The 143,089-nt window shown below is 51.6% G+C and overlaps 1 protein-coding gene across 1 annotated transcript; it reads left to right on the plus strand.

Annotated features, from left to right (window-relative positions):
* The first annotated feature begins 48,089 nt into the window (after positions 1 to 48,089).
* On the plus strand, positions 48,090 to 120,552 carry LOC139828677 (olfactory receptor 14A16-like). Its single transcript, XM_071812822.1, has 2 exons — positions 48,090 to 48,167; positions 119,614 to 120,552. Exons 1-2 carry the CDS (start codon positions 48,090 to 48,092, stop codon positions 120,550 to 120,552), a joined length of 1,017 nt encoding a protein of 338 aa, XP_071668923.1.
* The last annotated feature ends 22,537 nt before the right edge of the window (positions 120,553 to 143,089 follow it).

The raw sequence follows: 143,089 nt of genomic DNA on the forward strand, positions 1-143,089 counted from the left end.
TTGGTGTAATGCAAATCGGGTGCTGGATTATTGTATCATCAGCCAAAAGCGTGGACGGTTCTTGCATTTTGGATGTTCCTGGTTAGTTGTGATTTATGGTGTCATTCTGGGCTGCATCAGCATCTCTGCTCTCTACCCCTCCAGTCCTAGGGACTGACACTTCAAGATGCTGGGAAGAAGTTCTTAGGTTGTGCCGCCGTCTCCTCTGTGGGTGTGTGCGCGCCAGTGCCGCCGTCTCCTCTGTGGGTGTGTGCGCGCCAGTGCCGCCGTCTCCTCTGTGGGTGTGTGCGCGCCAGTGCCGCCGTCTCCTCTGTGGGTGTGTGCGCGCCAGTGCCGCCGTCTCCTCTGTGGGTGTGTGCGCGCCAGTGCCGCCGTCTCCTCTGTGGGTGTGTGCGCGCCAGTGCCGCCGTCTCATAAGGGGCCGTGACGTTGGGCTCCTTTTTCCTGGGGTTGCAGAAGAGGCTCCTTGCCTCATCACTGCCTCCCTGCAGGGCGTTTTGATTGATGCCATCTCTGGTTTTGGCGTCGCTGTCGTTGCGGAGCGTTTTCGGTGCAGATCACTTCTGAAGCAGCTGGAACTCCTTCATATGCTGCTAGTATTTCCTTTTCAGTTGGAGTATAGTTGGCCTCAGATCCTTTGCATCCTCGACTCCAAAAACCTAAGGGTCGACCTCGGGTTTCTCCTGGTGCTTTCTGCCAGAGGCTCCAGGTAAGTCCATTATCTCCGGCTGCGATGTAGAGCACATTTTTAACATCTAGTCCAGTTCGGACTGGTCCAAGGGCCACCGCATGAGTTATCTCACGCTTAATTTGTTCAAAGGCTTGTCGTTGTTCAGGGCCCCACTCAAATTGGTTCTTTTTACGAGTCACTCGATAGAGAGGCTCACAATGTGGCTGTAGTCAGGAATATGCATTCTCCAAAAACCTACAATGCCCAAGAAAGTCTGTGTCTCCTTTTTATTAGCAGGTGGAGACATTGCTGCAATTTTGTTGATCACATCCATTGGGATCTGACGACGGCCATCTTGCCATTTTATTCCTAAAAACTGGATCTCTCGTGCAGGTCCCTTGACCTTGCTTCGTTTTATGGCAAAACCAGCATCCAAAAGAATATGAATTATTCTCTCACCTTTCTCGAAGACTTCTTTCGCTGGGTCGCCCCATACGGTGATGTCATCAATATATTGCAAGTGTTCTGGAGCTTCACCTTGCTCCAGCGTGGTCTGGATCAGTCCATGGCAGATGGTAGGGCTGTGTTACCACCCCTGGGGCAAGCGATTCCATGTATACTGGATGCCCCTCCAGGTGAAAGCAAACTGCGGCCTGCACTCTGCTGCTACAGGAATAGAGAAAAATGCATTAGCAATGTCAATTGTAGCATTGCACTTCACTGCCTTTGACTGCAGTTCAAATTGCAGTTCTAGCATGTCAGGCACAGCAGCACTCAGTGGTGGTGTAACTTCATTCAGGCCACGATAGTCTACAGTTAGTCTCCACTCGTCATTAGACTTACGCACTGGCCAGATTGGGCTGTTAAAAGGTGAGCGAGTCTTACTGATCACACCCTGGCTTTCCAATTGACGAATCAGCTTCTGGATAGGAATCCAAGAGTCTCGATTGGTGTGATATTGCTGGCGATGCACCGTTGTGGTAGCAATTGGCACCTGCTGATCGTCAACCATCAGCAGTCCTACAACAGAAGGGTCATCTGAAAGACCAGGCAAATCAGACAGCTGTTCAATTTTCTCAGTGTCCACAGCTGCTATACCAAATGCCCACCTATACCCTTTTGGGTCCTTAAAATACCCTCTCCTGAGGTAGTCTATACTAAGGATGCACGGAGCATCTGGACCAGTCACAATGGGATGCTTTTGCCAGTTTTTTCCAGTTAGGCTCATTTCAGCCTCTGCAACAGTCAGTTCCTGGGATCCCCCAGTCACTCCAACAATATTGATGGATTGCGTTCCTTTATAGTTAGAAGGAATTATTGTGCACTGAGCACCAGTGTCCACTAAAGCTTTGTACTCCTGGGGTTGTGTTTTACCAGGCCATAGTATTTGTACAGTCCAATAAACTCTGTTATCCCTTTCCTCCACCTGGTTTGAGGCAGGGCACCTCTAATTCCTGTTTTGCACAGTCTCTGGGTGTAAATTAGAGGTTCCTTCAAGAGCATCAGAATCTCTTCTGCTCCTTTTGTAAACTGGAGCAGCCACCTTCCTAGGAGTTTTTCCTTTTATCTCACGTACTTGTTCTTGAAGTTCTGAAGTAGGCCTTCCATGCCACTTATTCATGTTTTCTCCCTGCTCATGTAGAAGAACCACAGTGAACCTCTTTTTGTGGGCTGCCGCTGCCCTCTCTCTCGAGATTGGAAACGCCTTCTCCTGACAGCTGAAACATAGGTTCTGTGCAGGTTGTGAACGGTACGAGTCTTCTCTGAGCTCTTTGATTTCTTGCAACAGGTTTTCAAACCGGTCATCAGATTTTTCACACAGTTTCTCCACAGCGGAGACACAAGCCCGCAGAGAACCAGCAAGGCTGTCCTCAAAGTACCGGAGCTGCTCAATCACTTCATTAATTTCTTGTACACCTCTAGCTGACCAGACCATTCCTGCCAATGACTTAGCATATGCAGGTGGTGCACTTTGTACAAATCTGCGCCACATAGATTTTGTACAATTGATTCTGTCTGGGTCTGTCCCCTCTTGGCTGTTTGGTCCTAGATAGATGATCTCTCGCACAGCTAATTCTCTCAGGAATTGGATACCTCTCTCCATAGTATTCCATTTCCCTAACTTGGATATACAATCTTCCTTGTAGGGAAATCTGACTTTCATAGCTGCCAGGAGTCGGGTCCAGAGAGTAGAGGCATTAGACTCTCTTGAAATTGCCCTATCAATGGTGGAATCTTTTGACAGAGATCCCAGCTGCCTGGATTCACCACCTTCCAATTCAATTGTTTCTGCCCCATTGTCCCAGCATCGCAGCAGCCAGGTTAAAATATTCTCGCCTTCACGACGACTGAAGTCTTTTCGCAGATCTCTCAGCTCACCTGGAGAAAAGGACCGAGTGGTGATCACTTCATCTCCACCCTGTCCTGATGATGATGCCTCTTGGGTTGATGTTGGCCCTGTGCCATCACCTGCTGCACAGGTAGTCTTTCTAGTGACTTTGTTACAACCAGCAACTGATGCTGATATGGGTTCACCATCATTTGATTCATTTTCAGAGTCTGAATGACTGTCACAGTGATTGCTGTGGTTACAGCAGCAACAGTGCCCAGTGTGTGAAGACGTGAGGGCTGCCTTGTTAGCCTTTGAGGCTGGAGAAGTAACGTTATCTGCAGCGACCTTGGCAGAGGAGCTCTGCGGAGGAGCTGGAGCTTCAGCCTGTGAAGCCGCGGTTGGGGGGGCAGTGGCTGCAGCAACAGCTTTGGCTGTTTTGCCTTTTCTCGAGCGGCTAGGAGTGCTTTTTGCTAAAGCTTCCGAAGACGCACTGCAAATCTCAGGACTAAAAAGAGACACAAACCTCCTATTGAACCTCATTTCTCTTAACAGTAACACAAACTGACACACATTCAGCAAACCAGGTAACACCATCACAGTTCTACAAAGCTCCAAGGATATTCTAAGTTCTCTAAAACATTTGCGAACTGTCCTAGCGAAAACACAAAAGTATTGTTAGTCAGCCTTTGCAAAGATGCGCTTGACCAATTAGCAAATATAGAGCCATTCTGCTCTTTAATCTCTCCTGGAGGTTTTTCAAGGTAAAGCAGAAGCGAGTAGAAATTCGTTAGCGGCTGCAGTATAATAAAATAAACCAGTGCCATACCACACAGTATCATCATGAACGCTGTCCAGTTTCTTGTTGTTATATAATGAATACTTCGATTCAGAAAGAAACACCAACACAGATATGGGATCAGCGAGCACAATGTAGAAAATAACTGATACAACTTTTGTCATAACATCTTTAAATCGATGTAATTCACTTTGCCTTAATACCACTAAATAATATCCAAAGCAAACAGACGCGCGAGTATCACAACTCTATGAGTTGGCACTGTGCCAAGAAAATTGAAAGGTACGTCAGAGCAGTAGAAGAGCCAAAAATCTCCAAATTTACCCCTTTCTCTTGCCCCACGTTGGGTGCCAATTATCTGTCGAGGGTTAATATTGCGGGGTGACAATCAAACCCTGGTAGATGTATTGTTAACTTCCTCTCCCCCCTACTTCCCCCTTTTGCCCCTCCCTCTCCCCCCTTCCCACTCAGGACAGGCGATCGGGAGGGAAAGAAGGACAGAGAGAAGAGAGTTGGAAAAGTTAAAGATGTTTTACTAATGCTACTAATAAGAATAGAGAAAATAATACAAAATATACAAAACCAATCTTGTAAGTCTCAGCAACTGCAGAGCCAGCACCCAAAGTCCTGGATTAGACTCTGTAACCAACTGGAGCTGGATTCAGTCTCTCACTAGGCCTCAGTTCGCAGGGACGACCAGCAAGGTCCTCTCCTAATGTCAGCCATGAGGAAAAAGGGAAAAAGGGCAAAAAGGGAAAAAAGGGGCCGAGATCCTCGTGATCTCCCACTTTTATATGAAGTATTCATGTGAATGGAATGTTATACACCGTTGGTCAGTCTCTCGATCACCAGTTTCTCGTTGCCCCTCTCGCGAGATGTCCATCCGTGCTTATCAATAAGTTTGCATTCCATTGCTGGGTTTAACCAAAACATGTGTTGGGTTCTCCAGGAAAATGCAGCTAATATGAAGGCTTTAGCTGACAGGCAAAAAATCACTAAAAGAGAAACTTTTTTTTTAACAAAACCAGGACAAGGAGGAACTTGGTGATGCAGGACGATCTCTATCAGCACATGTGGTGTTTCCCTCTGTTGAAGATGGATTCAGTCTCTTGGCCCTCTGAAAGATAAGTGGAGGCTGGGGGGCTGGGAAGGGGTTGGGAACTGCAGGGAGGGGGTGAAGTTCTCTTTGGGGCAAGGGTGATCCAGGAACAGTCCCTTTTGGGCAGGCGAAGGGTCCAGGGAACTTCACAGTGCGATGCCAGCGTGTCCCGGGCAGGGCAGCTCCAGCCTAGTGTCAGCGTTGTATTGCAGGTCGGGAGGCTTGCATTGTGCCTGTCAGACGGTCCCGGGGTCTCGTCGCGCTTGAGGGACCCGACAGGCATCCCGGGCGCCATCCCGGGATCCGGAACGCCGGTGCCAGTTGGCGTAGCGCCAATCGGGTCCTGGTTTTCTTGTATCAGCAGCTGAAAGCGTGGATGGTTTTTGCATTTTGGATGTTTCTGCGCGGTTGTGTTTTATGGTGTAGTTCTGGGCTGCATCGGCAGCTGTGCTCTGTACCCCTCCAGTCTAAGGGACTGGCACTTCTTCCCAGCATCTTGAAGTTTTTAAGTTGTGCTGCCGTCTCCTCTGTGTGTGTGTGCGCCAGTGCTGCCGTCTCCTCTGTGTGTGTGTGCGCCAGTGCTGCCGTCTCCTCTGTGTGTGTGTGCGCCAGTGCCGCCGTCTCCTCTGTCTGTGTGTGCGCCAGTGCCGCCGTCTCCTCTGTGTGTGTGTGCGCCAGTGCCGCCGTCTTATAAGGGGCCGTGACGTAGACAGTACTGAATGCTGCTCCGTGCTACTTCTCCTCCGGTGGCAAATGCTTCACAGTCGCCCGAGGAAAGACGCTTAGCAATCGATCTCCAAGAGAAACGAAACACATGATGCCATAAGGCGAAAGAATGGCAGGGCATCTCTTCACAAGCTTGTCGCTGATCTATAGCTGAGGGCAAACACTTGTGTGCTTGTGGGAGAGCCTGTGTCTTTCCTGGAAGCGTTTGGGAGTTTTGCTCAGACGCGTGTTTCCTCAAGTTCAAGAATCAAGATCTAGGATACCTGCAGACAGGTGCCTGTTTGTGTGGAGACAGTCTGCCTGAAACTCTGTGTTCCTTAGCGCCCGCTCTTTCTATCCGTCGCTCCACACGCCTGGGAGTCCCTTTCTTTCTCTCCACAAGCACGTGTGTTGACTTCGTCGCACACGTGCATCTGCACAAGCGTTGAGCTCAGCGGATGGAGTGTGTCTCTTGACACTTGCTGTGCGTTGGCTGTGTCTGCCTGCTCCAGTGAAGAGAGAAACGGGAAATCATCTTGGTAGAGGCAACAAAGCAAAAGCGAGGCAGGATTGACATCTGCTCAACAGAGACGGATTCCCCACGCTGACACAGTTCACAGTTACACGAGAAGAAATCTGAGCGGTACATGGACCGGAGACGTGTTTCCGAAGAGGTCGTTTAGCAAGTGAACAGCAGTGTGCGCGACTTTCAGGAGTGTGCCAGAATCACCAGAGCCTCTGTTCAAAAGCTGCTGCCTCTGTGACCGCATTGAGGCACGTTCCCGTGTCTGCGAGTGTATAGACGGCTCTTTCGTGTTCACTCCAAGGGAAACGGTCCGCTATTGCTTCTGTGCGTACAGATGCGATTCCCTTGTCTTTTGCGAACACAGGGAACTAGGTCCATCCAAATCTACAGGGTAAGGACGCGTCTGCATATGTTTTGGTGAACAATCGAGTGTGCGTGTTCTGACAGCTGCCTCTATGCAGACATCTCCACAGAGACACTTCTGAATGCCCCGCAGCCCAGCACTGAATGGATACTCAAACAAGTGGACCGGTGTGAGCAACCACATATGAAGAAGGACGTCTTTCATCTCACAGAAGCACGAACGTATTGGCGTTCAAGCACAAGGCAGAAACAAGGTGTGAACAGATGAGCTGCTGCTATATTCTCCGTTCGGCATGCTTAGTTGTAGCTCCCTTGCCGGTCGGAAGAGCAACAGCTGACATAGAACCTTTGTCACAATGCCCGCTACCGTGGTGAGGATGCGGGCACTCTGCAGGTGACAGGGACCCAGCAGGACTTGGTGTCAGCTCAGCAATTGCTCAGTTCCCCAAAGAAGCTGAATTCTGCAAATTGCTGCTTTTGCTCTTGAAATGACATCATCAGGTGGGTGTTTTGGTGTAATACACTGAAAACCAGAGCAGAAATGCTGAAATATTCCCATGGTATGCATGGTCTTAGGAGCAAAGCACCGTGACTCAGCCTAAGTAGATCTGCCGCTTATTCTTTTGTCCTGCCAGCAGATTGTGGAAGTAGAGTATAAAAACCATCCTTAGGGAGAGATCTTTGCGTTTTAGGCTTAGTCTAAGTGTCTCAAGTAGCCGGGGTTTTTGCTTGGGCCTAATCCATCAGGTCTGATGGCTTTCCTCCTCGTCTCCAGATGAATGTGGTAGAAAATATAAAGCAAGGAAATGTCCTTTGGCCTAGCCTTGCCTTGCCTTATTTCCTTCTCATCCTGTTCTCTGTCCCAGCCTCTCTCACTAAGCCCTCGTCTGGCTGCATGTCTCTTCTTTCCTCTCTCCTTTTCTCAAGCTCTCCTGCTTCCTGGCTTTTGTCTTTCCATTCCTCCATTTCAGTCCTGCAGCCCGGCACTAGATTTTCCTCTTCCCTCCCTTTGGCTTGCTCCCTTCGCTTTCTCCCTTTGTTTTATATCCTTCTTTCCGACTTCTGTCTTGGACACTTTTGGCCACGCTGGACCCAAGTCTGGGGAAGTTTTGGAAACTTTTCAGAGGCCTCCCTGCTGACAGGGGGGACAGCAGGCAGTGACAGGCCCGGGGCTGACAGGCTCCCCCTCGCCTAGGGGGCGCTCGGCTACCACACCCAGCTGACATAGAACCTTTGTCACAATGCCCGCTACCGTGGTGAGGATGCGGGCACTCTGCGGGTGACAGGGACACAGCAGGACTTGGTGTCAGCTCAGCAATTTCTCAGTTCCCCAATGAAGCTGAATTCTGCAAATTGCTGCTGTTGCTCTTGAAATGATGTCATCAGGTGGGTGTTTTGGTGTAATACACTGCAAACCAGAGCAAAAATGCTGAAATATTCCCATGGTATGCATGGTCTTAGGAGCAAAGCACCGTGACTCAGCCTAAAGAGATCTGCCGCTTATTCTTTTGTCCTGCCAGCAGATTTTGGAAGTAGAGTATAAAAACCATCCTTATGGAGAGATCTTTGCATTTTAGGCTTAGTCTAAGTGTCTCAAGTAGCCGGGGTTTTTGCTTGGTCCTAATCCATAAGGTCTGATGGCTTTCCTGCTCATCTCCATATGAATGTGGTAGAAAATGTAAAGCAAGGAAACGTCCTTTGGCCTAGCCTTGCCTTGCCTTATTTCCTTCTCATCCTGTTCTCTGTCCCAGCCTCTCTCACTAAGCCCTCGTCTGGCTGCATGTCTCTTCTTTCCTCTCTCCTTTTCTCAAACTCTCCTGTTTCCTGGCTTTTGTCTTTCCATTCCTCCATTTCAGTCCTGCAGGCCGGCACTAGATTTTCCTCTTCCCTCTCTTTGGCTTGCTCCCTTTGCTTTCTCCCTTTGTTCCATTGTTGCTTTATCCATGCGAGCCACGGAACCTGACACACCAATATGATATTCACAGAGCTCGCTTTATTGTCGGACCGGGCTAGCTTTATAGCAAAACTGCCCTGTCCACACGCCTTACAACAACGTGATTGGTTGTAACTTGTGTTATACAATAACACGATAGGCTGCATGTGCTGTCCACGCGCTCTGCACGCATGTGTCCGGCGATTGCTCACTCATTATTACCTTCTCTTGGTGCTCCTTTAGTTTCTTTTGTCTCTGGCTTCACCTCTCAGCCAGGCTGGCGACAACCCCATCCCCCTGGGGCGGGAAGGGGGCTCTGCCGCTACATCTCCCCCTCTTTTATTTAATATTATCAATACGCCATATCTTGCTTTAAATACAGTGTGAAATACAGGGTAAGAACATTAAGGCTAATACAATTACAATTAACAAGAACAAACCTGTTTTCAATATTCCTTTTAACCAAACAAGGCATTCACCCCAAAAAACCCAATATCTTCTGTTATTTTCTTGTTCTGCAAATCTTCTATCTTTTTAAGTTCAAACAACACATGCAATCGAAGTCTTCATAACTGTGAACATGTCCAATAAGAAAAAATTAATTGCTGCTCTGTTTTACAAAGTGGTATTCTCAACATTGGCTACATTCGTTGCTTAAAGCGATAACATGTCTGAGGTTAAGGGTTGTCATCACTGCAATCGTTTTCTTCTCTGTTAGCTAGCCAAGGTCTCACCCACTTTGCTGGGATCCATGAATTTTTGTGGTTACCTGTAGAAACACAAGCATATCCCCTTCCCCAGGTTATTAGTGACATAGGACCTTCCCATTGTTGTGTTGTCGGATTAAACACACTAACCTTAGGCACATTTTCGGAAAAATCTTTGACATTTTTGATATGGTGCATAACAACCGGTTCCATTTCAGTTTCACTTTTAGGATTAAGCCAGTTCAGCACATACAATGCCTTCATCAATACCTCTTCTGGACTCACACCAATTCCTCCTTGTTTTTTCAAAACAGACAAAAGATTTTTTAATGCACGGTGTGCACGCTCAATAATTGCTTGGCCAGTAGAATTATAAGGGATTCCAAACAGGTGCTGTACCTTCCACTGGGTGAGGAAGGCTGCAAGTCTGTCAGAGTGGTATGCAGGACCATTATCTGTTTTGATTTGTGTAGGGACACCCATGACAGCAAAAGCTTGTAGTAAATGATGTTTTACTGCCTTTGTATTTGCTGAGGTCAAGGCTGTAGCCCACAGCAGTCCTGAACAGGTATCTATGGAGACATGAATGTACTTTTGTCTGCCAAATGGTGCAAATTCAGTAATATCAGTTTGCCATAACTGACCTGGCTGCAAGCCCCGAGGATTTACTCCCTTTTGTTGGAGAGGGACTATGCGGGCACAATCAGGACAAGCTGCAATAATGGCTCGAGCTTGTTCCTTTGTAATTGTAAACTGCTTCCGGAGTGCTGCTGAGGATTGATGAAAGAATTTGTGAGCTTGTCTGACTTGTTCAAAAGGGGATATATCTGCTACTGCCACAAGTTTGTCTATGATGCTGTTTCCCTCTACTAGACCACCTGGTACGTTAGTATGGCTTTTTATATGCATGATAAATACTGGTGCTGTCCTATAATCTAATATGTTCCACAAATCTAACAATGCTTCAAACAACAAGGAATTGGAAACTCGCTGCAAAAGCGCTCTATGTATTCTTTGTACAATTCCCACAACATAAATAGAATCTGTTACCAGATTAACTGGAGAGTTATGCCATTTTTGCAATGCTGCTAAGCATATTGAGGGCAGTTTCTTTTAATATGTCCTGTGTTTGCAAGTAAAACATGCTAGGCCACAAGAAGGGCTTCCACCTTTCATTGCAGGCTTACGTGCTGCAGCCAAGGCCGCAGCGTGGGCTTGAGCATGTATTTTTGCTTTTTCTACCTCCTGCTGCATAATTGGTACCTGTGTGCAAGCTTCCACCATCTCTGCTAAAGAAGCAGTTTTTCCCAAACCGGCTAATATCTGTTGGCATTGGGTGTTTGCATTCATCATAGCCAAATCTTTCCCCACAGCAGCTTTTGCCTCTGGAGTCACGTTAGGAGAGGCATCTATCACTTCTTTTAAATGATCCACAAATGTCATATATGGTTCCCCAGGATCCCACTCTATTGTAGAATAGGGTGGCACAGGGTTACCTCTATTTGGCAATTCTTTCACTGCCGCCAAGGCAAGCCCTTGCGTTTGCTGCAAAATCCTTGGATGGAGTGCTGCCTGAGTAGCACCATCTGCATATTGCCCACGACCCAGTAACTGGTCCATGCTAGCTAACCGCAACGGATCATCAGCTGGTAAACGAACATTTTCTAATACTGCCAATTCCACTTTCCCCTGCCACTTGTCCAAGAACAGCAAATACCCCGTTGGAGGAAGCAATAACTCCATCAATGCCCTAATATCTCTTTAAGTTAGTACTTGCCCCTTGAAAAATGAATTGATTAGCTGCATCACATGCTTATTATCCATACCATATTGCATAACTGCACTTTGCAATTGCTTAACCGTTTTCCAATCAAAAGGCGACCACTGCCTTTGTCCTCTATTACCTATGTGCACTGGCATTGCTGTAATACTACCAGGTAACATGATCCCTTCAATAGTTGCATCTCTGATTACCCCTTGCCAACGTTGCCCTGCATTATAAGAATGATCTCGAGGAATATCTCTACCCTGATGCACAGGGGCAGCACCCAAATTATCATTATTATCACTGCTATACAATTCCCTTGTGTTTCCCTGTGGATCAGTAAGTCGACGCATATTTGCAAACCGATCTGCTAACCCAGTCTCCAGCCCTTTTCCATATCGTGCTCTCAAATATTCATCTGCTTCTCTTACAGACCACATCCCATCTTCAACACATTGTCTAGCCCATTTTTGTATTCGCTCCCTTTTGATACGGAGCTCCTCCGGAGTGAGGTCTAATTTCGCCCCCTCCCTTTCCTGTTTTCCCCGTTTTTCACATTCCCTGCCAATTGCCTCCAGCCCGTCCTTAATTGCATCTGACGCCTTTTTATATGCTATTAACCGCGAAGTTTTACTGTTACCGCCATCTAGTCGTTTCATAGCTTCTAGAACTTCTTGCATCTGGCTCTCCTGCCGTCTCAGTAAGTCCTTCAGGCTCTGCACGTGGCTCTCCTCCTGGAAGTCAGGGCGATTCTGCGATGCTCCGTCCTGGTGTTCCATCGGGTCCTCCGGCAAAGGCACGTCGGCTGGATTAACTTGTCCTGGCTTGTTGAAACTTGCCGGTTGCTGCCATTCGTCGTCGGAGCCAGGCAATGGCTCAACGGGCGCAGAGGGTATAATTTGCTCTCCGCCCCAGAACTCCAGATCTGATACGGGACATACCAGTGGTGTTGATTCCTCGGAGTTCTCGGAGGATGGGCAGCTCGCAGCGGGCGACTCCGAGGGGACGGCACACAGCTCCGGCTCCTCTGGGACTTCCTGCATTAGCTGCCTGACCTCCCGCCAGGGTCCGGCGAGATCGCAAGCCTCGCAGTTCCCCCTTGTAGCCGCTTCCCATAGTTCGGTCCCTATGTCCTCCCATGTACCGGGAGAAAAAAATTCGTCCGTCGAACGAACACAGCCCTTACGCTGGGCGAATAGTAAAAGGCGCTCCACCGCGTCTTTTTCCAAAATTCTTCCTGTTCTTGCAGCCAGCTGCAGAATACTTCTCACTATTATTTTTTCTTCCATTGATGCCGTGTTTCCCATGCCACCTGCTTCTTCGTAGGCCTACTTTCCGCTATGATTGAGCGCTGGGCTGGTGTCGCCCCCAGGTGGCGTCCTCGCGTCTTCACTTCCGGCGATCTTGCTTCGATACGAAGTATCACGTCGGGGTCACCAAAGTGTTGCTTTATCCATGCGAGCCACGGAACCTGACACACCAATATGATGTTCACAGAGTTCGCTTTATTGTCGGTCCGGGCTAGCTTTATAGCAAAGCTGCCCTGTCCACGCGCCTTAAAACAACGTGATTGGTTGTAACTCGTGCTATACAATAACATGATAGGCTGCATGTGCTGTCCACGCGCTCTGCACACGTGTCCGGCGATTGCTCACTCGTTAAACCTTCTAATGGTGCTCCTTTAGTTTCTTTTGACTCTGGCTTCACCTCTCAGCCAGGCTGGTGACAACCCCATCCCCCTGGGGCGGGGCTCTGCCACTACACCCAAAGAAGCTGAATTCTGCAAATTGCTGCTGTTGCTCTTGAAATGATGTCATCAGGTGGGTGTTTTGGTGTAATACACTGAAAACCAGAGCAGAAATGCTGAAATGTTCCCATGGTATGCATGGTCTTAGGAGCAAAGCACCATGACTCAGCCTAAGGAGATCTGCCACTTATTCTTTTGTACTGCCAGCAGATTTTGGAAGTAGAGTATAAAAACCATCCTGATGGAGAGATCTTTGCATTTTAGGCTTAGTCTAAGTGTCTCAAGTAGCCGGGGTTTTTGATTGGGCCTAATCCATCAGGTCTGATGGCGTTCCTGCTCGTCTCCAGATGAATGTGGTAGAAAATATAAATCAAAGAAACGTCCTTTGGCCTAGCCTTGCCTTGCCTTATTTCCTTCTCATCCTGTTCTCTGTGCCAGCCTCTCTCACTAAGCCCTCATCTGGCTGCATGTCTCTTCTTTCCTCTCTCCTTTTCTCAAACTCTCCTGCTTCTTGGCTTTTGTCTTTCCATTCCTCCATTTCAGTCCTGCAGGCCGGCACTAGATTTTCCTCTTCCCTCCCTTTGGCTTGCTCCCTTCGCTTTCTCCCTTTGTTTTATATCCTTCTTTCCGACTTCTGTCTTGGACACTTTTGGCCACGCTGGACCCAAGTCTGGGGATGTTTTGGAAACTTTTCAGAGGCCTCGCTGCTGACAGGGGGGACAGCAGGCAGTGACAGGCCCGGGGCTGACAGGCTCCCCCTCGCCTAGGGGGCGCTCGGCTGCCACACCCAGCTGACATAGAACCTTTGTCACAATGCCCGCTAGTGTGGTGAGGATGTGGGCACTCTGCGGGTGACAGGGACACAGCAGGACTTGGTGTCAGCTCAGCCAAGTCTGTCTGCGAAGCAGCAGTGGGATGCTTTTCCACACAAGCAGAGCTGTGGAGCCCTGTGTGTCCTTGTCTGCAGTGGCTGTACAGCTCTGGCTGAAAAGGAGTTTATTTCTTTCCTGCAGTTAGAAACCTTTCTTTATCACAGCTAGCACGCTCATTATTTGGAAGGCACCAAGGAAGGGGGGCATGGAAGGGGCAGAACTTGACTGACAGCTGGATTGATTAACAAGACTATACCATCCCATTAGTGTTATGCTTCGTATTTCAGGAGAGTTGGGAGACCGACAAGACCTGATAATGTATCACAGCAGCAGCGTCTCCATTCTGCTCCAGCTTAGCAAAGCGTTGGCAGGATTGTTCTTAAGGCCCCCCTAGTGAATTACATCCTCTCAGTAAAGCAGTGGGAAGTATCTCAAAGAGTTAATTGCATCACTTCGTATTGCAAACACTCCTCACGAGCATTTAGAGTACGACTGAGAGCTGAGAGAGGTCAGGTAGGATAAAGTGGTGAATTTGGGCATAGCAGAAAGTTGGATCTGTGAGAAATGCAGTTGTGATTCCTGCTGAGGAGATGTTCAGTGTTTACAGATATAACCAAATGAGGCACAGGCTCTGAACCTGGAAAAAGGAAAAGCTGGTTAAGTTCTATGTAACAAGGTATGAAACTTGTTTATGAAGTTATATTGATAGAGGGAACTAACATTTTAAGGGTTACCCAACCCCATTACAAGGGCCTACTAACAAACTAACACTTTAAGCCACATAATGAATTTTACAGTTTAGAGCTGTATGTAACCAATTGTGTTAAAAAAAAAAAAAAACAGAACCTCATCGAATGCCTAGATAAGAAGTTTTACAGCCCCAGCTGTAACCTTCAGGAGACAAGACAGCCGAGATTTACAGCAAAAGGGGGCGCCAGTCTGATTTCGGTCGACTTGGCAGCTTGGGTTCCAGCCAATTCATCATAATGAGCCACGGGTAAGAAGTTCACTGTGACGAAGCTGAAGGAGCCTTCATCCAAAGACCCCTCCTCAAAATCACCAAGTGACACTGTAGAGAATATGCTTGAAGAAACAGGGCACTTGGTACTTTTCCAGTCCCACTTGCACAACCCAGCGTACGTGTCGGACAGCAAGGATTTGTCCTTGGGTAATCAATAGAAAGAAACTTATTAAGAAGTAAAACACGAAAAGAGGATGTAGAACAAAGGTATGCTGTCTTGTAGAACAAAGACGTGCTATTTTGTAGAACAAAGACGTGCTATTGCTGTAACGGGTGAACATTACGTTGTAACTAATTACCTTGTGTCATATACCACGTGAACCTTGGATTAACCCTATAGAATAGAATCAGAATTGTAATAAAACGAGCATTAATCATCCCTCCATGAGGACTCATCTTTGACCCGCGGCTCTCCAATCTTCATGGCACTGCGCAGGTGTAACTGGGGAGGGTCAACGAGGAGACTATGGAAATGGTTATCTGAGACTCATTTTAATAAGAAGTGGGGAAAGGTTATGAATATGTAGAGGGGTTTCTGGGGTCATTATGAATATGTAACACCTTACTATATTTAAGCACACTTCCCATTGTTAAAAGATGTATGTGTTGGGCAGAGCGAATCCCCGCGCACCCAGCGCTGTTTTGCTTATGCTCTAATGAACACGTATTTAAGGAATACAACTAAGGAATTGGATTAAACGTTGTTTATCCATAGAAAAAGTGTAAGCTATTTATTTCAATTGGTGACCCCGACGTGACAACCTTGGATGGCTCTGTGTTACCTCAGGTTCAAGGGAGGCGCCCCACATTAACAGTGGCCCTTGCACTCGGGTGTGCGGAGAGCTACCAACGTTATTCAAAATTAAAGCAAAAGCAAAAGAAAGAAGCTCACTCCCCCTGAATACTGCAGTTTACCCATAATCCAGAGTGCACGACGGTCCCGACAGGAAAAGTGGACTGTAAGTACCGCCGGGTCGGGCAGTTTGACTGTGTGACTGGCGTTGGCTGAGACGCAACCTGGTTGCGAAGGGAGCGTGGAGTCCTTCTAAGTGCGCTTCCAACACCCCGCGAGGGCCTTGGCCACTGAAGGGACAAAGTGAGTGAAGAACTCTGTGTCGTGGGTTTGAGCCACACGTTGTGAGCCAGGTTTTGTGGGTTTGATCCTCACAAGAGGTCGAAGGGGAGTGACCTGCCAGAGGTACCCCCTGACAGTCCCTTGGTGAGGGGGTCACGTGAGAATTTTGGACCCCCCAACAGTCTCTTGGGGAGGATCATGCTACAATTCTGGGATGAAGAGAAGTTCACCCAAGGAAAAAGCAAAGGATAAACAGGCTCCTGGAGTGGACCCCCCAGTTTGTAACAAAGTCCTGGGGAGATATAAGAAAGAAACTAGAAAAACTCAAAGAGCTAAGGAGAAACCAAGAGTTAACTCATCCCTCATCCCACCTGTTGGGATGGGACAGTTTATTGTGTGTCAGAAGTGGGATATTCTGTGAGAAGCGGTTCGGGCGGGATAGGAGCCAGAGGCTCTAAAGGAGGACTGATCGGTCTGTGCCGCGTTCTCCGGCAGTGGGTCATGGCATCCCGGGTCAAGCCAGGCCTGGACTGCTCCCTGATGTTGAGTTTACTCAAAGATTATAAGGCTTGCCGGACTCCTGAGGGTCTTAGGAGGGCTTCTGGACATTGGTCGGCTCCAGATATTGTAACTGAGCAAATAAGGGACTTGGCAAAAGAAAGCAGATTTGAGATCTCTGCTGTTTTGGAAGCAGCATTGATAGCTGCCACAAACAACAAGCAAACTGAGCAAGAGGTCATTAAATCACCTTACACAGATTTACAAGCACAATGGAGTAAACTTCAGCAAGCAGAGAGAGAATTAGTTGATAACAAATGAATCGTAGAAAACTTGCAGAATGATTATAAATGATTTTAAAAGATAACACCAAACTGGACCTGGCCATCGCACTGGGAAGAAGAAACCCAAAAGGAAAGTGCTAGGAACTGCAGTGAGCGGGGTCACCACGCCAAAGAGCGCGAGCTCCCGCTGCAGCCCAACAGATGCCATTGCTGCCGGGGCACCAGCCACCCGGTCATCAGCTGCCCCAGAAGAGCAACACGAATGTTTTGTTCAACATGAGAATTTGTTTGTTCTTTGAGGGAGAAAGGTAAGTCTTTTCCTGTCGAAGCAGCCTTCTTACTTGTGGTCCGAGAAAAGGTTAAATAGGAAATCATCATGTTAGTACAAGAATTTACTAACCTTCCCGAAAAAGGGGGAACTGATAGAGGGAACTAACAAACTAACGAACCCATTATGTTAAGAAAAAACAGAACCTCGTCCAATGCCAAGGTAAGAGGTTTTACAGCACCTAGATGTAAACTTGACAAGATGAGATAACTAAGATTTACAGCAAAAGGGGGGAACCAGTCTGATTTCAATCGACTTGGCAGCTTGGGTTCCAGTCCATTCAACATAATGAGCCAAAGGTAAAGAGGTCACTGTGACGAGGCTGAAGGAGCCTTCATCCAAAGACCCCTCCTCAAGACCACCAGATAGCACTGTGCAGGTGCAACAGGGAGGGGTCAAGGAGGAGACTATGGAAATGATCACCTGGGACTCATTTTAATAAGAAGCAGGAAAAGTTATGAATATGTAGAGGTGTTCCTGGGGTCATTATGAATACGTAACACCTTACTGTATTTAAACACACCTCATATTGTTAGAAGTTGCGCATGAACGGTGGAACGATCCCCCTTGCGCCCGATGTCGAAATGAACATACCTGCTTTATAACCTTGTGAGTTGGGAAGTTTTATGACTTGACAGGTTGTAAAGTTGTTTCCGCTCACCATCACGGCCAGAGAGTCCTGCAGCCCCGGCGCAGCTCTGAACAGATGTAGAAGGCAACCCCAGCTCCTCCAGCATCCTTTTCTTACTCCTGCAGTGATTACCGCCCCTTAAGGGATGGGGAGGAGGAGGAGATCCCTTCGGTACCTGCAGTCTGCTGGTTCACTGCTGGGGCGCAGTGCTAGGGGCGGGAAATATGAAAATAAACCGGAGCAGCAGTGCTCCTGGGGCGGGGGGTGTTCCCTGCAGAGCATCCCCCTGGGAGCCGGGCCTCGGCTCAGCCCGACCCAAACCCGCCCCACGCCCTCTCGGCGGAACCTCAGGAACCAGGGACAAGTGACCCCAAGATGGGGGTGGCCGGGCAGAGAACGGGTTCCCTCTGGCTGGGAAAGGGGGATTGAGCTGAGGGGGAACGGGAGGTTTGGAAAAGGGGAAGGGGGTTCCCTGGCAGGCAGCAAGGCTGGAGGGGGGGTCCCGTCCCCTCACCCAGCCACGCGAGCTCCGCCAGGGGCTGGAGCGCCGCTCCATGCGGCCACCGTCCTGTCTGTGTGAGAGACCGTGAGGGCACAGCGGCCGCGCTCTCCCCGCCCCGCGACAGACACCTCATCAGCCACCGCCCGAACGGCGCCGGTACCCGAGGAGGAGGACTTGAAGAACGTTAACTCCCCCTCCTCGGCGGGGTGCGCCGCCCACTTCCCAAGAGCGGCTCCCAGAGCGACCAGCTCCCCTCCTCCCCGGCGGTACGAGGCACGGCCTCAGTGCGGTGGCTTCATTGCCTGCGCCGAAGATGGCGGTGCGACGGGAGCGGGAAAGCGTGAGGCGCTGCAGGCGTCAGGCCCGGCCCGGGAGCCCCCAGCCACTCCTGCTCCCACGCACCCCCCCCCGTTTGCTTTTCATTTGTGTATCGTATATAAATGCAGAGACAAGGAGCAGCGGCACGGAGCAGGCTGCTGGGTACGAGGTGTTCCCTCAGCACACACACCCACACCCCCCCGTCCCGGGCCGGGCCGCTCCGCACGAAAGGGAAGGTGAGGGAAAAACAAAAACTAAAGGCACAGAGGCGTCCTGGCTGAAGCCGAGCTGTGCTCATCTACCCTTTGAATGACAATTCCAAAGGCACATCCCCACTCACGAAAGCTGGCGGCTCCGCAGGGTCCCCAGCAGACACAACCACCGGCCGGCGGGGCGGGGGGGGCTCTGCCCGGGGAGCTCCCGCAGGGTCCGCAGTCTGAGGACAACGCTCCGCCCACAGCCCCGCACCGAAACCGCCGGAAGGTCCCACAGCCTCCTTGTCAAGCCCAAGGGAATCTGAGCTGGGCCCGTATACGGTCAGTGCTCCAGAAGCTTCTCTGCTCCCAGGCGTTTCATTAAACGAGGGCCCCGTCTGTCAGCCGAGGGCTGTGGGCGTGACCAGAGCGCCCATCAACCGGAAGTGCCGGGCGCTTTCCTGCGGCTGCAAAGTGCTGCGACATGGGGCTGTGGGCACCCCGGGGCGGGGCGCGGAGCTGCTGCGTGCCCCCAGTTCTGGGTCCCCCGACCCAGAGCAAAGCACTCCCCTCCTCTGGCTGCCGACCGTCAGCCCGGCTTCTTGCACAGCCCCCTGGTTACCCCCTCACCCCGTGCCCCCAGTTAGTCCCAGCGGGTGTTTCTGAAGCCCGTGGACACCTCAGCCCCACCCGGGGTGCAGGATGGGCCTTTGCTGGCTCTGCCCTGGTGCCCACCGGTTTGCTGCCAGTGCTCCCTCTGGGGGCGCCCTGGGTACCACCGGATCCACCTGGGCACCCCCAAAGTGCCTTTTTAGTGCTTATTTTTCTCCTGAAAAGCAAACACAGCGGGGCTTTCTGCCATCCTGCCCCAGGGACCCCCACTCAGATCACACCAGCGCTTGGTTGCCCATCGCCATTTATTGGAGCCGCTGCCTGCTCAGCGCCCGGGGCGTTGGGACCGGGGCCGGGACCCCTGTCCTGCCCGGCTGTCAGGGAGTGATTCACTGCGGGGGGGCTGGATGGGCGGCAGCAGACTCGGTGCCAGGGTGAAGCGCCTGGGAGACGGGACTGGTTGGTGCAGCAGCACGGCCGAGAGCAGCGAGGAGGGGGTGCCTGGGGGCGAGGGGCAGGGTCAGCCACAGACACCCACAAACAGGGTCCTTCCCCCACCCTGAAGCACACAGGCTGTTGTCCCACACTGCCAGCACCACCCCCCATGTCCCCCCAGCTCCCTCCAGCTCCACCACGAGGAGCGGCTGCCCCAGCAGCCCGTGCTGCCCCCACATCCCAGCCCAGACCCCAGATCCCCGTCCCGCCCTGCCCAGCTGCAGGCACAGACCCGTCCCCACAGACAGCAGGGTGTCCTCTGCCCCCCGGTGCCCTGACAGGGCCATACCTGGCCGGCTCCTCGAGGTCGTGGTGTCTGGGGTGGCCCTTGGCGTTGTGGGCAGCTGAGAGCCCCCCATCACGGAGAGCTGCTCGTCCTGCCGGTTCCCATCAGTGCTGTCCTGGCCCGAAAGCTGCATCGCGTCCTTCTGGGAAGGGGAGAGCGTGTGACCCAAACACGGGGCCCCACTCCGCATCCCCCAGCAACCCTCCCCCAGCCAGCTCTCCCTGGAGAAACTGAGGCACGGATGGATCCCCCCGCAGGCTCAGCATCCCCCTCCCCACCTCCGTCATCCCTACCTTGTTGGGGCTGCGGGCGCCGGATGGGGACAGCCGTGGGGTGCTGGGCAGTTGGGGCTGGAAGCGCGGGGGCTTGAGGGTGTGTGGGCCCCCGCAGCTCCGCGGAACAGTGGGGTACCTGCACGCGCCCGTCCGCTCCCTGTGGGACAGGACACGGGGTGCTCAGTGCCTGGCAGGTGGCACCCCATGTGTCACTCGACGCCAGAGATGGGTCAGGGGGCAGTTACTCACGGTCCAGGTGTTAGAGATAGAATCAATTTTATAGGGGATTATACTAGTACAATCAATACAGTCAATAGGAGACTAACAGGATCAATTTTACAAGATATTATTTTCTGGGATGGGTACCAGGCTGATTCAACCTTTGCATACCGTGTTTTACCTAACAAGGGAATTGAGCATACCTTTATCTTATCAACCTAGTGTTTATCTTAGCCCAAATATGCTTAGAATGAGGAGAAATGTATACAGTACCTCTGGAAATTAAGCTAGTCAGCAGTTGTGCAATTATAGAGTAGTGCGCATGTGCCGCATCAAAAGGTGAAAAAGACAGAGGCGATGAAGACTACTTACTTCATCCTGAAGACCCCCTGAAAGACCACCAGAGGACACTGCGCATGATCAAAGTAGTTCCAAGGTGTTGCAATCGATGTTGCAATAAATGTTGAGCAACTGTTACATATTCTAATGATCCTAATGAATATATGAATATGTATGTGAATGGACTGCATAAATACTGTGTAACCTAAACTGACGATGGAAGCCAGTTTTGGGTGCGAACCCCTGGTTTCCCAGCGCTGAAATAAAGCACCGCATATAACTACGCCCGTGGTTATGTGTCCTGATTGCTAACATTTTGGCAACCCAGATGGGACCTCGCGGGCATTGCTGAGACGGCTCGCGTCTCGATCCTGCTCTGGCTAGCACCGAGGTATTCTTGGGGAGTGTGTCGGACCCGACCGGCTCTCTGCTGCTCACGACGGACCTCTGATTGGTAAGAAGGTGCTTTATCTGTTGTTTTACCTGGATTATTGGGTACCCATCTGGTCTGGTTCTGTTATGGTCCTGTAGCCTGCTGGTCAGGCATCTGGTAGCCTGCCGGTCAGATGCGGCGAAAGGCACGCTCGGTTGGGCAGGGAGCTCCCGAGGTATTGCCTAGGCAGCCGTCCGTTAGACAGAGGGAAACCTCTGCAGGTTCGGCATCTGGTATCTGGTTATCTGGTTCTGGTTTTGCCTGTCTGGTTATCTGCGTGCACCTAGGGTCTGGTTATTTGTGCACACCTGGTCTGTTATTTGTGTTATTCAGGCTCACCACTTGGTCCGGTTATTTATCTGGTTGTCTGGGGTCGCCGGTTTCAACAGTGAATACAGATCATCGTTCTGGTAATTTGACCTGTGTTCGCTGTTGAGACTGGTGATTTCAAAGTTATCCGTGTGTTATCTTTCTGTATTGACCCGTCTCTGCGTTACTCTTTTGTGTTGGTATGTGTGGTACAAAGATGTCACCATTAGACTGTTTGTTGAAACATTGGAAGGAGGCTGGATTTGCACAATCTATGAGTAAAAAGAAATTAATTGAATATTGTACTCACTGGTGGCCTGAATATGACTTGCCTAATGAAGTACGTTGGCCACCGGAGGGTACTTTAGAACATGGAACTATTGTTGAATTAATGAGGTTTTGTCAAAGGGAAGGTAAATGGGATGAAGTACAGTATGTGGATCTCTTTTTCTATCTTGAACAAAAACAGGACTGGACGAAGATGTGGGTTAATGTTAGTCCAGAGGAACGGTATTAATGATAAATGTACGGGCTGTACGGTGGAAAAGAAATGCATAACGTGTTTGGCAGTAGAGAGCAGCCGCGGCAACGCTTCAGATCTGCCGTGTTCAGACGTTGCGCCTTCAGAAATTGATCCCTCTGCACCTAAACCCCTTAAACCCTCGGCACCTGTGCGTCTTACTGAAAGTGATATCGATTCAGTGGGGACGAGGGGGCAGCAACCGGAGTAAAAGGAGTAACAACTACACCAATATCCCACAGAACTAGGAACAGAGAAAAGGAAGCCCAAAAGGGGGGTGAACCGTCAAATGTAATAGCACCCTTGAGACAGGCGGGTGAACCGTCAAATGTAATAGCACCCTTGAGACAGGCGGTAGGAGTCGGGGGAGAGCCAGTTTATGTAAAAGTCCCATTTTCACCAGGAGATCTAATGATTTGGAAACAATCAGCTGGTCCTTACCGGGAAAACCCAGACAAGGTTGCAAGCATAATTAAGATGATAATTAAAACGCAGAATCCCGATTGGGATGATTTGCAGGTGATTCTTGACACATGAACGGATTCTACAGAAAAAGATATGGTTATACGGGTAGCAAGAGATAAAGTAAGAGAGGATATTCGGAATGGGGCTGTGGGCGGTAATGTTGATGAGAATTTCCCAAAAGAGGAACCCCGGTGGGATTATAATACTGCGGCTGGTCAGCTTCGCCTCCGGAGGTATCAGGACTGGTTATTAATTGGTGTTCAGACTGCTATGCCAAAACAAATGAATTGGTCAAAATTGTATAATGTTTGGCAGGAAAAGAATGAATCCCCTTCAGCCTTTTTAGAAAGATTGAAGGAAACTGCAAAAAGATATATGGATTTAGATATTGAAACGGAACAAGCAAGGGTCCAGTTGGCTTTAATCTTTTTGGGGGAGTCTCAGGATGATATTCGGAAGAAATTACAGAAACTGGAGGGGGCACAATTGCGAGATCTGGATGTTATGTTAGAAACAGCCTGGAAAGTTTATAATACTAGAGAAAAGGAGCAGTTGAGGCGTTCTCAGCAAGACTTGTTGGCTCTGGTCCAAGGGCAAGGCAGGGGAATAGGAATGGAAGCCCGCGGCAGGGGAGCTAGAGGCGGCCGAGGGCGCGGTTTTCGGAATGTTCAGGGAACTCCTCTGAGGCCTGTTGTAAAGCTTGGTATAAATCAATGTGCTTATTGTAAGGAGGGAGGACACTGGAAAAATGAATGCCCGAATCGGCCGGGCCCTACGGGTCGGGTACCAAGCGCAGCAGGGAATGCAATACAAACTATGGTGTTGGGGGAGTATAATAACAACAGCTGACTATATGGCAGCACAGAAAGAGATACCCAGAGTAAGGAACCCCTGGTGACGATACAAGTGGGGGATGAGGATGTGAGATTTTTTGGTGGACACAGGGGCTACTTATTCTGTGCTCAATTCTTTACAGCGAACAGTAAGTAATAAAAAGACGACGATTGTTGGTGCCACAGGGAAGGAAGAAGTACAGCCATTCCTACAACCCTTAGATCTGTGTTTTGGAGAAAAGGAGTTAACCCATGAATTCTTATATGTTCCAGATTGTCCAGTTTCCCTTTTAGGACGGGACTTACTGACCAAATTGGATGCTGTAATAACATTCGAGAATGGAAACCTGGTAATGAAAATTCCAGAATCTAAGGTAGGACAAGTTTTGCTGTTAAAAGAAAACCCAGTAGCAGAGGTACCACAAGCTGTGGAGGAGGCAGTGATCCCCACGGTATGGGCGACTGACATACCTGGGAAATCGAAAACGGCCCAGCCCGTTAAAGTGGAACTGAAGGAAGATGCCAAGCCAGTACAGTTGAGGCAGTACCCACTGAAACTAGAAGCTAGGTTAGGAATAGTGCCTCTAATTGAAAAATTTTTGAGGTATGGAATTCTAGAGGAATGTGAATCAGAATATAATACTCCAATTTTTCCAGTAAAGAAGCCTGATGGTAGTTACCGATTAGTCCAAGATTTGCGGGCTGTAAACCAGATCACTAAGGACATTTATCCGGTATTTGTAAACCCATATACCTTGTTAACATCTGTGAAGGAGAAATAGAAATGGTTTACTGTACTTGATTTAAAAGATGCCTTCTTCTGCATACCCCTCGACCAGGAAAGCAAAAAATTGTTTGCCTTTGAATGGGAAAATCCACACAATGGAAGGAAAACTCAGTTAACCTGGACACGTCTTCCGCAAGGATTCAAGAATAGCCCAACTATTTTTGGAAATCAGTTGGCTAAGGAACTCAAGGAATGGACTACGAAAGGCCACATCATAATCCCTTGACAACGGTACCTGTTGCTACAATACGTAGACGACATTTTGATCGCGACTGAGACGCGAGAACTCTGCATCCAGGTAACGATTGAAATACTGAACCAATTGGGAATGAATGGGTACAAAGTATCGAAAAATAAAGCTCAAATTGTATCCGAGACTGTGATTTATTTAGGATGCGAGCTTTCTCAAGGACAGCAGAAAACACAAACCGTGTGCATGCTATCTGTGCTATTTCAGAACCACGAAACTTACATGAATTAAGATCCTTTTTAGGAGTGACAGGATGGTGCAGGCTCTGGATCATGGACTATGGACTTACTGCCAAACCTTTATATGAGGCACAGAAGAATAAGACCTTAGTGTGGGGAAAGCCACAACGAGAGGCTTTCCAGAAATTGAAACCAGCTTTGATGCAGGCACCTGCCTTGGGTCTGCCAGACTTGAGCAAAGATTTTCAGTTGTTTGTACATGAGCGACAAAGACTTGCCTTGGGGGTATTCACCCAACGACTGGGATCTTGGAAAAGACCTGTCGGCTATTTTTCTAAACAGCTAGATCCGGTAAGTGCTGGGTGGCCGGCGTGCTTACGGGCGGTAGCTGCTACAGTAATACTGATCCAGGAGGTCCGAAAACTAACTATGGGAAAAAGGATAGAAGTGTTTGTATCCCATATGGTGACAACAGTACTGGAACAAAAGGGGGGCCATTGGCTTTCCGCAAGCAGAATGATGAAATACCAGGTAATTCTGACAGAACAAGATGATGTTATTCTAAAAACTACTAACCTAATGAACCCTGCTGAGTTTTTGGGTGCAGGTACTGAAGAAGGAGACCTGGAACATGATTGCGTGGAAGTCATCGAATATACCCACGCAAGTCGCCCTGATTTGAAAGACACTCCGCTGGCAGAAACTGACTGGGAACTCTTTCCTGATGGCAGTAGCTTTGTGGAGAACGGAATGCGGTATGCAGGATATGCCATCACTACTGCCAAGACAGTAATTGAGGCTAAGCCCTTACCATCAAACACCTCAGCACAAAAAGCGGAGTTAATCGCCTTAACCAGAGCATTGGAACTCGGCGAAAACAAGAAAGTTAATATATGGACTGATTCAAAATATGCTTTCGGAGTTGTTCATGTGCATGGAGCCCTTTGGAAAGAGCGGGGACTGCTCTCTTCACAAGGAACAAACATGAAGTACCAGGAGGAGATACTGAACCTGCTTAAGACCATTCAAAAGCCATCACAAGTTGCTGTAATGCACTGTAAAGCTCATCAAGGTGGAACATCAAAAATCATCGAGGGAAATCGGCTTGCTGATCAAACAGCTCGGTCAGTAGCACGGCAAGTAAGAACAATGGTGGGCCTTGTCTCCCAGAAGGTAAGAGCAATTGATTTATTACCTTCAGAACCACCTAAATATTCTACAGAAGATGAAAAATTGGCAAGTCTAGTAAGAGCCAGCAAAAGTAATTCTGGGTGGTATGTAACCACCAACGGACAAGTTGTGGTACCAACCACTATTATGAGAGGAATACTTCAGACGGAACAACAGAAGTGTCACTGGGGTGCAGAAGCATTGGTAGCTTACCTAAAAAAACAAATTATCTCGGTCCAGATGTTAACAATGGCAAAGTCTATTACAGCTAAGTGTGAAATTTGCTTGAAAAATAATCCTTTAGTAAGAAGAAAAATAGAAATGGGGAAAATTAAGACAGGTGTACAACCTGGGGATTATTGGCAAATAGATTATGTAGAGCTCCCCAGAACCCGAGGATTCAGGTATATACTAGTTGGGGTAGATACCTTTTCAGGATGGCCAGAAGCTTTCCCTTGTCGCACCAACCAAGCAAAAGAAACTGTAAAATGGTTACTAAAGGAAATAATCCCTAGATTTGGGGTACCACTGGGGATATCTTCCGATAGGGGACCACACTTTGTGGCACAATTAGTAAAAGAAACCAGCAGATGTTTGGGAATTAAATGGGAGTTACATACCCCATGGAGACCCCAGTCTAGTGGGCAAGTGGAGAAAATGAATCAAACTCTAAAAAGGCAACTTAGCAAGATCTGTCAGGAAGCAAAAATTCAATGGCCTCAGGCCTTGCCAATAGCATTGCTGCGCATTAGGATTAAACCTAGGAGTGGGATGTCAGTAAGTTCATACGAGATTTTGTATGGCAAACCATGTGAAGCACCAGACCCAAACCCAGAGGTACATGTGAAAGGTAATCAGGACTTGCACAATTATGTGTTGTCTCTTGGCAGGACATTGAATCGACTCAGATCCGCACTAGTGTGGAATCGCCCACTAGCGCTCGAGAATCCGGTACATGATATAGAGCCTGGAGACACGGTGTATATAAGAACCTGGAATGAAGAACCCTTAAAAGAGCGCTGGGACGGACCCTATCAAGTACTCCTGACTACATTCACCGCAGTCAAAGTTGCTGGAGTAGACTCCTGGATACATTATACCCGAGTGAAAAGAGTTCCAAGACTGTGGAAATCGCAGATAGTGGGTCCTACCACGCTCAAGATTACATCGCAATAATGTCTGGTTTTCATTACCGAATTGTGATTTTGGTTAGAGCGTTTGTACTTTTGAAAATTAGAGGGGGAAGTGCCACTCTATTCCACAAGGCCTCTGATAAACGGTGGGAAAATGGGACAATTCAAATGGGATTGCAAATTAGGCCACGAAGAGCAGTAAACAATAATGAAAGTACCCAGGTGCCACAGGTAGTACAAAGCGTACAGAATCAGGCAGAGAATCTGATGATAGGGCTAATTCGAGATTTTGCATTGACCCAGAATACCAGTAGCATCACTGCTTGCCTTCCAATTCCAAAATCGGCTGAAGATCCAATACAGTGGGGAATAATATCTACCACCTTACCAGAAGTAAATAAAACTAGTAAAATAGCATGTGAATCTCACACTAGAATAGAAGAAGTCCCAACTGAGCGATGGGTAAAAAGCGGACCCCAGACAGAAGTAATGACAATAGAAGATTGTATGAGACTCAGAGGAAAACTTGGTCCAGGTGCTGGGTGGAAAACCAAGTGCACCTTTGAAAGCTGGACCAAAGAGACGGTAAATGAAAAGGTTGAACGGACTTACTGGGAATGCAAAGATCAAAATAGCAAAAATAGAACTGAATCATGGAATAACATGTGGACACTGAGTATTGTACAACAATACCAATATAGTGAAGCATTTCCATGGTGTGTACGGTGGTCCAATGTAACAGGAGGAACAACAGTACCATGGTGGAATTGTTCACAAGTAATAACCTGCCAGACAGATGTAAAAGAAATACCTCTGTCCATCATTAAAGTTGCAACAATTGCAGGTTGCATTTGTCAGAAACAATTGGATCCAAAGGAAGCAACCAAAATAGGCATTGATGGAGACAGAATTGATTGTGGAGGCGTTATAGGTAGTGTGGGACATCTGGTTTGGGCCTTAAGTGATGGCACCTGGACAACTCACCTACCAATAGGAGGACCAGTAAGGGAAATTACTCTGGGACTGCCGACCCTATGTCCTATTTGGAAAAAGTCACCCTTGAAAAATAGGCAAGAACTTCTACAGGTTAGGCACAAACGAGAGGTAGATGAAGATGTGTGGCACGAACCATCAAGCAGTGTTAAATTTGGCTGGGCACTAGAATCTTTCTTTGCACCAATTGCGGCCTACAGAAATAGAGAAATGATTTATAAATTGATTGGGCAAATGGATCGATTGGCTAGAATAACTAAAAAGGCTTTTCGGGAACTTAATATACAATTACAGGCTACGACTAAAATGACCTTGCAGAATAGAATGGCACTCGACATAATGTTACTGAAAGAAAATGGTGTCTGTGGATATTTGAAAGACAGAATTGATCGTTGCTGCATCCATATTCCAAATGTAACTTTGGAGGTCGAGAAGGACATTTCCCAACTGACCCAAACAGAGATGGAGCTGCAAAAAGAAAAGCAGGATGCAGAACAGAGCTGGATAGGAGCTCTGTTGGATTCATTTGGTTTAAATTTAGGAGGATGGGTACATTCACTACTAGAAAGCTTAATTGTACTTACAATTGTGATTATACTTCTTTGTTTATTATATGTAGGTATTGAACGCGTAATTAGTCAAACAGATGCTAAGAATAACCACATTTTTAGTGTCCTGAGTAGGAATTACGCTAATCCTGTATTTGACAGCCATCCAGCTAGCCCTCCAGCTTATGAACTGTCACATTTGCCAAATCACCAACCAAATCAATAATTGAAGAGGTTGTTTCAAGTGAAAATCCATTGTCTAAAGAAAAGGATTTTCAAAGAGGGGAAGATGATAGTAATCAACCTTACAAGATGTTTTTTTCCATGGAACAGGACAGGATGGGTCTTCCTTGAATATCGCTGGATCTGTTACAATTGAATAAATATTAGGATAGCAACCAGCCCTGTAGCCATAGAACTCTTGTAATCAGTAACCAAACTCTGTTCTTAAAGCTGACATAGATTTATGGTATATTCTTATAACGCAGGTAACTGTAACCGAGCCTTATTTTTAAGGTGGACATAGATTTACGATATATTCTTTTAAAGTTGGTACCGTAGAAAATAACTGATAATCATAGCATCTTTTAGACAGAAAGTTTGTGTTAGAATAGGTGTGGAATATGCTAATGGTTGTCAGGGGTGTAATGAATATGTATGTGACTGACTTGTATAATAAGGTATGGTCTGAATCAGCTGTTCGAAGCCAGCTTTGGTTGTGAACCCCTGTTTTCCCAGTGCTGAAATAAAGCACCGCATATAATTACGTCCATGGTTATGTGTCCTGATTGCTAACAGGTCCATTTGGCCACTCCCAGGTCCCTCCCGAACTCCTGGGTCCCTTGGTGCACTACTGGGTCCCTCCCGAACTCCTGGGTCCATTGGGGCACTCCTGGGTCCCTCCCGAACTCCTGGGTCCAACTCGAACTCCTGGGTCCCTCCAGAAATCCTGGGTCCCTCCTGAACTCCTGGGTCCGACCCAAACTCTTGGTTCCCTTGGGGCACTCCTGGGTCTCTCTTGAACTCCTGGGTCCCTTGGGGCACTCTGGGGTCCCTCCCAAACTCCTGGGTCCCTTGGGGCACTCTGGGGTCCCTCCCGAACTCCTGGGTCCCTCCCCAGCTCTTGGGTCCTCCCCGAACTCCTGGGTCTCTCCCTGAACAGCTGGATCCCTTGGGGCACTCCTGGGTCCCTTTCCGAACTCCTGGGTCCCTTGAGGTATACCTGGGTCGCCAGGGGCACCCCTGGGTCCCTCCCGAACCCCTGTGTCCATTGGGGCACTCCTGGGTCCTTCCTGAACTCCTCGGTCCCTTGGGGCACTCCTGGGTCTCTCCCGAACTCCTGGGTTCGACCCTAACTCCTGGGTTCCTCCAGAAATCCTGGGTCCCTCCTGAACTCCTGGGTCCCTTGGGGCACTCCTCTCTCCTTCCCAGCTCCTGGGTCTCTCCCCGAACAGCTGGATCCCTTGGGGCACTCCTTGGTCCTTTTCCGAACTCCTGGGTCCCTTGAGGTATACCTGGGTTGCTAGGGGCACTCCTGGGTCCGTCCCGAACCCCTGTGTCCATTGGGGTTCTCCTGGGTTCCTCCCGAACTCCTGGGTCCGACCCGAACTCCTGGGTCAATCTTGAACTCCTTGGTCCCTCCTGACCTCCTGGGTTCCTCCCGATTTCCTGGATCTGTCCCGAACTCCTGGGTCCCCCCGAACTATTGGGAGCCTCCCCGAACTCCTGGGTTTCTTCGGGCACTCCTGGGTCCCTTCTGACGGGCCTGGGACAGTGCTGGACGGCCTGTGGTGGAGATGGCCAAGGGCACTGGCAAGGCTGAATGTCCCTGACAGACCCAAGGGCTTTGTCCCCTTGTCTATGGCTGATGTTCCTGCCACCAAGGCCTACGAGGAGACACATCAGTTGTCACGGTCCCGGGGCCTCCCTGCTCCCCCTGGGGAGGCTGAGGAGGCGCCACACTGCTGTCCTCCGCTTGGCATCGCACTCCAAAATGCAACTTTCACCTCAAATCTCCTCACAAACTCCCCCAAAACGCCATGTTTTTCTACCTCAAATCGCATCCAAGTCCCCCAAAACACGATTTTTACTTTCAAATCCCCTCACAAACTCCCTTAAGATGCCACTTTTTACCTCAGATCCCCTCAGAAACTCCCAAAAAATGAGGGGGTTTGCCCTGAAAATGAGTATTTACACCCTACAGATGGAGCTCTAGGCCCAAAATAAGGCTTTAGGCCCTAGAAATGAGTATTTGGACCCTCAGAATGAGGATTTAGACCCTAAAAAGAAAGTTTTCTTCCCACGGCACGGCAGTGAGCGCGTCTGTCACATCCCCCATCCTGCACCCGTTTCTGGGAGCGCTGGACGGAGCAGCGGACTGTTCAAGACTGAGAGCAACGGGGGTGGAACTTGTAGAAACTGGGATTCAAATTTGGCCAAGGCCACCCTGAGAGCACCCAGGTGCCCAGGGCTGAGCTGACCCTGGGCCTCCCAAGGAGACACCCTGGCCTCCCTCCCCAGGCGCAGGGTCACAGTGGGGCCCTTTGTGACCTCACACTGTGACTCCCACTGCCCCGCATGTGCTCAGCGCAGCCGCGGCCCCAGCCCACACTGTCCGGCAGGACGGTGACGGGACAGGGTGCGAGCACGGAGCTGGCGAGAGCCCCGAGCGTAGCCCACGTCTTTCAGAGATTCATAGAATCAGAGAGTCATTTTGGGTGGAAGAAACGCTAAAGATCGTCGAGTCCAACCAGCCACAACCTATCTCTAGCTGCCCTGGCAGACTCACGCAAGGAGTCCCTGAGTGCAGCTCCCATCTTTCACTAGCGAGGAGCTTCCAACCACAGCCCACGTCTTTTACCGCTGCCCCTGGCAGACCCGCACCACCAAGACGTTTAGCTGAAGCTCCCCAGTTCCCGACTCCTACCCCTTCACCCCATCGAGCAGGATGGCGCAGAGACCCCCCAGCCGCCCCAGGCTGGCCCTGCAGGACGTCAGGGCTCGTGGGGTCGTCCGAGCTCCATCGCAGCACGAGGTGGATGTGGCCCAGCCACCAGAGATTGGTGAGTGAGGGGCCTTGATTGTCTGGGCAGGGCGGGGGGCAGCCCTTCCTCTGCTCTGTCCTGCAGACCTGCGGACCCTCTCTGCAGCCCTCCCTGCTCTCCTCCTTCATTAGATGCCAGCTGGTTACCTGTTTATGAATTTGAAGAGCAAAGCGTGAACTTCATCGTGACCTTTGTCGGCAACCCAGACAAGGTAACCACGGCTGTGTCAAAGGCGGCTGTGCCGGCGTCTGCTGGCAGGGGCTCTGCTGCGGGGCTGCTGGAGGGAGCTGGCTGGGCAGAGCTGCTGCTCCCAGGTCTCCAATGGGCACCGCACCCCGTGCTGCGGTGCCGCTGGGCGTGTCCCCATCTCACACTCCCTGTTTGTCTCTCTGCTCTACGTCTGCCAGGAGGAGAGCCAGACGATTCGTTTTCTCCTGAGCATCTGTGAGCTGTGTGACAGCAGCCAGCGCCGCGGTCTGACCCAGGGCCTAGATGTCTTCTGCCAGAGATACGAGCTGGCAGAAAATATCAAGGTGAGGGGATACCTGGCGGCTGTGGGGAAGGGATGGAGGCCCCTGGCACCGGCACCCTGTGAGGACAGCGTTGGGCAGGGGCTGGTGGCACTGGGTGCTGGCGGCTGCCAGGTCCCATCCCGGCTGTGCTCTGCAGGTGCTGCTGGAAGAGGAGCCCAGAGAGCAGCTGCGCATGGCGGTGTGGTGGCAGGCCACGCTTGCCATTGCCACATTGAGGTACCTGTCCGTGGCTCCTGGCGACTCCCAGAGCCCCATGTCCGCCTGCATGAGGCCTCAAGGCGCTGCTCCCAGCACCAGTTTCTAATTGGCTCCTCTGTCTCTTTGCAGCTCGGTGGAGGGAGTGCTGGAGGGCAAAGAGAGAAGTCTAATCCAAGTGGTCTTCTCCAGTCTCTTCTTGCCTCCTCCAGAAGAGGAAATGCCATACGCCACCTATTGCCTCTACTTCTTGGTAAGTGCTGGGTGAGCTACAGGAGCCCCCGGTCCCTCTGGGCTGCTCCCCTACCACCCCATGCTGCGATATGACCATAGATCCAAGGCAGGGCAGGGTCTCAGCTCTGCTGTCCCACCCTCATCCCTTCATCCCCTGCCTGTGGGCCTGGCCAAGTCCAGTTTCGCAGGCTGCTCTGCCCGCAGCAGATTATTTGCCGCTGGGTCTCTCCCAGGCACAGCAAAGCAGCGTGAGAGTCATCCCTTGCTGCTGGGAGCTCAGATCAGTCCCCTGCGGGCGAGAGGGATGGCAGGAAACATGGCCACAACTCCTTGTCTTCTTTGCAGACCATGACATCCATGGACTTCATGCTGCAGGAGTTGCTTCTCAACTCTCCTGCCTGCAGAGTCGGCGAGCTGCTGCAGAACATCTTCCAGGTCTGGGGCGTGCAAAGTCTGGGCTTCACAAGGGCTGTTCCTGGCCCTGGGGGACGGGATGTCCACTTTGGAGGTGACAGTCCCACCCCATGCTGTGCAGAGACAGCGCGCTGCCGGGAGGGTGCCCACCTCCCTGGGAAACCTGGGGCTGCCCTCCAGGCAACTCCGCGGCACAGTGGCTGCAGAGGGTGGCATCTGCCTTCCTGCCTGGCCACAGGGCTGGCCCGGGGCCTTTGTCCCAAGCCTGCCAGGGATCCTAGGGCAGGAACCCCACTACAGGCTTTGCTCGAGACCAGGGGAAGCCTTAATGGAGTGGGCCAGTCCATCCCAGCAGCTGAGCACTGCTGCTTCTGCTGGAGCGGGGGGCCGTTCCCAGGGCTCACCAGCAGCTTCTCTCTTCCCAGATGCTCTTGACTTTCACCAGTTCTGATAGAGCACATGTGCGGCTGAGGGCCATGGGGAGTATTGAATGCCTGAGCGCTCTGCTGTCCACACGTGCCACAATGCGGGTAAGGAGCCAGGCACCCTCCGGCCAGGCCGTCTCATCACCCCTGCACCCCAGAGCAGCCTGCAGCTCTCCCCACGCAGGGCTGCTGCCCAGCCAGCTGCTTTGGGAGCTGTGACCAGCACAATCCTGGAGAGCCCTGACTGCCCTGGACACACACTTGGCTTCAGGGCTTTGGCACCAGCTGCCTCCCTTCAATCATCCTCCTGTTCTTTTTCCCTCACCCAGGACTGGCTCCACTCTCAGAGAGACATACACGGCGATGTCAGCTATAGAGACATCCAGTTCCCAATCCTCGGACAGCTGCTGGGACATCTCCTTCTCCATACTTCTGGGGAAATAGAAAGTGAAGCCGAGGAAGCCGTGTCTAGCCTTCAGAGATTCATGGTTCGGCAAAACAGTAAGAGAAGTTGCTGTGGGCTTCACCCCCCTACGCACGGACATCTCCCCCTATGTCTGCTGCTCTTCCTGACCTCCTTCAGCCCTCACAGCTGCTTCCCACAGCATCCCAGCTGTCATTTTGCTGCAACAGCTAAGTGCTCTCCTGAACTCTGGGATCCATTCTCTGCTGCTCCCATTCCTCCTTCCTTTCAGGATCTAGAACCCCGCTCTTTTGTGGTTCCCAGAGCCAAAGCTACAGCTGATTGCCATGTCCCAAAGCCATGTGTTCCCTCCCAGCGCAGAGTAGATCCATCTCTGCATCCTCCTGGCTGGTCCTGCCAGTACTTCCAGCAGGAAGCTACTCCTGATGCCCTCCAGAAATCTCCTTGACCACTTAAGTCTTGCCACCTTGCAAGCAGATCTCAGGGCAGTTTGGGAAGCTTCCTGGCAAAGCTACTGTGTGTTAGTGACTTTTCTGTGTTTCCCTACTGTTTAGGCAGGAACAATCAAGCACAACAGCCCCCTTTGGAAGGTGATCTCCCCGACTTGGGGCTTTGGGTAAGCAGCTAAGACATACTAATCAGCTCTTGTTGGCGCTCTTGTTCGGCATCAGCCGGGGACTTGTGTGAGCAAAGATCTTCACAATCAGCGGGACTGCCGTGGCCTCCCTGTCCCTGCTGAGAAGGTTCCTGCTGTCCCCGAGCAGGGACGATGCGAGGGCTGCGCTCCAGTGTCCCAGCAGCAGCCCCAGTCCTCCTGGCCACCAGCAAGCTCTGGTTGGCAGCAGGGCCAGCACCCTGTGCCCAGGACCCCAACCTGCCTCCCGCGCCACGAGGCCTCTTTTCTCATCCTCCCCATGCAGACACTGCCACCCCTGCTGCCAGCTTTTGCTGCGGGCACTGCCACCAGCACTGCTAGGCGACTCTGCAGGGCTGCTGGCACTGCCCAGTTATGCAGCACCATCAGGGCACTTGGCGTGATATGGCTTTGCTTCCTTTCTTCCTCCTCTAGTCCTGTGCACCATACCTCAGACTTTCTGAGAGGACAGACATCGTCCTTGTGTTCATTGAGGCGATGAGAGACTCCAGCATCTTTGACAAGGAGCACACGAGGGACTTGCTGGACGTGGTCATGCAAAACCCTGGCTTCTGGCTGGCGGATGTAAGTGGCCTGTGGCTGGAGTGCCCTGCCTTTTGGCCCTGTCAGGTCTTGTTCCTCTCTCCATCCCTCCTTCCCAACCCCTGTTGTCTCAGGCACCTGAAGCCACATGAAGGCAGCAGAAAGGGATGGTAAGGGCAGCCGAAGAATCCACCGCACTCCAGCAACAGCACCATCCTCACCTGTGTCCCCTCCAGGTGCCAAAGATCACGAGCTGCATCCATGAAAACCTGGAGAGCACCAGCACGGCACCAGCCCGGCAGAGCCTGGACTCCCTGCTTCTGGTGATGGCTGACAGGAGACCGGGGGAGGTGGTCCGGACGCTGCTGAGGATCGCTCCAGCAGGAGACAGGTACTGACCCCAAAAGCCATGAGGGTTTGTCCCCTGTGGGGAGAGGGGCCCGGGGACTCTCTGGCTGCCAGAGCCAAGGAATCCTGCAGGACACCCCCGAGGAGCAGGACCCTCCATCCCACCATGCTTTCCAGCCCTGGGGGTCAGCCAGGCCCGCAGCAGCCACAGCTGAGCGAGCCAGCCCAGAGCCCCCCACCGCGCCCCTGCCAGCCCCACGGGAGCACCAGCTCAGCCTCTGCTGCTGCCCAGGGCATCCCATGTGTCCTGCAGCGCTGTGGCCCAGGCTGCCCTGCTGACAGAGCGCTCTGGCTTGCAGGACTGCCCTGGCACTGTGGGAGGTAGTCTTCTCCGCACCCCGGATACCGAAGTTCTTCAAGAAGCTCCTCAGAGAACTCCAAGTCAGCAGAACATTCTACAGCCTGATCAGCTCAGCCACAGACCAGGCCTGCAAACTGCCCTTGGCTGTGAGTTACCAGGAAAGGCCTCGGTCACCTTCAAGAAGCCCAGCAGGCTCTGCCAGTGTCTCACTGCTGCCTTTGCTTGAGCTGATGCCCTCCAGTGAGCTTCAGTCGGAGGATTCTGGTGGCGAGTCCCACGTCCAGAGCTGTCAGAGGCATCCAAGCCTGGTGATAGCCTCCCTGGTCCTCCAAGTCCTCATGAGACTGGCAGAAAGACCTGACATGGTGAGCAGGGTGGCGTCAAGGGGAACACTTGTCAGCTGGGGCTGGGGCAGCAGGTGGGGCAGTGGCTTGGCCTTGGCTGGGGGTCAGGCGGTGGGTGAGAGCTCCAAATGCCCTCCCTGCCGTGCTGGAGCCTGATGGCTGCCGGGGGAGCTTTCCAGGCACAGAGGCTCTCCCAGGCATCTCCCCTTCAGGCCTGTGGGGAAAGGGAAAGGGGATGGCTGAGCAGGGCACAGGGAGTCCTCGCTTTCCTTCCTGCCCTGGCCCTGCTGTCCTGTGTCTCCGCCTGTGTGCCCATGGCCGCCACCTACCAGGAGGCTGCCACAGAGATTCCTGTGCCACCACCTGCCAGGAAGCTGGACAGGAGGCTGGTGCTCAGTGACCAGCTTGCTTGCCAGGGTGGTCTTTGAGTGTTTCACAAGAAGGAAACTGTTCTTCACACAGGCAAGAAAAATGCAGGTTTTCCTGCCGCACGTCATCGGGGTGCTCGACTACGCCAATGTAGACATCAAGACGAAGGCCCTGGAGTTCTTCCGAAATGTGATGGGTCACCTGAAGAGGGAGGAGACCAGCCCCATCACCAAGCAGCTGGTGGAAAAGCTCCTGCCCCTCTTTGATGATGTAAGGCTGATGGAGGAGACCGAGCCCTGCGGGCGGGCAGCTGTCACCCCATGGGCAGCACTGGGAGTAGGGTCCTCTCCACTGGGCTCTTACAGGATGGGTTCTGGGCTTTGCAGCCCAGCACAGCTTCCTCCTGCACAATCTGAGCCTGGAGCATCTCCCCTCACATCAGCCCCCATACTGCTGCTGCTCACCCTGGGCAGAGAGCCGCTGGGTTTGAAGTCCGACTTTCCTCCTTCCTCCCAGGTGTCCAGCCGGCTGCGAGAGCTCGCCATCCGCCTCTTCAGAGAGCGGGTGCAGTCAATGATGGGGCATGACAAGAAGAGCATGAAGAGCTATGTGTGCCGTGCACTGCTCCCCCTCTTCTTTCATCTGAGCGACGAGAGCGACAGCGTGGTCAAGGTACAGCTTCCACACTGAGCACTGAGGCAGAGGAGGGCGTGCCGATACCACACGGGTGGCCTGGGCACCAGGGGACAGGGCTGCTGGCAGCTGGCAGCCTCCACCAGCACAGCCCGTAGGAAGGGTCCCTGCAGACCCAGCGCGAGCCGCAACAGAGAAGCTGCCACGGCCATTTCCATCACCTGCCCTACCTGGTCCCGCAGGGCTCAGCAGCGGCCCGTGGCCACCGAGGCCTGAACAGGCACGTCCCTACGGGCTCCTCAGCTGTCCCTGCAGGTGCTGGGGCTCAAGCTTTGAGCCTCACTCCCTGTCCCCAAGGGCTGTGCCCAAGAGAGCTCCAGATGTTCGGGCCAGGGCATGTCTCTGCTCCCAAAGGGCAGGATTATCCCAGCAACAAAGCCAAGAGGAGGGGGACACCAGGTGCCATCTCCCAGCTTCTGCTGTTCTGCAGGCCGCCAGGGAAGCCCTCCTTGCTGCAGCAGAGCTGCTCCAGTGGAAACAGCTCAAGCACTCGGCACAGACACAGCAGACATGGAGGATTGCAGAGCGCTTGGTGAGGACAACGCCCAAGGCTCAGGGCAGATGGGTGCTGCCCCACATCTGTGGGCTGTGGGCTCTGCAGAGGTGCCTCGTCCGCCCTGCTGCAGCCCGCAGCTGCATCCTTGTTCCCTGTCCTCAAGAACAAAGCCCCCAGGGGCTCTTCCCTCTGCCCCACACCCAGTGGGAGGGAGGGCTGCCAGCACCCCTGGGACCCCTCGGCCTGTGTCTCTCTGTCAGCCTCAGCCCCACAGGGCTCCTGGCTGGGACACAGGAATGGCCTGGGGGGGAAGGGGAACGTGGGCTGTTGGGAGGAGAGACAGCGACTTGCTCACACCCTTGTGCTCTCTCCAGCTGGAGCAGGACAGGAGCAGGGCTGAAGAATACTTGAATCGCAGCCTGCCGTACCTGAAGGATGCTCAGGCCAGCTTGCGAGAGGCGGCCGCGAGGTTCATCGGTGAGTCACAGCCCCCGGGTCCCTCTTTCGGCAGCATGGCCCCAGTCCCCGCCGCTGCCCAGGCGCAAGGAGCAGCCCTGTGGCTGCCAGAGCCCCGGCTGCCCCGTGCAGGGCCTCGGGCTCCCCTCCCAGCCCTGCCCACGTGGGTGGCCTTGGTGGCCGCCTTGCTCAGTCCCACCATGTCAGCTACTGGTCTTCCCTGACGAGGGGAGGGAGCAGGGCTCTGACGGAACTCTGTGCCCAGGGCTGGCTGCGCGGCCCCTGAGGGACCGAAGGGAGGAGGAGAAGCTGGCTGAGATCTGCAGCGGTGAGTAGGGAGCATGGTCCGGAGGGGATGCCTGGGGGTCTCTGCAGACGTGGGAGCTCTGGGTTCTGCTTCTTTCTGTTGCAGCCCTTCAGCCCTTGGAGCAGGACAGCGAACCCTCCATCCGCTCTCTGGCGGCTCAGACCATCCTCATCCTGAGCAACCCAAGGGAGCAGCCAAGATCGCGATGGACCCTGCGAGCCCTGTGCTGCTGGTGCCGCTAAGCCCGGCGGAGGTGCAGCTCTTCTCGGGAGGAGGGCTGGATTTTAATAAAGCTGGAGGAGAATGCCAAAGCCCCAGTGTCCTTCAGATGTGCAGCGCCCTGAGCGTGCTGAGCAGACGGCGTCGTTCCTGGGCTCTCCCGCTGCCGCAGGACGTGGCGGGTTCACAGAATCAGAGGACGGTTTGGGTTGGAAGGGACCTTCACACTCATCCAGTGCCACCCCTGCTGAATGGGAACTGCGGAAGAACTGACGTCCTTACGTTCCTTTAACTGCAGAGTGGCAGTCTGGGGGGATTTTGAATGTGTTAGCTCTGGTGGATACGGGGGCTGAGCTCACAGTTTTACGTAGTGATATTAAGAACAAAGATGCTACATCACAGATTTGTGGTTTGGAGGGACATCTGACCCCTGCTCTCCAAGCTACTGTTACCCTCACAATCGCAAATCCCAAGCCATTTACTGAAACAGTGTTGATTGCCCCAATTAAAGAATATATCCTGGGTATTGATGTCCTAGCAGGGCAGACGGTTGAAACCTTAAGTGGTCGTTTTGCTTTCGGCTCTCTGCACGCAGGATTTGCTATCCGGTCTGTAACTGTCTTGTGTGGATTCCCAAAATGGGATCCTGTTGTGCTGCCTGCACCTGCCAAGGTGGTGACTCTAAAACAATATCGCATCCCGGGGGGGAGGAAGGAATTACTGAGACTATTCGGGCACTCCAGCAAGTGGGGATCACTAAAGAAACCATGACGGCTTTCAATAATCCTATCTGGCCTGTTTGAAAAACAGATGGCACTTGGAGAATGACTGTAGGCGATAGAGAATGGAAGAAAGTCACCCCCCACACCTTGCAGTTATGGTGCCAGCCCTTCTGAGAGCTTCTCTCTCTGCCTTTCTCCCAGAGACGGCGCAGCAGCGGCTGAGCATGGCTCACCAGAGGAGACGGTGTGAACAGCCCCGCCAGGAGCTGCCCGACTACCCTGTGACACCGCTGGCCGCAGCCCAGGACCTCAGTGCCCCGACCGAGGGTCTCCCCAGCACCCTGGGTGAGGCTTCCACACACTGCGGGTGGGAAGGGACTTGCTGGGGGGCAGCTGCGCTTGTACCAGTGTCTCCAGAGGCTTGGGATGCTCCTGGGGGCTGGTTTAGTGCCCCTGTATGTAAACCTCAGGTGTGAATTGGCCTCCGTGTCCTCTGCAGGGGCTCAGCGGAGCTCTCTGAGCCAGCGCAGTGCCCGGAGGGGGCAGGAGGGGAGAGGCAGGTGGGTTAAAGCCCGTTTGCCCTGGCTTTGTGGTGTCCCCATCCTGTGCCGTCAGGTCCCTGCTGGGTCTTTCCCCAGGCGGGGACGCCCTTGGTGGCTTCCCCTGCAGGTCTTGCTCAGACTGCGAGGGTCTGGGCTCCGGATGAGCACGAGGAGGGGTCCCCTTCATGGGGGACATGGCACGAGGGAGGCTTTGGGATGTTTCTCTTGTTGGTGAGCAACACCCTGGACTGCGACCCTGTTTCTGTGGCACTTTCTGGGATCATTCCCACACTTCCTTCCCCTCTTCTCAGGGGGATGATTACTTAGAAAAGGAGAAGATCCTCTTGGAGTCCCTGAAGAAAGCGCCATACACCACTTCACGTCTGTCAGCATCCCGTCCGTCCTTCTGCCCTTCTCTGGACCGCAATTTCTTTGGGGTTTCGCAGTTATTTCTGGAGATCCCGAGGAAAGTGCCCTACTGCGCTTCACCTCTCCCAGCGCCCGGCCATCCTCCCTGCCCCCGACCACCATTTCTGAGAGGGTTTCTTAGAGAAATGGGTTTAAAAGCCCAAGGCTCTTTCGCCTTGTGTTCCCTGCCCCTGAGAGGGCCCCAGCCTGGACTGTTTCTCTGCTGTACCTTTTAAGTTGTATTTTATCTTATAATTAAGGCATCTTTTTAAAGCGCAAACGTCTGAGACTCTGATACAGGGAACCTGGGGTCAAGAACGTTTCCGGGACAGTTTTGTGCGCATGAATCCGCGTGTGGCACTGCTTTGCTGATGGAGCTGGGAAGGAAATACTCGTCCTTCTCTGGAGCCGAAAACCACACACAGTGGTTGGAGAAACTGCCGGTTTGACTCGGAAGGATGGAGCCAGAATTTGAGGGCAGAAATCAGTTGCCCCAGGTCCTTGGGTCTGGAGATTGTTCCGGGATGTTCTTCTGGTTTTTAAAGGCCGTCTTCCAGAAAACAACAATCCAAGTGAAGGGTCCAGGCTGTGTTTTCCTCCCCACGCATTTCCCTGTGTGATCTGCTCTGTGACCCCGCGTGAGCAGGGGTTGGACTGGGGGTCTGCAGGGGTCCCTTCAGCCCGGGATTCTGTGACTCTGCCCTGCGGTTCCCCAGCACCCCCAGGATGTTCCACAGCCCACAGGCAACTGCAGCTTTTCCTTTTTGGGCCGATTTCTAAAAAAAACCTGGCTGTGGTTTTGGGCTTCACCTCCCGTTCGGGTACCCCGGGGTGACAGCGGGGCCTCTCCAGTCCTTCCGCGGGCTCTGCCCAGTCGGAGCAGCAAGGCCGGCGATGGGGAGGGGTTCCCGGGGAGGGCAGAGCGCGCCCCGCAGGGCTGCGGGGACGTTTCTAGGCAGGCTCCGCGCTAAACAGCCCCGTTGCTAGGGCAGGGGGGCATTCCCAGCCCGGCGCTGCGGTAGACAGACCCGTTGCTACGGCTGCGGGGCCTTCCAGGCCGGACTCCGCGCGGCGCGGCCCCCGTCGCTATGGGAACGGGGCCCTTCCAGTGCGGGCGGCGCGCAGCATGGCGGTGCCCCTGCCGAGCGCGGCGCTGAGCGGCGTCCGGAGCGGGCGGGCGTTCGGCACGGCCGGTGAGTCCCGGGCCGGGGAGCCCCGGTTCCCCTGGGCGGGCAGCGGGAGCCGCTTGCGGCGTGGCGGGGAGAGCGCTTGGGCGGCTGAATTCCTGGCGTGGCCGGCTTGGGGAGGCGGGGGTGGCTCCGGCTCTTCCCGGGCTCTCTCGGCCTCATCTCTTGCGCTCTGGAGAAAGCGGGAACTCTCTGGCAGCGAAGAGATGGAGTGAAGAGCAGAGGCAATGCCGCTGTTCAGCGGCATTCTTTATTTCATCAGCGCTGGGCAGCACTGGTAGAGTCTTGCACCTGGGCAGGAACAAGCCCAGGTTCCAGCCTAAGCTGGGGAAGGACCTGTTGGAGAGCAGTGTAGGGGAAAGGGAGCTGGGGGTCCTGGGGACAGCAGGGTGAGCATGAGCCAGCACTGGGCCCTTGTGGCCAGGAAGCCAATGGTACCTGGGGTGGGTTAGAAGGGGGTGGTCAGTAGGTCAGAGAGGTTCTCCTGCCCCTCTGCTCTGCCCTGGGGAGACCACACCTGGAATATTGTGTCCAGTTGTGGCCCCTCAGTTCCAGAAGGACAGGGAACTGCTGGAGAGAGTCCAGCGCAGCCACCAAGATGCTGAAGGGAGTGGAGCATCTCCCGTGTGAGGAAAGGCTGAGGGAGCTGGGGCTCTGGAGCTGGAGAAGAGGAGACTGAGGGGGGACTCATTCCTGGGGATCAATATGGAAAGGGGGGTGTCCCGGAGGCACCCCAGGTTCGTTTAAGGGACAACAGGGTCCAAACCAACTTTTGTTAAACCGGTGAGAAACAGGGTTTTAGCATCCAAAAGTGACTTGAATACAGGTTCAGATACCAGTTGAGGAAAATTATGAAGGGGCAGCAACCAATACGACAGGCGGTGCACAGAGTGCATGCACGTGGCTTCACCAAAACAGTGCCGGAGCCGTCCCTGAGTCCGGGAGGAGTCCGCACTTGCCTGAACACGGTGTGGGGTTATTTTGAAGAGATACACGTGCTGTAGTGAGTACGGAAAGTGCACACTCGCGATTCTGCGAGGGTAAATTTATAATACACTCGCAATCCTGCGAGGGTTAATACACGTGCAGATGTGCACGGAAAGTTACACGTGCTTGTGCGGAAGCAGGGGAGGAAAATACACACGCGATTGTGCGAAGAAATAATTGATACACATGCTTGTATTGAGCACGGAACGTTACACTTGCAAGTGTGCATGGAAAGTACACGTGCTTGTACTAAGCATGGAAAGTACGCGTGCAAATGTGCACGGAAAGTACACGTGCTTGCACTAAGCACGGAAAGTACGCGTGCAAATGTGCACGGAAAGTTACACGTGCTTATGTGGAAGCACGAGAGGAAAATACACCCGTGATTATACGAGGATTAATTTTACACAGGCTCGTATTGAGCATGGAAAGTTACACGTGCATGTGTGCACGGAAAGTATAAATACACTCGCAATCCTGCGATGGGCAGTTTCACTCACACCTGCAGCGGCAAGGCAGCGGAGTCTCCATCCCGGGGGGGCTCTCGGCGGCAGCATCTCGCTCGTGCTCCGAGAGACCCGCGACAAATGGGCGAAGTCTTGACGAGAGTCCCGTTTGTTATTGGCTGATCAGATCTGACTGTGGGCATTCCAGAAGCTTCTCTGTGCCCCCACTCTGGCTGTGGGTGCACCTGAAGCCTCCAAACATCCCCCACACTGGCCGCAGGCGCCCAGCGGCTCCCTGGCACCTCGGCGCTCCCTTCTCCTAACGGCCCTGGCCAGGGGCTCTGGGGCCAAACAAAAGAAGCTGTAGCAGGGAGAGGGGGAGATGTGTCTACTCCTTCCATGATGAAGGAGGGAGGGGGAGAGAGGGGGGTTTGCACCTTGCCACACCCACTGTCCTGTACTGTACCCCACTATACTGCCCCTTCACCCTGCATACCCCCTCCCACCCCCCCTGCACCCCAATGTCCTCCACGTGGTGCTGGTGGATGGATCCAGCTCAGCACAGGGTGGGGTGCCCGACTACTCTTCCTGGGCCCCCCCCAAATCCTGCTGTGAACCAGCAGGTCCCAGTACAGCCCAGCACCGCTGTGCCTGCCCTAGGGGGTTGCAGCCAGTGGGGGGTGCCCAGGAGTGGGTGCTGGCAGTTTGGGGGAGCACCCACCTGGCCCCAGCCCAGGGCAGCGTGTTGGGGTGATCCTGGGTCCCCACACCATGACACCCAGCAGCAGCCACTACGTGTGTGTCACAGGGCTGTGCTTGACACACACACATACCCAAGCACCTCAGAGCCCCCACCACCCTCTCCCATGGGCATCCCCACTCCGATGCCTTCATCACCCTGAGCATCCTCACCTGCACCCCCCTGCTCCTGGACACCAATTTAAGCCCAGCAGCCCCAGTGCTGGGATGTGCTGTGCTCAGCTCTGTTCCCTGTGCCCACTTTGGGGGTTTCCTGCTTTATCTGCCCCCACTTAGGTGTTTTATTTCCCCCTGATGGATGCTGGATGTGCAGTGGGACCTGCTGCTGCTGCCATGGTCCCCCTTTGCTGCCCAGGGTGGGGGTGCTGGGACCACCTGCAGCCCCAGCTCGTTTAGGGGGCAATGACTGGCAAACCAGCCTTCCCCCCACCCCAGGGGCACCCATTCTGCCCCCCTCTCTGTGCACTCTAGGTTCTCCCCATCCCTCTTCCCCTCTGCATCCTCTCTCCAGTTCCTCTGATCCCGAATATCACAGCTCCTGTGCTTCCCCCTCACACCCCCCATGCCCCAGATTCTTTCCTGGTTCTCCCCCATTCCTCTTTACCCCTCCAAATCCCCTCCAGCTACGTTGCCCTCCGCAGGACTTTGCTCCTGTCCCCTGCTCAATCACCTCTATCCCCACCAAACACCTTCAGCTTGGCTCTGGTCCCTGCGTGCTCACTCCCACCCTGTGTGACACCCCCTGCACCATCCCATTCCTTTCCCCCTCCCCATATACACTTGGATCCTCTCTGGACCCGTCTCCAAGACCCTCCCTGGGTTTCTGTGCCCCCTGCTCTGCTCCAAGCTCCTCTGGGGCCACCCAGACCCCTCTGTCCCTTCCTCTGCTCCCCGTGAGCTTGGGCAGGATGTTCCCCCCATGTCCCCCCTGGATGGGACCCTGCCCCACGATCTCACAGCGAATAGAGCCTGGAAAGAGGCTTTGCTGTCATCCGCTCTGGGTCGCCCATGGCGTGGCTGGGCTGGGACAAGCACCAGCCGCCTCCTTCCCCAGGGGAGCTGGAGCTGGTCACATCGTTGTGCAGGTTTTGGCAGTCGTTCTGCTTGCTGGTGTTCTTCAGATGACCTGAATCCCAGAGCACAAAATCTTTCCCATGGATATTTCTCCCAAACAGGCACGGGTGTCAGAGCCGTTGAGCTCCGGAGTGAGCGCTGTGCTGTCCCCGCGCTGTGCTTTGTCCCTGCGTGAGCAGTGAAAGCCTGGCAACTGTGTGGGGGTGTTATTTTTCCCTGCTAAAGTGGCTGAAGCATTTCAAAGGGTTTCCCCAGGTGTTCTTGGCAGAGGGCTAAAGCCAGGCACATTTCCCTGGCCTCTGCATCACCCAAGACACTTCATTTCTGCTTTTCCACCAAGCTGAGTGGTGCCGTCGATGTGCTGGAGGGAAGGGGTGGCATCCAGAGGGACCTGGATAGGCTGGGGGGTCCATGTGAACCTCATGAAATTCAACCAGGCCAAGTGCGAGGTCCTGCACCTGGGTCAGGGCAATACCCAGTACCAGCACAGACTGGGGGAGGATGGATGGATGGATGGATGGATGGATGGATGGATGGATGGATAGCAACCCTGTGGAGAAGGGCTGGTGGGTGACAAAAGGGACATAAGTCCACAATGTGCATTTGCAGCCCAGAGAGCCAAGTGTGTCCTGGGCCACATCACCAGCAGGTGGAGGGAGGGGATGCTCCCCCTCTGCTCTGCTCTCCTGGGGCTCCCCAGAGAACCGAGTCCAACTCTGGGTTGTCCGGCACAAGACAGACATGGACCCCAGGGGCTCTGTCCCTCTGTCACCAGTGCTGCCTCAGTCCCACCCTGCTCCCTCCAGCATTTTAGAACGATGCTAAAACCCAACCTGTGGCTGGTGATGCCAACCCAGGCGATGTGTGGCTCAAAAATCAGCATCACATATATTAACCCTCCTAAAACCAACATGGAAATGGCAGATGTTTGTGCCTCCTTGTGTGGAAGCAGCTCTGGCTGCCTCGTCCCGCATCCCACCCTTGCAGCTCCAGGACAGACCCCACACTGGTGGCCCTGCCTGCATCTCCTGTCCCAGAACAGCCAAAGGAGCCGCTTGTTTTGGCCTCCAACTGGCTGATTTAGCCTGGTTCCCTTTCTCCATGAAGGATAAAACCCGGTGCTGAGGCTCCGGTGTCAGTCCCAGCCTGTGCTTACCCTCCGTTGTGTGTCATTTCATGTGATTTTGATCACATCCTTGAAAACAAAAAGAACCTCCAACCCACTCAATCTCAGCCCTCCCAAGGCAGAGATATTTCCGTGTGGTGAACGCTCCCATGCAAATTCTCCCATGTCCTATTTTAGGTTTCTCGCCGGCACCGGCTGCAGACAACTGCGCTGGAGCTCCTGTCAAGCCTTAGACAAGGTTCTCAGGGATAGGGGTCAGTGCCAGGGGTGGGTTATGGTTGGGTTCCATGATCTTGAGGGTCTTTTCCAACCAAAATGATTAATGAGTTTTTAGGGTTTATCCCGAATGATGGGAACCCCCGGTTCCAGCTCTGCTCTTTACCAAATACCTTTTAGAGGCTGAAGAGGAAGGAGACGCAACACCTCAGCATACGGAGGATCTTCCCCAAAGCTTCCCAGTGTCCCTTCTGTCTCTGCACATCAGGGCAGGGCACAAGGGACAAAGTACCACCAGCACGCTCTGAAAGGTCATCATTTCTACCAACTGCAACCTGATCTGGGTGAAGATGTCCCTGCTCACGGCAGAGGTTGGACTGGATGAACTGTGAAGGTCCCTTCCAACCCAAACTGTTCTGTGAGTCTGATTCTGGGATTCTATGATTTTCTTCTCTATGACCTTCAGGCTGTCGGAATACCTGGAACTGGGACATTCCCAGCTGTTGACCAACAGACTCTGGATCTTGGATTCGGTGATGTCGCTGCTGAGAGGTGGGTTTCTCGGTCAGCTGAGGCTTTGGCAGATGTTTGTGGACACACACGGGCCCACTGGTGCAGCCAGAGCCGTCTGGGGGACAGAGGTCCCAGGAAGTTGCTGGCTCCACAGGATCAAGGAGGGGAAGCCAGGCTGCCCCCGGCTTTCCTCTGGCCAGGAACGCCGTCCCCACCCCAGCCCATCCCCAGCTCTGCGAGGAGAACAGCTGGGTGAGGGCCAGGGCGATGGGGCTGCCTCCAAACCCAGGTGAGTGCTCCTCAGGGTTTGACCCCCATGCGTCCCGGGTGACAGAAGTGACCTAGGACCCCCCATTGCAGCTTGACCACAGCTTTGGGAGGAACAAAAAAGATCTGCTTTATTAAACCCAGTGGAGAAAGGGTACAAGGGGTGGCGGGGGAGTGCAGAGCCAAATGGATGGTCTGGGCCATCCAAAAGACGTGGGGTGGTGGGGGCATCCGAAGCACAAGGGATGGTCTGGGACATCCAAAGCTCTCCTGGAGCGACTGCTGCGTCTTCTTGCTGGCTTTCTTCTTGCTTTCGATCAGCTGCTGCCCCTCCTTCTTGATGTCTTCCCGTGTGGGGACGTGCTCGTCATCTTCGTCATCAGATTCAGAGGATTCTGGAGGACGGAACAGAGAGAAATGGGCTGGGGAGGGTCTGCACGGCCCCCTCCGCTGTGCCGGTGTCACCAGGGAGAGCCGGCACGTTTTGGAGGGCTGGTGGCTTCACAAGGAGCTTTCCTGCCAAGCCCTGGCTCTTCCTGCCCAGCATCCCAGGCTGAGCTGCAATGCCGCTGTGACCCATCCTCAGCTGCCGGGGCTTCCCAGAAAGGTCTGGAGCCACGCGGTGCTGGACGCCGCTCCAGCTTCATTCAAAAGAGGTGGCAAGCTCCAAAAACTCAGTGGCTCCTCCAAGAGCATCCAATAGGAAGAGGCCACAGACAGACCCCAGCACTGGTTATTCTTCACAACCAGGTGATTTTGAAGACAAGGCTCTCCCTCCTTGCCCCATAGCATCTTTTCTTGTTCCTTCTGTGGTTCGATGCTCACCACCCCACTGGCTGCCTTCATGCTCCCACATCCCCACCTAAAAGCACCACCCATGCTCAAAGGCTTGGAGACAGCACAAGGTCTGGAGAGAACTCATGGGCTGGACTCTGCTGGGACAGGAGAGACAGGCGAGGATGGTCACAAATCCCAACAGGCAGGGGCAGGGACAGTCCCCGTGGGACGCGTCCCCGCTAAGCTCTCCTACCGTCATCGCTGCTGTCTCTCTCCTCAAAGGAAACCACCACGTTCCGAGGATCGCTCGACATTTTTTTCTCCAGAAAATCCCTGGCCTTCACAAAAGTCTGTGAAAGACACCCTGGGTTCATTGCTGAAGGGGAGGTGGGTGTTAGAACCCAGGGGACAACACCCTGCAGTGCCCAGTGCCACCTGGAGCTGAGCTGCTCCATGGGGCCACCTCCATCCTCCTCACTTGGGACAGGCCATCAGGAGGAGCCTGGTGCGGGTCCCCGAAGACCCCAGCAGGGATGGAGACCCCACGTACCCCGTTGCTCCCATCGGGGATGTGCCTGTCAGGGACAGGTGGGCCGCCCGCTGTGCCAGGTACTGCAGCTTCTGGCCCAGGTACTGGAGCTTCTCCTCCACCCCCTGGGACAGGAGAGAATCATCCTGGAGACAGAGAGAACCACCTTGGTGGGCAAAATGAGCCACTTGGGGTGACGGTGGCTGCACCAAGTGTCACCGCGCTGTGTCACTGCACCACCCAGCGCTGGGTGGGTACCTGGCCGGGCACGGTGATGCCGTGCAGATGCAAGATGAGGTTGTCGATGTTGTTTTCAAACCCGAGGAGGAGCTCAAGGTCCCTCAGCAACTGGGCTCGCATGCGGTCCCGCCGGGCCTCTTGTGACTGCAGTTTTGCCCTGAGCTCCTCCTCCAGCATCCTGCAGCCAAGCACAGCCACATCCATACAACTGCACAGGGGTGCAGAGACACCACAAATCCGTTGCAAAAGCTGCTCAGGTTGCAACCCACCCCCCTGTGCCGTGAGCGGGGACATCTTCACCAGCTCAGGTTGCTCAGAGCACCGTCCAAGCAGAGTTGAGGGGCAGCATTTTCGGTGCAGGGCTTTAGGGTACAGGACTTGGGGGTGCAGGCTTCGGGTGTTCAGGACCTGGGGCTGCAGTAATTTAGGGTGCATTGTGTGGGAGGACAGAATTTGGGGTGCAGGATCTGGGGTACAGGTTTTTGGGTGGGGAATTTGGGGGTGCAGGGTGTTGAAGGACCTAGGGGTGCAATATTTGGGCTTTAAGGGTTTAGGGGGGCAGGATCTGGAAGTGCAGAGTTTGGGGACAGGATCTGCGGGTGCAGCATTTGGGGTTACAGGTTTTGGGGGTGCAGGGTTGAGGGAATTGTTTGAGGTACAGGGTTATGAGAGTGCAGGATTTCCAGGTGCAGAGTTTGGGGGCGCTGGGTATGGGGCAGCAGGATCTGGGGGTGCAGGTTTTGAGGGGAAGGATCTAGGGGTGCAGGTTTTGGGGGTCCAAGGTTAGATAGGATTTGGGGCTGCAGGGATTTAGGGTGCAGGACTCTGGAGTAAGGGGTGGGAGTGAGGCTTTGGGGGTGCAGGTTTTGTGTTTTCAAGAACTTGGGGTGCAGGGTTTGGGGGTGAAGAGTTTTGGAGGGCAGGGTTTGAAGGGTGCAGGGTTCAGGTGTTCAGGACTTGGATGGAGGATTTGGGGGTGCAGGGTTGGGGAGAAGGATTTTGAGGTGCAGGATTTTAGGTGCACGGTTTGGTAGGGCTGAGTTTGGGGGTTCATGATTTTGGGGTGCAGGGTTAGGATTTGGGCGTGCAGGGTTTAGGGAAGCATGACATTGGGGTAAAGGTATTTGGGGTGAAGGGTTGGGTAGGACAGGATTTTGGGGTGCCGGGTTTGGGAAGGAAGGAAGGAAGGAAGGAAGGAAGGAAGGAAGGAAGGAAGGAAGGAAGGAAGGAAGGAAGGAAGGAAGGAAGGAAGGAAGGAAGGAAGGAAGGAAGGAAGGAAGGAAGGAAGGAGGGAGGGAAGGAGGGAGGGAGGGAAGGAGGGAGGGAAGGAGGGAGGGAGGGAAGGAAGGAAGGAAGGAAGGAAGGAAGGAAGGAAGGAAGGAAGGAAGGAAGGAAGGAAGGAAGGAAGGAAGGAAGGAAGGAAGGAAGGAAGGGGAAGTAATGTCGTGCTGGGGCATCGCTCCCACTTTCCAAGGAAGAACAGCTGCACCCGATGGCAAAGGGCTATCAGGACTTGATCAGCGTTCATCAGGGTGTGAGGGGAGAAGGAGGTGAGGCCCACCTGGTGGAGAGCCAGCTGCAGGCTGAGGTGATACGATGTGCTGGCCCAAATCTTAGCGAACTCTGGAAGAACAAGGGAAAGACCCGTCATGCTCTGAGGCAGCAGCCGGGAAGCCGGCAGTGCTCTGCCCTGCCCACGGGGGCACGGGGCTGTGCTCCACGCGGCTCTCGGAGGCTCAGGGCAGGCCCTGGTGTCTCCCCAGCAGGGGCCAGTTTTGCCGGGTCACATCTCTGAACACACAGAGCACACGTGGCCCACGAGCACCTTCAGCTCTTCCATTCAGACATGAGCTCAGCGTGGGCAATGCCCAGCGCCAGGCAAGGGCAGCCCCTTGGGGTCAGGGGCTTCTGCCTGGGCTGCCCCAGGAAGGCAGGGGCCACGTCAGGGAGGGAACCAGGAGCCCTGGCTGCCACATCAGCCCCTCAGCCCTTTGAGATGGTCAAGCAGGTCCCTCCTTGCAGTCACCACTCCTGAGCAACCACCCCCCACAGTCCTCGGGTTTCCATGCCTGATTTCAGAGATGTCCTTGACCCAGACACACATGTGAAATTGGGCCTGAAGGCCTTACCATAACGCTCCAGCTTCTCAGTGGTTGGAGTCGGGTGAGGCTGCCAGAAGAGGTCTCTTGCCATCTTAGTTCCACTCCTGCTTCAGGTCAACAACTGCAGAGAGTGGCTGGATGATGGCTTTACTGCTTCCTGCAAAAAGCCTCCTCTTTCTCCTCTCTGCTCTTCTCTCTTCCTTTTCTTTCTTCTCCTCCTTCTCCTCCTCCGTCTCCTTCTCCTTCGGAGCTCTGGTCAGTTGTGCTGTTGGACTAGAAGCGTCTCTCAGCCGAGGTGTTTCACTGGCCGGGGGCCCTGTCTGCCAGCCAAGGGCCATGAGCAGGGTGGGCTGTTGGTGGAGAAGTTTCTGGTGCTTTCAGGGGGTGGGGGAGGAAGGTGCATCTGCCACAGCCCCTCACAGTGTCTGGGAGCTGGAGGGCACCCAGCTGAGGATGGTGCTGCCACTGGAGTGCAGCCATTTCCTCAGCTGCCTCTGAACCTGCTGCCCTTCCCATCCCAAAGCTGCTGCCTTGAAATCGTTTCCAGGTGCCTGAGGCAACGGGGCAAGGGAGGGAAGAACAAGGCCTGGAAGGGCTCCAGGGCAGGGCAGCCACGGGCCGCTCACCTTCCTCAGCCAGGAGCCAGGTTCTCTCACGGCCACATCCAGGATGCTGCTCGCCTCCTCCTTGTCACAGGTGCTGGAGTCTCTCATGGCCTCAATGGCCACAAGGGTTGACGTTTAAAACCTCTACTTGAATCTGAGCTGTGGTCAGCTGTGGTGGCGGACTAGAAGCTTCTCTCACCTGAGGGGTTTCACTGGCCAGGGGCCCTGTCCGCCAGCCGAGGGACACAGCTGTGACCGCAGTGCGCTGATAAAATAAAGAAGGCCGTGTCACGGGATCATCGACTCTGCTGTTATTTCTCCATTTGTGTGGCGTCTGGGCCAGCACCACCGCTCCTGAGCTGGGAGCCCCAGGAGGTGACGGGGCCCCAGGGTTTTGGAATTTGACAGTGGACTTGGAGGTGCGGGGAGGAAAACTGGCAGCTCCTGCACACCAGGAGGGGCTGTTGTCCATTAAAACGAACCAAGTGGCTCATGATGTTCAAAGCCGGTTTAGTCCAAAGGACTCAAAGACACTTATGCTTTTTCTATGGATAAACAACGTTTAATCCAATTCCTTAATTGTATTCTTTAAACATGTGTTCATTAGAGCATAAGCAAAACAGCGCTGGGTGCGCGGGGGATTCACTCCGCCCAGCACGCACACTTTTAACAATAAGAAGTGTGCTTAAATACAGTAAGGTATTACATATTCATAACGACCCCAGGAACGCCTCTACATATTCATGAAGTGAGTCTCAGATCACCATTCCCATAGCCCCTTCTCGCCCCTCCCCTGTTCGCCTGCGCAGTGTCACTTGGTGAATTTGAGGAGGGGTCTTTAGGGGTCTCTGGATGAAGGCTCCTTCAGCTCCGTCACAGTGGACTTTTTCCCTTTGGCTCATTACGAGGAACTGGTTGGAACTCAAGCTACCAAACCGACTGAAACCGGACTGGCGCCCCCTTTTTGCTGTAAATCTTGGCTGTCTTGTCTCCTCAAGGTTGCAGCTGGTGCTGTAAAACTTCTTATCTTGGCATTCGATGAAGTCCTGCTTTTTTTAGCACAATTGGTTACATACAGCTCTAAACTAGATATTAATTACGTGGTTTAAAATGTTACCTTGTTAGTAGGCCCTTACTATATAGTTGCTTAACCCTTAAAACGTTAGTTCCCTCTATCAATAAAACTTCCTAAACAAGTTTCATAACTTTTTACATAGAACTTAACCACCTTTTTCCCTTTTCCAAGTTCAGAGTCCGTGCCTCATTTGGTTATATCTGTAAACATTCAACATCTTAGCGCGAATCACAACTGCATTTTTCACATTTTTCACAATTCCCCCTTTTTCGTTTTATCCTATTGATTCGTGCTTTGCCTCAAAGTTAGCTAGTACTTGCCTAGCGGCAGCTAGGTCCAGTTTGGTGTTATCTTTTAAAATCATCAATTTATACCCCGTTTCTTTTGTTGCCGTTTCAGGATCTATAGGCATAGCTGAGATTTGCATGCCTTGGACTACTGAATGTATTAACCGAATAAAGCATGGGATCATATATGGTACAAACAGTAAACCCAGAAATGCGCATACTATCATGAACCCTATTTTCTTCCACCAGACTACCATTTTGAGACCAATATCCATTAGGTGGACTTGGCCACCAAGTGGGAGGAGTAGAGGTATTTGATGAATTTGCCCGCAGCACTAACAAGGGTTTGTCCAATGTATTCACTAAAATCTCGTTTACCATCCTCCCTTGATATGCATATCTGCCCTATTGTTAAGTGACTTAATACCCATCCTTCTGGTCTTTTTTTTTCTTGAGTTACATGAGTTCTGTTCCGCACCAGTAATCCTTCTGGGCTTACACTCTCTCCTCTCCAAGGCCACTGTTCTGCCATGTGAGACCCCCACATATCCAGCATGATGTGACATTTAATTCCTGGGCTATCTTTTCCATAAGGTCTATGAGCAGGTTTTTCCCCTACTGTTGGTAATTGTAATCCCTTGTCTTTTTGCCTTATTTCTTCATACCAATCACTGCTTTTCTGTACCACTTTCTGTTTCTCTTGCCTTCTTTTCAATTCCTGAGTGGCACTCTTAACTAACTCCTCCTTATACTGATCTTGCACTCCCTTCCATCTGAATAGCCCCACATACCAGCTTGTGTAAAACAGATACTCTGTTCTCACCTAGGGCAGGAGACAGAGCCTACACCGAGTCCACCTTTCCCTAGATTAGTTGCTACCCGTAACTTCTGCCCTTGGATTTCACATTTTTCCAATTTTGTTCTATCAATCATAACATCCAGAATTAACATGAGTGTGATAATTGAGAACATATTGTGTCAGTTGTCTTATTCTCACGTGCTTATAGCATTTGGTACAGGGATTGGGCAGGCTAAGTAGGGAACAACAAGTCACCACTCCTAGCAAGAGGATCAGGTCCAGGTTTCCGCACCCTCTGCCTCTCTGGCTGAGCAGGTTGCAGCCGGCAGCCGAGTTCGTCGTCTTCTCAACAGAAAGGGCAGTGTCCCCGCCTTTCCTATTTTTGCCGTTAGCGTGGCGATGTTTTATCGTTTCCCACCTCTTGGCCTTCACTTCCTAGGAACAACAGGAGCAACATGGAATTTGATTTCTCTTTCTACACTCTATTCTTCTCATCACTGGTGGACTCTCTAAATTCCCATTCATCCCTTCAGTAAATACCTCCCACCATTCTTGACTATTCTTTTTCTGTTCTTCCAGTGGCAACTAGAATCCTCAACCGAGCTCTAGTTTCCTTATCTTCTATTTTTAGACATTTATTATGCAATCCTGTTGGTAAGTTCCCTTTGTGGATATGCTTATACCACAGTCCATTTACAACCTAAACATCGAAAATAACAAGAGAATTACATATACAACTTGGTTCAACACATTTAACTATTAAACCATTCTCATTTTCATTTATCAATTTCAATTCCCCTGGTTCTTGAGTTACTTTCCAGGTTCTTTCTTCCATCAGTGGTCCTTTAACTCAAGAGATGTGTGTCCATCCTTTCTCTGCAGTCCAAACAGCTGTTCCTGTAGTTAAAAAAGCAAGAAAAAGACCCCTCCCATCATGGGGTTTTCTTCACTCTAGAATGATGAATCCAGGCATTCTGTTCTCTAATATTGGTAGCAGTGAAGGATATCAGGAGGTCTTGAAATGGACCTTCCTATTATGGTTCCAAAGTTCTCTGCAAAAGACTTCACATACACATAACTAAAATGTGGCCCTCTATCAGAGGATATAACAGCTGGAACTCCAAACCTTGGTGTTATTTCATGTATCAGTGTTCTAGTCACCTCCTAAACTTTTGCTGTCCTGGTAGGGAACGCTTGTGGCCAACCTGAAAAAACATCAGTTAATACCAACAAATATCGGTGCCCCCCTTTTCCTGGGAGTTCTGAAAACTCAATTTGCCATTGTGGTCCAGGCCCATTCCCCTTACCCATTTGACCCATTTCTAGCTTGGGCGTATTTCTGGGATTAGTCTGGAGGCAAAGATCACACTGCTGTCCCCTGTTTTACAGCGATATACAAATTTCTAGCTCCTGTTTCCCCTAATCAAATGTTTGCATAGTGGTTCTACTCCCCAAAATCCTTTCTTATGTTCTTCCCTTACTGAAGGCCAAACTAGATGAAAGGCGACAATAAGTTTTCCCTGGGGAGAGGGGGCGGGGGGGGGGGGGGGGTGAACCCACCCTTCCTCATTATATGATTCTTCTAAATCTATGATGAGTTTCGATTCTCTTTAGTATACTCTGGCTTACCTGTTAAAGAGACCTGCCCGCCAAGGACGAGAGCACTTTCTGTTTTTACCTTTTGCTTAGCCGTTTGTTTTGCCTCTCTGTCCACCAGCCTTTTCTGATTCCGAGCTCACTTTCTGGTGTGCCTTAATGCACGGTTGCCATTTTCTTAGGAAGTTTAACTGCTTCCGGTAGTTTCAATATCTCCTCCACACGTTTGATATATTTGTCTTGAGAGTTCAAAAGTCCCTTTTCTTTCCAAATTGCTCTGGGCACATGCACAACCCTTATGGTTAGCTGCTTCCGTTTTCAGAGTTTTCAGTAGGAATGTCTTTTAGATTTAGTCGATTGTATTATGTTGCTTCGATGGTCTCCAGGCAGTCATGATGAACTGGTTCTCCAAAATTACCACTGAGGAAAGAAGCTGGGTTGACAACATTAGTGACGGTAATTTCTACACCATCTTGTTAGACACTGTGTGGGATACTAGCACAGTCATTTTCTGACCCATGGTAAATCTCCAGGCCTCCTGTACATTCAGTACCACTGCAGTAACTGCCCACAGGCATCCAGGCCACCTCTTCGCAGTTGCGCCTAACTGTTCAGAGAAATAGGCAACTGCTCGTCGATATGGGCTGAGATCCTGTGCCAATGTACCCAAGGCTATTCCCTGTTTCTCGTGAGAGAATAGGAAAAATGGTTTACTCATATCTGGGAGTCCTAGAGCAGGGGCTGACATTGAAGCCTTTTTAAGTTCTTTAAAGGCTCGTGTGGCTTCCTTATTCCATTGCAGCTGTTTCTGGTCCATAGGGTCCAGGTCATGCACGTCTCCTTGGTTCTAGTAGCGATTAGAACGTCATCCACATATTGTAGCATCTGTCCCTCATCAGACAAAGCTTCCCAGGATTAAAAATCTTTAGCGAGCTGATTTCTACATATTGGCGGGCTGTTCGTGAATCTTTGTGGCAACACCATCCACGTGAGCTGGGTTTTACATTTATTTTAGGGTTTTCTCATTCAAATGCACGTATTGTCTGGCTGGCTTCATGGAGAGGGAGGCAAAAGAAAGCATCTTTTAAATGATAAACCAAGTCAAATTAGGTGTTAATACTCTCAGAGGGGTGTATGGGTCTGCTACCACTGGGTAGAGGTCCTCAGCTATTTTGTTTATAGCTCTTAAGTCCTGAACCACCCAATATGACCCATCTGGCTTGAGGACAGGCAACATAAGGGTGTTATAATTGGACTCACATTCCTTTAATAACCCCATTTGCAGGAATTTCTCTATTACTGGCTGAATTCCTACTTCTGAACCTGGGTCAGAAGGTGTATATCTAAGGGGAAATCCGCATACTCTGTGCGCGTTACACACACCGGAGCAGCCCAGCAGGAACGGGCAATTTTCCAGCCTCTCTTCCTCGAGCCTGTAGTGCTGCCTGTGGTTGTTGTGACCCACGTGCAGAACCCAGTGCCCTCAGGCAATTGGCCTCAGCACAACAATCCAGCTGGTCCAGATCTCTCTGTGAGGCCTTCCCACCCACCAGCAGAACAACACTCCCACCCAACCTGGTGTCATGTGCAAACTTACTGGGGCTGCACTCGATCCCCTCATCAAGATTATTGATAAAGGTTAAATAGAACTGAGCCAAATACTGAGCCCTGGGGACACCACTTGTGACCGGAGGCCAAGTGCATTTGGCTCCATTCACCACAACTCTTTGGGCCCAGCCCTCCAGCCAGTTCTATACCCATCGCAGATACACCATTCAGGCCATGAGCTGCAGCTTCTCCAGGAGATGCTGTGGGATACGGTGTCAAAGGCTTTACTGCAGTCTCAGGACACAACACCCACAGCCTGTGTGGCGGATTCACTCCCCACGACAGACTTTCCCTCATCTGCTCAGCCGGTCACCTTGTCATAGAAGGAGATCAGGGTGGTCAAGCAGGACCTGCCTTTCACAAAGCCATGCTGACTGGGCCCGATTGCTCGTCTGGTGTGTGTGACCTCACAGTCCTTTCCCAGCCATGTTCCTGCTGTTGGCCTGTCCCCTGCAGAGGCAGACGTGACCTCACAGTGCCCTCCACAGCCATTGGCTTCCTACTGGACTATGAGCTCCTGAGACACAAGTGACCACATGGCATCGTACCCAGCCATCACCCTCCTTGTGCTCCAGTGTGTGACCAGATAACAGTGAGCTGCTTTCATCAAATTTATCCAATAGATTTCCTATCAAGGGTTTGAGTGGAGAAACGTTCCTCAGAGAAGCTGCTTTATTTACTCTGGGGCATTTTACATCTCTGCTTCTGACTCTAATTATTTTTCTCTTCTTCCTCTGTTTATTCTGATGTGAAAGAGCTCTCCAAGGAAAAGATCCATGGAATCCTACAATAACACAGGTTGGAAGAGACCTCTGAACACCATCTCTGTCCCACTGACTTTTATGACACCCCAAGGAATAGCAGATAGCATTTGTGCTCCCTTGGGTTCACCTCACCACATGCACACAGTGGACATGCACATGATGTGTGTGTTTACAACTCATCTGTACAATGAACACATGGGTTTTTGACCTAGTATTTCATAGAATCATAGGATGTCCTGAGTTGGAAGGACCCACAAGGATCACGGAGTCTAACTCCTGGTCCTGTACAGGACACCCCACAGTTCACACCGTGTGTCTGAGGACGTTGTCCAGTCTCTTCTTGAACACTGTCAGGTTGGGTCCATGACACCTCCCTGGGAACCTGTTCAGTGTCCAGCACCTCTGGGTGAAGAACCTTTTCCTCATGTCCAACTGACCCTCCCTGGCACATCTTCTGCCATTCCCTTGGGTTCTGTCATTGGTCACCAGAGAGAAGAGATCAGTACCTTCCCTTCTTTCTCGCCTTGTGAAGAAGCTGTAGCCACCATGAGGTCTCCATTTAGTCTTCTCTTCAGCTCTGATGCTCAGAAACCCCTTGGTTTGCTTTCTGAGCAGAAAGGAGAAGCCATGACCTGCAGGCAATGGGAAGGGGGATCCTGTCCCTCACACATGGCTCAGGGCTTTTCCTGGGACCGTGGGATGTGGGCGTGCAAGGCCCAGGGAAGGACAACACTGGGACAACAACTTCCAGCTTCCCCATGGGGCTGCTAGGAGGCAACGAGGCCCCAGTGCCATGAGGACAATATGGCTTCTCCTGGGCCTCAGTGGCAGAGGCAACTGCTATGGCGAAGGGGACAGAGACCTGGGTTCTGTGGGTGCCTTCCAGCCTTGCCAGTGCCCTTTGCCATCTCCATCACAGGCTGTTCTACACGGTCCTACCCCTGCCCCTCTTTCCCTGCAGGCTGCAGACACCCATCTCGCTTCCCCACCTGTTCTCAGCATTTCTTGTGGTCTTTCACCTGAGAGGAGAGAAGTAACCTCATCATGATCTTCTGAACCCCATGGCTGCTGCTGGCCTTTCAGCTTCTCTGACAGACACGACCATGTCCCTGCTGCTGTCCCGTCATGTACTCAGGTGGGATGGACATGACAACAAGTCTTCAAGGCCTCTTCCTGGGTAGGGCCTGTAGGTGCTTAGGCAGAGATACCTTCCCAGCTCTATTCCTGTTTCTGGCCTGCCACCTCCAGAGACAGAACTGACTTCACAGTCCCCTTCACAGCCAAAGTCTTTGAACTCAATTATGAGTTTCTGAGACACAAGTGACCTTGTAATCCCACACCCATCCATCACCCTCCTTATGAGCCAGGACCTGACTAGATAAAGCATGCTTGTTTTATCAAATTGATCAATTTTTTTTCCTACTAAAAACCTGAGTGGAGAAGCATTATTTAAGGGAATGTGAAATGTTGACATCCTTTCTATGTCCTCTCCTGCCTCTTTTATTTTTTGATTTTTTCCCTTCTTCCTGGTTGCTAATTGCAAATTCACTAACTGAAGTGCAAAGCCAATCCCACACCCAGAGATGAGATTTTGTTTATTCCAGAGCTGTGCAAGTCTGGATGCTGGAATAAAACCAGCACAACAGGTAGGGAAGGAACATCTATTATATCCAAAATCTTATCCCTACATTCAGACCCTCACTGCAGTCCTAAAGAGCCAAGTGTTTACACATTGGCATATTGGTTACATAATCATTTTATCACCATGCAAGCTTGTTGAGAAAGGGTCCCGGGCTGACCCCGGTTTCCTATTCTAGGGATGCATATGAGCACATAAGGTGAAAAGTACAGCTAAAGGACACTTTATGTAACAGTCTTGAGACAGATGTTAAAACAAGACTCAACTAATTGTGCAGACTCCAGAGTGACTGCACTGCAAGGACAGAATTCTTTGCAGGTTCTGTTTAGGTGTTTTAAAAGTCACTTTTATCTTTGGTAGCAGGGCAGACCGACCAAAACGGAGAGGATTTACATATTTTAGTTTAGCAATTACAGGCAGGATTTGTTCTTTTAACTGGTAAGGACTACATATTCTGTCTTCAAACACCTTTTCAAGGTAAAGATTCATTGAATCATAGAATAACTCAGGTTTGAAGAGAGCCCTGAACATCATCTTGTCTCACTCTGCTGCTCAAGACAGGGTCAACCAGGTGAGGTTGTTCTAGGCCTCTGCCCAGCTTTGCACTGTCCACAAAGGAGCTGAAAATGTGCTCCATGACACGATGCAGGGGGAGAATAAAGCCGTTCAACGGTGTTGGCCCCAGTACTCATCACTGAGGTTTGCCGCCTGTAAAAGGCTAAACACAGGACTTTGTACCACTGATGATATTTGGGCTTGGTCATCCAGCCAACTTCCCACCTATCACAACATCCACATCTGCATCCCAGATCTCCCCAAGCTGCTCTAAGGCCACCACAGGAGACCATGTCTGGGGCCTTGCAAAACTCCATGTACACAACATGCCTTTCTTTCCCCTGCCCATCTGGGTTCAGCAATCCCTTCCTTGTCCTACAACTGCCTGGAGATGGCTGCAGGAGAATGTGACTCGTCACCCTCCCAGGGACAGATGTAGGCTGACCAGCCTGTCATTCTCCCAGTTCTCCTTCCTGTCATTCTTGAAGATGGGTTTGACGTCTGCCCTTCTGAGGGACCTCTGATCCTCTCTGATTACTCTGGCACTTCTGAGACCACAATCCAGAATTTCCCAGAGAGAAAGAGGGGCAGATGCAGGACTGTGTAGAACAACATGTGGTGGAGATGGCAAAGGTGATATAGCAAACAGGGACACTTGCGATAAGCCTGTCCAAGGCAGCTGAGATGAAACTCACTGCACCACTGGGGTTTGTCCCTGAAGTCACACACGCAGATGTTGGGGTTCTGTCAGGTGTGCACATAGAGATATTGAGGGACAGACACTTTCCCTTTTACACACAGAGGCAGGAGTCACAGTATCCCTCTGTCCTTCTGTTCCTGTTCCCAAAGAATGGGATGCACCTCAGTCCTATGTTGTTTCACCATGTTCTACATTTGTTTTGATGTCCCACACCATTAGGAAAGGAGATTGGCTCAAGGAAGCACATCCAAGTGCTGCATTCCGGTGGTTTCCTATGGGATATTAGTCCCAACATGATATGACCTCAATGAACTGTCTGTCTCACAGGTCTTCATGGAACCACAAGGAACGGTGTTTGTACTGACTCAGATTCATATCACCTCATGTACATGATGTGCATGCTCAGTCTCATCTATTCAATGCAAACATGGACATCTGAAATACTCATTCAGTGTAATTCCATGGAAGAGTAAAGAGCTCTGACCAGGGGTGAGAGGCCAGTGCTGGAAATGGTGGTTGGGAGGGGCCAGCCCATGACAATTGCCAGTGCACAGGGGCACAGCGCAGCCCCCGCTCTGCTGGTCCTGCAGGTCTCTGGCAGGAGGCCTGGCTGTGAGAGGACACTGGTGTGTGCCAGCCCTGCACACACACACTGTTCAGATGTACACTCGTGTTTCATCTGTGGCCACTTTTGTGGGCATGTTCTTAAGAGAAGGTTTGGAAGAAGACCTAATACTTTAGTCACTGCCCTTAGGAGATCACCTTTCTATCTGGAAAGGCTGTTGTGAGGCCAGCTCTGTCACAGCAGTGCCCATTGCCTGTCCCTGCCTGCGCTCACAGCACTGACACACAGCAGGATGGGGACCAAGCTGCCAGAGCACTCAGGTCTTGCACCAACACAAGGGATGGGAAGGAGAGTGTGGGAGTGGAACCAGAACAGCTCTGGAAGACCAAGCGCTTGTGCTGCCTGGCAGGGCTGCCATGCTGGACTCTTGTCCCTCCACCCATTTACAGAAACTGTCCCTGCAGCTCCAAACAGGCCTTGCAGGAAAGATACAGTGAAAGAAGAGTCACTACAGAACCCTTTATTTTGTTTAAATACACAGAGATCATGGTTCCTCATTTGCCCAGCCAGTGATTATAAAAGAACAGAGTGAATTAGAAAGGGGATTACAATGTTTTCACAACAGAAAAAAACACCGGTAACAACAGAAAATACAGATTACAGGCTGGGCCTGTAATTAGTTACATTAAAACTGCTATATAGAATAAGTTTATTGGTTTGGTAAACACCCAGATATCTGTTTCCACAGGGCATCCTTGAGCTCCTGGTTCTTCATGCTGTAGATGAGGGGATTAATAACTGGAGGCACCATCGAGTACAAAATTACCACCAGCAGGTCCCCGGAAGGAGAGGAGATGGAGGTGGGCTTCAGGTATGAAAATGCACCAGTGCTGAGGAACAGGGAGACCATGGCCAGGTGAGGGAGGCAGGTGGAAAAGGCTTTGTGCCGTCCCTGCTCAGAGGGGATCCTCAGCACGGCCTGAAGATCTGAACATAGGAGAAAAGAATGAAAATAAAACAAACAAATGCTAAACAAGAGCTGACCACAATAAGCCAGACTTCCCTGAGGTAGGAGTGTGAGCAGGAGAGCTTGAGGATCTGGGGGATTTCACAGAAGAACTGGCCCAGGGCATTGCCCTTGCACAGGGGCAGTGAAAATGTATTGGCCGTGTGCAGCAGAGCACTGAGAAACCCAGTGGCCAAGGCAGCTGCTGCCATGTGGACACAAGCTCTGCTGCCCAGGAGGGTCCCGTAGTGCAGGGGTTTGCAGATGGCAACGTAGCGGTTGTAGGACATGACAGTGAGAAGGAAATATTCTGCTGTAGCACAGAAAAAGAAAAAAAAAGCTGGGCAGCACACCCTGCATAGGAGATGTTCCTGGTGTTCCAGAGGGAATTGGCCATGGATTTGGGAACAATGGTGGAGATGGAGCCCAGGTCGAGGAGGGAGAGGTTGAGCAGGAAGAAGTACATGGGGGTGTGGAGGTGCTGGTCCCAGGCTATGGTGGTGATGATGAGGCCATTGCCCAGGAGGGCAGCCAGGTAGATGCCCAGGAAGAGCCAGAAGTGCAAGAGCTGCAGCTCCCGTGTGTCTGTGAATGGCAGGAAGAGGAACTGGGTGATGGAGCTGCTGTTGGACATTTGCTGCCTCTCCTGGGGACCTGTCCAAAGAGGAAAAGACAGTGACAGTTTAGGTGAGACTTCTCTGAGGAAAAACAACATGTCATTTCTCCTTGAACATCCCGTCTCTGAATGAGCAATGATTCCTCTCATTCTCCATGACTACCATCTGAATGATATCGTTCATCACAGTTTAAAACGTAGCTTTAGCATCTGGTTTCCCTGAGAATACTTCTGGGACAGGACTCCCAGTGCTGGTGTTCGAACAAAAAGTGGTCCCCTTCCCCTCCCCACCCCAATACTAGACAGTAAGAGAACCAAGGAAAGGTGGACAAGCAGGGAAGAACACTGCAGTGCTCCTGAAAATAAAGGAAGGACAGAAAGGTAGACAGGGATGCTGGGAAGCCTTCTCCCTGCGCAGCTGTGCTCACTGCCGCTCACATGATGTCACTGCAGGGCAAGTGCTTTTAGTATCTTTTTTTTTGTGTACCTCATTCCAGGAACCCTTCACCTGGAGGTCCAGGTGCTGAGGTGGAGACTCGTGACCTGGGCCCCATTGCTTTGGGGTAGAGGCTCTTCTGGGGAAGAGAGCAGACAAGGGGTTGCACTGGGAAATGTGTCTGCAATCGAGAGGATGTGAGAGAGGTTCCTAAATCCCATCCCCAGCATTTCTGGTAGCAGTTAACTCTCCCTGCCCATGTCTGTGCTGCCTGCAGCTGTGTCTCTGTCCCTGGGTCTGCTCCCTGTCAGTGTCACAGACCCCGTCCCACCCGCTGTGTGCTCAGCTCTGTCCTGCTCACACCTCCTGGCACTGCCCAGGGGCAGCTCTGTGTGCACAGGGCCTCAGGAGCAGCTCAGACAAGTCCTAACGAGAACTGGTGTCTCAGTGTCTTCTCCAAAGAGATAAATAAATCCCCATCTCCCACTGTACACCCAGACAACCAAGAGTGGAAAACTGAAAGTACAGAATCCTTCCTTTGCAGCTGTTTCTGTCTCGATGTTGTTGTTCAGAAGGACCCTCTGCCATGTCTGTGGGGTTGATCTGGAGCTGTGAGCAGCCCTGACCCACACAGCACCCTCCAACCCCACAAACTCACTGCCTGCCCTGCCGGGGGTCGCTCCTTCCACCCACAGCTGCTGCCATGGGATCTCCCCGGGCAGGCTGAGCGCTGACCCTGGCAGGCGACAGAGTCCCTGCCCCGGCACAGCCCTGGGGTGCAGGGACCCTGCTCTGCAGGACAGCCCTGGGCACCCCTGGGTGCTCACCCAGCTTCACAGCTGTTCAACATTGCCTGACAAGAGCCCCCTCCTTACAGATCCCACCAGCTGTGCCTGTGCCAGGTTTAGGAGATGCCTCCAGGAGCTACAGCTGCATTGCCCTGCACCCAGAGACTTACCATGGCAAGGGCTGCAAAGGTTCCTCCTCCAGTGAGCTCTCAGTCATCCTCCCAATCCTGACCACCTTTAATCTCTCTCTGCCTTGCTCGTCTCCCTGAGATCCCCAGGCAGAGCCCTCAGCCCTGCTGTGTGTGCAGAGGAGCTGCTCCTGGGCAGAGCTGTCTCTCTGCAGCGCTGCCGCTTGCCAGGAGCTCCCTGTGTCCCAGGAGCCCAGCCCAGCTCAGCAGCACAGGAGCAGCCCAAGGCGCTTTAATGACCCCTCTGGTGGCTTTGGTCCTGAGTCCATGAACCTCAGACCCTGAGGGCAAGTTGAGGAAACCTCTCAAGAAGTCAAACTCAGATGCAAACTCCAGAGTTTCTTGTGATGTTAATGGGTCCGACTGAGGCACACAACTGAGAAACTGTCCCAGGGTCAGTTAGAGCAGAAAACTGGAGGCAGAGATCACAGGTCAGGAATAGCAAGGCGAAGGTCTCTCTGATGCTGAGTAAACCTGGTTGTCTTTCATTAATCAAAGGGCCCCCAGCCCTGGGAAGTCAGATCCTGTCCTTCCCACGTTGCCCAGGGCCCTTCCTGGACAGTGTGATGTGGGGCTGTGCAAGGCCAAGGGCAGGACTCTGGTCCCACACCTCCCAGGGTCCGGGCTGGGGACAAGGAGGCCATGAGGCCCCTGTGCTGGAAGGACAAGGTGTCTCCTCACAGGCATCAGAGGTGCAGACAACAGCCATAGAAAAGGGGAGAAGGAGCTCATGTCTGGTGGGGCTTTCTGCCTCTTTACATCCCTTGATCATCTCCACCACAGCCTGTCCTGTGCTGTGGCATCCCCTGCACCTCTTTCCCTGCAGGCTGCAGACATCCCCCCTGCTGCCCCACCTTGCTCTTGTCTGAGCATCTTCCTTCCTTTGCTGAGATCTCTGCATCCTCCCCAGCTGTTCCTTGAAGCACAAAGCCTTGGGCTGATGCAGACTCCCTCTGCTGACCTGCTCCACCACAGCACTGCCCTTCCAGTCACATTCCTTGCTGCTCATGTCCAGCCTGGACCTCCCCAGCTGCACTTTGGGCCATTATTTCTTTCTCAAGCTCTTTCCCACTAGGAAGAAACCTCCACCACCTCTAAAACCACCCTTCAGGCACTCTCAGGCTACTCCTGCACTGCTGCAGCCTCCCCAGCGCTGCTGGGCCAAAGCAGCCCAGGTCCCTCAGCATCCCACACCATGTGCACAAGGTGCTGAACCTGCCTTGGCAGAGCCCTGCACTCTCCAGTTCCTCCCTGCTTCTCCAAACTGGGAAGCCGCACACTGGCACAGCCCCGTGTGTGTGGGGTCACACCAGTGCTGAACCGAATGGGATGAGAACTCCAGGTGTCTGGGTCCCCACGCTCCTCCTCATGCAGCCCCGTGTGCAGCTGCCTTGTTCATGGTGAGCGTGCACCACGGGCTGGTGTGGGGACCTTGGAGTGCCCAGGCCCTTCTCCTCAGGGTCACTGCTCAGCGTGTCAGGTCCTGCTCTGTCCTGATGGATGGGGTTATTGTCCCACCCTGATACAGCACTGGTCACTTCTCTTTGTACAACTTCAGAGCTTTCTGCTGGTTGAATACCAGATTTTCAGAAGGTCTGGACTCACCCTGGACTGAAGCTCCATTTGCTCATCTGTTAATATTTTCATGCAGATGGTTTATCCTGATAAGGGTTTCTCTCCCAAGATAACAGGATAAGGAGTTACAGGACACTACAAATTCCTTCTCCTGGAGAAACTGTGGGGTCTTAGGGGTCTGCTACTCATAATGTCAGAGGTTTGGACTCACAGGGGTAGATTCCCTTCTTGTGAGAGAACAGCAGGAATCCATGAAATTCAGCCTGGCGACAGACAATGTCAGCTGAAGGTTGAGGAGTCACCATGAGAAGGCAGAACAACATGGGCAATGTTGTTGTCACTGGACATCAGCTACAGACTCAGTGATGAGGAAGAGGAATTAGATGAGGCCTCCTTCAGACAAATGAAAGAAGCCTCATGTTTCCAGGGCAGTGTCCTCATGACAGACCTTAGACATCCCAATATCTGCAAGGTACCAACCATCCAAGAGGGGTTGGAGCTCATTGACAACATCTTCCTGACACAGGTGACTGAGGAGTCAGTGAGGTGAGGTGCCCTGTGGGACTTCACACTTACAAACCAGAAAGAGTTGATCAGGATGGAACAGTCAGGGATGGGACAGTGGAGCTGAGGCTCCTGGGAGATGATCACAAGGCCAAGAGCAGGATTTCAGGAGAGCAAGCTTTGGCCTGCTGAGGGACCTGCTTGGGTCCTATGGGATATGACCTTGGTGTCTGCAGTGCTTTTCTCTCACATTTCCTCCCTCCTCTCTCCCACCTGCTGTTGTGCAGCGTTTTTTACCCTTTCTCAAATACAATATCCCAGAGGTGCTGCCAGCATCACTGAGTGGCTCAGATTTGGCAAGGAGTGGGTCCATTTTGGAGCAGCTGAAATGGGCTCTGTCTGACGTTGGTCAAACTCCTGTTGTCTTCTCAGAGAGGTGACAACTGTAGCACACCCACACCCACCCCCCGTTCCAAGACTTTGCCATAAACCCAGCACAGGGTGACAGTGCGTTGGATGTTACAAAATAATTGATCGTGAAGAAGAAATTGTAAAGATCTTCTTTCAGCAACGCATGAAAGTCTCCAGTCAATGAGCAGGTTCCTATGGGGCACTGTAATTGCCGTGACAGTCACTGGCCAGGCAAATCTGCAGTTGCCAACAGTCCAAAGGATCTTGGGCCAAATGCTTAAGAGAGCTGCCTGATGGGCCAACAAGGGTGATGCTCACCTGGATCTGGTACCAACGAAGAAGGAAGACATGGTGAGGGATGTGAACATGAGTGTCCACCTTGGCTGTTGTGACCAGGACACAGTGGGGTCCCAGGCACCAGAGGGGAGGGAGGAAGGCCAGCAGCAGAGCACAGGCTGGTGGGCTCCAGAGGAGAAGACTTTGACATACTGGGGGATGGCAGGTAGAGGTGGTGATGTGGTAAAGTCATGGAGGGTGAAGGAGCTCAGGAAATCTGATCAGCCTTATAGGACAGGCTGCTCCAAGCACAAGAATGATCCCTCCGAGTACCCATAAAAAGAAGCATTTATCTTGTGAGGCTGCTCCTCTGAACTGATGGAGCTGCAGAGCAAAAAGGCATCACACAGGAGGTGGAAGCAGGGGAAGCTGCAAAGGAGGAATTTAGAAACCTTGGCCACGGATGCAGAGATGATTCCAAAGTTGCCCTGGACTTGATACCTAAAGGGGAGGCTGAGGGCAGCAAGATGAGCTGATACAGCTTCCTTACAAAAAAAAAAAAGGAATAGACAGGGAGAACATGGGCTTGCTGCTGAACTTTATAGGGGCAGAATCAGACAGGACTGAGGTTCTTCATGGCTTCTTTGCCTCCATCTTCACCAGCAAGGTCTCCTGCGACTTTGTTCCTGAAGACAGGAGTCTGGAGAACACCCAGCAGTGGATGGGGCTTAAGTCAGGGGTGACCTGAGCAAACTCAGACACCATTACAGAACAGGAGATGGGTCACTTGAACACCTCCCTGAACACAAGTATCACTGTGCTGTGGCATCTGAGATTCCCAGGAACACCCACCTCTTGGTACAGAGGAGTGTGACTCCTCTTGAGGTGTCCTGGCCTGTCTCCTCGGTCAAGTGATCCTTTAGGCACCCACTTCTCTGACACATTCAGTCGTTCTCAGGAGATTCTCTAGATCAATATTCATTGGAGATTGTTGATACCAGCTGTTGTGGAAATAAGGGTTTTGGGAGGGTGATGGAAATATTAGAGATTTGGTTTTATTACTCTTTATTATGGAAATGCTGACTGTTTGGCTACAATTCTGAAATCTCTGAAATCATCCACACCAGACTTGAAGCCTTTAGGAAAGTGCTGCAGAGAGCATTGTCTTGAAAGGGCGTTTTGGATGTTACTGAGCCCTCTGCTGCCACGATCCTGAACTGCAGGTACTGAAAGAATGAACAAACCCGTCATGACCTGAAGGGCAGAAACAAACCCCAAGTTTCTGAGGGTGTTTGGGACCCCACGAAGGACCATTGCTGACACAAGCAGTCCCTGTCCCTGGAGACAACGGTCAGCAGTCGTAAAGGTGATGTGGAGGTGGCTCTGGTGCCACGTCAGCCCTTGACGTTTGTTCATCACCAGAATGGCCAAGCCCTGACCCCAGGACCAGACAAAGGAGACCCTTTCAGTCAAAGGTTTCTCAGGCTCTGCCTGTGGTCACTGTGAGTGTTTTGTGTTTTGGGGGTGGGTTTGGTGCCAAGTGCTGTTGCTTTAACCACAAGGCTCTGGTTTTCTGAGGACTTGGCAATGCCTGTGAGGTCCCCCAAACCCATTCAACTTCTTTCATACACCTCGCAATGGTCACCAATCACCTGAGCTGTCCCAGTCCCACACTTGCTTGAATCCTCTATTTGGATCCATACCCATCACTCCAGGAGGTCCATGCATCCACCAGGTTCATGGAAGAGTCCTGAGGTCCATCCAAGTGTGGGCAGTGTAAGAGAGGAGCAGAGCAGGATCAGCTCATGGGCCATGACTGATCACAAACACCCCAGCAGCAGCCATTCCCCATCTCCCAGGCACAGCTAAGCCCACAGCATGCAAATGGCACTGCCATATATCCTTAGTCCAAAAAAGCCTGCCTTCTTTCCAAAATCAACAACAATCTTTCTACTATTCCTCTTTGACCCCCAGATATCAGCCGCATTCCACTTGTGGCTCAGACATGGTTGTAAGGATTTGCTGAAGTCATCAACCGTCACCCTTTTCTACCCCACATCTCCTGACCCTCTCCCACACCACACATGGCCGGTCACTGCTGCTCAGGGCCTCACGCTCTACAGAAGAGGCCTTGAGCTTCTTGGCTCTTCCTGGTGCTTGTTATAATCTTCCTCACTCCCTCCAGATCTCACGGTGAGATTTCTTGTTCGTGACAGGGCCTTTGTAACCAACTCTTACAAAATGGTTGTCCTTCTCTGATCATCTGTGCAGAAGAAATGATCACAGAAAAGCACCAAATATGTCAAATCTGATGCCGAGTGAAATGCAATAAAACCTTGTTGAGCCAGCCCTGTAGCTGTGTCTTTCCAGCAAGGAGTTTCTCCTGAGAAAGGGATCCAACCTCTGCCACTCTCTGCAGAGGCACATGAGCAGCGTCCATGCAACTGGGGACACAAAGGGTGACTTTTGCAAGATCACCCTCTATCTGGACCATTTAAAAATGTACCTGTGGATGGGGTATCAAGCCTTATAGTACAGCAGAGACTGGAGTTCTGAGCTCCCTTCAACTCCCTGTGTGACAGTCTGTAAAATTAATTAACCCAGTGAAAAAGTTGGTTTTGATTCTCTTCACAGCCAGAAGCACCACATGGCTCAGGAGACAATCCAGGATACCCAACCAGCACTCACATGCTCTGCACTTAAAGTTCAGGTGTTCCCGGGAATCTCAGCAGACACGTCACGCTGATATCTGGGTTCAAGGAGCTGGTCAAGAGCCTCGTCTGCATTTCTGTAACGGTGGCTTTGCTGCCTGGCTGATGTGCAGACTCTGTACATGGATGCTGACACCTCTTGAACAACCTGCTCTGAAAGGATGAACAAGGTGGTGTTTTCTTTCTGGAAGGGTATTAGGACAGCAAACAAGAGGAAGCTGGATTGCAGGAAATGAAAAAGGATACAAACGTTGTGATCAGGGTTGTTTATGGTTACTTGTAAAGCAGCCTTGCGCCTCATGCGAATTATTTCTGTGATCAGAGGGAACCTGAGAGCTTTCTCCAAATCAGAAACATGAAGGGGAAGGAAGGAAGGAAGGACAGTGTCACTCAGTCTCTAAGGCACCTCAAGAGGTGTCTTGACCAACCTCCTCCTCAAAGCAGAGTCAGACCAGATTAGTGAGGGGTCTATACAAACACATTGTGGTAACTTTCTGATGTAGAATGGATGCGCACTGCTGGGAAACAGCTTCCAGTGCTTGACTGTCCTCAGGAATGCAAAGTTTTTCCACTTATCTATTGTCCTTCTAAGCCAAACCATCCAAATTGCCTTTTACCCGTCTACTTACACACTGACACAGACCATAATATCCTAACTTGGGCACAAGCACATTGTAGGGGATGACGCTGAATGCCTTGCTGACTTCCAAGTATCAGACCACCCCTGCTCTGCCCACATCCAAACCCTGTCCTTTCCTCACTGAAAGCAAAGAGGATGGACAGGCACAACCTGCCCTGGGTAAACCCCGTCACCTTCTCTTCCAGACACCCAGAAATGGGGTCCCAGTGGACATGTTCTGGGGCACAGCCCTTAGTTCCCCTGCTCACCCATTGGTCATTCTGAAAAGTGCACACACTGTGTGAGAGCTGCCAGTGGTCAGGGAGTCCCCCGAAGTCTCCATGAGCTTTCCAAGATGGTGGAGAGTGGCCTCCCTGTGACATCGTCCTGCTGTCTCAGCTCCTGGGATGCTGCCCCTGCTGTCCCATAGACTGGAAAGGGTAGTGTTAGTTCCAGTGGCCCCTGACTTGATCCCCATCCTATGCTGCTTGTCCTCCAGATTCCTGTCTCAAGTCACAGAGGCCTGGACACATTGCTGGTGAAGATACAGGACAACAGGACACAGGGATTCTCACCTCTTTCCCTTATTAAATTGATCAGTGGCCACACACTGTCTTTGTTTCTCCTTTAAGTGTTCTTGCAGTAGTAACAGCTCATTATGGGCCCTTGAACTCCCTTACAGGTCCAGACTGAGTTCTGATCTGGGCTGTTCTGTGCTTGGAGGCTGCTGTCCTTGCAGACCAGATGAACTCACTTCTGCCACCCTGCCTGGCAGTTCATTCCACCCGTGTCACAGCTCTGTCTGCAGCACTGACAGCTCCAGCTCCCCCAGTCAGGTCCCTGGCTGAGGACATTGCCTCACATCTGGGCTGAACCACCCCAGCTGTGGCACCAGCCCAGCTCTGACCTGCCACAAGAAACTGGTACCAAATGTCCAAGAGCCCATGTGTGCAAAGGCTTTGCCTCAGAGCACAGACATGACATGGTCAAAGATTGATGAATGTCTCTCTAGACCTAGGAGTATAAAACCAGAATATGATGCTTAAACTCATTCAAATGAAGAATTTCCCATCCACAGTTTACAGAAATTTGCTGTAACATTCCTGGTGTCCTGCCTAATGATGGGACAAGAAAATATGATTCTCATACTGATTTATTTTTTAATACAGAGAACACAATGCTGGCAAGAAGTGTCTGTTTAGAGGAGAGAGAATCAACATCACTGATTACTTGAGGCTGTTTGAAGGGATGTGCCCTTGGAGCCCCAGGGACACATGGAGGGAACCCAGAGGGGACAGAGAAAGGGACATCATGGGCTGCTCCTGTGCTGCTGAGCTGGGCTGGGCTCCTGGGACAGAGGGAGCTTCTGGCAAGCGGCAGCGCTGCAGAGAGACAGCTCTGCCCAGGAGCAGCTCCTCTGCACAACGCAGCAGGGCTGAGGGCTCTGCCTGCAGCACCAAGGGCAGAGGAGCCAGGCACAGAGAGGGGAAAGGCAATGTAGGTGGTTCGCTGCTGAGGGCTCATTGAGAGACAAATCTTCACAGTCCTTACATGGTAAGTCTCTGGCTGTAGGACAATGCAGCTGCATTTCCTGGAGAGAGACCCTAAAGATGATTCATCCCACAATCTACAGGATCTGTCAGGTCTTTCTCACAGTATCTCTGTTGTAGAGAAGAACACACTCCAGAGCAGGGCTTCCCTGCAGCACCATCAATGGGAAAGGGCATCATGGCACCTTCTGCTGAGGGTGACTGCAGGGGGAGCTCCCAGGGGTGCCCAGGGCTGTCCTGCAGAGCAGGGTCCCTGCACCCCAGGGCTGTGCCAGGGCAGGGACTCTGCCGCCTGCCAGGGTCAGCACTCAGCCTGCCCGGGGAGATCCCAACAATACTGAGGGGAGAAGATGTCACATGAAGGAGCAAGCCCGATAGGGCAGGAAATGTGTTTCTGCTGTGGAGAGGGTGCTGTGTGGGTCAGGACTGCTCACACCTCCAGATCACCCCAAGATTTTTCCAGGGGGATGCCTCAAGGACAAGATCAGTGCAAGGATTACCAGACAGAAAAGGAGCTTTCCTGCGCCTGTCTTTTCAGTTTCCTCTCCCAAGGAGTGGGGGGTGCAGGAAAGGATAAAATGAAAATGAGCTCTCATGCTTAAACAAGTCACTGAGACTCCTGAACTGCAACTCTGAGTGATCAGTACATCTGCCAGAAGGCTCATAACATCCCTTCACCACCCCTCTGCCTGTGCACAGCACCTGCATCACCTTGGCTGGACCCCTCAGCCTAGTCTGACCTGTCCTGTTTTCCAGCCTGCAAACAGGAAGATGCCCCCAGGCAGTGCCCTGTGAACAGGCAGGATCTGTAGGGCCGGGGGAGGGCACAGAGGGTGGGATGGGGTCTGTGAGCACTGACAGGGAAGAGGCATGGACAGGGAAACACTTCCCAGGGGGACAATCTCCAGGCAGCAGAGAAATGATCAGAAATGAGAGGAAACTAAACCTGGAGTGGTTATGGGAGGGAGAACAGAGAAAAGACCCTGTGATCCTCTGCAGTGCCGATCCCTCCTGTGAGCAGCCCCCTGGCCTCCTGTCCCACCCAGCAAAGCCTCTGCCCTCATGGCCGGGGGCTCCAAGGCATGAAGCAGCTCCTGTGCAGCCAGAGCTCCAGTTCCTCTGCAGAGCACAGGGGCTGAGAGCAGCTGCCCGGCAATGTTGGTGTCTGGGAGGTGGCTGCACAGCTGGGGAAGGGTGACGCTGTCTGAGTGCCCGGCTGCCTCTGCCCTGGCCTCTCTCACACCCACCCTCACCGCATTGTCCTTCTTGCTCCCCTGCTCTGGGTCACTGCTGTTGGGATCTTGTTCTTGCTGTCAGGCTCTCTCGGGATGGCAGTTTCAGCTGCAGAGTCACAGCCTGACCTTGTGGGTCCTTTCCTGCAGGTGTGTCCATGGGAACAGTTGTCCCAGCTTTTCTCTGCTCTGTGGAGCCGTGGGCAATGCAGTCTGTGGGGATGGAGAATGAGCTGAATCTCCCTGAATCAAATGCCGACATTAGGACTGTTGGCTGTGTCACTGAGGTTTCCTTCCAAGCTGTGAGTTTCCATCCAGGATGCAAACCTGTCCTACAGCATCTGTGTGTTATGTGAAATCCCCACAGATAAGCACAAAGCTTCTGTGACAGAGAAAATGCTGTTTGGTTTTTGAAATGAGCCATGTGTGTCCTCGTTCGAATGTGAATGCTGAGACCTTAGGAAAGGGTGAGACATGTTTTGGTTCCATTTGACAAAGATGAACCCCAGCTGGAGGAAGGTCTGGAAGAAGGAGAAGGGGGTGTGGAGTAGGGGGAGGATGTGTGAGAAATGGCTTTGATTTCCTCAGAGAAGTCTCCTCTTACTTGTCTATTTTGCCCTGTGACAGTGCCCCATGTGCAGAGCCAGCAAATGCCCAACAGCAGCTCCATCACCCAGTTCCTCCTCCTGCCGTTCACAGACACACGGGAGCTGCAGCTCTTGCACTTCTGGCTCTTCCTGGGCATCTACCTGGCTGCCTTCCTGGGCAACGCCCTCATCATCACCACCATAGCCTGAGACCAGCACCTCCACACCCCCATGTACTTCTTCCTCCTCAACCTCTCCCTCCTCGACCTGGGCTCCATCTCCACCACTCTCCCCAAGTCCATGGTCAGTTCCCTCTGGGACACCAGGAACATCTCCTATACAGGATGTGCTGCCCAAGTCTTTTTTCTCTTGTTCTGTGCTACAGCAGAATATTCTCTCCTCACCATCATGTCCTACGACCGCTACGTTGCCATCTGCAAACCCCTGCACTACGGCACCCTCCTGGGCAGCAGAGCTTGTGTCCACATGGCAGCAGCTGCCTGGGCCACTGGGTTTCTCTATTCTCTGCTGCACACGACCAATACATTTTCACTGCCACTGTGCAAGGGCAATGCCCTGGGCCAGTTCTTCTGTGAAATCCCCCAGATTCTCAAGCTCTCCTGCTCGCACTCCTACCTCAGGGAAGCTGGGCTTATTGTTGTCAGTGTCTTCTTAGTTTTTTTATGTTTTGTGTTCATTGTGGTGTCCTATGTTCAGATCATCAGGGCCGTGCTGAGGATCCCCTCTCAGCAGGGATGGCACAAACCCTTTTCCACCTGCCTCCCTCACCTGGCTGTGGTCTCCCTGTTTGTCAGTACCGCCGTATTTGTCCACCTGAAGCCCCCCTCTCTTTCTTCCTCATCCCTGGACCTGGTGGTGTCTGTTCTGTACTCGGTGGTGCCTCCAGCAGTGAACCCTCTCATCTACAGCATGAGGAACCAGGAGCTCAAGGATGCCTTGAGGAAACTAATGACGGGATGCATTTGAAGTGCTCATCAACTGCTCTCTAACAGATAACAGTTTTAATGTAACTCATTAGAGGCCCAGACTTCTGGGTGTGTGTGTTAGTGGTATTTATTTTTTAATAAATCATGATATTTTTGTCATCCGCTTTCTAATCCATCGCTTCAGACAAGCCAGAAGGGAAAGACTCCAGCCTGGCTGAACAGAGAGTTTCAGGTGGAACTCAGGAATAAAAGAATTCAAAACCTATGGAAGGAGAGTCTGGCAAGCCAGGAGATATACAGGGATGTCATGAAGCTGTTCAGGAAGGAATCAGAAGGGCCAAAGCCCAACTGGAGCTGAATCTGTCCAGTGCCATAAAGGAAAAATAATATTTCTATAAATACATTATCCACACAAGGAAGGTAAAGAGAAACGTCATCCTTTATTGGATGCAGGAGGAAACACAGTGACAAGGATTAGGAAAAGGCTGAGGCCTTCTTGCCTCAGTCTTTAATAGTCAGAACAGTTGTGCTCCAGGTCCCCAGCCCCCTGAGCCAGAAAACAGGGATGGGGAGCAAATTGAAGCTCAAAAAATCCAAGGGAAATGGCTGGTGACCTGCTACAACACTTGAACACCCACAAGTCTATGGGGCCAGATGGGATACACCAAGGGTGCTGAGGGAGCTGGCGGAGGTGATCACTGAGCCTCTTTCCATTATCTACCAGCAATCCTGGCTAAGTGGGGCGGTCCCGGTTCACTGGAAGTTGGTGAAAGTGACACCCATCTACAAGACAGGACATAAGAAGGATCTAGGGAACTATAGTCCTGTCAACCTGACCTCAGTCCCAGGGAATAGTATGGATCATATCATCCTGAGTGCCATTATGTGGCAGACACAGGACAACCAGGTGATCAGTCCTAGGCAGCATGGGTTTAAGAAAGGCAGGTCCTGCTTGACAAACCTGATCTCCTCCATGACAAGGCACCCTGTATAGGGGATCAGGGAAGCTTTAGTAAGACTTTGACACAGTTTCCCACAGCATCTCCTGGAGAAGCTGCAGCTCATGGCCTGGATGGTGTATCTGCGATGGATAAAGAACTGGCTGGAGGGTCGGGCCCAAGGAGTTGTGGTGAACGGAGCCAAATCCAGTTGGTGGCCGGTCATGAGTGGTGTCCCCAGGGCTCAGTATTGGTGCCAGTTCTGTTTAATTTCTTTATCAAGGATTTAGACAAGGGGATCACGTGCACCCTCAATAAGTTTGCAGATGACACCAAGTCTGTTGGGAGTGTTGACCTGCTAGAGGGTAGGAAGTCTCTACAGAGAGATCTGGATCAGGTGGATCGATGGGCTGAGGCCAATTGTATGAGGTTCAACACGGCCAAATGCTGGGTCCTGCACTTGGGTCACAACAACCCCAGGCAGCGCTACAGGCTGAGGGAAGAACGGCTAGAAATTTGTTGAGGACGGAAAGGACCTGGGGCTGTTGTTGACAGTGGTTGAACCTAAGCCAGCATGTGCCCAGGTGGCCAAATAGGGCCAGTGGTATCCTGGTTGGATCAGCAATAGTGTGGCCAGCAGGACTAGGGCAGTGATTGTTCTCATGTACTGAGGACTGGTGAGTCTGCACCTCGAGTCCTGGGGTCAGCTTTGAGCCCCTTATGACAAAAAAGACCTTGAGGTTCTGGAGCAAGTTCAGAGAAGGGAACGGAGTTGGTGAGGGGCTGACGAGCAAGTGTGATGAGGAGCAGTTGAGGGAACAGGAGATGTTTAACCTGGAGAACAGGAGGCTGAGGGGAGACCTTATGAGTGTCCACAACTACCTGAAAAGAGGTTGGAACATGGAGGATGTTGATCTCTTCTCCCAAGTACCGAGGGATAGGACAAGACGGAATGGCCTTAAGTTGTGCCAGGGGAGGTTTAGATTGGACATAAGGAAACGCTTCTTCATGGAAAAGGTTGTGAAGCAGTGACTAGGGTTCCCAGGGAAGTGGTTGAGTCATCATTCCTGGGGGTGTCTAAAAGATGTATAGAGAAGGTTCTCTGGGAAATGGTTTAGTGCTAGAGTTAGGTTATGGTTGGACTTCATGGTCTCCTCTAAATAAAATGATTTTATGGTTCTAGGATCCTGTGATTCTATGCTTGAAGGGCTATTTCCCAGATGGTGGAGCTTTCCTTGGAGATAGGAATCATAGAAGCATAGAGAGTGTTGGAAGGGAGCTTCAAAGGTCATCTAGTCCGACTCCCCTGCCATGGGCAGGGACATCTTCAGGCAGATCAGGCTGCTCAGAGTCCCATCCAGCCTGGCCTGGGAATTCTTCAGGGATGGGGCATCCACCACCTCTCTGGGCAACCAGTGGTTGTGTTTCATCACCCGCATTGTGAAAAATGTCTTCCACATGTCTGGCCTCAGTCTCCCCTCTTCTAGTTCAAAACCATCACCCCTTGTCCTATCACAACAAGCCCCGCTAAAAAGTCTGTCCCCATCATTCTTATCGACATGTTTTAAGTACAGAAACATGGGAATAAGGTCTCCCAGGAGCCTTCTCTTTTCCAGGCTTAACAACCCCAACTCTCCCAGCCTGTCCTGCCAGCAGAGCTGTTCCATCCCTCTGATCATCTTGGTGACCCTGCTCTGGACCCTCTCCAACAGTTCCATGTCTTTCCTGTACTGAGGGCTCCAGAGCTGGATGCAGGACTCCGGGTGGGGTCTCACCAGAGTGGAGCAGAATCCCCTCCCTTGACCTGCTGGTCATGCTCCTTTGGATGCAGCCCAAGATACATTTGACCTTCTGGGCTGCAAGCACACATTGATGGCTCCAGTCCAGTCTTTCACCCACCAATTTCCCCAAATCTTTCTTGTCAAGGCTGCTCTCCATCCCTTCATCCCCAGCCTGTACTGATACCCAGGGTTACCCCAGGAGATGCAGGACCTTGCGTTTGGTCTTGCTGAAGCTCAGGAGACTCACATGAACCCACTTCTCCAGCTTATGCAGGTCCCTCTGAATGCCCTACTGTCCCCCAGGTGTATCAGCAACGCTACTCTGTTTGGTGTCATCTGCAAACTTGCTGAGGATGCACTTGATCCCACTATGCCACTGATGAAGATAATAAATGGTACTGATCCCAGTATGGACCCATGAAGGACACCACTTGTCACCAGTGTCCGTCCAGACATTGTGCCATTGACCACCACTCTCTGGGTGTGACCACTGAGACAGTTCCTCATCCGCAGAACAGTCCAGTCATCAAATCCATATCTCTCCAATGTAGAGAGAAGGATGTGGTGAGGGACTATTTCAAAGGCTTTACAGAAGTCCAGATAGATGGCATCCATAGCCCCTCCTTTGTCCACTGATGTAGTTACTCTATCGTAGAAGGCCACTGGGTTAGTCAGGCAGGACTTGCCCTTGGTAGAGATGTGCTGCCTGTCTCAAATCACCTCCCTGTCCTCCTTGTGCCTTAGCACAGCTTCTAGGAGGATCTGTTCCATGATCTTCCCAGGCACAGGTAAGAGGCTGACAGGTCAGTACTTTTCAGGGTCCTCCTTTCTACAGCAGAGAAACACTGCCACAGAGCACAGCTTGGAACGTGGAGACTGTACATGAGGAGGGAGAAATGTGACCCAAATGGCAGTGCTGTGGCACAAGAAATCATCCAGGAGGAGCATAAGATCAGTCCATGTCCTTGTGTTTCAAGGAACAGAGCATGAGACTGGAGACACATCAGTCAACGTTTGGAAATACCAGGGCGAGAGCAAGGGGAGGAAGCGAGATGGGTGTCTACAGCCTGCAGGGAAACAGAAGCAGCTGTGAGACAGTGTAGGACAACCTGTGGTGGAGATGGCAAAGGGCACTGGCAAGGCTGGATGTCACCAAGAGAACCCAAGTCTTTGTCCCCTTGGCTATGGCCATGGCCTCTGCCACCAAGGCCTGTGAGGAGACATGTTGTCCTGAGGCACTGGGGCACCTCATGGCCTCCTTGCACACCCCCAGGAAGGCTGGGAACTGTCACACCATTGTCCTTCACTCAGCATCACACAGGCCACATACCCCTGGCCCAGGAAGAGCCCTGAGCAATGTGTGAGGGACAGGATCTGCCTTCCCAGGGGCTGGGAGTCAGGCCTTGGCCTCTCTGCTTCACCCAACAAAACCAGGGTTTTCTCAGCACCTCAGCTGCCTGCACATTTCCCTTTGTTTATCTGGCACCATGGCCTCCAATTCTCTGCTCTAACGAGTCCCTGGGGAGGCTCTGCTGGTACTTGCCCTCAGTGGAACTCATTAATACTTCAAGGTACTTAGTACTTTTTTCTTCTGGCTTTGACTTCTGGAAAGGTTTGTGCAATCTCCTCCCAGCACATGAGTAATGTTCAAGGACTCAGCACCAAATGCACCATGGGGCTCATTACACTGAAGAAAGCTCTATCAAACCATGTCTCTTCTTGTAATTGTCTTTCAGTCTTCTCTAGTTAATCAGAGAGTTTTCTTGGTGTAATAATGGAGAATGATTTCAAAAAGCTTCTGACAACAATGTCTTTCTATTGTAAAGGGTGCATTTTATTACTTATCAGTTTGCAGAAGACCTGATTGCAGCATTATCTGATGTGGATCCAGGGTCTCTCCTAAGCAGGTCTGGACTGGCTGGAGAAGCTGTCCCTTTAGCTCTCACACCGTGTGCACAACCTTGCTCCTCACCTCCCCAACCCCATCGTTTCTCTCATTGGCCCCCTGGGCATTGCATCCCTTTTCCTTACACCAGACTTCTCCACTGCAGTCTGCAGCTGGATGTGCCAGCTCCTTTGCACCAGCTCCCACCTGCTCTCCTTGGAGACCTGGCTGCACACAGCAAACAGGGACTTTGCTTTACCTTTGAACTAACAAAATAACACTGATGAGAGTCATGATTAAAACACATCCTCAACTGTACACCATGGACAAACTGCCACCACTGAGGTTCACCTTCTCCAAGGCAGAACCGTGCAAGAAATGTTGTAGATAGGAAGGTAATTACAAAATAAACACAATAAAAGAGTTGGCTAAAGACAGAATTAGACAGAGTACTGAAAGACAAGAAAACTTATAACTCCTTGAAACTGAAAGCAGCAACTGGATTGTGGAAAAGTGTCTGAGTGATCAAACAGTAAGAGGAAGGGAACCCCAGAGAGCAATCGCAAGTGCTTGTGTGCAGATCAGCTGCTGGAAATGGGACTTCAGACATGGTCGGTTTAGTTAGGGCAGGAGGAAATACCTGGAAGATGAGGGAGATCAGATGCGCAGCCTGATAGAGAGAGTGCTGAGAAGGCAAATCTAGTGGAAGATCAGTAGTTCTCCTGTTGCTCTTAATGCACATGCTGAATAGTCTCATTTTGATCTCATGGGAAAACACTGGTATTTAAAATATTCAAAACAAAGAAAGGAGAAATAAAACACCAACAATATGTGATGCTTAAAGTTGCAACAAGACAGTTCCTTCACTCTACATCTTTCATTTGATTTCTTTTTCCCTTCAGTTTTTAAAAATGTTCTCTAGATTTCTGTCCTGCCAAAGCATCCAGCATTAAAAAGATAATCCTTTTTCTTCCGTGGAGTCAAAGGCACCAAACAATCCACTGCCATGGACTGTCAGTGCCACTTTTTACCCTTGGCACAGAGTGAGTCCTGCTGGAACCTGTTGGCCACTCTTGCCTGACGGAGGGAAGAAGGAGAAAAAGGTTAATTGAACTGTTCTCTTTTTAGATGGTCATATTGACAGTCATCTTAACACACCTGTGTTATATGTCTTTCTATGTGGTCATGAGCTCCCTTTGAAACTGAATGATACTGCCCTTCCTTCCCCTTCATGTTTTCAGTTTAGAGATTCTCCCTGACCACAGGAACAATTCACATGAAGTGCAGGGCTGCTTTACAAGTACCCCTGAACAGTCCTGACCACATTCCTTTTCGTTTGACCCAACCCAACTTGTTCTTTTTTGCTATACTAATGCTCTTCCAGAAAACACTGCCCATTTTGTTAATCCTCTCAGAGCAGGTTGTTCAAGAAGTGTCAGCATCCATGTGCAGAGTCTGCACATCAGCCAGGCAGCAAAGCCACCACTGCAGAAATGGAGACAAGGAACTTGACCAGCTCCTTGAACCCAGATATCAGCGTGAGGTGTCTGCTGAGACTGCAGTGAACATCTGAACTCGAAGAGCAGAGCATGTGAGTCCCCATTGGGTATCCTGGCTTGTCTCCTGACCCATGGGGTGCTTCAGGGTGTGAAGAGAACCAAAAAAGCCATTTGACTGGGGTAGTTCCATTTTACACGTGTCACACTGGGCAGGTGAAGGGAGTTCGGAACTCCAGACTCTGCTGCACAGTTGGGACTTGAGAGACTGGATACGCATGTAAAAGTGTTGTGTAAGTGTACATCACATAAACATTCTGACTTCCTTTGTGCCTTTGCACTGACCTGGGATCTGTTCCTTGGCCTTCTTTGCCTCAAAAAGAAACTGTTCTCATATGCCACCTCCACATCACACCAGGGAAAATAAAAAAGGAGGAAAGTTATGAAAGAAGCATGATTTTGGGGTAATTCTTTCCAACAGGTGTAATCTTTAGATGATTAAAATAAAGGTGAGACGAAAAGCATTGCTCCAAGAACTTATTTCAGGACACAACTACTGAGGCATAGTAGATGTTTTGAAAAGTAAGAATGACTGTTAGGAATGCAATTAAAGAGCTTTACTTCATAACCATCATCAGTGAGAATAAGGAGTTCCCTGTTACTGTTTTTAGTTATAGCACCACTGTTCAAAACCATCTTTCAGAGCATCTCTGTTGTCCCTCGGCTCCAAAGCTCAGCCTGCTCAGATTTTGAAGGGATTGCTTCAAACCCCTGTGACCCAAATCTCTACAACTGTCTCTCCTCAACAGCCCTTTACCCCAGGAAGGGGAAAACTCCCAATGCAGGCACCAACCAGTGCCCAACCTGCCTGGAGAGTCAGGACAGCTGTGCCACACAACAGCAGCCTCTGAGGGAAGCTGGAGGTGATGGAATTGAAATGGTTTCAAACCAAATCATAGAATCATAGCATAATGGAATCATTTAGGCTAGAAGAGACCCTTGAGAACATGGAGTCCAACTGTAAATCAACCACTGTCAGCTCCACCACTATACCAGATCCCTAAGTGCCACATCTCCACATCGTTTAAATACCTCCAGGGATGGAACCCCAAATACTGAGCTGGCAGGACACCATTGGCTGCAGTTGGACATAAGATACTGGTCATGACTGTGAGTTCAGCCCTCGGTGGCAGAATGTCTCACACCCTCACTGAGGAGGGCAGGGGGTTGGGAGAGGGGAGCACGTTTCAGTTTCCAGATCCCAGCACAGAGCCCAAACCATCCTGCCCTTGAACTCTGGCATCCCATTTCCTGAGATGCAAAGCTGGTGGCCTTCTGAGGATAATCAGGTTAAAAGGCATGAGAAGTCCTTCAAATGTTTGCATAACTTATCTAGACACAGGGGTAACTCACCAGGTCTTTACGGCATTTCACTCGGCATCAGTTTTGACATAATGGGTGCTGTCCTGTGACTGCCCTTTCTGCACAAATGATCATAAAAACACAACCATTAAGTAAGACAAGGCCATAGGGGGCTGTTATGGACAAGAAAGCTCACCATGAACTCTGGAGAGAGCAAAGAAGTTTATTATTATCACCATGACGAACCAAGAAGCTCAAGGCCTCTTCTGAAGAGCGGGAGGCCCTGAGCAGCCATGATTGGCCATTGTAGGTGTGGGAGAGGGTGAGGGCATGTCAGGGAGAAGCAGTGAGATGGCTGATGGCTTCAGTGAATCCTTACAGCCATGTCTGAGCCCAGAAATGGAAAGCAGTTGATGTCTGCAGGTGGAGGAGGAACAGGAGGAAGAATTTCCTGGGAATATGGAAGGAAGAAAGGCCTCTCTTGGGCTACTCATATATGGCAGTGACATTTCCATCCTGGGAGCATGACTCTGCCTGGAAGATGGGGAATGGCTGCTGCTGGGGTGTTTGTGCTCAGTCATGGTCCATGAGCTGACCCTGCTCTGCTCCTCTCTTACACTGCCCACACTTGGATGGTCCTCAGGAATCATCCATGAGCCTGGACGATGCATGAACCTCCTGGAGTGATGGGTATGGATCCAAATAGAGGATTCAAGCAAGCTTGGGACTGGGACATTGAGGTGAATGGTGACCATTGCCAGGTGTATGAAAGAAGGTGGATGAGTTATGAGGAACTCACAGGCATTTGCAGCTCCACAGAAAACCAGAGCCTTGCTGTTAAAGCAACAGCAGTTCACATAAAACCAACTCCCAAAATACAAAACACACTGACCACAGGAAAAACCTTGATAAATATTCGAGAAAGATCTACCAGGTCCCAGGGGTCAGATCTCAGCCATTCTGGAGATGAACAAGCATCAAGGGCTCACATGGCATCAGAGCCACCTCCACATGGCCCTCCCCACCTCTAACCAGTGTCTCCAAGTCTTTCCTTGACCAGCCTCCAGGGACAGGGACCTGCACTGGTTGTTTCCTTCACAGCTGTGTCAGCGATGGCCCTTCGTGGGGTCCTAAACACCCTCAGAAACTTGGGGTTTGCTTCTGCCTTTCACTTCATCAGAGGTTTGTTCATTGTTTCAGTAGCTGCAGTTCAGGATCATGGCAGCAGAGGGCTCATGAACATCGAAAATGCTCTTACAAGCTAAGGCTCTGTGCAGCATTTTCCTAAAAGTTTCAAGTCTGGTGTGGATGATTAGAGAGACTTCAGGAATAGCCAAACAGAAAGTATTTCCATAATAAAGAGCAAGAAATCAGTATTTCTTCTGTTTCCTTCCCTGCTCACCTTTCCCTTCCTTTCTAGAGCTGTTCATCTCAGCAGTTTCGTTTTCATATTGTTCTGGAGAGTCTCCTGATAAAGACTGAATATAATAGAAAAGTGGGTGCCTAAATCACCATGTGAATGAGGAGACAGGCCAGGACACCTCAAGAGGAGTCACACTCCTCTGGACCAAGAGGTGTTCCTGGGAATCTCAGGCAACAGAGCACAGTGACACTTGTGTTCAAGGACCTGGTCAAGTGACCCATCTCCTTTTCTGTAATGGTATCTGAGTTTGCTCAGGTCACCCCTGACTTGAGCCCCATCCACTCCTGGGTGTTCTCCTTTAGGATTAAAGTCCCAGGAAACCTTGCTGGGAAAGATGGGGGCAAAGAAGCCATGAAGAACCTCAGTCCTGTCTGAATCTACTCTTACGAAGTTCAGCAGCAGACCCATGATCTAGACAGGGTGTCTGTTCTTTTACTGCAAATGAAGCAATGTCAGCTCAACTTGCTGCCCTCAGACTCCCATTCAAGGATCAAGCCCAGGCCATCTTTGCCATCATCCCTACATCCATGTTATAAATGTCTTCTTCTGCAGCTTCCCCTGCTTCTACCTCCTGTGTGCTGCCTTTTTGCCCTGGAGCTCCATCAGTTCAGACAAGCACCCTCGATGAGATAAATGCTTCTGTTCATGGGTGCTTGGAGAGAAAATTCTTTGCTTGGAGCAGGCTGCCCTGTAAGGCTGATCAGATTTCCTGAGCTCCTTCACCCTTCAGACCTACGTTCTACATACAGACCTACTTCCTACTTTGCCCACCATCCCCCAGTATGTCAAAGTCTTCTCCTCTGGAGTCCACCAGGCTGTGCTCTGCTGCTGGCCTTCCTCCCTTCCCTCCGGGGTCTGGGACCCCACTGTTTCCTGCTCACAACAGCCAAGGTGGACACTCATGTTCACATCCCTCACCAGCTCTTCCTTCTTCATCAGTACCAGATCCAGGTGAGCATCACCCTCATTGGCCCACCAGGCAGATATGTTAAGAAGTCGGCCCAAGATCCTTTGAACTGCTGGCACCTGCAGATTTGCCTGGCCAGGTAATGTCAGGGCAATTACAGTTCTCCATAGGAACCTGCTCATTGACTGGAGACATCCGAAGGTTGCTGACAGAAGATCTTTTCCATTTCTTCTCCATGATCAAGTAGTTTGTAACATCTAACTGGATTTACATGGTGAAGCCTTGGAACTGGGGGTGAGTGTGGCTGTGTTACAGTTGTCACCTCTCTGAGAAGACAACGTGAGTTTGACCAACGTCAGACAGAGCTGATTTCAGCTGGCTCCAAGATGGACCCACTCCTGCCAAATCTGAGCCACTCAGTGATGCTGGCAGCACCTCTGGGATATTGTATTTGAGAAAGGGTAAAAAACGCTGCACAACAGCAGGTGGGAGAGAGGAGGGAGGAAATGTGAGAGAAAAGCACTGCACACACCAAGGTCATATCCCATAGGACCCAAGCAGGTCCCTCAGCAGGCCAAAGCTTGCTCTCCTGAAATCCTGCTCTTGGCCTTGTGATCATCTCCCAGGAGCCGCAGCTCCACTTTCCCAACCCTGACTCTTCCATCCTGACCAACTCTCTGTGGTTTGTAAGTGTGAAGTCCCACAGGGCACCTCACCTCACTGACTCCTCAGTCACCCGTGTCAGGAAGATGTTGTCAATGAGCTCCAGCCCTCCTGGATGGCTGGTACCTTGCAGAGACTGTGATATCTCAGGTCTGACATGAGGACACCGCCCTGACAACATGAGGCTTCTTTCATTTGTCTTGAAGGAGGCCTCATCTCATTCCTCTCCCTCATCAGTGAGTCTGTAGCTGATGTCCAGTCACCACAACATTGCCCATGTTGTTCTGCCCTCTCATGCTGACTCAACCTTAAGCTGATATTGTCTGTCCCCAGGCAGAGCTCCACCCATTCCTACTGCACAAAGGGAAACTTCAGAAACTCCAGACCCCAGGCATTATGAGTATCAGACCCCAAGACCCCACAGTTTCTCCAGGAGATGGTATTTATACTGTCCCTAAACTCCTCATGGTGTTATGTTGGGAGAAACAGACTTATCAGGATAAGCCATCTACATGAAAACATTAAGAGCTGATCAAATTCAGTTTCATTCAAGGGAGACTCCAGACCTGGAAAAGCTTTTGGGGTCACCCCTCAGAAAGCTCTGAGAGACCTGGAGGTTGGGGTCACTTATATTTTGTGGCACGAGGGACTCCCAAGGCGAGCGCTCTGTACCCTGGTAACAAGTGGAGGGGCTGTGGCTCGAGCACACAAGGGAGAGCCCAGACCTTGAGAAAATTTGGGGTTCGATCATCAGAAAGATCTGAAGTTTCACAAGATGAAGTGTCCGTTTTTTTATCAGGGCAGGAAAACAACATCATGCATCAGGACAGATCAAGACCTGACACGCTGAGCAGTGACCCTGAGGAGAAGGGCCTGGGCACTCCAAGGTCCCCACACCAGCCCGTGGTGCACGCTCACCATGAACAAGGCAGCTGCACACGGGGCTGCATGAGGAGGAGCGTGGGGACCCAGACACCTGGAGTTCTCATCCCATTCGGTTCAGCACTGGTGTGACCCCACACACACGGGGCTGTGCCAGTGTGCGGCTTCCCAGTTTGGAGAAGCAGGGAGGAACTGGAGAGTGCAGGGCTCTGCCAAGGCAGGTTCAGCACCTTGTGCACATGGTGTGGGATGCTGAGGGACCTGGGCTGCTTTGGCCCAGCAGTGCTGGGGAGGCTGCAGCAGTGCAGGAGTAGCCTGAGAGTGCTTGAAGAGTGGTTTCAGAGGTGGTGGAGGTTTTCTGCATAGTGGGAAAGAGCTTGAGAAAGAAATAATGGCCCAAAGTGCAGCTGGGAAGGTCCAGGCTGGACATGAGCAGCAAGGAATGTGACTGGAAGGGCAGTGCTGTGGTGGAGCAGGTCAGCAGAGGGAGTCTGCATCAGCCCAAGGCTTTGTGCTTCAAGGAACAGCTGGGGAGGATGCAGAGATCTCAGCGAAGGAAGGAAGATGCTCAGACAAGAGCAAGGTGGGGCAGCAGGGGGGATGTCTGCAGCCTGCAGGGAAAGAGGTGCAGGGGATGCCACAGCACAGGACAGGCTGTGGTGGAGATGATCAAGGGATGTAAAGAGGCTGAAAGCCCCCACCAGACATGAGCTCCTTCTCCCCTTGGCTATGGTTGTTGTCTCCACCTCTGATGCCTGTGAGGAGACACCTTGTCCTTCCAGCACAGGGGCCTCATGGCCTCCTTGTCCCCAGCCCGGACCCTGGGAGGTGTGGGACCATAGTCCTGCCCTTGGCCTTGCACAGCCCCACATCACACTGTCCAGGAAGGGCCCTGGGCAACGTGGGAAGGACAGGATCTGCCTTCCCAGGTTGGAGGTCAGGGCTTGGCCCTTTGGTTAATGAAGCACATCCAGGTTTACTCAGCATCAGAGCTACTTTCCATTTCGTTACCCTTAGTTCTGCTTCAATTTTTCTGCTCTAACCAGACCCCGGGGATGGTTTCTCAGTTGTGTCCCTCAGTGGGATTCATTAACATTACAAGAAACTTTGAAATTTAGATCAGAGTTTGACTTCTTCAACTTGCCCTCAGTGTTTGAGGTCCATGGACACATCACCAAATCCACCAGAGGGGTCATTAAAGCGCCTTGGGCTGCTCCTGTGCTACTGAGCTGGGCTGGGCTCCTGGGACAGAGGGAGCTCCTGGCAAGCGGCAGCGCTGCAGAGAGACAGCTCTGCCCAGGAGCAGCTCCTCTGCACAGCGCAGCAGGGCTGAGGGCTCTGCCTGCAACGGGACACGAGCCAGAAAGAGAGGGGAAATGCAGTGTGGGGTGGGAGGTTTGCTGTGAGTTCACAAGGAGAAAAATCTTCACACAGAGCAGGTCTGTGGCTGCACGTCATTGCATCTGCAAATCATGGTGGGATTTTCTGACACTGGTAAAACATATGAGACAGGTAAGTAAAACTATCAGAAACTTCTTTGTACAGCTAAGGAGGACATGCAGCAGAGCAGGGAATTCCTTCATAAACCATCAGCGGCAACTGCCTCCTGCTGAGGATGACTCCAGGTGTGTGAAGCTGTTTCTGCACCCAGGGGTGCCCAGGGCTGCCCTGCAGAGCAGGGTCCCTGTCAAGGAGATCCCCACAGCGCTGAGGGTGGAAGGAGTGACCCCTATCAGGGCAGGAAAGGTGCTTCTGCTGTGGAGAGGGTGCTGTGTGGGTCAGAGCTGCTCACAGCTCCAGATCACCCCCAGCATTTTTCCAAGGGGATGCCTCAAGAAGATCAATGCAAGGATTACCAGACAGATAAGGAGCTTTCCTGAGCCTGCCTTTTCAGTTTCCTCTCCCAAGGGGTGGGGGGTGCAGGAAAGGATAAAATAAAAATGAGCTCTCATGATTAAACAAGTCACTGAGACTCCTGAACTGCAACTCTGAGTGATCAGCACATCTGCCAGAAGGCTCATAACATCCCTTCACCACCCCTCTGCCTGTGCACAGCACCTGCATCACCTTTGCTGGACCTATCAGCCTAGTCTGACCTGTCCTGTTTTCCAGCCTGCAAACAGGAAGATGCCCCCAGGCAGTGCCCTGTGAACAGGCAGGATCTGTAGGGCCAGGGGGAGGGCACAGAGGGTGGGATGGGGTCTGTGAGCACTGACAGGGAAGAGACATGGACAGGGAAACACCTCCCAGGGGTAGAATCCCCAGGCAGCATGGAAATGATCAGAAATGGGACGAAACTGAACCTGGAATGGTTATGAGAGTGAGAACAGAGAAAAGTCCCTGTGATCCCCTGCAGTGCCGATCCCTCCTGTGAGCAGCCCCCTGGCCTCCTGTCCCACCCAGCAAAGCCTCTGCCCTCAGGGCCGGGGGCTCCAAGGCATGAAGCAGCTCCTGTGCAGCCAGAGCTCCAGTTCCTCTGCAGAGCACAGGGGCTGAGAGCAGCTGCCCGGCAATGTTGGTGTCTGGGAGGTGGCTGCACAGCTGGGGAAGGGTGACGCTGTCTGAGTGCCCGGCTGCCTCTGCCCTGGCCTCTCTCACACCCACCCTCACCGCATTGTCCTTCTTGCTCCCCTGCTCTGGGTCACTGCTGTTGGGATCTTGTTCTTGCTGCCAGGCTCTCTGGGGATGGCAGTTTCAGCTGCAGAGTCACAGCCTGATCTTGTGGGTCCTTTCCTGCAGGTGTGTCCATGGGAACACGTGTCCCAGCTTTACTCTGCCCTGTGGGGTGTGGGCAATGCAGTCTGTGGGGCTGGGGTGTGAGCTGAGGCTCCTGAATCAAATGCCTTCATTAGGACTATTGGCTGTCTGCTTGCGGTTTCGTTCCAAGCTGTGAGCTTCGCTCCAGGATGCAAACCTGTCCTACAGCATCTGTGTGTTCTCTGAAAGCATCATAATGAAGGCAGAGGTGCCTCAGTAGTGTCTGCGGGCTTTTCAGGGTAACATGGGAGTGTGATCAGTCTCCATCTCAGAAAGGTGCCAGCCGAGGGCAGCTGGAGCAAGAGAGGGGGACAGACCAGCTGCCCTCACTCTGCACTGACCCACAGGCATCCTCTGGTCTCGCAGGACTCGCTCTGTTCTCCCTGAGTGCACCAGAAATGCTGAGGGTTTCTGATACCCAAGAACACTCCCCAGGGTGGGAGGGCAGAAGGAGCTGTAGAAACCCCAAACCTCTCCAACTCAGTTTCTCGGGCCTGGGGATACAGATGCTGACAGTCCCTTCTGCACGAGGAGCGGTTCCAGCTGACAAAGCTGAATCCCAGGACTGGCCCCTGCCCACCCAATCACACAGGGTCAGGCTGACTGCTCAAGAGCCCCTGGGCAGAGACCCTGCTCTTCATTGCACACTCATCAAGCACCGACGAGGGCTCCAGCCAGGACGTTTTCCTGAAAAAAGAAAAGTGTCTCTTTGTGGGAGGGTCTGTGGGAAATGCCTTTGGTTTGTCCCAGAGTAGTTTCATCTAAACCATCACTGTCTTTTCCTCCTTGCACAGGTCCTCATGCCCACAGACAGCAAATGTCCAACAGCAGCTCCATCACCCAGTTCCTCCTCCTGCCATTCGCAGACACACGGGAGCTGCAGCTCTTGCACTTCTGGCTCTTCCTGGGCATCTACCTGGCTGCCCTCCTGGGCAACGGCCTCATCATCACCACCATAGCCTGGGACCAGCACCTCCACACCCCCATGTACTTCTTCCTGCTCAACCTCTCCCTCCTCGACCTGGGCTCCATCTCCACCATTGTCCCTAAATCCATGGCAAATTCCCTTTGGGACACCAGGGTTATTTCCTACAGAGGATGTGCTGCCCAACTCTTTTTGTTTTTCTTTTTCATTTCAGCAGAATTTTTTCTTCTCACCATCATGTGCTATGACCGCTACCTTGCCATCTGCAAACCCCTGCACTACGGGACCCTCCTGGGCAGCAGAGCTTGTGTCCACATGGCCGCAGGTGCCTGGGCCACTGGGTTTCTCAATGCTCTGCTGCACACGGCCAATACATTTTCACTGCCCCTGTGCAAGGGCAATGCCCTGGACCAGTTCTTCTGTGAAATCGCCCAGATCCTCAAGCTCTCCTGCTCACACTCCTACCTCAGGGAACGTGGGCTTCTTGTGGTCAGTGTCTTAGTAGCCTTTCCGTGTTTTGTTTTCGTTCTTTTCTCCTATGTGCAGATCTTCAGGGCCATGCTGAGGATCCCCTCTGAGAAGGGATGGCACAAAGACTTTTCCACCTGCCTCCCTCACCTGGCCGTGGTCTCCCTGTATGTCAGCACTGGCATATTCACCTACCTGAAGCCCCCCTCTATCTCTTCCCCATCCCTGGATCTGCTGGTGTCTGTTCTGTACTCGGTGGTGCCTCCAGCCGTGAACCCCCTCATCTACAGCATGAGGAACCAGGAGATCAAGGATGCCCTGTGCAAACTGATGACTGATATTTTCCTGAAGCAAGTCTTCTCGTCAGCTTCTGCATAGCAGTTATAGAACAATTCATTGTATTACATCTTCTCTTTTTGTGTGGTTTGTTTGGTTCTTTGTTTGTGGTTTGTTTTTCTTCTTTAATTTTGCCTTTTTTTTTTTTTTTTTTTTTGTGATGGTGGTTTATTTTTAGTCACTAGAATATTGTCATCCCCTTTGTAATTCACTCACTTATGTGCCTTTCTGTCTGAGTGGATTTTTAAATAAAGTGTTGTTTTTATGTGTTTAACCTTAACAAAGGCCACCACAAATATTTGGGAATATTTCCTGAAATCCTTACTCCAAGGTATTTTTGGAGCTGCAGGGACAGTTTGTGCATTTGTATGGAAGGAAATAAGGTCCAGGTACAGCAGTGTCACTGGGGAGCACTGTCTCTGGATCTTCGGGGGGCTGTTTTTTTTCCACTTCCACAGTTTTCTTCCCACCCCTTGTGATGGTTCAAGGCTTGAGTGCTTGAGTCCTGCTGTGTGTGAGACCTGTAACCGCAGGCAAGGACAGGCAATGGGCACTGCTGTGACAGAGCTGGCATGCATAATGAAGGGTGATCTCCTCAGGGCAGTGCCTGTATGTTTATGTGTTTTTACAGAGTTTCTCCCAAGAACAAGCCCAGGAAAGTTGCCCATAGATGCAAACACCATTGTATATCTGAACAGTGTGTGTGTGCAGGGCTGGCACACAGCAGTGTCCCCTCACAGCCAGGCCTCCTGCCAGAGACCTGCAGGACCAGCAGAGCAGGGTACGACTGGTGCCCGTGTGCACTGGACACCCCTTTGGAAGGGATCAATCATCATGCACTGGCCCCTCAGGACTACCATTTCTAACCCTGGCCTCCCACCTTAGCTCAGAGAGGTTGTTCTTCTTTCCATGAAGATACATTGAATGAATAGGTCTGAAGTCCATGTTGCACTGTACAGGTGAGTTGTAAACATGCACATCATGTATGTGAGGTGAGATGAACCCAAGTGAGCACAAATGCCATCAGCTGTTCCGTGGGGGTACCACGAAGGCCTGCTTCCTGAACTGAGATCTTCTTCCTTGAACCAAGGTCCATGTGTCCATTCCTCATGATGTGGGAAATCTGAGATGAGTACAGAGCAGGTGACACACCAAAGGGATGAGATACTTCCCATCGTTTGAGTGTCGTACCAGGAGGCCAGAGGGACACTGTGACTCCTGCCTCTGTGTGAAAAAGGGACAGACTCAGTCTCTGAACATCCCTGGGTGCATAAGGAGTCCAGGAGGGCAGCTCAGATGCGGATGCTTGATGGAACCCTGATATTTGTTTGTGACTCCAGGAACAAACCTCTTTGGATCAATGAGATTCATCTCAGCTGCCTTGGACAGGATCATTCCAAGTGCTCCAGTCTGCTACGTCACCCTTAGCCATGATTCCGGATTGTGCTCTCAAATGTGTCATAGAAACCAGAATGATTCTGGGGTCTTCAGAAAATGCAGACCCATCTCGAAGTAGAGCAGGAATAGGAACTCGGAGAATTACAGGCTGGCCACCCTACCTCCCTCCCTGGGAAGGGGATGGGACATGTGGTCCTGAAGCCATTTCCAGGAATGTGAAGGACAAGGAAGGGATTGCTGAACCCAAATGGACAGGGGAAAGAAAGGCATGTTGTGTACAGGGTGTTTGCAAAGCTCAGCCATGATCTGCTTCTGGCCAGAGTGGTGCTGATGTGGCTCAAGAAGTGGATGCTAGGTGGGATGCTGGCTGGGTGGGAAGCTGGCACAAAAATCATCAGTGGTACAAAGTCCTCCATGCAGCCAGTTACTGGTGTCATCTCTCAGTGATCAGCACTTGGACAACACTGTTGAACATCTTTATTCTCATCTTCTATGATATGTCATAGAAGATGACACAGAGCACGAGAAATCACCCAGAAGGAGCAGGAGATCAGTCCATGTCCTTGTGTTTCAAGAAACAGAGCATGAGAGTGGAGACACACCAGTCAATGTATGGAAATACCAGGGTGAGAGCAAGGGGAGGAAGCAAGATGGGTGTTTACAGCCCGCAGGGAAACAGAAGCAGCTGTGGGACAGTGTAGGACAACCTGTGGTGGAGATGCCAAAGGGCACTGGCAAGGCTGGATGTCACCAAGAGAACCCAAGTCTTTGTCCCCTTGGCTATGGCCATCACCTCTGCCACCAAGGCCTGTGAGGAGACATGTTGTCCTGAGGCACTGGGGCACCTCATGGCCTCCTTGCACACCCCCAGGAAGGCTGGGAACTGTCACACCATTGTCCTTCACTCAGCACCACACAGCCCACATCCCCCTGGCCCAGGAAGAGCCCTGAGCAATGTGTGAGGGACAGGATCTGCCTTCCCAGGGGCTGGGGGTCAGGCCTTGGCCTCTCTGCTTCACCCAACAAAACCAGGGTTTTCTCAGAACCTCAGCTGGCTGCACATTTCCCTTTGTTTATCTGGCACCATGGCCTCCAATTCTCTGCTCTAACGAGGCCCTGGGGAGGCTCTGCTGGTACTTGTCCTCAGTGGAACTCATTAATACTTCAAGGTACTTAGTACTTTTTTCTTCTGACTTTGTCTCTTTGTGTAATTTCCTTTTAGCCTTGTACAGTTAATTAAAGAGTTTTCCTAGTCTAGTTACAGAGAATGATTTCAAAAGCCTTCTAATAAAATTATTTTTCTTTTCTAGTAAAGTGTATAGTTTATTATTTTTTCAATGTGGAGAACAGGTGATTGCAGCATTGATGCTGATCTAGGGTCTCTCCTATGTTCTAGAGTATTCTCCTGCAGCCTCACCTGGAGCACTGTTTGCAGGGCTGGGTGCCACAGTATTAAAAAGATATTACGTGCTAGAGAATGTCCAGAAGAGGCTGTGAACTTATTGCAGGTTTTGGAGGGGAAGCTGTATGAGAAGTGGCTGAAGTCACTTCTTTTTTTCAGCCTGGAGAAAACTGAGAGTTGAGCTCATCATGGTCTACAGCTTCCTCACAAGGGGAGGACGAAGGGCAGGCTTTGAACTCTTGTCTTTAGTGACCAGTGACAGGACCCGAGGGAATGGCAGAAGGTGATCTGGGAGAGGTTTAGGTTGGACATGAGGAAAAGGTTCTTCACCCAGAAGTGCTGCACACTGAACAGGCTCCCAGGGAGGTGTCACGGCCCCAACCTGACAGTGTTCAAGAAGAGACTAGACAACATCCTCAGACACACGGTGTGACCTGTGTGGTGTCCTGTACAGGGACAGGAGTTGGACTCGATGAGGGTTGTCAGCAGAATTGCTACTTTGGGCTTCCGAAAGGCAGACTTTGATCTGTTCAGAAGGCTGGTTGGCAGAGTCCCTTGGGAGGCAGTCCAGAAAGACAACGGAGTCCAGGAAGGGTGTTCTCTCTTCAGGAAGGTGATCTCAGAGGTGCAGGAGCGGCTGTGCCCTTGTGCCAGAAGGTGAGCTCTCAGGGATGAAGTTCCGGCCCGGCTGAACAGAGCTGTGGCTGGAACTTGGGAATAAAAGGAGAATGTATAACTTTTGGAAGAACTGGCAGGAGACTCAAGGGGACTACAGGGATGCTTTAGCTGGGCCCAAAGAGTTGTGTTGAATGAAGTCAAATCCAGTTGGTGACCGATTATGAGTGGTGTCCTCAGGGCTCAGTATTGGCGTCAGTTGTGTTTAATCTCTTTATCAATGGTCTGGATGAGAGGATCAAGTGAATCCTCAGTAAGTTTGCAAATGACACAAAATTGGGTGGGAGTGTTCATCTGCTGGACGGTAGGAAGGCTCTGCAGAGGGATCCGACTGGCTGGAGGGTTGGGCTGAGGCCACTTGTATGAGGTTCAACAAGGCCAAGTGCCGCATCCTGCACTTGGGTCAGAACAACCACAGGCAACGCTACAGTCTCAGGGAGAGTGGTTGGAAAGCTGTCTGGAAGGGAGGGACCTACGGTGTTGATTGACAGCAGCTGAACATTAGCCAGTGTGTGCCCAGGTGGCCACCAGCCTCCTGGCTTCTTTCAGCAATAGTGTTGCCAGCAGGACTAGAGGAGTGATCATTCCCTCGTACTCGGCACTGGTGAGGTCGCACTTTAAATGACAAGGAAGACATCGACGTGCAGGAGAGAGATCAGAGGAGGGTGACAACACTGGTAGAGGGACTGGAGCACAAGTGTGATGAGGAGCAGTTGAGGGACCTTGGGGGATTGAGTCTGGAGAAAAGAAGGCTGAGGAGAGACCTTATCACTCTCTACAGCTATCTAAAAGGAGGTTGGAGCATGGAGGGTGTCTTCTGCCAAGTATCAAGTGACAGGACAAGAGGAAATGGCCTCAGGACGTTCAGATTGGATAGTGGGAAACATTTATTCACCGAGAGGTTTGGAAGCAATGGAACAGACTGCTCAGAGAGGTGGTGGAGTCACCATCCCTGTAGGTGTCTAAAAGACAGATATATGAGGTTCTTAGGAACACGGTTTAATGCCAGATTTAGGTTATGGTTGGACTCGATGATCTTAAGGGTCTCTTCCAACCACAATTATTCTCTGATTCTATGATAAGTCATTTTGGATATTTTCTTTCTCAGAGGACCATGCAACCTCCCTGAGAGCCAGGACTTTTCTGAGATGTTGGAGAGATGTCTCACGGTCACACCAGCCAGTTCCACCAGCACCTGTCTGTCCCTTCCCGCACCAAAAGTTTTCTCTATGTTTCAACCTTCCAGGCGAGTTTCTGGGACACAGCAAATCCTGTCCAGGTCCTCTGGGCCTGTTCAGAAGAGAGCAGCAGGCCAACATGTTGATGGGCTCTCTGTGCACCTCAAACCTTTCCTGACCATTTTTCTCAATGCCTCACTTGTACTCAACCTTTCTGGTCCTTAGGCTGTGGATGAGGGGATTGAGCAGGGATGTGGGGATGGTGTAGAAAAAAACCTGTGTCAAACTGTCTTGTGAGGGCTGTTCTGGGCATCCCACAGTCAAGGATGAGAGTGCTGTAGAAAACAGTGGCACTGGTGAGGTTAGAGGAGCTGGTGGAGAAGACCTTGTGCCTGTCTACACTGGGGTAGAGAGCAGTGATGCACTCATGTGATGCCCATGTGAACAGGGAGGGGACAAATGGCTCTAAAATGCAAACAGTGCATGCAAGAGTTGCAGGAAATAATCCTAACATGTCTGTGAGCAGAGATGGTGCCGCTGTCAGTCACAAAACTGGGCAGCAGCTGGGTCTGGGTGGTGTAGCTGTATTGGGTCTCCAGGGAGGTCACACTGACCTTGGTTCAAGGAAGCACATCCCAGTACTAAATTCAGGTGGTTTCTTGGGGAAGTCAGTCTCAACATGAAGTAACCTTGATACACCACCCACAGGCCTCCAAGGCCCCCACACGAATAGCTGATGGCATTTGTGCTCATTTGGGTTCATTTCTCCCCACACAGGATGTGGATGCTCACATGTCCCCTCAGTGCACACCTGGACTTCTGACCTAGTCATCTGCTGTCCTTCCATGGGGGGAAGAACAAGCTCTCTGAGCTGTGGTGAGAGGACAGTGATCAAAATGGTGGCTGCAAGAGGCAACAGCCCCAAGCTGGCACCTGGCAGCATGACAGACTGTTTGCATGTCTCTCTTGCATACATGCTGTGTCCTGCTCTTCACCTGGGACATCCCATCTGCCACAAAGCCTTTGCCCAAGGAGAATACACCTGCACTGGCCTGGCTGCCATTCCTGCCCCCTGTCCCCACGCTCCCCACAGCCCCGAGCTGGAGGTTTTGCTCTGTAGATCAAGTGGGCTGTGGTGCCCGGGCTGTGGTGACTCTGCAGGGCCATACTGGTCAGGCTGGGAGGCAGCCCCAGCTGATGGTGGTCACTGCCACTAACAACCTCCCACACAAACTCTTGGGTGGCCATGGAGGGTGCTCAGAGGGACCCTGCCTTATTTACCATCTGTGTGGGTGCTGGCCACCAACAAGCAACATCTGAAAAAACAGCTTGAAGTCCCTCAAAAGCCACACTGGGACCCTGATCCCACCACACTGAGTCCACAGAGAAACAAGCAAAGCAACGAGCATCTTCAGAGTCTATTCCTCAGGCATGTTCTTTAAAGCAGCTCTGGAAGAAGATCTAAACTTTCAGGCACTGTGCTAAGGAGATCCCCTTGCTGATGGAGATGCTGTTCTGAGGCCAGCTCTGTCACAGCAGTGCCCATCGCCTGTCCTGGTCACAGCACTGACACACAGCAGGACGGTGACCAAGCCTTGGGAGTGCTCAGGCCTTGCACCAACACAAGGGCTGAGAAGGAGAGTGTGGGAGTGGAAAGAGAAGGATTCTGGAAAGAACAAGGCTGGTGCTGCCTGGCAGAGCTGCTCTGCTGGGACTGTTTGCTCCATCTTTCCACACAGAGGAAAGATCTCAGACAAACATTTCAATGCAGGGTCATTTATTTTGATTAAATACACAGAGAGCAAGACTTCTCGTTTACAAGGTCTATGACTTGAACTATAAATGTGGACAGAGAATTAGAAGTGGGATGATTAATGACATCTCTTTGTGGGCAATATTATCATAGTTTAAAAAGCAAACCAATCAATCCTTGCTCCAACTCCAAACAGTCTTCTACAACTACAAACTATAAAAAAGACAGGTAGGATTTGTCATGAGTTTTGTCATGAGTGATATGCAGAAGATGGAATGTTTAATGCCTTTGAAAAGAATCCAGTGATCAGTTTCTTCAGGACATCCTTGAGCTCCTGGTTCCTCATGCTGTAGATGAGGGGGTTCACTGCTGGAGGCACCACCGAGTACAGAACAGACACCACCAGATCCACGGAAGGAGAAGAGATGGAGTTGGGCTTCAGGTGCACAAACATGGCAGTGCTGACAAACAGGGAGACCACGGCCAGGTGAGGGAGGCAGGTGGAAAAGGCTTTGTGCCGTCCCTGCTCAGAGGGGATCCTCAGCACGGCCCTGAAGATCTGCACATAGGACAGCACAATGAACACAAAACACGAAAATGCTGAACAGGCACTGACCACAAGAAGCCAAACTTCCCTAAGATAGGAGAGTGAGCAGGAGAGCTTGAGGATGTGGGGGATTTCACAGAAGAACTGGCCCAGGGCATTGCCCTTGCACAGTGGCAGTGAAAATGTATTGGCCGTGTGCAGTAGAGCATTGAGAAACCCAGTGGCCCAGGCAGCTGCTGCCATGTGGACACAAACTCTGCTGCCCAGGAGGGTCCCGTAGTGCAGGGGTTTGCAGATGGCAATGTAGCGGTCGTAGGACATGATGGTTAGCATATAATACTCTCCTGCAATAAAAAGGAGAAACATAAAGACTTGTGCAGCACATCCCAAAACCGAGATGGCTCTGGTATTCCAGAGGGAGTTGGTCAAGGACTTGGGGAGAATAGTAGAGATGCAGCCCAGGTCAAGGAGGGTGAGGTTGAGGAGGAAGAAGTACATGGGCGTGTGGAGGTGCTGGTCCCAGGCTATGGTGGTGATGATGAGGCCGTTGCCCAGGAGGGCAGCCAGGTAGATGCCCAGGAAGAGCCAGAAGTGCAGGAGCTGCAGCTCCCGTGTGTCTGAGAACGGCAGGAGGACGAACTGGGTGATGGAGCTGCTGTTGGACATTTGCTGCCTGTGGGTATGTGACCTGTCATAGGAGGAAAAGACAGTGATGGTTTAGATGAGACTTCTCTGGGAAAAACCAAAACCGCTTCCAAAACACCCTCCCAGAAAGAGACACTTTTTCAGGAGAATGTCCTGGCTGGAGCCCCCGTCGGTGCTTGATGAGTGTGCAATGAAGAGCAGGGTCTCTGCCCAGGGGCTCTTGAGGAGTCAGACTGACCCTGTGAGATTGAGTGGGGCAGGGGGTAGTCCTGGGGTTCAGCTGTGTCAGCTGGAACCATTCCTGGTGCAGAAGGGACTGTCAGCATCTGTACCCCCAGGCCTGAGAAACTGAGTTGGAGAGGTTTGGTGTTTCTACAGCTCCTTCTCCCTTCCCACCCTGGGGAGTGTTCTTGGGTGTCAGAAACGCGCAGCATTTCTGGTGCACTCAGGGAGAACAGAGCGAGTCCTGCGAGACCAGAGGATGCCTGTGGGTCAGTGCACAGTGATGGCAGCTGCTCTGTCCCTCTGTCCTGCTCCAGCTGCCCTGGGCTGGCACCTTCTGAGATGGAGACTGATCACACTCCCATGTTACCCTGAAAAGCCACCAGGCATTGCTGAGAGCAGAGGGATCCACCTCAGAGAACAACATGGCCAACCTTTCCTAAGGTCTCAGCACCCCACGTTTAGCCCAAGACACACATGGCTCATTCCCCAGCCCCACAGACTGCATTACCCACAGCTCCACAGAGCAGAGAAAAGCTGGGACACGTGTTCCCATGGACACACCTGCAGGAAAGGACCCACAAGACCAGGCTGTGACTCTGCAGCTGAAACTGCCATCCCCAGAGAGCCTGAGAGCAAGAACAAGATCCCAACAGCAGTGACCCAGAGCAGGGGAGCAAGAAGGACAATGCGGTGAGGGTGGGTGTGAGAGAGGCCAGGGCAGAGGCAGCCGGGCACTCAGACAGCGTCACCCTTCCCCAGCTGTGCAGCCACCTCCCAGACACCAACATTGCCGGGCAGCTGCTCTCAGCCCCTGTGCTCTGCAGAGGAACTGGAGCTCTGGCTGCACAGGAGCTGCTTCATGCCTTGGAGCCCCCGGCCCTGAAGGCAGAGGCTTTGCTGGGTGGCACAGGAGGCCAGGGGGCTGCTCACAGGAGGGATCTGCACTGCAGAGGATCACAGGCACTTTTCTCTGTTCTCCCTCCCATAACAATTCCGGGTTTAGTTTCCTCCCATTTCTGATCATTTCCCTGCTGCCTGGAGATTCTCCCCCTGGGAGGTGTTTCCCTGTCCATGTCTCTTCCCTGTCAGTGCTCACAGACCCATCCCACCCTCTGTGCCCTCCCCCTGGCCCTACAGATCCTGCCTGTTCACAGGGCACTGCCTGGGGGCATCTTCCTGTTTGCAGGTTGGAAAACAGGACAGGTCAGACTAGGCTGAGGGGTCCAGCAAAGGTGATGCAGGTGCTGTGCACAGGCAGAGGGGTGGTGAAGGGATGTTATGAGCCTTCTGGCAGATGTGCTGATCACTCAGAGTTGCGGTTCAGGAGTCTCAGTGACTTGTTTAAGCATGAGAGCTCATTTTCATTTTATGTTTTCCTGCACCCCCCACCCCTTGATAGAGGAAAATGAAAAGACAGGCTCAGGAAAGTTCCTTATCTGTCTGGTAATCCTTGCATTGCTCTTCTCCTTGAGTCATCCCCTTGGAAAGATGCTGGGGTTGTTCTGGATCTGTGAGCAGCCCTGACCCACACAGCACCACAGCAGAAAAGCATTTCCTGCCCTATAGAGTTTACTCCTTTCACCCACATTTTCTCTCCTCAGTATTGTTGGGATCTCCCTGGGCAGGCAGAGCGCTGACTCTGGCAGGCAGCAGAGTCCCTGTCCTGGCATAACCCTGGGGTGCAGGGACCCTGCTCTGCAGGACAGCCCTGGGCACCCCTGGGTGCTCACCTGTCTTCAGAGCTGTTCAACACTGCCTGACAAGAGCCCTCTCCTTACAGATCCCACCAGCTGTGCCTGTGCCAGTTTTAGGAGATGCCTCCAGGAGCTACAGCTGCATTGCCCTGCACCCAGAGACTTACCAAGGCAAAGGCTGCAAAAGTTTCTCCTCCAGTGAGCTCTCAGTCATCCTCCCAATCCTGACCACCTTTAATCTCTCTCTGCCTTGCTCGTCTCCCTGAGATCCCCAGGCAGAGCCCTCAGCCCTGCTGCGCTGTGCAGAGGAGCTGCTCCTGGGCAGAGCTGTCTCTCTGCAGCGTTGCCGCTTGCCAGGAGCTCCCTCTGTCCCAGGAGCCCAGCCCAGCTCAGCAGCACAGGAGCAGTCCAAGGCGCTTTAATGACCCCTCTGATGGGTTTGGTGCTGAGTCCATGGACCTCAGACCCTGAGGTGGAGTTGATGCAACTTCTCAAGAAGTCAAAATCAGATTCAAACTCCAAAGTTTCTTGTAATGCTAATGGGTCCCCCTGAGGGGCACAACTGAGAAACCATCCCCAGGGTCTGGTTAGAGCAGAAAAATGGAGGCAGAGATGACAGCTCAGGAAAAGCAAAGTAAAGGTCTCTCTAATGCTGAGTAAACCTGGATGTGTTTCATTAACCAACAGGCCAAGCCTTGACCCCCAGCCCTGGGAAGGCAGATCCTGTACCTCCCACGTTGCCCAGGGTCCTTCCTGGGACAGTGTGATGTGGGGCTGTGCAGGACCAAGGGCAGGACTCTGGTCCCACACCTCCCAGGTTCCTGGCTGGGGACAAAGACGCCATGAGGCCCCTGTGCTAGAAGGACAAGGTGTCTCCTCACAGGCATCAGAGGTGGGGACTCCCTTCTTGTGAGAGAACAGCAGGTATGCATGAAGTTCAGCCTGGGGACAGACAATGTCAGCTGAAGGTTGAGGAGTCAGCATGAGAGGGCAGAACAACATGGGCAATGTTGTGGTCACTGGACATCAGCTACAGACTCAGTGATGAGGAAGAGGAATTAGATGAGGTCTCCTTCAGACAAATGAAAGAAGCCTCATGTTTCCAGGGCCGTGTCCTTGTGGCAGACCTGAGATATCCCAATATCTGCAAGGCACCATCATCCAGGAGGGTTTGGAGTTCAATAACACGTGTGACTGAGGAGTCAGTGGGTGAGGTGCCCTGTGGGACTTCACACTTACAAACCACAAAGAGTTGGTCAGGATGGAAGAGTCAGGGATGGGAAAGTGGAGCTGAGGCTCCTGGGAGATGATCACAAGGCCAAGAGCAGGATTTCAGGAGAGCAAGCTTTGGCCTGCTGAGGGACCTGCTTGGGTCCTATGGGATATGACCTTGGTGTCTGCAGTGCTTTTCTCTCACATCTCCTCCCTCCTCTCTCCCACCTGCTGTTGTGCAGCATTTTGTACCCTTTCTCAAATACAATATCACAGGGGTGCTGCCAGCATCACTGAGTGGCTCAGATTTGTCAAGGAGTGGGTCCATCTTGGAGCCAACTGAAATCGGCTCTGTCTGACATTGTTCAGTCTCCTGTTGTCTTCTCAGAGAGGTGACAACTGTAGCACAGCCACACCCACCCCCCGTTCCAAGACTTTGCCATAAACCCAGCACAGGGTGACAGTGCGTTGGATGTTACAAAATAATTGATCGTGAAGAAGAAATTGTAAAGATCTTCTTTCAGCAACGCATGAAAGTCTCCAGTCAATGAGCAGGTTCCTGTAGGGAACTGTAATTGACGTGACAGTCACTGGCCAGGCAAAGTTGCAGGTGCCAACAGTCCAAAGGATCTTGGGCCAAATGCTTAAGAGAGCTGCCTGATGGGCCAAGAAGGGTGATGCTCACCTGGATCTGGTACCAACGAAGAAGGAAGAGATGGTGAGGGATGTGAACATGAGTGTCCATCTTGGCTGTTGTGACCAGGACACAGTGGGGTCCCAGGCACCAGAGGGGAGGGAGAAAGGCCAGCAGCAGAGCACAGGCTGGTGGGCTCCAGAGGAGAAGACTTTGACATACTAGGGGACGGCAGGTAGAGGTGGTGATGTGGTAAAGTCATGGAGGGTGAAGGAGCTCAGGAAATCTGATCAGCCTTATAGGACAGCCTGCTCCAAGCACAAGAATGATCCCTCCGAGTACCCATAAAAAGAAGCATTTATCTTGTGAGGCTGCTCCTCTGAACTGATGGAGCTGCAGAGCAAAAAGGCAGCACACAGGAGGTGGAAGCAGGGGAAGCTGCAAAGGAGGAATTTAGAAACCTTGGCCACGGATGCAGAGATGATTCCAAAGTTGCCCTGGACTTGATACCTAAAGGGGAGGCTGAGGGCAGCAAGATGAGCTGATACAGCTTCCTTACAAAAAAAAAAAAAAAAGAATAGACAGGGAGAACATGGGCTTGCTGCTGAACTTTATAGGGGCAGAATCAGACAGGACTGAGGTTCTTCATGGCTTCTTTGCCTCCATCTTCAGCAGTAAGGTCTCCTGGGACTTTGTTCCTGAAGACAGGAGTCTGAAGAACACCCAGGAGTGGATGGGGCTCAAGTCAGGGGTGACCTGAGCAAACTCAGACACCATTACAGAACAGGAGATGGGTCACTTGAACAGCTCCCTGAACACAAGTATCGCTGTGCTGTGGCATCTGAGATTCCCAGGAACACCCACCTCTTGGTCCAGAGGAGTGTGACTCCTCTTGAGGTGTCCTGGCCTGTCTCCTCGGTCAAGTGATCCTTTAGGCACCCACTTCTCTGACACATTCAGTCATTCTCAGGAGATTCTCTAGATCAATATTCATTGGAGATTGTTGATACCAGCTGTTGTGGAAATAAGGGTTTTGGGAGGGTGACGGAAATATTAGAGATTTGGTTTTATTACTCTTTATTATGGAAATGCTCACTGTTTGGCTACAATTCTGAAATCTCTGAAATCATCCACACCAGACTTGAAGCCTTTAGGAAAGTGCTGCAGAGAGCATTGTCTTGAAAGGGCGTTTTGGATGTTACTGAGCCCTCTGCTGCCACGATCCTGAACTGCAGGTACTGAAAGAATGAACAAACATGTCATGAACTGAAGGGCAGAAACAAACCCCAAGTTTCTGAGGGTGTTTGGGACCCCACGAAGGGCCATTGCTGACACAAGCAGTCCCTGTCCCTGGAGGCTGCTCAAGGAAAAACCTGGAGACAATGGTCATAGGTGGTAAAGGCAATGTGGAGGTGGCTCTGGTGCCACGTCAGTCCTTGACGTTTGTTCATCACCAGAATGGCCAAGACCTGACCCCAGGACCAGACAAAGGAGACCCTTTCACCCTCATGGTTCTCAGGCTCTGCCTGTGGTCACTGGGAGGGTATTTGTGTTTTGGGGGTGGGTTTGGTGCCAAGTGCTGTTGCTTTAACCACGATGCTCTGGTTTTCTGAGGACTTGGCAATGCCTATGACGTCCCCCAAACCCATTCAGCTTCTTTCACAAACCTGGCAATGGTCACCAATCACCTGAGCTGTCCAAGTCCCAAACTTGCTCGAATCCTCAATCTGGATCCATGCCCCAGTACTGAAATGCACACATTCCTTCTGCTGCTGCCGCCCTAAAATAAAAAGAAAAATCAGTCTATTCCACATTAGCATGGCCAGCCCATGGTCTTGAGGTCTTCTTCTTTAACACACTTACTGCTACACATAGACCACTCTCTTCCTGCACTCCCATGTGTCTCACAAACCTTTCACTCTTGTCCTCCAGTAATGGGCCAACACTCCAAGATATTGGTGCTTCCTCCAGGCTCATGGATGATTCCTGAGGACCATCCAAGTGTGGGCAGTGTAAGAGAGGAGCAGAGCAGGGTCAGCTCATGGGCCATGACTGAGCACAGCCACCCCAGCAGCAGCCATTCCCCATCTCCCAGGCACAGCCATGCCCACAGCGTGCAAATGTCACTGTTATATATGACTAGTCCAAGAGAAGCATGCCTTCCTTCCTTATATAACCCCCCCAGAATCTTCCTCCTGTTCCACCTCCACTCGCAGACATCAACCACATTCCACTTGTGGCTCAGACATGGTTGTAAGGATTTGCTGAAGTCATCAGCCACCACCCTTTTTTACCCCACATCTCCTGACCCTCTCCCACACCACACATGGCCAGTCACTGCTGCTCAGGGCCTCGCGCTCTACAGAAGAGGCCTTGAGCTTCTTGGCTCTTCCTGGTGCTTGTTATAATCTTCCTCACTCCCTCCAGATCTCATGGTGAGATTTCTTGTTCATGACAGGGCCTTTGTAACCAACTCTTATGAAATGGCTGTCCTTCTGTGATCATCTGTGCAGAAGAAGTGATCACAGAAAAGCACCAAATATGTCAAATCTGATGCCGAGTGAAATGCAATAAAACCTTGTTCAGCCAGCCCTGTAGCTCAGCAAGGAGTTTCTCCTGAGAAAGGGATCCAACCTCTGCCACTCTCTGCAGAGGCACATGAGCAGTGTCCATGCAACTGGGGACACAAAGAGTGACTTTTGCAAGATCACCCTCTATCTGGACCATTTAGATCTGTACCTGTGGATGGGGTATCAAGCCTTATAGTACAGCAAAGACTGGAGTTCTGAGCTCCCTTCAACTCCCTGTGTGACAGTCTGTAAAATTAATTAACCCAGTGAAAAAGTTGGTTTTGATTCTCTTCACAGCCTGAAGCACCACATGGCTCAGGAGACAATCCAGGATACCCAACCAGCACTCACATGCTCTGCACTTAAAGTTCAGGTGTTCCCGGGAATCTCAGCAGACACGTCACGCTGATATCTGGGTTCAAGGAGCTGGTCAAGAGCCTCGTCTGCATTTCTGTAACGGTGGCTTTGCTGCCTGGCTGATGTGCAGACTCTGTACATGGATGCTGACATCTCTTGAACTACCTGCTCTGAAAGGATGAACAAGGTGGTGTTTTCTTTCTGGAAGGGTATTAGGACAGCAAACAAGAGGAAGCTGGATTGGAGGAAATGAAAAAGGATACAAACGTTGTGATCAGGGTTGTTTATGGTTACTTGTAAAGCAGCCTTGCGCCTCATGCGAATTATTTCTGTGATCAGAGGGAACCTGAGAGCTTTCTCCAAATCAGAAACATGAAGGGGAAGGAAGGAAGGAAGGACAGTGTCATTCAGTCTCTAAGGCACCTCAAGAGGTGTCTTGACCAGCCTCCTCCTAAAAGCAGGGTCAGACCAGATTAGTGAGGTGTCTATACAAACACATTGTGGTAACTTTTTGATGTAGAGTGGATGCACACTGCTGGGAAACAGCTTCCAGTGCTTGACTGTCCTCAGGAATGGAAAGTTTTTCCCTTTATCTACTGTCCTTCTAAGCCAAACCATCCAGATAGCCTTTTACCCATCTACTTGCACACTGACACAGACCATAATATCCTACCTTGGACACAAGCACATTGTGGGGGATGACGCTGAATGCCGTGCTAACTTCCAGGCAATAGACCATCCCTGCTCTGCCCACATGCAAACTCTGTCCTTTCCTCACAGAAAGCAAAGAGGATGGACAGGCAGAACCTGTCCTGGGTAAACCCCGTCACCTTCTCTTCCAGACACCCAGAAATGGGGTCCCAGTGGACATGTTCTGGGGCACAGCCCTTAGTTACCCTGCTCACCCATTGGGCATTTTGAAAAGTGCACAGACTGTGTGAGAGCTGCCAGTGGTCAGGGAGTCCCCCCAGTCTCCATGAGCTTTCCAAGATGGTGGAGAGTGGCCTCCCTGTGACATCGTCCTGCTGTCTCAGCTCCTGGGATGCTGCCCCTGCTGTCCCATAGACTGGAAAGGGTTGTGTTAGTTCCAGTGATCCCTGACTTGATCCCCATCCTCAGCTGATTGTTCTCCAGATTCCTGTCTCCAGTCACACAGTCCTGGGACACATGCGGGTGAAGATGGAGGACAAGAAGACACAGGGATTCTCACCTCTTTCCCTTATTAAATTCATCAATGGCCACGCAGTGTCTTTGTTTCTCCTTCAACTGTTCCTGCAGTAGTAACAGCTCATTATGGGCCCTTGAATTGCCTTAGATGTCTAGACTGAGTTCTGACCTGGAGTGTTGCTGTGCTTGGAGGCTGCTGTCCTTGCAGACCAGATGAGCTCACTTCTGCCACCCTGCCTGGCAGTTCATTCCATCCGTGTCACAGCTCTGTCTGCAGCACTGACAGCTCCAGCTCCCCCAGTCAGGTCCCTGGCTGAGGCCATTGCCTCACATCGGGCTGGACCACCCCAGCTGTGGCACCAGCCCAGCTCTGACCTGCCACAAGAAACCTGGTACCAAGTGTCCAAGAGCCCACATGTGGGAAGGATTTGCCTCAGAGCACAGACATGACATGGCCAAAGACTGATGAATGTCCCTTTGCACCTAAGAGTATAAAAGCAGAACAAAATGCCTAAGTTAATTCAACTGAAGATATTTCTCCCCCAGTTTGTAGAAATTTGCTGTAGCATTCCTCGTGTCCTATGTAAGGATGGGACAAGAAAATATTTTTTTAAAACTAAATGTACAGTGCTGGAAAGAAGTGTCTCTGAAGAGGAGAGAGAATCAACATCACTGATTACTTCAACTTTGAAGTTGTGTCCCTGGAGCCCCAGGGGCATGTGGAGGGAGCCCAGAAGAGACAGAGAAAGGGACATGAGGGGATGCTGCTGTGCTGCTGAGCTGGGCTGGGCTCCTGGGACAGAGGGAGCTCCTGGCAAGCGGCAGCGCTGCAGAGAGACAGCTCTGCCCAGGAGCAGCTCCTCTGCACAGCGCAGCAGGGCTGAGGGCTCTGCCTGGAGATGCTGACAGGAGAGCAACCAGGCAGAGAGAGATTAAAGGCAATGTGGGGTGGTAGGTTGCTGAGGATTCAATGAGACAAATCTTCACAGTTCTAACATGGTAAGTGTCTGGCTGTAGGACAATGCAGCTCCATTTCCTGGAGGGAGACCCTAACCTGGTACATCCCACAATTTACAGAATCTGTCAGGTGTCTCTCACAGTATCTCTGTTGTAGAGGAGAAGAACACACGCCAGAGAAGGGCTCCCCTGCTGCACTGTCAGAGAGAAAGGGAATGACGACAACTTCTTCTGAGAGTGAGTGCAGGGCGAGCACTCAGGGGTGCCCAGGGCTGTCCTGCAGAGCAGGGTCCCGGCAGCCCAGGGCTGTGCTGGGGCAGGGACTCTGCCGCCTGCCAGGGTCAGTGCTCAGCCTGCCCGGGGAGATCCCCACGGTGCTCTGAGTAGAAGTGAGAGTGGAAGGAGTGACCCCCAAAATGCCAGGGTCCTTCTGCTGTGGAGAGGGTGCTGTGTGGGTCAGGGCTGCTCACAGCTCCTGATCACTCCCAGAATATTTACAACAAGAGGTTTCAAGAAGAAAATCAAGACAAGGAACTTTCCTGAGTCTTTGTTTTCAGTCTCCTGCTCTTGGGGAATGGGTGGGAATAGATGCAAAATGAGTTCTACATTTTAAAAAAATATTTGCATACTGCAACTGTATAATCAGTAGGTCTTCAAGAGAATCCCGATACGCCTTCAGCCACAACTCTGCCTATGCAGCAACAGCATCACTTTTGCTGGACACATTACACTTAATCTAACCCGTCGTGTTTTCCAACCTGCGTACAGGAAGATGCCCCCAGGCAGTGCCCTGTGAACAGGCAGGATCTGTAGGGCCAGGGGGAGGGCACAGAGGGTGGGATGGGGTCTGTGAGCACTGACAGGGAAGAGACATGGACAGGGAAACACCTCCCAGGGGGAGAATCTCCAGGCAGCAGGGAAATGATCAGAAATGAGAGGAAACTAAACCCAGAATTGTTATGGGAGGGAGTACAGAGAAAAGTCCCTGTGATCCCCTGCAGTGCAGATCCCTCCTGTGAGCAGCCCCCTGGCCTCCTGTCCCACCCAGCAAAGCCTCTGCCCTCAGGGCCGGGGGCTCCAAGGCATGAAGCAGCTCCTGTGCAGCCAGAGCTCCAGTTCCTCTGCAGAGCACAGGGGCTGAGAGCAGCTGCCCGGCAATGTTGGTGTCTGGGAGGTGGCTGCACAGCTGGGGAAGGGTGACGCTGTCTGAGTGCCCGGCTGCCTCTGCCCTGGCCTCTCTCACACCCACCCTCACCGCATTGTCCTTCTTGCTCCCCTGCTCTGGGTCACTGCTGTTGGGATCTTGTTCTTGCTGTCAGGCTCTCTGGGGTGGCAGTTTCAGCTGCAGAGTCACAGCCTGATCTTGTGGGTCCTTTCCTGCAGGTGTGTCCACGGGAACACGTGTCCCAGCTTTGCTCTGACCTGTGCGGTGTGGGCAATGCAGTCTGTGGGGCTGGGGTGTGAGCTGAGGCTCCCTGAATCAAATGCCTTCATTAGGACTATTGGCTGTCTGCTTGCGGTTTCGTTCCAAGCTGTGAGCTTCGCTCCAGGATGCAAACCTGTCCTACAGCATCTGGTGTTCTCTGAAAGCATCATAATGAAGGCAGAGGTGCTGATCTCAGCAGTGTCTGCGGGCTTTTCAGGGTAACATGGGAGTGTGATCAGGCTCCATCTCAGAAAGGTGCCAGCCCAGGGCAGCTGGAGCAAGAGAGGGGGACAGAGCAGCTGCCCTCACTCTGCACTGACCCACAGGTATCCTCTGGTCTCACAGGACTCGCTCTGTTCTCCCTGAGTGCACCAGAAATGCTGAGGGTTTCTGACACCCAAGAACACTCTCCAGGGTGGGAGGGCAGAAGGAGCTGTAGAAACCCCAAACCTCTCCAACTCAGTTTCTCAGGCCTGGGGATACAGATGCTGACAGTCCCTTCTGCACCAGGAGCGGTTCCAGCTGACAAAGCTGAACCCCAGGACTGGCCCCTGCCCACCCAATCACACAGGGTCAGGCTGACTCCTCAAGAGCCCCTGGGCAGAGACCCTGCTCTTCATTGCACACTCACCAAGCACCGACGGGGGCTCCAGCCAGGACGTTCTCCTGAAAAAAGAAAAGTGTCTCTTTGTGGGAGGGTCTGTGGGAAATGCCTTTGGTTTGTCCCAGAGTAGTTTCATCTAAACCATCACTATATTTTCCTCCTTGCACAGGTCCTCATGCCCATAGACAGTTAATGGCCAACAGCAGCTCCATCACCCAGTTCTTCCTCCTGCCGTTCACAGACACACGGGAGCTTCAGATCTTGCACTTCTGGCTCTTCCTGGGCATCTACCTGGCTGCCCTGCTGGGCAACGGCCTCATCATCACCACCATAGCCTGGGACCAGCACCTCCACACCCCCATGTACTTGTTCCTGCTCAACCTCGCCCTCCTTGACCTGGGCTCCATCTCCACCAGTCTCCCCAAATCCATGGCCAATTGCCTCTGGGACACCATGGCCATTTCTTATATGGGATGTGCTGCCCAACTGTTTTGCTTTGTCTTTTTCATTTCAGCAGATTTGTATCTTCTAACCATCATGTCCTACGACCGCTACATTGCCATCTGCAAACCCCTGCACTACGGGACCCTCCTGGGCAGCAGAGCTTGTGTCCACATGGCAGCAGGTGCCTGGGCCACTGGGTTTCTCAATGCTCTGCTGCACACGGCCAATACATTTTCACTGCCCCTGTGCAAGGGCAATGCCCTGGGCCAGTTCTTCTGTGAAATCCCCCAGATCCTCAAGCTCTCCTGCTCACACTCCTACCTCAGGGAACTTGGGCTTCTTATGTTTGGTGCTTTTTTTTTTGAGGGATGTTTTGTGTTCATCGTGGTGTCCTATGTGCAGATCTTCAGGGCCGTGCTGAGGATCCCCTCTGAGCAGGGACGGCACAAAGCCTTTTCCACCTGCCTCCCTCACCTGGCCGTGGTCTCCCTGTTTGTCAGCACTGCCATGTTTGCCTACCTGAAGCCCCCCTCCATCTCCTCCCCATCCCTGGATCTGTTGGTGTCTGTTCTGTACTCAGTGGTGCCTCCAGCAGTGAACCCCCTCATTTACAGTATGAGGAACCGGGAGCTCAAGGATACTCTGTGGAAAGTAATGCGGGATGCTTTTCCAAAAGAGAAAACTGCCTGTAATCCTCTCTTTAACAGATAACAGTTCTAATGTAACTCATTACACGCCGAGAATTCTTAGTGTGTTGGTGGTGTTCATTTTTTAGTTAGTCATGATATTTTGTTCATCCCCTTTGTAATTCATTTTCTGCTTTTTATTTGCAACCCACTGGCTGTAGAAATATTTAGTCATGTTCTCTGTGTATTTAAACAAAATAAAGGGCTCTGCAGTGATTTTTGTCCTCTGAGATTCTTCCTGCAAGGCCTATTTTTTGCTGCAGGGACAGTTTCTGTGTCCATGGGTGGAGGGGAAAAGAGTCCAGCATGGCAGCACTGCCAGGGAGCACCAGCGCTTGGTCTTCCAGAGCTGTTTTGGTTCCACTCCCACAGTCCCCTTCTCATCCCTTGTGTTGGTGCAAGGCCTGAGCGCTCTGGCAGCTTGGTCCCCGTCCTGCTGTGTGTCAGTGCTGTGAGCGCAGGCAGGGACAGGCAATGGGCACTGCTGTGACAGAGCTGGCCTCACAACAGCCTTTCCAGATAGAAAGGTGATCTCCTCAGGGCAGGGCCTGAACGTTTAGGTCTTGTTCCAAGCCTTACCTCAAGAACATGCACGCAAAAGTGGCCACAGATTGAAACACCTGTGTATAGATAGGGTTAGATAAACAGTGTGTGTGCAGGGCTGGCACACAGCAGTGTCCTCTCACAGCCAGGCCTCCTGCCAGAGACTTGCAGGATCAGCAGAGCAGGGGCTGGGCTGTGCCCCTGTGCACTGGATACCTCTTGGAAGCTGTCCCAGGGCATCATCATGGATTGGCCCCTCACAACCTCCATTTTCAGCCCTGGCCTCTCTCCCCAGCTCACAAAGGTTGCTCTTCCGTCCACGGAGGGACACTGAATGAGCAGGTCAGAAATCCACGTTTGCATTGTACAGATGAGATGTTTGCACGCACATGTGAGGTGAGATGAACCCAAGTGAGCACAAACAATATCAGCTATTCCTGAGAGTTCCATGAAGAGAGTTCTGTGGAACAGACAGTGTCTTGAGGTCACTTCATGTTGGGAGAAACATCCTATGGGAAACCACCTGAATGCAGCACTGGGTTGTGCATCCTCCAGCTGTGATCCCCGTGTCCATTCCTCATGATGCGGGACATCTCAGATGAGTGCACAGCAGCTGACACACCACAGGGCTGAGGTGCCTCCTGTACTCTGGGAGTGGCAACAGGAGGCCAGAGAGAAACTAAGACTATGGCCTTTGTGTGTAAAAAAGACAGAGTCTGTCTCTGAACACCCCTGAGTGCAGAAGGAGCCCACAAGACCAGCTCAGACATGGATGCCAGACAGACCCTGACATTTCTGTGTGTGACTCCAGAAACAAACCTCACCGCCCCAGTGAGATTGATCTCAGATGCCTTGGACAGGATCATTGCCAGGGCTCCAGTTTGCTCTGTCACCCTTGCCTGGGATTCTGGATTGTGCTCTCATAAGAACCAGGGCAATTACGGAGGTCCTGGGGTCCTTGGAAAAGGCAGAAATCAAAGCCATGTTCAAGAAAGGCAAGAAAAGGCACTGGGAGCCTGGTCAGCCTTCCTCTGTCCCTGAGAAGGGATTGGACACGTCCTCCTGTAGAATGCAATTTTAACTCTTTTGAGGGTGATGCAAAGATGGGTCAAGGCCTTGAACAGGACAGTGTTCACCCAGCCTTGGGTAGGACAGTGAGACAAGATAAGTGAGACAAGGGATCTCTTCAAGAAAGGCAAGGAAGTGAGATGGGTATCTACAGCCTGTAGGGAAAGAGGGGCAGGTGTAGGACTGTGTAGAACACAGTTCAGTCTTGATCAGGTCCTGGTCCATAAGGAAGGGGATGGATGGGTGTGGTATTATGAGGTCAGTTGTGTCTTAGACAGTCATAATCCAGTCAGAAGCGTGTGGCTGTGAAGGGGACAGTGGAGTCAGTTTTGTCTCTGGAGGTGACAGCCAGGCAGCAGGGACATGGCTGGGAAAGAACCTCTGCCCAGGTACCCACAGACTCTACCCAGGAAGAGGCCTTGGAGATGGGTTGTCATGTCCATCCCACCTGAGAACATGATGGGACAGCAGCAGGAACATGGTTGTGTCTGCCAGAGAAGCTGAAAGGCCAGCAGCAGTCATGGGATTTAGGAGATCATGGTGAGGTGACTTCTCTCCTGTCAGGTAAAAGACCACAAGAAGCCTAACGAGTTGGGTTCCCTGCATGAAGGGCAGTTTCTGAGGTGGCTGAGTATTCCTTTGTAGTGGGAAAAAGCAGGAGAGGGAAAAAAAATATCACATAGCGCAGTTTGGAAAGTAAGGACTGGCTATCAGGAGGACGAAAAGTCACGGTAAAGACAGTGCTGTGGTACAAGAAGTCACCCAGAGGGAGCTGGATCAGCCCATGGTTTCTGTTCCAAAGAGCAGCCAGTGAGGGTGCAGACACAGCAGCACAGGTGCAGAAATGCTGGGGTGAAAGCAGGTGGGGAAGCGAGATGGGTGTCTGCAGCCTGCAGGGAAAGAGGGGCAGGGGTAGGACCGTGTAGAACAGCCTGTGGTGGAGATGGCAAAGGGCGCTGGCAAGGCTGGAAGGCACCCACAGAACCCAGGTCTCTGTCCCCTTGGCCATGGCAGTTGTCTCTGCCACTGAGGCCCAGGAGAAGCCATGTTGTCCTCATGGCACTGGGGCCTCGTTGCCTCCTTGCAGCCCCATGGGGAAGCTGGAAGTTGTTGTCCACGTGTTGTCCTTCCCTGGGCCTTGCACACCCACATCCCATGGTCCCAGGAAGAGCCCTGAGCCGTGTGTGAGGGACAGGATCCCCCTTCCCATTGCCTGGAGGTCATGGCTTCTCCTTTCTGCTTCAGAAAGCAAACCAAGGGGTTTCTCAGCATCAGAGCTGAAGAAAAGACTGAAAGGAGACCTCATGGTGGCTACAGCTTCCTCACAAGGGGAGAGGGAAGGGAAGGTACTGATCTCTTCCCTCTGGTGACCAATGACAGAACCCAAGGGAATGGAAGCAAGATGTGCCAGGGGAGGTCGAGGTTGGACATTAGGAAAAGGTTCTGTATCCAGAGGGTACTGGACACTGAACAGGCTCCCCAAGGATGTGCCATGGTCCTAAGCCCAGGAGTTGGATTTGATGGTCCTTGTGTTCCATTCCCAACACAAGAGATTCTATGATTCTATAAACACTAGGTCAAAACTCCATGTTTTCATTGTACAGATGAGCTGCAAACATACACATCATGTGCATGTCCACTGTGTGCGTGTGGTGAGATGAACCCAAGGGAGCACAAATGCTATCAGTTATGCCTTGGGGTGCCATACAGGTCAGTGGGACAGAGATGGTGTTCAGAGCTCTCTTCCAACCTGTGTTATTGTAGGATTCCATAAATCTTTTCCTTGGAGAGCTCTTTCACGTCAGAATAGACAGAGGAAGAAGAGAAAAATAACAAGAGTCAGAAGCAGAGATGTAAAATGCCCCAGTGTAAATACAGCAGCTCCTCTGAGGAACGTTTCTCCACTCAAACCCTTGACAGGAAATCTATTGGATAAATTTGATGAAAGCAGCTCAGTTTGATCTGCTCACACACTGGACCACAAGGAGGGTGATGGCTGGGTACGATGCCATGTGGTCACTTGTGTCTCAGGAGCTCATAGTCCAGCAGGAAGCCAATGGCTGTGCAGGGCACTGTGAGGTCACTTCTGCCTCTGCAGGGGATAGGCCAACAGCAGGAACATGGCTGGGAAAGGACTGTGAGGTCACACATACCAGACCAGCAATCGGGCCCAATCAGCGTGGTTTTGCAAAAGGCAGGTCCTGCTTGACCACCCTGATCTCCTTCTATGACAAGGTGACCGGCTGAGCAGATGAGGGAAAGTCTGTCGTGGGGAGTGAATCCGCCACACAGGCTGTGGGTGTTGTGTCCTTAGACTGCAGTAAAGCCTTTGGCACCGTATCCCACAGCATGTCCTGGAGAAGCTGCAGCTCATGGCCTGGATGGTGTATCTGTGATGGGTAAAGAACTGACTGGAGGGCTGGGCCCAAAGAGTTGTGGTGAATGGAGCCAAACCGAGTTGGTGGCCGGTCAGGAGTCGTATCCCCAGGACTCAGTATCGGGGACAGTTCTGTTTAATCTCTTTATCAATGATCTGGATGAGGTGATCAAGGGCAATCTCAGTAAGTTTGTAGATGACACCAAGCTGGGTTGGAATGTTAATCTGCTGGAGGTTGGGAAGGCCATACAGAGGGATCCTGGCTGACTGAGGCCAGTTGTCTGAGTTTATATGAGGCCAAGTGCTGGGTCAGGCAGATGGGTCATAACAGGCTCCTGGAACAGTACAGGCTTGGGGAAGAGCGGCTGGAAAGCTGCTGTCAGAAAAAGACGTGGGGGTGTTGATTGACAGAGCCTCTTCTGAAGAGCAGGAGGCCTGAGCAGCGGTGATTGGACATGTGTAGGTGTGGGAGAGGGTCAGGGCTGACCCTGCTCTGCTCTGTTCCTCTCTCACACTGCCCACGCTTGGATGGACCTCAGATATCATCCATGAACCTGGTGGATCCATGAACCTCCTGGAGTGATGGGTATGGATCCAAATAGAGGATTCAAGCAAGTGTGGGACTGGGACATTAAGGAGATTGGTGACCATTGTCAGGTGTATGAAAGAAGCTGGATGAGTTGTGAGGAACTCAAAGGCATTTGCAGCTCCACAGAAAACCAGAGCCTTGCTGTTAAAGCAACAGCACTTGACATAAAACCCACCCCCAAAGCATGAAACACTCACAGTGACCACAGGAAAAGCCTTATAAAACATTTGAGAAAAATCTACCAGGTCCCAGGGGTCAGGGCTCACCCATTGTGATGATGAACAAGCATCAAGGGCTAACATGGCATCAGAGCCACCTCCCCATGGCCCTCACCACCTGTAATCAGTGTCTCCAAGTCTTTCCTTCACCAGCCTCCAGGGACAGGGACCTGCACTGGTTGTTTCCTTCACAGCTGTGTCAGTGATGGCCCTTCATGGGGTCCTAAACACCCTCAGAAACCTGGGGTTTGCTTCTGCCTTTCACTTCATCAGAGGTTTGTTCATTGTTTCAGTAGCTGCAGTTCAGGATCATGGCAGCAGAGGGCTCATTAACATTGAAAATACTCTTACAAGGCAAGGCTCTGTGCATCATTTTCCTATAGGCTTCAAGTCTTGTGTGGATGATTAGGGAGATTTCAGGAACAGCCAAGCAGAGAGCATTTCCACAAGAAACAGCAATAAAGCCAAATTTCTTCTATTCCCTTCCCTGCTCTCCCTTCCCTCCCTTTCCAGAACAGGTGGCATTGACAGCCTCCTGTTCATATTGATGTGGAACGTCTCAGGATAAGACTGAATGTATTGGAAACGTGGGTGCCTAAATCACCATGTGAGTGAGGAATCACACAACTCTGGACCAATACATGGAAGTTCTTGGGAACCTCAGGTGCCACAGCACAGTGATACTTGTGTTCAGGGAGCTGGTCAAGTGACCCAACTCCTGTTCTGTAATGGTGTCTGAGTTTGCTCAGGTCATCCCTGACTTGAGCCCCATCCACTGCTGGGTGTTCTCCAGACTCCTGCCTTCAGGAACAAAGTCCCAGGAGACTGTTCTGGTGAAGATGGAGGCAAAGAAGCCCTGAAGAACCTCAGTCCTGTCTGATTGTAGTCTTAAGAAGTGCAGCACCAGGCCCAAAATCGCCCTCTCTATTTAACTGCAAATGAAGCTATATCAGGTCATCTTCCTGCCCTCAGCCTCCCCGCAGGTATCAAATCCAGGGCAGCTTTGGCATCATCCCCACATCCATGGACAAGGTTTCTAAATTCCTCCTTTGCAGCTTCCCCTGCTTCCACCTCCTGTGTGCTGCCTTTTTGCTCTGGAGCTCCAACAGTTCAAATGGGCAGCCTCACGAGATAAATGCTTCTTTTCATGGGAACTCAGAGAGATCATTCTTGTGCTTGGAGCAGGCTGTCCTGTAAGGCTGATCAGATTTCCTGAGCTCCTTCACACTTCAGACCTACTTCTATGTCCCCACCTCTATCGGCCGCTGTCCCCCGGTATGTGAAAATCTGGAGCCCACCAGCCTGAGCTCTGCTGCTGGCCTTCCTCCCTCCCCTCTGGTGCCTGGTACCCCACTGTTTCCTGGTCGCAACAGCCAAGGTGGACACTGATGTTCACATCTCTCACCAGCTCTTCTTTGTTTCCCACTTCCAGATCCAGGTGCGAATCACCTTTGTTGCTCACCAAGCAGACATGTTAAGAAGTTGTCACAAGATCCTCTGGACTGTTGGCACCTGCCACTTTGCCAGGCCAGTGAATGTCAGGGCAATTACAGTTCCCCATAGGAAACTGCTCATTGACTGGTGACTTCTTCAGGTTGCTGACAGAAGATCTTTTCCATGATCCAGTAGTTTGCAAAACCCAACGCGCTGTCACCCTGTACTGGGTTTACATGGCAAAGTCTTGGAACTGGGGGTGAGTGTGGTTGTGCTACAGTTGTCACCTCTCTGAGAAGACAACAGGTGTTCGACTGACATCAGATAGCTGATTTCAGCTGGCTACAAATGGACCCACTCCTTGCCAAATCTGAGCCACTCAGTGATGCTGGCAGCACCTCTGGGATATTGTATTTGAGAAAGGGTAAAAAACACTGCACAACAGCAGGTGGGAGAGAGGAAGGAGGAGATGTGAGAGAAAAGCACTGCAGACACCAAGGTCATATCCCATAGGACCCAAGCAGGTCCCTCAGCAGGCCCAAGCTTGCTCTCCTGAAATCCTGCTCTTTGCCTTGTTATCATCTCCTAGGAGCCTCAGCTTCACTTTCAGATCCCTGACTGTTCCATCCTGACCAACTCTTCCTGGTTTGTAAGTGTGAAGTCCCACAGGGGACCTCACCTCACTGACTTCTCAGTCACCCGTGTCAGGAAGATGTTGTCAATGAGCTCCAGCCCCTCCTGGATGGCTGGTTCCTTGCAGATACTGGGATATCTCAGGTCTGCCACGAGGACACCGCCCTGGAAACACGAGGTTTCTTTCATTTGTCTGAAGGAGGCCTCATCTAATTCCTCTGCCTGATCAGTGAGTCTGTAGCTGATGTCCAGTCACCACAACATTGCCCATGTTGTTCTGCCCTCTCTTGCTGACTCCTCAACCTTCAGCTGACATGGTCTGTCCCCAGGCAGAGCTCCACACATTCCTGCTGCTCTCCAACATGAAGGGGATCTATCACTTTGACTCCAGACTTCTGGCATTATGAGTACTGGACCCTCCAGCCCCCACTGTTTCTCCATGAGATGATATTTGTAATGTTCTGTAACTCCTCATACTGTTATCTTGAGAGAGAAAACCTCATTAGGATAAACCACCTGACTGCAAACACTAACAGATGAGCAAATGGAGCTTCAGTCAAGGGACAATCCAGACCTTGAGAAAATCTGGTGTTCACCCATTCAGAAAGCTCTGAATTTTGACAAGATGAAGTGACCTCTTCTGTATTGGGGCAGGAGAAATACACCATCTGTCAGGACAGACGAGACCTAACATACTGAGCAGTGACCCTGAGGAGAAGGGCCTGGGCACTCCAAGGTCCCCACAGAAGCCCATGGTGCACGCTCACCATGTACAAGGCAGCTGCACACGGGGCTGCATGAGGAGGAGCGTGGGGACCCAGACACCTGGAGTTCTCATCCCATTCGGTTCAGCACTGGTGTGACCCCACACACACAGGGGTGTGCCGGTGTGCGGCTTCCCAGTTTGGAGAAGCAGCGAGGAACTGGAGAGTGCAGGGCTCTGCCAAGGCAGGTTCAGCACCTTGTGCACATGGTGTGGGATGCTGAGGGACCTGGGCGGCTTTGGCCCAGCAGCGCTGGGGAGGCTGCAGCAGTGCAGGAGTAGCCTGAGAGTGCTTGAAGGGTGGTTTCAGAGGTGGTGGAGGTTTTCTGCCTAGTGGGAAAGAGCATGAGAAAGAAATAATGGCCCAAAGTGCAGCTGGGGAGGTCCAGGCTGGACATGAGCAGAAAGGAAGGTGACTGGAAGGGCAGTGGAGCAGGTCAGCAGAGGGAGTCTGCATCAGCCCAAGGCTTTGTGCTTCAAGGAACAGCTGGGGAGGATGGAGAGATCTCAGCAAAGGAAGGAAGATGCTCAGACAAGAGCAAGGTGGGGCACCAGGGGGGATGTCTGCAGCCTGCAGGGAAAGAGGTGCAGGGGATGCCACAGCACAGGACAGGCTGTGGTGGAGATGATCAAGGGATGTAAAGAGGCTGAAAGCCCCAGTAGACATGAGCTCCTTCTCCCCTTTTCTATGGCTGTTGTCTGCACCTCTGATGCCTGTGAGGAGACACCTTGTCCTTCCAGCACAGGGGCCTCATGGCCTCCTTTCCCCAGCCAGGAACCTGGGAGGTGTGGGACCATAGTCCTGCCCTTGGCCTTGCACAGCCCCACATCACACTGTCCAGGAAGGGCCATGGGCAACGTGGGAGGGACAGGATCTGACTTCCCAGGGCTGGGGGTCAGGGTTTGACCTTTTGGTTAATGAAACACATCCATGTTTACTGCTCATCAGAGCCATGTTTACTTTGCTTTTCCTGACCTCCACTTTTCTTCTGTAATCAAACCTGGTATTGTTTCTCAATGGGTTCCCTCAGTGGGACCCATTAACAGTACAAGAAACTTTGGAGTTTGAATCTGATTTTGACTTCTTGAGAAGTTTCTTCTCCTTCCCCTCAGGGTCTGATGTTCATGGACTCAGCAACAAAACCACCAGAGGGGTCATTAAAGCGCCTTGGGCTGCTCCTGTGCTGCTGAGCTGGGCTGGGCTCCTGGGACACAGGGAGCTCCTGGCAAGCGGCAGCGCTGCAGAGAGACAGCTCTGCCCAGGAGCAGCTCCTCTGCACAGCGCAGCAGGGCTGAGGGCTCTGCCTGGGGATCTCAGGGAGACAAGCAAGGCAGAGAGAGATTTAAGGTGGTCAGGATTGGGAGGATGACTGAGAGCTCACTGGAGGAGGAACCTTTGCAGCCATTGCCATGGTAAGTCTCTGGGTGCAGGGCAATGCAGCTGTAGCTCCTAGAGGCATCTCCTAAACCTGGCACAGGCACAGCTGGTGGGATCTGAAAGGAGGGGGCTCTGTCAGGCAGTGTTGAACAGCTGTGAAGCCGGGTGAGCACCCAGGGGTGCCCAGGGCTGTCCTGCAGAGCAGGGTCCCTGCACCCCAGGGCTGTGCAAGGGCAGGGACTCTGCTGCCTGCCAGGGTCAGCGCTCAGCCTGCCCGGGGAGATCCCATGGCAGCAGCTGTGGGTGGAAGGAGTGACCCTCGGCAGGGCAGGCAGGGAGCTTGTGGGGTTGAAGGGTGCTGTGTGGGTCAGGGCTGCTCAGAGCTCCAGATCAACCCCACAGACATGGCAGAGGGTCCTTCTGAACAACGACATCAAGACAGGAACAGCTGCAATGGAAAGAGTCTGTGCTTTCAGTTTTCCACTCTTGGTTGTCTGGGTGTGCAGTGGGAGATGGGGATTTATTTCTCTCTTTGGAGAAGACACTGAGACCCCAGTTCTCGTTAGGACTTGTCTGAGCTGCTCCTGAGCCCCTGCACACACAGAGCTGCCCCTGGGCAGTGCCAGGAGGTGTGAGCAGGACAGAGCTGAGCACACAGCGGGTGGGACGGGGTCTGTGACACTGACAGGGAGCAGAGCCAGGGACAGAGACACAGCTGCAGGCAGCACAGACATGGGCAGGGAGAGGGAGATGGACCAGAAATGCTGGGGAGGCGGGATTCAGGACCCCCCCTGCCATCTCCTGCAGTGCAGAGATGTTTCCCAGTGCAAGCCCTGGTCTCCTCTCTTCCCCAGCAGAGCCTCTGCCCCAAAGCCATGGGGTCCAGGTCATGAGTCTTCACCTCAGCAGCTGCACCTCCAGGTGAAGGGTCCCTGGTACGTGGTACGCAGAAAAGGTGCTAAACGTACTTGCTCTACAGTGTCATTATGTGAGTGACATCAGCACAGCCGGGTAAGGAGGGGGTTCCACAGCCTGCCCGTCTGCCTTTCTGTTATTGCTTTAATTTTCTGGAACACTTCAGTGTCCTTCCCTGTTTCTCCACCTCTCCCTGGTGCTCTTGCTGTATGGGATTGGCGTGGAGTGTGGTTCCATTCTTGTTCTGACACAAACACTGGGGGTCTTGCCCCAGAGATGATTCATGGAAACCAGGTACCTAAGCTGTATTTTAAGTTGTGATGAAACATGTTTCTCATTTTGTAGAGACAAAATAAACTGACATATCCCTCTTTCAGGGAGGAGGTTTTAATGAGAAAAAGCATGTTTATTTTGCTCAGAGAAGTCTCCCCTAATTTGTCACTGTCTTTTCCTCCTTGCACAGGTCCCCATGTTCGCAGACAGCAAATGTCCAACAGCAGCTCCATCACCCAGTTCTTCCTCCTGCCGTTCACAGACACACAGGAGCTGCAACTCTTGCACTTCTGGCTCTTCCTGGGCATCTACCTGGCTGCCCTCCTGGGCAACGGCCTCATCATCACCACCATAGCCTGGGACCAGCACCTCCACACCCCCATGTACTTCTTCCTGCTCAACCTCTCCCTCCTCGACCTGGGCTCCATCTCCACCACTCTCCCCAAGTCCATGGCCAATTCCCTCTGGGACACCAGAGCCATTTCTTTTATGGGATGTGCTACCCAAGTCTTTTGCATTGTCTTTTTATTTTCAGCAGAGTTGTATCTGCTCACCATCATGTCCTACAACCGCTACGTTGCCATCTGCAAACCCCTGCACTACGGGACCCTCCTGGGCAGCAGAGCTTGTGTCCACATGGCAGCAGCTGCCTGGGCCACTGGGTTTCTCAATGCTCTGCTGCACACGGCCAATACATTTTCACTGCCCCTGTGCAAGGGCAATGCCCTGGGCCAGTTCTTCTGTGAAATCCCCCAGATCCTCAAGCTCTCCTGCTTAGACTTCGACCTCAGGGAACTTGGGCTTATTGTGGTCGGTGCCTGTTTTGCTTCTGTGTGTTTTGTTTTCATTGTGCTGTCCTATGTGCAGATCTTCAGGGCCGTGCTGAGGATCCCCTCTGAGCAGGGACGGCACAAAGCCTTTTCCACCTGCCTCCCTCACCTGGCCGTGGTCTCCCTGTTCCTCAGCACTGCCATGTTTGCCCACCTGAAGCCCCCCTCCATCTCCTCCCCATCCCTGGACCTGGTGGTGTCTGTTCTGTACTCAGTGGTGCCTCCAGCAGTGAACCCCCTCATCTACAACATGAGGAATCAGAAGTTCAAGGATGCCATAAGGAAACTGATGACTGTTTGCTTTTCAAAAGCAGTATGGTACTCACCTTCTTCTGCATGTCACTTGTAATACAGCTCATTACAAGCTCAGCCTGAGTTTTTCAGGGTTTTTTTGTCTTCTTTGGTGTTTGCTTTTCTTGGTTGTATTAATGCTATCCACAAGGAAAAGTATTTATCGTCTTATGTCTATCTCTCTCTGTACCTGTCTCATTGGACCTTTAATCTTTGTGTAAATAAAGATCTGTACTCTCTGTGTGTTTAAATGAAATAAAGGACGGACCCTGCACTAGCTTGTTTGCCCAGAATCCTCTCTCTGAGATCTCTGGAGCTGCAGAAGCCATGTCTGTGTCATGAGGGGGAGTGAGCAGGAGCCACCCTGAGCTGGGTCCTCCTCCCATCCTGACCAACGTGAATCTGTGGACTCACCCCATGGTCCTGGGCACCACAGCCCACTTGCTCTGCAGAGCAGCACCGGCAGCTCGGGGCTGTATGGAGCATGGGAAAGGGGTGCAGGAACAACCAGACAGGTCAGCATAGCTCAGCTCTCTTGGGAAAGGGATCTGTGGGGAGATGGGATGTTCCAGGAGAAGCGTGTGGCACGGAATGTGTGCAGAAAAGAGGTGGAAAGGGAAACCCTTTGCTGCAGGTGGCAGCTTGGGGCAGGTGGCCCTGGTACTGTGGCAGCAGGACCTTCCTGAAGATATCCGAGGCCAAATGTCTCATGTTGTCCTGTGGAGCAAGTCTGGACCTGGGTCTGCCAGCTGCCTGGGCTGGAGATCTGCTCAACATGCCGACTGGATGAACATTCTCGGTGTCCTTCATTCTCACTGGTCCCCACTGCTGTGGGACCAGTTCCAGTGTGGCTGCTCTGCTGGACTCAACCGGCAAGAGGGTAGGGGGGGGCACTATTCAGGAAGGGGTGGGAGGGCTGAACTGGCAAATGCCCCAGAGAAGAAAATACCAGTGACCAGCTGAAGTGTGTGAGTGTGCAGGGCTGGCACACAGCAGTGTCCTCTGCCAGCCAGGCCTCCTGGGAGAGCCCTGAAGGACCAGCAGAGCAGGGTCTGGTGTGTGCCCATGTTCATGGGACAAACTGGGGAAGTGTCCCCAGGACAGTCATCACAGACCAGCCCCTCAAAACCACCATTTCCTTCACTGGCTCTTCTCCCCAGCTGAGAGAGGTTGTTCATCTCTCAACACAAGGACACTGAATGAGTAGGTCAGAAGCCAATGTTTCCATTGTACGGATGAGATATGAGTGGCTGGGAAGTGGCTGGAGGAAAGGGATCTGCGGGTGTTGACTGACAGTTGCTGAACATAAGCCAGAATGTTCCCAGGTGGCCAAAAGGGCCACCAGCATCCTGGCTTGTAAAAGGAATAGGGTGGCCAGCAGGACTAGAGAAGTGATTGTGCCTCAGTGATTGTGTTCTGAGTGCTGGTGAGGCTGCAGCTTGAATCCTGTGTTCAGTTTTGGGCCCCTCATCATAAGAAGGACATCAAGGCACTAGAGAGAGCGTAGAGGAGGTGACAAAGCTCCTGAGGGGCTGGAGCACAAGTGTGATGAGGAACAGTTGAGGGAACTGGGGCTGTTCAACCTGGAGAACAGGAGGCTGAGGGGAGACCTTCTCACTGTCCACAACTGCCTGAAAGGAGGTTGGAATATGGAGGGTGCTGGTCTCTTCTCCCAAGTAGTAAGTGATATGACAAGAGGAAATGGCTGCAATTTGCACCAGGAGAGGTTTAGATTGGATACTAGGAAAAAATTCTTCCTGGACAGGGTTGTCAGGTGGCAGAACAGACTGCCCAGGGCAGTGAGGAGTCACCCAAACTAGAGGGCTGTAAAAGACATTTAAACGAGGTTCTTAGGGACATGTTTTAGTGTGAGAACTGGGTTATGGTTGGACTCAATGATCCCAAGGGTCTCTTCCAATTGAAGTATTCTATGATTCTATGATTCTACCTCACATGAGAATCCACAAAACCAACTCAGTTGTGGACGCTGACAGAACCCTGACATTCTGACCCAGTGAGATTCATCTCAGTTGCCCTGGACAGGCTCATTGCAAGTGCTCCTGTCTGTTACGTCACCCTGGCCTGTGATTCTGGATCGCGCTTTCAAAATGACAGTGCAACTGAGGAGGACCTGGCATCTATCAAACCCATCTTCAAGAAAGGCAGGAAGGAGAACTGGAAGAATCACAGGCTGGTCAGCCTGCCTCTGTCCCTGGGAAGGTGATGGGACAAGTCCTCCTGCAACCATCTGCAGGCACTTGAAGGACAAGAAAGGGACTTGTGTACCAAAATGGGCAGCAGAATGAAAGACATGTTATGTGTATGAAATTGTGCCAGGCCTGGGACATGGTCCCCCTTGGTGTCCTTATAGCCAAATTGGTGCTGTCTGGGCTGAAGAACTGGATGCTTGGTGGGAAGTTCACTGAAATATCAAGTCCAAATATAATCTGTGATGCAGTGTCCTCTGCGCAGGTACTTGTGTCATCCCTCAGTGACCAGCATTTGGGCCGAAACTGCTGAAAATCTTTATTCTCCTTTCTATGATGTGATGGAGATGACACAGAACTGAGTGGAGACCTTGAACAACCTCAGTTTGTCACCATGCTTTGAGAAAGAGAGTGAAACAAGAAGATGTTCAGGGATCTCTTCAAATCCGACCTACTCTATGATTCAATGAATCTTTCCCCTGGACAAGTTTTGAAGATGAAAAAAAAAAAAAAAAAAGGCAGAGGAGGAGATGGTATCAACATAAAAACAGTAGTTACTGAAGAGAATTTTTTCCACTCAAATAGTTAGAAGGAAATATATTTGTTTAATCCGGTCAGGTCCTGTGTTATGCCTGGGTTATGAGGAGGGTGATGGGTGGGTATGGTGTGATGAGGTCACTTGTGTCTCAGGAACTCCTAACTGAGTTGGAAGGGTACGGCTGTGAAGGGGACAGTAGGGTCAGTTCTGTGTCTGGAGGGGACAGGCCAGCAGCAGGGACATGGCTGGGAAAGAACCTCTGTCAACATGCCCACAGGTCCTACCCAGGAAGAGGGCTTGGATCTGGGTTGTCATGTCCATCACACCTGAGAACATGACGGGACAGCAGCAGGAACATGGTCGTGTCTATCAGAGAAGCTGGAAGTCCAGCAGCAGTCATGGGATTTAGGAGATCATGGTGAGGTTCCTTCTCTCTGGTCAAGTGCAAGACCACAAGAAGACTAACAGGTTGGGATCCCTGCTTGATGGGCAGTTTCTGAGATGGTAAAGGTTTCTCAAGAAGTGGGAAAAAGCAGCAGAGAAAAAAAACAATAACAAAGTACAGACTGGGAAGTGGAGACTGGATATCAGGAGGAAGAAATGCCACTGGAAAGGCAGTGCTGTGGTGCAAGAGGTCACCCAGAGGGAGCTGGATCAGCCCATGGTTTGTGTTCCAAGGAACAGCCAGTGAGGGTGCAGACACATCAGAGAAGATGCAGAAATGCTGGGGTGAGAGCAGGTGGGGAAGCGAGATTGGTGTCTACAGCCCTGAGACACATGTGAGGGACAGGATCTCCCTTCCTAGGGGCAGGGGCTCAAGGCTTGACCATTGTCCCTCATCAAACAAATCAAGGGGTTTCTCAGCATCAGAGCTACTTCACTTTGCCTTTGCCTGATGTGACCACTGTCTCCAATTATCTGCTCTAACAAGTCCCTGGGGAGGCTTTGTCAGTAACAGCCCTCAGTGGGGCCCATTAATGCTTCAAGGTACTTTGGAGTTTTCTCTGACTTGGACTTCTTGAGCAGATTCTTCAGTCTGTGCTTGGTATCTGAGGTTCATGGACTCAGCACCAAATAGGCCATGGGGCTCATTAAAACACAGAAAGCCCTAACGAGCCGTGTTTCTTTCGGTAATTTCATTCAAATCTTCCAGACTTGTAGAACTAACTGGAGAGGTTTCAATGGGACACTTGCTGATGAAGATTTCAAAGCAGATTTCATAAAGGAGGTTTTTTTTTTTTTTCAGGGTATTTTCTGTCATTTTTCATTGTATAGAAGAAGTGACAGCAGCATTCTACACTGGACATTGATCCCAAGGGTATCTTGAAGACATCTGGACAGGCAGGAGAACAGTCCCTTGAGGCTGGACACTGTATGGACAACCTCGCTCCTCACCCCCACCCCCAATCTACTGGTTCCCTCATTGGCCACCAGAGACTTGCATCACTTTTCCTCACATCAGACTTCTCCACTGAGCTCTGCAGGAGATGCTGCAGCTCCTGTGCACCAGCTCCACCTGCTCTCCTGTGCAAACACTGCACAGTTTAACAAACAGTAAAACACTTTCCTCAGCTGTGTGTGTAAGATGGATCTGATGAGGTCCACCATCCACAAGGGTCATCAACACAAGAAATGTTTCAGACAGAAAGACAGGAAAGGATAGATATAAATACAATTAATGTCTTGACTACCACGTTAATTAGACCACTGAGTTAAGTTTATAACTCCCTGAAGCTCAAAGCAGGAACCAGACAGTTGAGAGGCCACTGAATGACCAAAGAGCAATTGGAGGAGAAACCTGAGAGCACTGGGAAGGGCAAATGTCCAGACAGTCTGCTGGAATGTTGTCCTTTGACAGGGACATTGAATCAGGAGAGGGGAGAACTCCTGAATGACGACAGAGATGAAATAATAGAGTGTTGGTAATAGAAGTACAGGGGAAGACCGATATTTCTTCTCCTACCCTTAGTACACTTCCAGTCAAACATCAGTCATCAGCTGTCTCACCATAAATAGCCAGTGTCATTTTAGAGGCCCCAGTGTACCTGAGGTGCTGGCCTGGGATCTCCATCTATCACACAGGACCTGGGGAGACCAGAGCACCTTTCAGTGCAGGTGGAGCCTGGGCAGGGGTTCCCAGGGCACCTACACTGGCACCAGGTGTTCGTGTCCCTGGAGATGAAGACATTTGTGTCCTAAATCCATGCCCAGTTCTGGAAAACTCTTTCCTTTTCAGACAAAAGAAGCCCCCTCAAAGAAAAATAAACTATGTTGACACCTTCCTTTGCTTTGGATCTTTGTCTTCCGTTCTTCTTATTTTAATTTTCCTTGAGAGTAACTGACATCTGATGGGCCTAAAAGAATTAAGCCAAGATCGTTTTGTGTCTTGCATAGCACCCCATGCCCTCTAAACCTTCCCTGCCCAGGACTCCTCACACTTTGCCCAGAGCGAGTCACACTGAGGTGTTGGCTGGTTCACTGGCTGAGATGTTGGTTTGATGGTCACCTACAGCACAGGTGGATCCTGCCTCAAAATCGTCTGCTCTGCTCCAGTTAGAAACAGAGCCCAACATCACCATGGGATCATAAGAGAACTGAGGTTGAAGGGACCTCAGGAGTCTGCAGTCCAACCTGTCACCAAGTGGGTCAGACCAAGGTGTTCAAGCCTTGATCCAATCTGAGCTTTAGCAGGACTAAAGAAGTGATCATCCCTTTGTACTCGGCACTGGTGAGACTGCACCTTGAGTACTGGGTCAGTTTTAGACCCCTCATGGCAAGGAAGACATTGAGGTGCTGGAGAGAGTTCAGAGGAGGGTGACAAGGCTGGTGAAGGGTCTGGAGCACCAGTCTTATGAGGAGTGGTTGAGGGAGCTGGGGCTGTTCAGCCTTGAGAAAAGGAGGCTGAGGGGAGACCTTGTCGCTGTCCACAACCGCCTGAAAGGAGGTTTGATCATGGTGGGTGTTGGTCTCTTCTCCCAAGTAGCAAGTGATAGGACAAGAGGAAATGGCCTCAAGTTGCACATGGGGAGGTTTAGACTGGATATTAGGAAAAAATTCTTTGGGGAAAGGGTTTTGAACCAATGGAACAGACTGCCCAGAGAGGTTGTGGAGTCACCATCACTGAAGGTGTTTGAAAGACATACAGATGAGGCTCTTAGGGAGCTGGTTTAGCACCAGATTTAGGTTATAATTGGACTCGATGATCTTAAGGCTCTCTTCCAACCACAATTATTCCATGATTCTATGATAAGTCATTTTTGATATTTTCTTTCTCAGAGGACCATGCAACCTCCCTGAGAGCCACGACTTTTCTGAGGTGTTGGAGAGATGTCTCACGGTCACACCAGCCAGTTCCACCAGCACCTGTCTGTCCCTTCCCAGACCAAACCTTTTCTCCATATCCCAACCTTCCAGGTGAATTTCTGGGACACAGCAAATGCTGTCCAGGTCCTCTGGGCCTGCTCAGAAGAAAGCAGCAGGCCAACATGTTGATGGGCTCCCTGTGCACCTCAAAGCTTTCCTGACCATTTCTCTCAATGCTCCACTTACACCCAAACTTTCTGGTCCTTTAGCTGTGCATGAGGAGATTGAGCAGGGATGTGGGGATGGTGCAGAAAAAAGGCTTTGTCAAACTCTCTCAGGAGTTCTGGACATCCCACAGTCAAGGATGAGGTTGCTGGAGAAACCAGTGGCATTGGTTTGAGGTCCAGGTGGAGAAGGCCTTGTGTCTGTCTACACTGGAGGAGAGCAGTGATGCATTCATGGGATGCCCATGTGAACAGGAAGGGAACAAATGGCTCCAGGGGACAAAAGGTCATCCAGCCAGTTCTTTACCCATTACAGATACACCATCCAGGCCATGAGCTGCAGCTTCTCCAGGAGATGCTGTGGGATACGGTGTCAAAGGCTTTACTGCAGTCTAAGGACACAACACCCACAGCCTGTGTGGCGGATTCACTCCCCATGACAGACTTTCCCTCATCTGCTCAGCCGGTCACCTTGTCATAGAAGGAGATCAGGGTGGTCAAGCAGGACCTGCCTTTCACAAAGCCATGCTGATTGGGCCCGATTGCTCGTCTCGTATGTGTGACCTCACAGTCCTTTCCCAGCCATGTTCCTGCTGTTGGCCTATCCCCTGCAGAGGCAGAAGTGACCTCACAGTGCCCTGCACAGCCATTGACTTCCTACTGGACTATGAGCTCCTGAGACACAAGTGACCACGTGGCATCGTACCCAGCCATCACCCTCCTTGTGGTCCAGTGTGTGAGCAGATCAAACGGAGCTGCTTTCATCAAATGTATCCAATAGATTTCCTATCAAGGGTTTGAGTGCAGAAACGTTCCTCAGAGGACCTGCTGTATTTACTCTGGGGCATTTTATATCTCTGCTTCCGCCTCTGATTTTTATTTTCTTCTTCCTCTGTCTATTCTGACATGAAAGAGCTCTCCAAGGAAAAGATTCATGGAATCCTACAATACCGCAGGTTGGAAGAGACTCCTGAACATCATCTCTGTCCCACTGACCTTTATGGCACCCCAAGGTTCATTTGTGCTCCCTTGGGTTCATCTCACCACATGCACACATTGGACATGCACATGATGTGTATGGTTACAACTCATCTGTACCATGAAAATATGGACTTATGACCTAGTATTTCATAGAATTGTAGAATGTCCTGAGTTGGAAGGGACCCACAAGGATCATGGAATCCAACTCCTGTCCCTGCACAGGACACCCCACAGGTCACACCGTGTGTCTGAGGACGTTGTCCAGTCTCTTCTTGAACACTGTCAGGTTGGGACCGTGACACCTCCCTGGGAGCCTATTCAGTGTCCAGCACCTCTGGGTGAAGAACCTTTTCCTCATGTCCAACCTAAACCTCCCATGGCACATCTTCTGCCATTCCCTTGGGTTCTATCTTTGGTCATCACAGAGAAGAGATCAGTACCTTCCCTTCCTTCTCCCCTTGTGAGGAAGCTGTAGCCACCATGAGGTCTCCTTTGAGTCTTTTCTTCAGCTCTGATGCTGAGAAACCCCTTGGTTTGCTTTCTGAAGCAGAAAGGAGAAGCCATGACCTGCAGGCAATGGGAAGGGGGATCCTGTCTCTCACAGACGGCTCAGGGCTCTTCCTGGGACCGTGAGATGTGGGTGTGCAAGGCCCAGGGAAGGACAACACTGGGACAACAACTTCCAGCTTCCCCAAGGGGCTCCAAGGAGGCACCGAGGCCCCAGTGCCATGAGGACAACATGGCTTCTCCTGGGCCTCAGTGGCAGAGACAACTGCCATGGCCAAGGGGACAGAGACCTGGGTTCTGTGGGTCCCTTCCAGCCTCACCAGCGCCCTTTTCCATCTCCACCACAGGCTGTTCTACACGATCCTACCCTGTTGGAACGATAAAGGACTCAGCACTCCGATTCAATGTGAATCACGCAAAAGCCATTTATTACAGAAACATGTCTCCTTATATACGCAACTATTCTCTAATCACGAATCCACGCTCCAAGCATGGATTCGCTAAATGAGTATCATGGGCAGTCCACACGCTGGAGCCCCACTGATGATAGGTCCGACGACTCACGCCATGCTGAGGCCCTGTTAATGAAGAAATGCCCCTCTTTCTCACAGCAGATTCTGTTTTCAGCTTCTCGAAGTGGCCTTGAGATTCCTTTGGGCCTGACTAATTCAACAACATATCTCCTTCTAACGAAACCCCTTCACACTACCCCTGCCCCTCTTTCCCTGCAGGCTGCAGACACCCATCTCGCTTCCTCACCTGCTCTCACCCCAGCATTTCTGCACCTTCACTGCTGTGTCTGCACCCTCTCTGGCTGCTCTTTGGAACACAAACCATGGGCTGACGCAACTCCCTCTGGGTGACCTCTTGCACCACAGCACTGCCCTTCCACTGACATTTCTTCCTCCTCATATCCAATCCTCACCTTCCAAATTGCACTTTGCATTTTTTTTTTTTTTCTCTCTTCTGCTTTTTCCAGCTACCATGGAAAGCTCAGCCGCTTCAGAAACTGCCCTTCATGCAGGAAACCCAACCCATTAGGCTTCTTGTGGTCTTTTACCTGACCTCACCATGATTTTCTAAATCCCATCACTGCTACGGGCCACTCAGCTTCTCTGACAGACACGACCATGTTCCTGCTGCTGTCCCGTCATGTTCTCAGATGGGATGGACATGGTAACACATCTCTAAGGCATCTCCTACCCATCTCCTGGGTAGGGCCTGTGGGTACCTTGGCAGAGGTTCTTTCCCAGCCATGTCCCTGCTGCTGGGCTGTCACCTCCAGAGACAGAAGTGACCTCACTGTCCCCTTCACAGCCACAGGTTTCTGATTGGATTATGAGTGTCTGAGACACAACTGAACTCATAATACCACACTCATCCATCCTCCTCCTTAGCACCCAGGACCTCCCAAGACTGAAGCGTGTTCTACTCAGTCCTATACCTGCCCCTCTTTCACACAGGCTGCAGACACCCATCTCGCTTCCTCACCTTGTTCAAATTTGTCGAATATATTTCCCACTAACACTGTGAGTGAAAAGCACTCCTCACTGGAACTGCTGTTTTTATATTAACACCTTCTAGATCTCCTCTACAGCCTTATTTTTCATTTATTTATTTATTTTTATTATTATTATTCTACCTATTCCCTCTTCAGAAACCTCTCCAAGGCAAAAATTCTGTCAAATCACAGAATAACTCAGGTTTGCAGAGAACCCTTGTCTCACTCATCTTGTCTCACTCATCTTGTCTCACTCTCCTGCTCAGGGCAGGGTGAACTAGGTGAGGTTGCTCAAGGACTCCATCATCCTCAAAGGCACTGAAAGTTCACTCCGTTACATCATAGGAGGGGAGAATAAAGATGTTCAACAGTGTTCCCCAAGTGCTGGTCACTGAGAGATGACACCAGTAACTGGCTGCACGGAGGACTTTCTACTACTGATGATATTTGGGCTTGACGGTTCAGCCAACTTCCCACCCAGCATCCACTTCTTGAGCACCATCAGCACCACTCTGGCCAGAAGGAGACCATGGCTGAGCCTTGCAAACGCCCTGTACACAACATGCCTTTCTTTGCCCTGTCCATTTGGGTTCAGCAGTCCCTTCCTTGTCCTTCACATTCCTGGAAACGGCTGCAGGAGGACATGTCCCATGTCCTTCCCAGGGAGGGAGGTAGGGTGGCCAGGCTGTTATTCTCCCAGTTCCTACTCCTGCTCTTCTTGAAGATGGGTTTGAGGTCTGTGTTTTCTAAGGACCCAAGAACCATTCTGGTTTCTATGGCACTTTTGACATAAATATCAGGGTTCTGTCAGGTGTCCACTGGTTTCTTGGGCTCCTTCTGCACCCAGGGATGCTCAGAGACAGAGTCTGTCCCTTTTACACACAGAGGCAGGAGTCACAGTGTCCTTCTGGCTTCCTGTTGCCACTCCCAAAGGATGGGAGACACCTCACCCCTGTGCTGTGTCACCTGCTCTGGACTCATCTGAGATGTCCCGCATCATGAGGAATGGACACGGGGACCTCAGTCAAAGGAAGCACAACCCAGTGCTGCATTCAGGTGATTTCCCATAGGTTGTTCCTCCCAATATGAAGTGAGCTCAAGACCTCGTGTGTTCCACAGGCCTTCACAGAATGGAAAGGAGTAGTTGATGGTGTTTGTGCTCACTCACGTTCATGTCACCTCACGTACATGATGTGCATGCTGTCATCTCATCTGTCCAAAGCAAACATGGACTGCTGAACCAGTCATTGAGTGTCCATCCATGGAGGGAAGAACAGCCTCTTTCGGTGAGAGCGCAGGGCTGGAAATGGTGGTTGTGAGGGGCCAGTCCATGATGATGCCCTGTGGCTCCTTCTGAGGGGTGTCCAGTGCACAGGGGCACAGCCCAGCCCCTGCTCTGCTGGTCCTGCAGGTCTCTGGCAGGAGGCCTGGCTGTGAGAGGACACTGCTGTGTGCCAGCCTTGCACACACACACTGACCAGCTGTACACTGGGGTTTGCATCCATGGCCACTTTCATATGCATATTCTTTAGAGAATCTTTGGAAGAAGACCTAAACCATCATGCTCTACCCATAGGAGATCACCTTTCTACCTGGAAAGGCTGTTGTGAGGCCAGCTCTGTGACACAAGTGCCCATTGGCTGTCCCTGCCTGCGCTCACAGCACTGACACACAGCAGGACGGGGACCAAGCTGCCAGAGCACTCAGGCCTTGCACCAACACAAGGGATGAGAAGGAGAGTGTGGGAGTGGAACCAGAACAGCTCTGGAAGAACAAGCGCTGGTGCTCCCTGGCAGGGCTGCCAGGCTAGACACATTTCCCCTCCTCCCATGCACAGGAACTGTCCCTGCAGCTCCAAACAGGCCTTGGTGAAAGGATCTCATGAAAAAAAGTCCCTACAGGGCTTTTTATTTTCTTTAAATACACAAAGGGCACAGTCAGTGGTTATAAGAACAGCAGAGAGTGAATTTGAAAGGGGATGACAACATTATCACAATAGAAACACCACCAACAACAAAAAATAGAGATGACAGGCCAGGCCTAAAATTAGTTACATTAAAACTACTATGCAGAAGGAGATGGGAAATTTGTTGTTTCACAAAATAATCCAGTCATCAGTTTCCACAGGGCATCCTTGAGCTCCTGGTTCCTCATGCTGTAAATGATGGGGTTCACTGCTGGAGGCACCACCGAGTACAGAACGGCCATCGTCAGGTCCAGGGATGGGGAGGAGATGGAGGGGGGCTTCAGGTAGGCAAACATGGCAGTGTTGACGTACAGGGAGACCACGGCCAGGTGAGGGAGGCAGGTGGAAAAGGCTTTGTGCCGTCCCTGCTCAGAGGGGATCCTCAGCACGGCCCTGAAGATCTGGACATTGGACACCACGATGAACACAAAACACCCAAATGCTACTAAAAGACTAACCACAATAAGCCCAAGTTCCTTGATGTAGGTGTTGGAACATGAGAGCTTGAGGATCTGGGGGATTTCACAGAAGAAGTGGCCCAGGGCATTGCCCTTGCACAGGGGCAGTGAAAATGTATTGGCCGTGTGCAGCAGAGCGTTGAGAAACCCAGTGGCCCAGGCAGCTGCTGCCATGTGGACACAAGCTCTGCTGCCCAGGAGGGTCCCGTAGTGCAGGGGTTTGCAGATGGCAACGTAGCGGTCGTAGGACATGACAGTGAGAAGATACAACTCTGCTGAAATGAAAAAGGAAAACAGAAAGACTTGGGAAGCACATCCCATATAAGAAATTGCCCTGGTGTCCCAGGGGGAGCTGGACATGGACTTGGGGAGAGTGGTGGAGATGCAACCCAGGTCAAGGAGGGCGAGGTTGAGCAGGAAGAAGTACATGGGGGTGTGGAGGTGCTGGTCCCAGGCTACGGTGGTGATGATGAGGCCGTTGCCCAGTAGAGCAGCCAGGTAGATGCCCAGGAAGAGCCAGAAGCGCAAGAGCTGCAGCTCCCGTGTGTCTGCGAACGGCAGGAGGAGGAACTGGGTGATCGAGCTGCTGTTGGACATTTGCTGCCTGTGGGCATGAGGACGTGTACAAGGAGGAGAAGACAGTGATGAGTTAGAGGAGACTTCTCTGTGGAAAATCAACATGCTATTTCTCACGGTAAACCCCCTCCCTGATGGAGGGATGTTTCAGCTCATTCTCTCTTTCTACCAGCTGAGAAAAACAGTTCATCCAAGTTTAAAATGCAGTTGGGCATGCAGTTTCCATGGACACAGCTGTAAGGTAAAATTCACTGAATTGGTGGCAGAACAAAAACTGACCCACACTCCCACCTCAGATCCAGAGAGCAAGAGCTCCAGGAACAGGTGTAGAAACAGGGAAGAACACTGCAGTGCTACCAGAAAATAAAGCAAGGACAGAAAGGCAGACGGGCATGCTGTGGAACCTTCTCCTTACCTGGCTGTGCTGCTGCCACTCACTTAATGACACTGTAGAGCAAGTACTTTTAGAACCTTTTTTGTGCACCACGTTCCAGGAACCCTTCACCTCGAGGTCCAGCTGCTGAGGTGGAGACTTGTGACCTGGACCCCATGGCTTTGGGGCAGAGGCTCTGCTGGGGAAGAGAGGATACCAGGGGGTTGAACTGCGATTTGTTTGCACTGCAGGCTATGGCAGGGTGGGTCCTGAATCCCCTCCCAGGCATTTCTGGTCCATCTCCCTCTCCCTGTCCATGTCTGTGCTCCTGCAGCTGTATCTCTGTCCCTGGGTCTGCTCCCTGTCAGTGTCACAGACCCCGTCCCACCCGCTGTGTGCTCAGCTCTGTCCTGCTCACACCTCCTGGCACTGCCCAGGGGCAGCTCTGTGTGTGCAGGGGCTCAGGAGCAGCTCAGACAAGTCCTAACGAGAACTGGGGTCTCAGTGTCTTCTCCAAAGAGAGAAATAAATCCCCATCTCCCACTGCACACCCAGACAACCAAGAGTGGAAAACTGAAAGCACAGACTCCTTCCGTTGCAGCTGTTTCTGTCTTGATGTCGTTGTTCCCCAGGACCCTCTGCCATGTCTGTGGGGTTGATCTGGAGCTCTGAGCAGCCCTGACCCACACAGCACCCTTCAACCCCACAAGCTCCCTGCCTGCCCTGCTGGGGGTCGCTCCTTCCACTCACAGCTGCTGCCATGGGATCTCCCTGGGCAGGCTGAGCGCTGACCCTGGCAGGTGGCAGAGTCCCTGCCCCGGCACAGCCCTGGGGTGCAGGGACCCTGCTCTGCAGGAAAGCCCTGGGCACCCCTGGGTGCACAACTTGCTTCTCAGATTTTCTAAGTTGCTGAAACAGATCCCCGTCCTTACAGATCCCACCAGCTGTGCCTGTGCCAGTTTTAGGAGATGCCTCCAGGAGCTACAGCTGCATTGCCCTGCACCCAGAGACTTACCATGGCAAGGGCTGCAAAGGTTTCTCCTCCAGTGAGCTCTCAGTCATCCTCCCAGTCCTGACCACCTTTAATCTCTCTCTGCCTTGCTCGTCTCCCTGAGATCCCCAGGCAGAGCCCTCAGCCCTGCTGTGCTGTGCAGAGGAGCTGCTCCTGGGCAGAGCTGTCTCTCTGCAGCGCTGCCGCTTGCCATGAGCTCCCTTCAGTCCCAGGAGCTCAGCCCAGCCCAGCAGCACAGGAGCAGCCCAAGGCGCTTTAATGACCCCTCTGGTGGCTTTGGTGTAGAGTCCATGAACATCAGACCTTGAGGGGAAGAATAAGAAACTTCTCAAGAAATCAAAGTCAGATTCAAACTCCATAGTTTCTGGTATTGTTAATGGGTCCCACTGAGGGACACTACTTAGCAACGGTGTCCAGGATCTGGTTAGAGTAGAAAACCGGAGGCAGTGATGACAGTTCAGGAAAAGCAAAGTAAAGGTCTCTCTGATGCTGAGTAAACCTGGATGTGTTTCATTAACCAAAGGTCAAGCCCTGACCCCCAGCCCTGGGAAGGCAGATCCTGTCCCTCACACGTTGCCCAGGGCCCTTCCTGGACAGTGTGATGTGGGGCTGTGCAAGGCCAAGGGCAGGACTATGGTCCCACAGCTCCCAGGTTCCTGGCTGGGGACAAGGAGGGTTTTGGAGCTCATTGACAACGTCTTCCTGACATGGGTGACTCAGGAGTCAGTGAGGTGAGGTGCCCTGTGGGACTTCACACTTACAAACCAGAAAGAGTTGGTCAGGATGGAACAGTCAGGGATGGGAAAGTGGAGCTGAGGCTCCTGGGAGATGATCACAAGGCAAAGAGCAGGATTTCAGGAGAGCAAGCTTTGGCCTGCTGAGGGACCTGCTTGGCTCCTATGGGATATGACCTTGGTGTCTGCAGTGCTTTTCTCTCACATCTCCTCCCTCCTCTCTCCCACCTGCTGTTGTGCAGCGTTTTTGACCCTTTCTCAAATACAATATCCCAGAGGTGCTGCCAGCATCACTGATTGGCTCAGATTTGGCAAGGAGTGGGTCCATTTGGAGCCAGCTGAAATCGGTTCTGTCTGACATCAATGAACGTCCTGTTGTCTTCTCAGAGAGGTGACAACTGTAGCACACCCACACTCACCCCCAGTTCCAAGACTTTGCCTTGTAACCCCAGTATAGGGTGACAATGTTTTGGGTGTTACAAACTACTTGATCATGGAGAAGAAATTGAAAATATCTTCTGCCGGCAACTCAAGGAGGATGTCTCCAGTCAATGAGCAGGTTCGTATGGGGAACTGTAATTGCCCTGACATTCACTGGCCAGGCAAAGCTGCAGGTTCCAACGGTCCAGAAGATCTTGCGCCAACTGCTTAACATGTCTGCCTGATGGGCCAACAAGGGTGATGCTCACCTGGATCTGGAACTGGGAAACAAGGAATAGGTGATGAGGGATGTGAACATCAGTGTCCACCTTGGCTGTTGTGACCAGGAAACAGTGGGGTCCCAGGCAGCAGAGGGGAGGGAGGAAGGCCAGCAGCAGAGCACAGGTTGGTGGGCTCCAGAGGAGGAGGCTTGGACATACTGGGGGATAGTGTGTGAGGTGGTGACGTGGAAGTCAGTCTGAAGGGTGATGGAGCTCAGGAAATCTGATAATCCTTACAGGACAGCCTGCTCCAAGCACAAGAATGATCTCTTCAATTTCCCATTAAAAGGAGCATTTATGTAATGAGACTACCCGTCTGAACTGATGGAGGTCCGGGACACAAAGGCAGCACCCAGGAGGTGGAAACAGGGGAAGCTGCAAAGGAGGAATTTAGAAACCTGGTCGACGCATACATCTTCCTTACAGCAGAAGAATAGACAGGGGGAACATAGGCCTGTTGCTGAACTTCATAAGAGTAGAATCAGACAGGACTGAGGTTCTTCATGGCTTCTTTGCCTCCATCTTCACCAGCAAGGTCTCCTGGGACTTTGTTCCTGAAGGCAGGAGTCTGGAGAACACCCAGCAGTGGATGGGGCTCAAGTCAGGGGTGACCTGAGCAAACTTAGACACTATTACATAACAGGAGATGGGTCACTTGACCAGCTCCCTGAACACAAGTATCGCTGTGCTGTGGCATCTGAGATTCCCAAGAACTTCCACGTATTGGTCCAGAGTTGTGCAATTCCTCCTGAGGTGTCCTGACCTGTCTCCTTGCTCAAATGATGCTTCAGCACCCACTACTCTGATACATTCAGTCTTTATCAGGAATTCTCTAGATCAGTATTTACTGGAGGTTGTTGATACCAGCTGTTCTAGAAATGAAGGCTTTGGGAGGCGGACGGAAATATAAGAAATGTGGCTTTATTACTATTTATCATGGAAATACTCTCTGTTTGGCTGTTCGTGAAATCTCTCTAATCATCCACACCAGACTTGAAGCCTTTAGGAAAATGATGCACAGAGCATTGGCTTGTAAGACTACTTACAATGTCAATGAGCCCTCTGCTGCCGTGATCCTGAACTGCAGCTACTGAGAGAATGAACAAACCTCTAATGAAGTGAAAGGCAGAAACAAATCCAAGTTTCTGAGGTGTGTGGGACCCCATGAAGGGCCATCACTGACACAGCTGTGAAGGAAACAACCAGTGCAGGTCCCTGTCCCTGGAGGCTGGTGAAGGAAAGACTTGGAGACACTGGTTACAGGTGGTGAGGGCCATGTGGAGGTGGCTCTGATGCCATGTCAGCCCTTGATGCTTGTTCATCACCAGAATGACTGAGCCCTGACCCCTAGGACCTGGTAGATTTTTCTCAAATGTCTTCCAAGGCTTTTCTTGTGGTCATTGTGAATGTTTTGTGTTTTGGGGGTGGGTTTTATGTCAAGTGCTGTTGCTTTAACTGCAAGGCTCTGGTTTTCTGTGGGGCTGGAAATGCCTGTGAGCTCCTCACAACTCATCCAGCTTCTTTCATACACCCAGCAGTGGTCACCAATCACCTGAGTTGTCCCAGTCCCAAACTTGCTTGAATTCTCTCTTTGGATCCACACCCCATCACTGCAGGAGGTTCATGCATCCATCAGGCTCATGGATGATTGCTGAGGACCATCCAAGTGTGGGCAGTGTAAGAGAGGAGCAGAGCAGGGTCAGCTCATGGGCCATGACTGAGCACAAACACCCCAGCAGCAGCCATTCCCCATCTCCCAGGCTCAGCCATGCCCCCAGCATGCAAATGGCACTGCCATGTATGATTAGTCCGAGGGAAGCCTACCCCCAAAAATCTGCTTCCTATCCCCCCTCAACCCCCAGACATCAACCACATTCCACTTCAGCTCAGACCTGGTTGTAAGGATTTGCTGAAGTCATCAGCCATCACCCTTTACCTCACATCCCCTGACCCTCTTTGCCACACCACACATGGCCAATCACTGTTGCTCAAGGCCTCCCGCTCTTCAGAAGAGTCCTTGAGCTTCTTGGTTCTTCCTGGTGCTTGTTATAATTTTCCTTGCTAGCTCCAGAGCTCATGCTGAGCTTTCTTTATTCATGACAGGGCCTTTGTAACCATCTCTTATGAAGCTGTTGTCTTTTTGTGGTCATCTGTGCAGGTGTTATCACAGAAAAGCACCAAATATATCAAATCTGATGGTGAGTGAATGACAATAAAACCTTGTTGAGTCACTCCCATACCTGGGTCTTTTCATTAAGGAGTTTCTCCTGAGAAAAAGATCCAACACCTGCCACTCTCTGGAAAGGCACATGAGCACCTGGGGACACAAAGGGTGACTTTTGACAGACCATCCTTTATCTGAACCACTTACATAAAAACCTATGGATAGGGTAGTGCAGCAGAGACTGGAGTTTTGAGCCCAATTCAGCTGCCCTGTGTGACAGACTGTAAAATTAATTTACCCCAGGCAAAGAGTTGGTTTTGATTCTCTTAACAACCTGGAGCACCACATGGGTCAGGAGATGAGTCAGGATACTCAGCAAGAATTCACACTTCTGTGTTCTTAAAGTACAGGTGTTCCCTGGAATCTCAGCAGACACGTCACGCTAGTATCTGGGTTCAAGGAGCTGGTCAAGATCCTCGTCTCCATTTCTATAATGATGGTTTTGCTGCCTGGCTGATGTGCAGACTCTGTACATGGATGATGACACCTGTAGAGCAACCTGCTCTGAAAGACCAACAGGATGGGCAGTTCTTTCTGGAAGGGTATTAGGACAGCAAACAAGACGACCCTGGGTTGGGGCAAAAGAAAGGGGATGCAAAAGTTGTGATCAGGGCAGTTTACAGTTACTTGTAAAGCAGCCCTGCACCTCAGGCGAATTATTTCTATGATCAGAGCACCTGAGAGATTTCTCCAAATCAAAAAAATGAAGGGGATGAAAAGATAGCATCATTCAGGCTCAAAGGGCCCTCAGGAGTTGTCTTGACCAGCCTCCTGCTCTAAGCAGGGTCAGACCAGATTAGTGAGGGGTCGATACAAACACATCTTGGTAACTTTCTGATGTAGAGTGGATGCACACTCCTGGGAAACAGCTTCCAGTGCTTGATTGTCCTCATGACTGGAAAGTTTCTTCCTTTCTATAGCACCTTTCCAAGCCCAACCATCGAGATGGGTTCTTACCAATCTGCTTGCACACTGACACAGACCATAATGTCCTACCTTGGACACAAGAATATTGTGGGGGATGATGCTGAGTCCTTGCTGACTTCCAGGTAACAAACCATCAATGTTCTCCCCACATCCACAACCCCGTACTTTCCTCACAGAAAACAAAGAGCACGGACACACACAACGTGCTCTGGGTAAACCCCGTCACCTTCTCTTCCAGACACCCAGAAATGGGGTCCCAGTGGACATGTTCTGGGGCACAGCCCTTAGTTCCCCTGCTCACCCGTTGGCCATTTTGAAAAGTGCATAGACTGTGTGAGAGCTGCCAGTGGTCAGGGAGTCCCCCCAGTCTCCAAGAGCTTTCCAAGGTGGTGCAGAGTGGCCTCCCTGTGACACCGTCCTGCTGTCTCAGCTCCTGGGATGCTGCCCCTGCTGTCCCATAGACTGGAAAGGGTTGTGTTAGTTCCAGTGATCCCTGACTTGATCCCCATCCTCAGCTGATTGTTCTCCAGATTCCTGTCTCCAGTCACACAGTCCTGGGACACATGCGGGTGAAGATGGAGGACAAGAAGACACAGGGATTCTCACCTCTTTCCCTTATTAAATTCATCAATGGCCACGCAGTGTCTTTGTTTCTCCTTTAACTGTTCCTGCAGTAGTAACAGCTCATTATGGGCCCTTGAAGTGCCTTAGAGGTCCAGACTGAGTTCTGATCTGGGCTGTTCTGTGCTTGGAGGCTGCTATCCTTGCAGACCAGATGAACTCACTTCTGCCACCCTGCCTGGCAGTTCATTCCACCCGTGTCACAGCTCTGTCTGCAGCACTGACAGCTCCAGCTCCCCCAGTCAGGTCCCTGGCTGAGGCCATTGCCTCACATCTGGGCTGAACCACCCCAGCTGTGGCACCAGCCCAGCTCTGACCTGCCACAAGAAACCTGGTACCAAGTGTCCAAGAGCCCACGTGTGGGAAGGATTTGCCTCAGAGCACAGACATGACATGGCCAAAGACTGATGAATGTCCCTTTGCACCTAAGAGTATAAAAGCAGAACAAAATGCCTAAGTTCATTCAACTGAAGATATTTCTCCCCCAGTTTGCAGAAATTAGATAATTTGCTGTAGCATTCCTCGTGTCCTATGTAAGGATGGGACAAGAAAATATGATTCTCATAGTGATTTATTTTTTTAAAACTAAATATACAGTACTGGAAAGAAGTGTCTCTGAAGAGGAGAGAGAATCAACATCACTGATTACTTCAACTTTGAAGTTGTGCCCCTGGAGCCCCATAGGCATGTGGAGGGAGCCCAGAGGGGACAGAGAAAGGGACATGAGGGGCTGCTCCTGTGCTGCTGAGCTGGGCTGGGCTCCTGGGACAGAGGGAGCTCCTGGCAAGCGGCAGCGCTGCAGAGAGACATCTCTGCCCAGGAGCAGCTCCTCTGCACAGCGCAGCAGGGCTGAGGGCTCTGCCTGCAGCACCAAAGGCACCAGAGCCAGGCACAGAGAGGGGAAAGGCAATGTAGGTGGCTGCTTGCTGAGGGCTCATTGAGAGACAAATCTTCACAGTCCTTACATGGTAAGTCTCTAGCTGTTGGACAATATTGCTGCAATACCCTAAAGATGATACATCCCACAATTTACAGGATCTGTCAGGTCTCTCTCACAGTATCTCTGCTGTAGAGAACACACTCCAGAGCAGGGCTTCCCTGCGGCATCATCAATGGGAAAGGGCATCATGGCACCTTCTGCTGAGGGTGACTGCAGGGGGAGCTCCCAGGGGTGCCCAGGGCTGTCCTGCAGAGCAGGGTCCCTGCACCCCAGGGCTGTGCCAGGGCAGGGACTCTGCCGCCTGCCAGGGTCAGCGCTCAGCCTGCCCGGGGAGATCCCAACAATAGTGAGGGGAGAAGATGTCACGTGAAGGAGCAAACGCTATAGGGCAGGAAATGTGTTTCTGCTGTGGAGAGGGTGCTCTGTGGGTCAGGGCTGCTCACAGCTCGAGATCACCCCAAGATTTTTCCAAGGGGATGCCTCAAGGACAAGATCAATGCAAGGATTACCAGACAGAAATGGAGCTTTCCTGAGCCTCTCTTTTCAGTTTCCTATCCCAAGGGGTGGGGGTGCAGGAAAGGATAAAGTAAAAATGAGCTCTCATGCTTAAACAAGTCACTGAGACTCCTGAACTGCAACTGTGAGTGATCAGTACATCTGCCAGAAGGCTCATAACATCCCTTCACCACCCCTCTGCCTGTGCACAGCACCTGCATCACCTTTGCTGGACCTATCAGCCTAGTCTGACCTGTCCTGTTTTCCAGCCTGCAAACAGGAAGATGCCCCCAGGCAGTGCCCTGTGAACAGGCAGGATCTGTAGGGCCAGGGGGAGGGCACAGAGGGTGGGATGGGGTCTGTGAGCACTGACAGGGAAGAGACATGGACAGGGAAACACCTCCCAGGGGGAGAATCTCCAGGCAGCAGGGAAATGACCAGAAATGGGAGGAAACTGAACCTGGAATGGTTATGGGAGGGAGAACAGAGAAAAGTCCCTGTGATCCCCTGCAGTGCAGATCCCTCCTGTGAGCAGCCCCTTCCCTCCTGTCCCACCCAGCAAAGCCTCAGGAGACAATCCAGGATACCCAACCAGCACTCACATGCTCTGCACTTAAAGTTCAGGTGTTCCCAGGAATCTCGGCAGACACGTCACGCTGAGATCTGGGTTCAAGAAGCTGGTCAAGAGCCTCGTCTGCATTTCTGTAATGACGGCTTTGCTGCCTGGCTGATGTGCAGACTCTGTACATGGATGCTGACACCTCTTGAACAACCTGCTCTGAAAGGATGAACAAGGTGGTGTTTTCTTTCTGGAAGGGTATTAGGACAGCAAACAAGAGGAAGCTGGGTTGGAGGAAATTAAAAAGGATACAAAGGTTGTGATCAGGGTTGTTTATGGTTACTTGTAAAACAGCCTTGCGCCTCATGTGAATTATTTCTGTGATCAGAGGTAACCTGAGAACTTTCTCCAAATCAGAAACATGAATGGGAAGGAAGGAAGGACAGCATCATTCAGGCTCTAAGGCACCTCAAGAGGTGTCTTGACCAACCTCCTCCTAAAAGCAGGGTCAGACCAGATTAGTGAGTGGTCTAAACAAACACATGGTGTTAACTTTCTGAGGTAGAGTGGATGCACACTGCTGGGAAACAGCTTCCAGTGCTTGACTGTCCTCAGGAATGCAAAGTTTTTGCCTTTATGTACTGTCCTTCTAAGCCAAACCATCCAGATTGCCTTTTACCCATCTACTTGCACACTGACACAGACCATAATATCCTAACTTGGGCACAAGCACATTGTGGGGGATGACGCTGAATGCCTTGCTGACTTCCAGGTAACAGACCACCACTGCTCTGCCCACATCCAAACCCTGTCCTTTCCTCACAGAAAGCAAAGAGGATGGACAGGCACAACCTGCCCTGGGTAAACCCCGTCACCTTCTCTTCCAGACACCCAGAAATGGGGTCCCAGTGGACATGTTCTGGGGCACAGCCCTTAGTTCCTCTGCTCACCCATTGGCCATTTTGAAAAGTGCACACACTGTGTGAGAGCTGCCAGTGGTCAGGGAGTCCCCCCAGTCTCCATGAGCTTTCCAAGATGGTGGAGAGTGGCCTCCCTGTGACATCGTCCTGCTGTCTCAGCTCCTGGGATGCTGCCCCTGCTGTCCCATAGACTGGAAAGGATTGTGTTAGTTCCAGTGACCCCTGACTTGATCCCCATCCACTGCTGGTTGTTCTGCCTCCAGTCACAGAGACCTGGGACACATTGCTGGTGAAAATGGAGGACAAGAGGACACAGGGATTCTCACCTCTTTCCCTTATTAAATTCATCAGTAGCCACACAGTGTCCCTGTTTCTTGTTATTTGTTCCTGCAGTAGTAACAGTTCATTATGGGGCCCTTGATTGCCTTAGAGGTCTGGACTGAGTTCTGTTCTGGACTGTTTCTGTGCTTGGAGGCTGCTGTCCTTGCAGACCAGATGAACTCACTTCTGCCATCCTGCCTGGCAGTTCATTCCACCCGTGTCACAGCTCTGTCTGCAGCACTGGCAGCTCCAGCTCCCCAGTCAGGTCCCTGGCTGAGGACATTGCCTCACATCTGGGCTGAACCACCCCAGCTGTGGCACCAGCCCAGCTCTGACCCGCCACAAGAAACCTGGTACCAAGTGCCCAAGAGCCCATGTGTGCAAAGGCTTTGCTTCAGAGCACAGACATGAGATGGCCAAAGATTGATGAATGTCTCTCTAGACCTGGGAGTATAAAACCAGAACAAAATGCGTACATTCCTTCAACTGAAGATATTCCTCCCTCAG

The sequence above is a fragment of the Patagioenas fasciata genome, chromosome 9, assembly GCF_037038585.1.
Source record: "Patagioenas fasciata isolate bPatFas1 chromosome 9, bPatFas1.hap1, whole genome shotgun sequence".
NCBI classification, from domain to species: Eukaryota; Metazoa; Chordata; class Aves; order Columbiformes; family Columbidae; genus Patagioenas; species Patagioenas fasciata.

Excerpts from the sequence above, each read along its gene's own strand:
- LOC139828677 (XM_071812822.1), top strand. The coding sequence starts at position 48,090 with ATGCAAGATGAGGTTGTCGATGTTGTTTTCAAACCCGAGGAGGAGCTC. Across the intron at positions 48,168-119,613 it reads AGCAACTGGGCTCGCATGCG|TTCTTCCTCCTGCCGTTCAC; the intron begins GTCCCGCCGGGC and ends TCCATCACCCAG.